General features: G+C 40.8%; 10 non-coding genes and 7 pseudogenes across 10 annotated transcripts; all 17 read left to right on the top strand.

The window, feature by feature from the left end:
- The first annotated feature begins 57,358 nt into the window (after positions 1-57,358).
- LOC143005889 (5S ribosomal RNA) lies at positions 57,359-57,477 on the top strand (annotated as a pseudogene).
- A 245-nt stretch (positions 57,478-57,722) lies between these two features.
- LOC143005894 (5S ribosomal RNA) lies at positions 57,723-57,841 on the top strand (annotated as a pseudogene).
- Positions 57,842-58,286: 445 nt separating this feature from the next.
- On the top strand, positions 58,287-58,405 carry LOC143005967 (5S ribosomal RNA). Its single transcript, XR_012964171.1, has one exon. It is a non-coding gene; the product is annotated as a 5S ribosomal RNA (ribosomal RNA).
- Positions 58,406-58,865: 460 nt separating this feature from the next.
- Positions 58,866-58,984, top strand: LOC143005943 (5S ribosomal RNA). The gene has a single exon (XR_012964149.1). It is a non-coding gene; the product is annotated as a 5S ribosomal RNA (ribosomal RNA).
- Positions 58,985-59,447: 463 nt separating this feature from the next.
- LOC143005911 (5S ribosomal RNA) lies at positions 59,448-59,556 on the top strand (annotated as a pseudogene).
- A 6,194-nt stretch (positions 59,557-65,750) lies between these two features.
- On the top strand, positions 65,751-65,869 carry LOC143005867 (5S ribosomal RNA). Its single transcript, XR_012964104.1, has one exon. It is a non-coding gene; the product is annotated as a 5S ribosomal RNA (ribosomal RNA).
- A 444-nt stretch (positions 65,870-66,313) lies between these two features.
- LOC143005962 (5S ribosomal RNA) lies at positions 66,314-66,432 on the top strand. Its single transcript, XR_012964167.1, has one exon. It is a non-coding gene; the product is annotated as a 5S ribosomal RNA (ribosomal RNA).
- Positions 66,433-81,115: 14,683 nt separating this feature from the next.
- LOC143005960 (5S ribosomal RNA) lies at positions 81,116-81,234 on the top strand. Its single transcript, XR_012964165.1, has one exon. It is a non-coding gene; the product is annotated as a 5S ribosomal RNA (ribosomal RNA).
- A 3,056-nt stretch (positions 81,235-84,290) lies between these two features.
- Positions 84,291-84,409, top strand: LOC143005887 (5S ribosomal RNA; annotated as a pseudogene).
- Positions 84,410-100,042: 15,633 nt separating this feature from the next.
- On the top strand, positions 100,043-100,160 carry LOC143005909 (5S ribosomal RNA; annotated as a pseudogene).
- Positions 100,161-100,617: 457 nt separating this feature from the next.
- LOC143005903 (5S ribosomal RNA) lies at positions 100,618-100,736 on the top strand (annotated as a pseudogene).
- A 475-nt stretch (positions 100,737-101,211) lies between these two features.
- On the top strand, positions 101,212-101,330 carry LOC143005872 (5S ribosomal RNA). The gene has a single exon (XR_012964109.1). It is a non-coding gene; the product is annotated as a 5S ribosomal RNA (ribosomal RNA).
- Positions 101,331-101,775: 445 nt separating this feature from the next.
- LOC143005942 (5S ribosomal RNA) lies at positions 101,776-101,894 on the top strand. Its single transcript, XR_012964148.1, has one exon. It is a non-coding gene; the product is annotated as a 5S ribosomal RNA (ribosomal RNA).
- Positions 101,895-102,130: 236 nt separating this feature from the next.
- On the top strand, positions 102,131-102,249 carry LOC143005877 (5S ribosomal RNA). Its single transcript, XR_012964113.1, has one exon. It is a non-coding gene; the product is annotated as a 5S ribosomal RNA (ribosomal RNA).
- A 466-nt stretch (positions 102,250-102,715) lies between these two features.
- LOC143005914 (5S ribosomal RNA) lies at positions 102,716-102,834 on the top strand. Its single transcript, XR_012964122.1, has one exon. It is a non-coding gene; the product is annotated as a 5S ribosomal RNA (ribosomal RNA).
- A 466-nt stretch (positions 102,835-103,300) lies between these two features.
- LOC143005908 (5S ribosomal RNA) lies at positions 103,301-103,419 on the top strand. The gene has a single exon (XR_012964121.1). It is a non-coding gene; the product is annotated as a 5S ribosomal RNA (ribosomal RNA).
- A 6,194-nt stretch (positions 103,420-109,613) lies between these two features.
- LOC143005899 (5S ribosomal RNA) lies at positions 109,614-109,732 on the top strand (annotated as a pseudogene).
- Positions 109,733-144,179: the final 34,447 nt, after the last annotated feature.

Genomic DNA, 144,179 nt, shown 5'->3' with positions numbered 1-144,179 from the left:
AAATTGGGGAATATTGAAAGTTTTGGAAAAAAGTTCTCCCCCGGGTCAGCGATTCTTGAATTTTAATAAAACTTGAAAAGCCCATATCTGTGACAAGGAAGGAGATAGAGAGCTACAATTTCAGACGCAGCATCCAGACAGAAATGCCATCAATGTGTGTAAATTTGGGGCAAATTGGGGAATATTGAAAATTTTCTAGAAATGTTGACCCGCGGGTCATCGATTTTTGAAACTGGAGAAAAATTGAAAAGCCCATATCTGTGACAAGGAAGGAGAAAGAGAGCTAAAATTTCAGACGCAGCATCCAGACAGAAATGCCATCAATTTGTGTAAATTTGAGACAAATTGGGGAATATTGAAAATTTTCTAAAAATGTTGACCCGGGTCATCGATTTTTGAAACTGGAGAAAACTTGAAAAGCCCATATCTGTGACAAGGAAGGAGATAGAGAGCTAAAATTTCAGACACAGCATCCAGACACAAAAGCCATCAATTTGTGTAAATTTGGGACAAATTGGGGATATTGAAAATTTTCTAAAAATGTTGACCCGCGGGTTATCGATTCGAAACTAGAGAAAACTTGAAAAGCCCATATCTGTGACAAGGAAGGAGATAGAGAGCTAAAATTTCAGACGCAGCATCCAGACAGAAATGCCATCAATTTGTGTAAATTTGAGACAAATTGGGGAATATTGAAAATTTTCTAAAAATGTTGACCCGGGGGTCATCGATTCGAAACTAGAGAAAACTTGAAAAGCCCATATCTGTGACAAGGAAGGAGATAGAGAGCTAAAATTTCAGACGCAGCATCCAGACAGAAATGCCATCAATGTGTGTAAATTTGGGGCAAATTGGGGAATACTGAAAATTTTCTAAAAATGTTGACCCGCGGGTCATCGATTCTTGAAACTAGAGAAAACTTGAAAAGCCCATATCTGTGACAAGGAAGGAGATAGAGAGCTAAAATTTCAGACGCAGCATCCAGACAGAAATGCCATTAATTTGTGTAAATTTGGGACAAATTGGGGAATATTGAAAATTTTCTAAAAATGTTGACCCGCGGGTCATCGATTCTTGAAACTGGAGAAAACTTTAAAAGCCCATATCTGTGACAAGGAAGGAGATAGAGAGCTACAATTTCAGACGCAGCATCCAGGCAGAAATGCCATCAATGTGTGTAAATTTGAGACAAATTGGGGAATATTGAAAATTTTCTAAAAATGTTGACCCGGGGGTCATCGATTCTTGAAACTAGAAAAAACTTGAAAAGCCCATATCTGTGACAAGGAAGGAGATAGAGAGCTACAATTTCAGATGCAGCATCCAGGCAGAAATGCTATCAATGTGTGTAAATTTGGGGCAAATTGGGGAATATTGAAAATTTTCTAAAAATGTTGACCCGGGTCATCAATTTTTGAAACTGGAGAAAACTTTAAAAGCCAATATCTGTGACAAGGAAGGAGATAGAGAGCTAAAATTTCAGACGCAGCATCCAGGCAGAAATGCCATCAATGTGTGTAAATTTGGGGCAAATTGGGGAATATTGAAAATTTTCTAAAAATGTTGACCCGGGTCATCGATTTTTGAAACTGGAGAAAACTTGAAAAGCCCATGTCTGTGACAAGGAAGGAGATAGAGAGCTCAAATTTCAGACGCAGCATCCAGACAGAAATGCCATCAATTTGTGTAAATTTGGGACAAATTGGGGAATATTGAAAATTTTCTAAAAATGTTGACCCGCGGGTTATCGATTCGAAACTAGAGAAAACTTGAAAAGCCCATATCTTTGACAAGGAAGGAGATAGAGAGCTACAATTTCAGACGCAGCATCCAGGCAGAAATGCCATCAATGTGTGTAAATTTGGGGCAAATTGGGGAATATTGAAAGTTTTGGAAAAAAGTTCTCCCCCGGGTCAGCGATTCTTGAATTTTAATAAAACTTGAAAAGCCCATATCTGTGACAAGGAAGGAGATAGAGAGCTACAATTTCAGACGCAGCATCCAGACAGAAATGCCATCAATTTGTGTAAATTTGGGGCAAATTGGGGAATATTGAAAATTTTCTAAAAATGTTGACCAGGGTCATCAATTTTTGAAACTGGAGAAAACTTTAAAAGCCCATATCTGTGACAAGGAAGGAGATAGAGAGCTACAATTTCAGACGCAGCATCCAGGCAGAAATGCCATCAATGTGTGTAAATTTGGGGCAAATTGGGGAATATTGAAAATTTTCTGGAAATGTCGACCCGCGGGTCATCGATTTTTGAAACTGGAGAAAAATTGAAAAGCCCATATCTGTGACAAGGAAGGAGATAGAGAGCTAAAATTTCAGACGCAGCATCCAGACAGAAATGCCATCAATTTGTGTAAATTTGAGACAAATTGGGGAATATTGAAAATTTTCTAAAAATGTTGACCCGGGTCATCGATTTTTGAAACTGGAGAAAACTTGAAAAGCCCATATCTGTGACAAGGAAGGAGATAGAGAGCTAAAATTTCAGACACAGCATCCAGACACAAATGCCATCAATTTGTGTAAATTTGGGACAAATTGGGGATATTGAAAATTTTCTAAAAATGTTGACCCGCGGGTTATCGATTCGAAACTAGAGAAAACTTGAAAAGCCCATATCTGTGACAAGGAAGGAGATAGAGAGCTAAAATTTCAGACGCAGCATCCAGACAGAAATGCCATCAATTTGTGTAAATTTGAGACAAATTGGGGAATATTGAAAATTTTCTAAAAATGTTGACCCGGGGGTCATCGATTCTTGAAACTAGAGAAAACTTGAAAAGCCCATATCTGTGACAAGGAAGGAGATAGAGAGCTACAATTTCAGATGCAGCATCCAGGCAGAAATGCTATCAATGTGTGTAAATTTGGGGCAAATTGGGGAATATTGAAAATTTTCTAAAAATGTTGACCCGGGTCATCAATTTTTGAAACTGGAGAAAACTTTAAAAGCCAATATCTGTGACAAGGAAGGAGATAGAGAGCTAAAATTTCAGACGCAGCATCCAGGCAGAAATGCCATCAATGTGTGTAAATTTGGGGCAAATTGGGGAATATTGAAAATTTTCTAAAAATGTTGACCCGGGTCATCGATTTTTGAAACTGGAGAAAACTTGAAAAGCCCATGTCTGTGACAAGGAAGGAGATAGAGAGCTCAAATTTCAGACGCAGCATCCAGACAGAAATGCCATCAATTTGTGTAAATTTGGGACAAATTGGGGAATATTGAAAATTTTCTAAAAATGTTGACCCGCGGGTTATCGATTCGAAACTAGAGAAAACTTGAAAAGCCCATATCTTTGACAAGGAAGGAGATAGAGAGCTACAATTTCAGACGCAGCATCCAGGCAGAAATGCCATCAATGTGTGTAAATTTGGGACAAATTGGGGAATATTGAAAATTTTCTAAAAATGTTGACCCGCGGGTCATCGATTCTTGTAACTAGAGAAAACTTGAAAAGCCCATGTCTGTGACAAGGAAGGAGATAGAGAGCTACGATTTCAGACGCAGCATCCAGGCAGAAATGCCATCAATATGTGTAAATTTGGGGCAAATTGGGGAATATTGAAAATTTTCTAAAAATGTTGACCCGGGTCATCAATTTTTGAAACTGGAGAAAACTTGAAAAGCCCATATCTGTGACAAGGAAGGAGATAGAGAGCTAAAATTTCAGACGCAGCATCCAGACAGAAATGCTATCAATTTGTGTAAATTTGGGACAAATTGGGGAATATTGAAAATTTTGGAAAAAAGTTGACCCCCGGGTCATCGATTTTTGAAACTGGAGAAAACTTGAAAAGCCCATATCTGTGACAAGGAAGGAGATAGAGAGCTACAATTTCAGACGCAGCATCCAGGCAGAAATGCCATCAATTTGTGTAAATTTGGGACAAATTTGGGAATATTGAAAATTTTCTAAAAATGTTGACCCGCGGGTCATCGATTCTTGTAACTAGAGAAAACTTGAAAAGCCCATGTCTGTGACAAGGGAGGAGATAGAGAGCTACAATTTCAGACGCAGCATCCAGACAGAAATGCCATCAATTTGTGTAAATTTGGGGCAAATTGGGGAATATTGAAAATTTTCTAAAAATGTTGACCCGGGTCATCGATTTTTGAACCTGGAGAAAACTTAAAAAGCCCATATCTGTGACAAGGAAGGAGATAGAGAGCTAAAATTTCAGACGCAGCATCCAGGCAGAAATGCCATCAATGTGTGTAAATTTGGGGCAAATTGGGGAATATTGAAAATTTTCTACAAATGTTGACCCGGGTCATCGATTTTTGAAACTGGAGAACACTTGAAAAGCCCATATCTGTGACAAGGCAGGAGATAGAGAGCTAAAATTTCAGACGCAGCATCCAGACAGAAATGCCATCAATGTGTGTAAATTTGGGGCAAATTGGGGAATATTGAAAATTTTCTAAAAATGTTGACCAGGGTCATCAATTTTTGAAACTGGAGAAAACTTTAAAAACCCATATCTGTGACAAGGAAGGAGATAGAGAGCTACAATTTCAGACGCAGCATCCAGGCAGAAATGCCATCAATGTGTGTAAATTTGAGACAAATTGGGGAATATTGAAAATTTTCTAAAAATGTTGACCCGGGTCATCGATTTTTGAAACTGGAGAAAACTTGAAAAGCCCATATCTGTGACAAGGAAGGAGATAGAGAGCTAAAATTTCAGACACAGCATCCAGACACAAATGCCATCAATTTGTGTAAATTTGGGACAAATTGGGGATATTGAAAATTTTCTAAAAATGTTGACCCGCGGGTTATCGATTCGAAACTAGAGAAAACTTGAAAAGCCCATATCTTTGACAAGGAAGGAGATAGAGAGCTACAATTTCAGACGCAGCATCCAGGCAGAAATGCCATCAATGTGTGTAAATTTGGGACAAATTGGGGAATATTGAAAATTTTCTAAAAATGTTGACCCGCGGGTCATCGATTCTTGTAACTAGAGAAAACTTGAAAAGCCCATGTCTGTGACAAGGAAGGAGATAGAGAGCTACGATTTCAGACGCAGCATCCAGGCAGAAATGCCATCAATATGTGTAAATTTGGGGCAAATTGGGGAATATTGAAAATTTTCTAAAAATGTTGACCCGGGTCATCAATTTTTGAAACTGGAGAAAACTTGAAAAGCCCATATCTGTGACAAGGAAGGAGATAGAGAGCTAAAATTTCAGACGCAGCATCCAAACAGAAATGCTATCAATTTGTGTAAATTTGGGACAAATTGGGGAATATTGAAAATTTTGGAAAAAAGTTGACCCCCGGGTCATCGATTTTTGAAACTGGAGAAAACTTGAAAAGCCCATATCTGTGACAAGGAAGGAGATAGAGAGCTACAATTTCAGACGCAGCATCCAGGCAGAAATGCCATCAATTTGTGTAAATTTGGGACAAATTTGGGAATATTGAAAATTTTCTAAAAATGTTGACCCGCGGGTCATCGATTCTTGTAACTAGAGAAAACTTGAAAAGCCCATGTCTGTGACAAGGAAGGAGATAGAGAGCTACAATTTCAGACGCAGCATCCAGACAGAAATGCCATCAATTTGTGTAAATTTGGGGCAAATTGGGGAATATTGAAAATTTTCTAAAAATGTTGACCCGGGTCATCGATTTTTGAACCTGGAGAAAACTTAAAAAGCCCATATCTGTGACAAGGAAGGAGATAGAGAGCTAAAATTTCAGACGCAGCATCCAGGCAGTAATGCCATCAATGTGTGTAAATTTGGGGCAAATTGGGGAATATTGAAAATTTTCTACAAATGTTGACCCGGGTCATCGATTTTTGAAACTGGAGAACACTTGAAAAGCCCATATCTGTGACAAGGCAGGAGATAGAGAGGTAAAATTTCAGACGCAGCATCCAGACAGAAATGCCATCAATTTGTGTAAATTTGGGACTTATTTGGGAATATTGAAAATTTTCTAAAAATGTTGACCCGCGGGTCATCGATTCTTGTAACTAGAGAAAACTTGAAAAGCCCATGTCTGTGACAAGGAAGGAGATAGAGAGCTAAAATTTCAGACGCAGCATCCAGACAGAAATGCCATCAATTTGTGTAAATTTTAGACAAATTGGGGAATTTTGAACATTTTCTAAAAATGTTGACCCGCGGGTCATCGATTCTTGAAACTAGAGAAAACTTGAAAAGCCCATATCTGTGACAAGGAAGGAGATAGAGAGCTAAAATTTCAGACGCAGCATCCAGGCAGAAATGCCATCAATGTGTGTAAATTTGGGGCAAATTGGGGAATATTGAAAATTTTCTACAAATGTTGACCCGGGTCATCGATTTTTGAAACTGGAGAACACTTGAAAAGCCCATATCTGTGACAAGGCAGGAGATAGAGAGCTAAAATTTCAGACGCAGCATCCAGACAGAAATGCCATCAATTTGTGTAAATTTGGGACTTATTTGGGAATATTGAAAATTTTCTAAAAATGTTGACCCGCGGGTCATCGATTCTTGTAACTAGAGAAAACTTGAAAAGCCCATGTCTGTGACAAGGAAGGAGATAGAGAGCTACAATTTCAGACGCAGCATCCAGGCAGAAATGCCATCAATGTGTGTAAATTTGGGGCAAATTGGGGAATATTGAAAATTTTGGAAAAAAGTTGACCCCCGGGTCATCGATTTTTGAAACTGGAGAAAACTTGAAAAGCCCATATCTGTGACAAGGAAGGAGATAGAGAGCTAAAATTTCAGGCGCAGCATCCAGACAGAAATGCCATCAATGTGTGTAAATTTGGGACAAATTGGGGAATATTGAAAATTTTCTAAAAATGTTGACCAGGTTCATCAATTTTTGAAACTGGAGAAAACTTGAAAAGCCCATATCTGTGACCAGGAAGGAGATAGAGATCTAAAATTTCAGGCGCAGCATCCAGACAGAAATGCCATCAATGTGTGTAAATTTGGGACAATTTGGGGAATATTGAAAATTTTCTAAAAATGTTGACCAGGGTCATCAATTTTTGAAACTGGAGAAAACTTGAAAAGCCCATATCTGTGACAAGGAAGGAGATAGAGAGCTACAATTTCAGACGCAGCATCCAGGCAGAAATGCCATCAATGTGTGTAAATTTGGGGCAAATTGGGGAATATTGAAAATTTTCTACAAATGTTGACCCGGGTCATCGATTTTTGAAACTGGAGAACACTTGAAAAGCCCATATCTGTGACAAGGCAGGAGATAGAGAGCTAAAATTTCAGACGCAGCATCCAGACAGAAATGCCATCAATTTGTGTAAATTTGGGACTTATTTGGGAATATTGAAAATTTTCTAAAAATGTTGACCCGCGGGTCATCGATTCTTGTAACTAGAGAAAACTTGAAAAGCCCATGTCTGTGACAAGGAAGGAGATAGAGAGCTACAATTTCAGACGCAGCATCCAGGCAGAAATGCCATCAATGTGTGTAAATTTGGGGCAAATTGGGGAATATTGAAAATTTTGGAAAAAAGTTGACCCCCGGGTCATCGATTTTTGAAACTGGAGAAAACTTGAAAAGCCCATATCTGTGACAAGGAAGGAGATAGAGAGCTAAAATTTCAGGCGCAGCATCCAGACAGAAATGCCATCAATGTGTGTAAATTTGGGACAAATTGGGGAATATTGAAAATTTTCTAAAAATGTTGACCAGGTTCATCAATTTTTGAAACTGGAGAAAACTTGAAAAGCCCATATCTGTGACCAGGAAGGAGATAGAGATCTAAAATTTCAGGCGCAGCATCCAGACAGAAATGCCATCAATGTGTGTAAATTTGGGACAATTTGGGGAATATTGAAAATTTTCTAAAAATGTTGACCAGGGTCATCAATTTTTGAAACTGGAGAAAACTTGAAAAGCCCATATCTGTGACAAGGAAGGAGATAGAGAGCTACAATTTCAGACGCAGCATCCAGGCAGAAATTCCATCAATGTGTGTAAATTTGGGGCAAATTGGGGAATATTGAAAATTTTCTAAAAATGTTGACCCAGGTCATCAATTTTTGAAACTGGAGAAAACTTGAAAAGCCCATATCTGTGACAAGGAAGGAGATAGAGAGCTAAAATTTCAGACGCAGCATTCAGGCAGAAATGCCATCAATGTGTGTAAATTTGTGGCAAATTGGGGAATATTGAACATTTTCTAAAAATGTTGACCCGCGGGTCATTTATTTTTGGAACTGGAGAAAACTTTAAAAGCCAATATCTGTGACAAGGAAGGAGATAAAGAGCTACAATTTCAGACGCAGCATCCAGGCAGAAATGCCATCAATGTGTGTAAATTTGGAGCAAATTGGGGAATATTGAAAATTTTCTAAAAATATTGACCCCTGGGTCATCAATTTTTGAAACTGGAGAAAACTTGAAAAGCCCATATCTGTGACAAGGAAGGAGATAGAGAGCTAAAATTTCAGGCGCAGCATCCAGGCAGAAATGCCATCAATGTGTGTAAATTTGGGACAAATTGGGGAATATTGAAAATTTTCTAAAAATGTTGACCCGCGTGTCATCGATTCTTGAAACTAGAGAAAACTTGAAAAGCCCATATCTGTGACAAGGAAGGAGATAGAGAGCTACAATTTCAGACGCAGCATCCAGGCAGAAATGCCATCAATGTTTGTAAATTTGGGACAAATTGGGGAATATTGAAAATTTTCTAAAAAGGTTGACCCGGGTCATCAATTTTTGAAACTGGAGAAAACTTTAAAAGCCAATATCTGTGACAAGGAAGGAGATAAAGAGCTACAATTTCAGACGCAGCATCCAGGCAGAAATGCCATCAATGTGTGTAAATTTGGAGCAAATTGGGGAATATTGAAAATTTTCTAAAAATATTGACCCGTGGGTCATCAATTTTTGAAACTGGAGAAAACTTGAAAAGCCCATATCTGTGACAAGGAAGGAGATAGAGAGCTACAATTTCAGACGCAGCATCCAGGCAGAAATGCCATCAATGTGTGTAAATTTGGGGCAAATTGGGGAATATTGAAAATTTTCTAAAAATGTTGACCAGGGTCATCAATTTTTGAAACTGGAGAAAACTTGAAAAGCCCATATCTGTGACAAGGAAGGAGATAGAGAGCTACAATTTCAGACGCAGCATCCAGGCAGAAATGCCATCAATGTTTGTAAATTTGGGACAAATTGGGGAATATTGAAAATTTTCTAAAAAGGTTGACCCGGGTCATCAATTTTTGAAACTGGAGAAAACTTTAAAAGCCAATATCTGTGACAAGGAAGGAGATAAAGAGCTACAATTTCAGACGCAGCATCCAGGCAGAAATGCCATCAATGTGTGTAAATTTGGAGCAAATTGGGGAATATTGAAAATTTTCTAAAAATGTTGACCCGCGGGTCATCGATTCTTGAAACTAGAGAAAACTTGAAAAGCCCATATCTGTGACAAGGAAGGAGATAGAGAGCTACAATTTCAGACGCAGCATCCAGGCAGAAATGCCATCAATGTGTGTAAATTTGAGGCAAATTGGGGAATATTGAAAATTTTCTAAAAATGTTGACCCGGGTCATCAATTTTTGAATCTGGAGAGAACTTGAAAAGCCCATATCTGTGACAAGGAAGGAGATAGAGAGCTAAAATTTCAGACGCAGCATCCAGACAGAAATGCCATCAATTTGTGTAAATTTAGGGCAAATTGGGGAATATTGAAAATTTTGGAAAAAAGTTGACCCCCGGATCATCGATTTTTGAAACTGGAGAAAACTTGAAAAGCCCATATCTGTGACAAGGAAGGAGATAGAGAGCTACAATTTCAGACGCAGCATCCAGACAGAAATGCCATCAATTTGTGTAAATTTGGGACAAATTGGGGAATATTGAAAATTTTCTAAAAATGTTGACCCGCGGGTCATCGATTCTTGAAACTAGAGAAAACTTGAAAAGCCCATATCTGTGACAAGGAAGGAGATAGAGAGCTAACATTTCAGACGCAGCATCCAGGCAGAAATGCCATCAATGTGTGTAAATTTGGGGCAAATTGGGGAATATTGAACATTTTGGAAAAAAGTTGACCCCCGGATCATCGATTTTTGAAACTGGAGAAAACTTGAAAAGCCCATATCTGTGACAAGGAAGGAGATAGAGAGCTACAATTTCAGACGCAGCATCCAGACAGAAATGCCATCAATTTGTGTAAATTTGGGACAAATTGGGGAATATTGAAAATTTTCTAAAAATGTTGACCCGCGGGTCATCGATTCTTGAAACTAGAGAAAACTTGAAAAGCCCATATCTGTGACAAGGAAGGAGATAGAGAGCTACAATTTCAGACGCAGCATCCAGACAGAAATGCCATCAATGTGTGTAAATTTGGGGCAAATTGGGGAATATTTTTAAATTTTCTAAAAATGTTGACCCGCGGGTCATCGATTCTTGAAACTAGAGAAAACTTGAAAAGCCCATATCTGTGACAAGGAAGGAGATAGAGAGCTACAATTTCAGACGCAGCATCCAGGCAGAAATGCCATCAATGTGTGTAAATTTGGGGCAAATTGGGGAATATTGAAAATTTTCTAAAAATGTTGACCCGGGTCATCAATTTTTGAAGCTGGAGAGAACTTGAAAAGCCCATATCTGTGACAAGGAAGGAGATAGAGAGCTAAAATTTCAGACGCAGCATCCAGACAGAAATGCCATCAATTTGTGTAAATTTAGGGCAAATTGGGGAATATTGAAAATTTTGGAAAAAAGTTGACCCCCGGGTCAGCGATTTTTGAAACTGGAGAAAACTTGAAAAGCCCATATCTGTGACAAGGAAGGAGATAGAGAGCTAAAATTTCAGACGTTGCATCCAGACAGAAATGCCATCAATTTGTGTAAATTTGGGGCAAATTGGGGAATATTGAAAATTTTCTAAAAATGTTGACCCGGGTCATCAATTTTTGAAACTGGAGAAAACTTTAAAAGCCCATATCTGTGACAAGGAAGGAGATAGAGAGCTAACATTTCAGACGCAGCATCCAGGCAGAAATGCCATCAATGTGTGTAAATTTGGGGCAAATTGGGGAATATTGAACATTTTGGAAAAAAGTTGACCCCCGGGTCATCGATTTTTGAAACTGGAGAAAACTTTAAAAGCCCATATCTGTGACAAGGAAGGAGATAGAGAGCTAAAATTTCAGGCGCAGCATCCAGGCAGAAATGCCATCAATTGGTGTAAATTTGGGACGAATTGGGGAATATTGAAAATTTTCTAAAAATCTTGACCCGGGTCATCGATTTTTGAAACTGGAGAAAACTTGAAAAGCCCATATCTGTGACAAGAAAGGAGATAGAGAGCTACAATTTCAGACGCAGCATCCAGACAGAAATGCCATCAATGTGTGTAAATTTGGGGCAAATTGGGGAATATTGAAAATTTTGGAAAAAAGTTGACCCGGGTCATCAATTTTTGAAACTAGAGAAAACTTGAAAAGTCCATATCTGTGACAAGGAAGGAGATAGAGAGCTACAATTTCAGACGCAGCATCCAGGCAGAAATGCCATCAATGTGTGTAAATTTGGGGCAAATTGGGGAATATTGAAAATTTTCTAAAAATGTTGACCCGGGTCATCAATTTTTGAAACTGGAGAGAACTTGAAAAGCCCATATCTGTGACAAGGAAGGAGATAGAGAGCTAAAATTTCAGACGCAGCATCCAGACAGAAATGCCATCAATTTGTGTAAATTTAGGGCAAATTGGGGAATATTGTAAATTTTGGAAAAAAGTTGACCCCCGGGTCAGCGATTTTTGAAACTGGAGAAAACTTGAAAAGCCCATATCTGTGACAAGGAAGGAGATAGAGAGCTACAATTTCAGACGCAGCATCCAGACAGAAATGCCATCAATTTGTGTAAATTTGGGACAAATTGGGGAATATTGAAAATTTTCTAAAAATGTTGACCCGGGTTATCAATTTTTGAAACTGGAGAAAACTTGAAAAGCCCATATCAATGACAAGGAAGGAGATAGAGAGCTAACATTTCAGACGCAGCATCCAGGCAGAAATGCCATCAATGTGTGTAAATTTGGGGCAAATTGGGGAATATTGAACATTTTGGAAAAAATTTGACCCCCGGGTCATCGATTTTTGAAACTGGAGAAAACTTGAAAAGCCCATATCTGTGACAAGGAAGGAGATAGAGAGCTAAAATTTCAGACGCAGCATCCAGACAGAGATGCCATCAATTTGTGTAAATTTGGGGCAAATTGGGGAATATTGGAAATTTTGGAAAAATGTTGACCCGGGTCATCAATTTTTGAAACTGGAGAAAACTTGAAAAGCCCATATCTGTGACAAGGAAGGAGATAGAGAGCTACAATTTCAGATGCAGCATCCAGACAGAAATGCCATCAATTTGTGTAAATTTGGGACAAATTGGGGAATATTGAACATTTTCTAAAAATGTTGACCCGGGTCATCAATTTTTGAAACTGGAGAAAACTTGAAAAGCCCATATCTGTGACAAGGAAGGAGATAGAGAGCTAACATTTCAGACGCAGCATCCAGGCAGAAATGCCATCAATGTGTGTAAATTTGGGGCAAATTGGGGAATATTGAACATTTTGGAAAAAAGTTGACCCCCGGGTCATCGATTTTTGAAACTGGAGAAAACTTTAAAAGCCCATATCTGTGACAAGGAAGGAGATAGAGAGCTAAAATTTCAGGCGCAGCATCCAGGCAGAAATGCCATCAATTGGTGTAAATTTGGGACGAATTGGGGAATATTGAAAATTTTCTAAAAATCTTGACCCGGGTCATCGATTTTTGAAACTGGAGAAAACTTGAAAAGCCCATATCTGTGACAAGAAAGGAGATAGAGAGCTACAATTTCAGACGCAGCATCCAGACAGAAATGCCATCAATGTGTGTAAATTTGGGGCAAATTGGGGAATATTGAAAATTTTGGAAAAAAGTTGACCCGGGTCATCAATTTTTGAAACTAGAGAAAACTTGAAAAGTCCATATCTGTGACAAGGAAGGAGATAGAGAGCTACAATTTCAGACGCAGCATCCAGGCAGAAATGCCATCAATGTGTGTAAATTTGGGGCAAATTGGGGAATATTGAAAATTTTCTAAAAATGTTGACCCGGGTCATCAATTTTTGAAACTGGAGAGAACTTGAAAAGCCCATATCTGTGACAAGGAAGGAGATAGAGAGCTAAAATTTCAGACGCAGCATCCAGACAGAAATGCCATCAATTTGTGTAAATTTAGGGCAAATTGGGGAATATTGTAAATTTTGGAAAAAAGTTGACCCCCGGGTCAGCGATTTTTGAAACTGGAGAAAACTTGAAAAGCCCATATCTGTGACAAGGAAGGAGATAGAGAGCTACAATTTCAGACGCAGCATCCAGACAGAAATGCCATCAATTTGTGTAAATTTGGGACAAATTGGGGAATATTGAAAATTTTCTAAAAATGTTGACCCGGGTTATCAATTTTTGAAACTGGAGAAAACTTGAAAAGCCCATATCAATGACAAGGAAGGAGATAGAGAGCTAACATTTCAGACGCAGCATCCAGGCAGAAATGCCATCAATGTGTGTAAATTTGGGGCAAATTGGGGAATATTGAACATTTTGGAAAAAATTTGACCCCCGGGTCATCGATTTTTGAAACTGGAGAAAACTTGAAAAGCCCATATCTGTGACAAGGAAGGAGATAGAGAGCTAAAATTTCAGACGCAGCATCCAGACAGAGATGCCATCAATTTGTGTAAATTTGGGGCAAATTGGGGAATATTGGAAATTTTGGAAAAATGTTGACCCGGGTCATCAATTTTTGAAACTGGAGAAAACTTGAAAAGCCCATATCTGTGACAAGGAAGGAGATAGAGAGCTACAATTTCAGATGCAGCATCCAGACAGAAATGCCATCAATTTGTGTAAATTTGGGACAAATTGGGGAATATTGAACATTTTCTAAAAATGTTGACCCGGGTCATCAATTTTTGAAACTGGAGAAAACTTGAAAAGCCCATATCTGTGACAAGGAAGGAGATAGAGAGCTACAATTTCAGACGCAGCATCCAGACAGAAATGCCATCAATGTGTGTAAATTTGGGGCAAATTGGGGAATATTTTTAAATTTTCTAAAAATGTTGACCTGCGGGTCATCGATTCTTGAAACTAGAGAAAACTTGAAAAGCCCATATCTGTGACAAGGAAGGAGATAGAGAGCTACAATTTCAGACGCAGCATCCAGGCAGAAATGCCATCAATGTGTGTAAATTTGGGGCAAATTGGGGAATATTGAAAATTTTCTAAAAATGTTGACCCGGGTCATCAATTTTTGAAACTGGAGAGAACTTGAAAAGCCCATATCTGTGACAAGGAAGGAGATAGAGAGCTAAAATTTCAGACGCAGCATCCAGACAGAAATGCCATCAATTTGTGTAAATTTAGGGCAAATTGGGGAATATTGAAAATTTTCTAAAAATGTTGACCCCCGGGTCAGCGATTTTTGAAACTGGAGAAAACTTGAAAAGCCCATATCTGTGACAAGGAAGGAGATAGAGAGCTACAATTTCAGACGCAGCATCCAGACAGAAATGCCATCAATTTGTGTAAATTTGGGACAAATTGGGGAATATTGAAAATTTTCTAAAAATGTTGACCCGGGTCATCAATTTTTGAAACTGGAGAAAACTTGAAAAGCCCATATCAATGACAAGGAAGGAGATAGAGAGCTAACATTTCAGACGCAGCATCCAGGCAGAAATGCCATCAATGTGTGTAAATTTGGGGCAAATTGGGGAATATTGAAATTTTGGAAAAAAGTTGACCCCCGGGTCATTGATTTTTGAAACTGGAGAAAACTTTAAAAGCCCATATCAGTGACAAGGAAGGAGATAGAGAGCTAAAATTTCAGACGCAGCATCCAGACAGAGATGACATCAATTTGTGTAAATTTGGGGCAAATTGGGGAATATTGGAAATTTTCGAAAAATGTTGACCCGGGTCATCAATTTTTGAAACTGGAGAAAACTTGAAAAGCCCATATCTGTGACAAGGAAGGAGATAGAGAGCTACAATTTCAGACGCAGCATCCAGGCAGAAATGCCATCAATGTGTGTAAATTTGGGGCAAATTGGGGAATATTGAAAATTTTCTAAAAATGTTGACCCGGGTCATCAATTTTTGAAACTGGAGAAAACTTGAAAAGCCCATATCTGTGACAAGGAAGGAGATAGAGAGCTACAATTTCAGACGCAGCATCCAGGCAGAAATGCCATCAATGTGTGTAAATTTGGGGCAAATTGGGGAATATTGAAAATTTTCTAAAAATGTTGACCCGGGTCATCAATTTTTGAAACTGGAGAAAACTTGAAAAGCCCATATCTGTGACAAGGAAGGAGATAGAGAGCTACAATTTCAGACGCAGCATCCAGACAGAAATGCCATCAATGTGTGTAAATTTGGGGCAAATTGGGGAATATTTTTAAATTTTCTAAAAATGTTGACCTGCGGGTCATCGATTCTTGAAACTAGAGAAAACTTGAAAAGCCCATATCTGTGACAAGGAAGGAGATAGAGAGCTACAATTTCAGACGCAGCATCCAGACAGAAATGCCATCAATGTGTGTAAATTTGGGGCAAATTGGGGAATATTTTTAAATTTTCTAAAAATGTTGACCTGCGGGTCATCGATTCTTGAAACTAGAGAAAACTTGAAAAGCCCATATCTGTGACAAGGAAGGAGATAGAGAGCTACAATTTCAGACGCAGCATCCAGGCAGAAATGCCATCAATGTGTGTAAATTTGGGGCAAATTGGGGAATATTGAAAATTTTCTAAAAATGTTGACCCCCGGGTCAGCGATTTTTGAAACTGGAGAAAACTTGAAAAGCCCATATCTGTGACAAGGAAGGAGATAGAGAGCTACAATTTCAGACGCAGCATCCAGACAGAAATGCCATCAATTTGTGTAAATTTGGGACAAATTGGGGAATATTGAAAATTTTCTAAAAATGTTGACCCGGGTCATCAATTTTTGAAACTGGAGAAAACTTGAAAAGCCCATATCAATGACAAGGAAGGAGATAGAGAGCTAACATTTCAGACGCAGCATCCAGGCAGAAATGCCATCAATGTGTGTAAATTTGGGGCAAATTGGGGAATATTGAAATTTTGGAAAAAAGTTGACCCCCGGGTCATTGATTTTTGAAACTGGAGAAAACTTTAAAAGCCCATATCAGTGACAAGGAAGGAGATAGAGAGCTAAAATTTCAGACGCAGCATCCAGACAGAGATGACATCAATTTGTGTAAATTTGGGGCAAATTGGGGAATATTGGAAATTTTCGAAAAATGTTGACCCGGGTCATCAATTTTTGAAACTGGAGAAAACTTGAAAAGCCCATATCTGTGACAAGGAAGGAGATAGAGAGCTACAATTTCAGACGCAGCATCCAGGCAGAAATGCCATCAATGTGTGTAAATTTGGGGCAAATTGGGGAATATTGAAAATTTTCTAAAAATGTTGACCCGGGTCATCAATTTTTGAAACTGGAGAAAACTTGAAAAGCCCATATCTGTGACAAGGAAGGAGATAGAGAGCTACAATTTCAGACGCAGCATCCAGGCAGAAATGCCATCAATGTGTGTAAATTTGGGGCAAATTGGGGAATATTGAAAATTTTCTAAAAATGTTGACCCGGGTCATCAATTTTTGAAACTGGAGAAAACTTGAAAAGCCCATATCTGTGACAAGGAAGGAGATAGAGAGCTACAATTTCAGACGCAGCATCCAGACAGAAATGCCATCAATGTGTGTAAATTTGGGGCAAATTGGGGAATATTTTTAAATTTTCTAAAAATGTTGACCTGCGGGTCATCGATTCTTGAAACTAGAGAAAACTTGAAAAGCCCATATCTGTGACAAGGAAGGAGATAGAGAGCTACAATTTCAGACGCAGCATCCAGACAGAAATGCCATCAATGTGTGTAAATTTGGGGCAAATTGGGGAATATTTTTAAATTTTCTAAAAATGTTGACCTGCGGGTCATCGATTCTTGAAACTAGAGAAAACTTGAAAAGCCCATATCTGTGACAAGGAAGGAGATAGAGAGCTACAATTTCAGACGCAGCATCCAGGCAGAAATGCCATCAATGTGTGTAAATTTGGGGCAAATTGGGGAATATTGAAAATTTTCTAAAAATGTTGACCCCCGGGTCAGCGATTTTTGAAACTGGAGAAAACTTGAAAAGCCCATATCTGTGACAAGGAAGGAGATAGAGAGCTACAATTTCAGACGCAGCATCCAGACAGAAATGCCATCAATTTGTGTAAATTTGGGACAAATTGGGGAATATTGAAAATTTTCTAAAAATGTTGACCCGGGTCATCAATTTTTGAAACTGGAGAAAACTTGAAAAGCCCATATCAATGACAAGGAAGGAGATAGAGAGCTAACATTTCAGACGCAGCATCCAGGCAGAAATGCCATCAATGTGTGTAAATTTGGGGCAAATTGGGGAATATTGAAATTTTGGAAAAAAGTTGACCCCCGGGTCATTGATTTTTGAAACTGGAGAAAACTTTAAAAGCCCATATCAGTGACAAGGAAGGAGATAGAGAGCTAAAATTTCAGACGCAGCATCCAGACAGAGATGACATCAATTTGTGTAAATTTGGGGCAAATTGGGGAATATTGGAAATTTTCGAAAAATGTTGACCCGGGTCATCAATTTTTGAAACTGGAGAAAACTTGAAAAGCCCATATCTGTGACAAGGAAGGAGATAGAGAGCTACAATTTCAGACGCAGCATCCAGGCAGAAATGCCATCAATGTGTGTAAATTTGGGGCAAATTGGGGAATATTGAAAATTTTCTAAAAATGTTGACCCGGGTCATCAATTTTTGAAACTGGAGAAAACTTGAAAAGCCCATATCTGTGACAAGGAAGGAGATAGAGAGCTACAATTTCAGACGCAGCATCCAGGCAGAAATGCCATCAATGTGTGTAAATTTGGGGCAAATTGGGGAATATTGAAAATTTTCTAAAAATGTTGACCCGGGTCATCAATTTTTGAAACTGGAGAAAACTTGAAAAGCCCATATCTGTGACAAGGAAGGAGATAGAGAGCTACAATTTCAGACGCAGCATCCAGACAGAAATGCCATCAATGTGTGTAAATTTGGGGCAAATTGGGGAATATTTTTAAATTTTCTAAAAATGTTGACCTGCGGGTCATCGATTCTTGAAACTAGAGAAAACTTGAAAAGCCCATATCTGTGACAAGAGAGGAGATAGAGAGCTACAATTTCAGACGCAGCATCCAGGCAGAAATGCCATCAATGTGTGTAAATTTGGGGCAAATTGGGGAATATTGAAAATCTTCTAAAAATGTTGACCCGGGTCATCAATTTTTGAAACTGGAGAGAACTTTAAAAGCCCATATCTGTGACAAGGAAGGAGATAGAGAGCTAAAATTTCAGACGCAGCATCCAGACAGAAATGCCATCAATGTGTGTAAATTTAGGGCAAATTGGGGAATATTGTAAATTTTGGAAAAAAGTTGACCCCCGGGTCAGCGATTTTTGAAACTGGAGAAAACTTGAAAAGCCCATATCTGTGACAAGGAAGGAGATAGAGAGCTAAAATTTCAGATGTTGCATCTAGACAGAAATGCCATCAATTTGTGTAAATTTGGGGCAAATTGGGGAATATTGAAAATTTTCTAAAAATGTTGACCCGGGTCATCAATTTTTGAAACTGGAGAAAACTTGAAAAGCCCATATCTGTGACAAAGAAGGAGATAGAGAGCTACAATTTCAGACGCAGCATCCAGACAGAAATGCCATCAATTTGTGTAAATTTGGGGCAAATTGGGGAATATTGAAAATTTTCTAAAAATGTTGACCCGGGTCATCAATTTTTGAAACTGGAGAAAACTTGAAAAGCCCATATCTGTGACAAAGAAGGAGATAGAGAGCTACAATTTCAGACGCAGCATCCAGGCAGAAATGCCATCAATGTGTGTAAATTTGGGGCAAATTGGGGAATATTGAAATTTTGGAAAAAAGTTGACCCCCGGGTCATTGATTTTTGAAACTGGAGAAAACTTTAAAAGCCCATATCTGTGACAAGGAAGGAGATAGAGAGCTAAAATTTCAGACGCAGCATCCAGACAGAGATGACATCAATTTGTGTAAATTTGGGGCAAATTGGGGAATATTGGAAATTTTCGAAAAATGTTGACCCGGGTCATCAATTTTTGAAACTGGAGAAAACTTGAAAAGCCCATATCTGTGACAAGGAAGGAGATAGAGAGCTACAATTTCAGACGCAGCATCCAGGCAGAAATGCCATCAATGTGTGTAAATTTGGGGCAAATTGGGGAATATTGAAAATTTTCTAAAAATGTTGACCCGGGTCATCAATTTTTGAAACTGGAGAAAACTTGAAAAGCCCATATCTGTGACAAGGAAGGAGATAGAGAGCTACAATTTCAGACGCAGCATCCAGGCAGAAATGCCATCAATGTGTGTAAATTTGGGGCAAATTGGGGAATATTGAAAATTTTCTAAAAATGTTGACCCGGGTCATCAATTTTTGAAACTGGAGAAAACTTGAAAAGCCCATATCTGTGACAAGGAAGGGGATAGAGAGCTAAAATTTCAGACGCAGCATCCAGGCAGAAATGCCATCAATGTGTGTAAATTTGGGGCAAATTGGGGAATATTGAAAATTTTCTAAAAATGTTGACCCGCGGGTCATCGATTTTTGAAACTGGAGAAAACTTGAAAAGCCCATATCTGTGACAAGGAAGGAGATAGAGAGCTAAAATTTCAGACGCAGCATCCAGGCAGAAATGCCATCAATGTGTGTAAATTTGGGGCAAATTGGGGAATATTGAAAATTTTCCAAAAATGTTGACCCGTGGGTCATCGATTCTTGAAACTAAATAAAACTTGGAAAGCCCATATCTTTTACAAGGAAGGAGATAGAGAGCTAAAATTTCAGACGCAGCATCCAGACAGAGATGCCATCAATTTGTGTAAATTTGGGGCAAATTGGGGAATATTGAAAATTTTGGAAAAATGTTGACCCCCGGGTCATCGATTTTTGAAACTGGAGAAAACTTTAAAAGCCCATATCTGTGACAAGGAAGGAGATAGAGAGCTAAAATTTCAGACGCAGCATCCAGACAGAAATGCCATCTATTTGTGTAAATTTGGGACAAATTGGGGAATATTGAAAATTTTGGAAAAAAGTTAACCCGCGGGTCATCGATTCTTGAAACTAGAGAAAACTTGAAAAGCCCATATCTGTGACAAGGAAGGGGATAGAGAGCTACAATTTCAGACGCAGCATCCAGACAGAAATGCCATCAATGTGTGTAAATTTGGGGCAAATTGGGGAATATTGAAAATTTTCTAAAAATGTTGACCCGCGGGTCATCGATTCTTGAAACTAGAGAAAACTTGAAAAGCCCATATCTGTGACAAGGAAGGAGATAGAGAGCTAAAATTTCAGACGCAGCATCCAGACAGAAATGCCATCAATTTGTGTAAATTTGGGACAAATTGGGGAATATTGAAAATTTTCTAAAAATGTTGACCCGGGTCATCAATTTTTGAAACTGGAGAAACTTGAAAAGCCCATATCAATGACAAGGAAGGAGATAGAGAGCTAACATTTCAGACGCAGCATCCAGGCAGAAATGCCATCAATGTGTGTAAATTTGGGGCAAATTGGGGAATATTGAACATTTTGGAAAAAAGTTGACCACCGGGTCATCGATTTTTGAAACTGGAGAAAACTTGAAAAGCCCATATCTGTGACAAGGAAGGAGATAGAGAGCTACAATTTCAGACGCAGCATCCAGGCAGAAATGCCATCAATGTGTGTAAATTTGGGGCAAATTGGGGAATATTGAAAATTTTCTAAAAATGTTGACCCGCGGGTCATCGATTCTTGAAACTAGAGAAAACTTGAAAAGCCCATATCTGTGACAAGGAAGGAGATAGAGAGCTAAAATTTCAGACGCAGCATCCAGACAGAAATGCCATCAATTTGTGTAAATTTGGGACAAATTGGGGAATATTGAAAATTTTCTAAAAATGTTGACCCGGGTCATCAATTTTTGAAACTGGAGAAAACTTGAAAAGCCCATATCAATGACAAGGAAGGAGATAGAGAGCTAACATTTCAGACGCAGCATCCAGGCAGAAATGCCATCAATGTGTGTAAATTTGGGGCAAATTGGGGAATATTGAACATTTTGGAAAAAAGTTGACCACCGGGTCATCGATTTTTGAAACTGGAGAAAACTTGAAAAGCCCATATCTGTGACAAGGAAGGAGATAGAGAGCTAAAATTTCAGACGCAGCATCCAGACAGAGATGCCATCAATTTGTGTAAATTTGGGGCAAATTGGGGAATATTGGAAATTTTCGAAAAATGTTGACCCTGGTCATCAATTTTTGAAACTGGAGAAAACTTGAAAAGCCCATATCTGTGACAAGGAAGGAGATAGAGAGCTACAATTTCAGACGCAGCATCCAGACAGAAATGCCATCAATGTGTGTAAATTTGGGGCAAATTGGGGAATATTTTTAAATTTTCTAAAAATGTTGACCTGCGGGTCATCGATTCTTGAAACTAGAGAAAACTTGAAAAGCCCATATCTGTGACAAGAGAGGAGATAGAGAGCTACAATTTCAGACGCAGCATCCAGGCAGAAATGCCATCAATGTGTGTAAATTTGGGGCAAATTGGGGAATATTGAACATTTTGGAAAAAAGTTGACCACCGGGTCATCGATTTTTGAAACTGGAGAAAACTTGAAAAGCCCATATCTGTGACAAGGAAGGAGATAGAGAGCTAAAATTTCAGACGCAGCATCCAGACAGAGATGCCATCAATTTGTGTAAATTTGGGGCAAATTGGGGAATATTGGAAATTTTCGAAAAATGTTGACCCGGGTCATCAATTTTTTAAACTGGAGAAAACTTGAAAAGCCCATATCTGTGACAAGGAAGGAGATAGAGAGCTACAATTTCAGACGCAGCATCCAGACAGAAATGCCATCAATTTGTGTAAATTTGGGACAAATTGGGGAATATTGAACATTTTCTAAAAATGTTGACCCGGGTCATCAATTTTTGAAACTGGAGAAAACTTGAAAAGCCCATATCTGTGACAAAGAAGGAGATAGAGAGCTACAATTTCAGACGCAGCATCCAGGCAGAAATGCCATCAATGTGTGTAAATTTGGGGCAAATTGGGGAATATTGAAATTTTGGAAAAAAGTTGACCCCCGGGTCATTGATTTTTGAAACTGGAGAAAACTTTAAAAGCCCATATCTGTGACAAGGAAGGAGATAGAGAGCTACAATTTCAGACGCAGCATCCAGACAGAGATGACATCAATTTGTGTAAATTTGGGGCAAATTGGGGAATATTGGAAATTTTCGAAAAATGTTGACCCGGGTCATCAATTTTTGAAACTGGAGAAAACTTGAAAAGCCCATATCTGTGACAAGGAAGGAGATAGAGAGCTACAATTTCAGACGCAGCATCCAGGCAGAAATGCCATCAATGTGTGTAAATTTGGGGCAAATTGGGGAATATTGAAAATTTTCTAAAAATGTTGACCCGGGTCATCAATTTTTGAAACTGGAGAAAACTTGAAAAGCCCATATCTGTGACAAGGAAGGAGATAGAGAGCTACAATTTCAGACGCAGCATCCAGGCAGAAATGCCATCAATGTGTGTAAATTTGGGGCAAATTGGGGAATATTGAAAATTTTCTAAAAATGTTGACCCGGGTCATCAATTTTTGAAACTGGAGAAAACTTGAAAAGCCCATATCTGTGACAAGGAAGGGGATAGAGAGCTAAAATTTCAGACGCAGCATCCAGGCAGAAATGCCATCAATGTGTGTAAATTTGGGGCAAATTGGGGAATATTGAAAATTTTCTAAAAATGTTGACCCGCGGGTCATCGATTCTTGAAACTGGAGAAAACTTGAAAAGCCCATATCTGTGACAAGGAAGGAGATAGAGAGCTAAAATTTCAGACGCAGCATCCAGGCAGAAATGCCATCAATGTGTGTAAATTTGGGGCAAATTGGGGAATATTGAAAATTTTCCAAAAATGTTGACCCGTGGGTCATCGATTCTTGAAACTAAATAAAACTTGGAAAGCCCATATCTTTTACAAGGAAGGAGATAGAGAGCTACAATTTCAGACGCAGCATCCAGACAGAAATGCCATCAATGTGTGTAAATTTGGGGCAAATTGGGGAATATTGAAAATTTTCTAAAAATGTTGACCCGCGGGTCATCGATTCTTGAAACTAGAGAAAACTTGAAAAGCCCATATCTGTGACAAGGAAGGAGATAGAGAGCTAAAATTTCAGACGCAGCATCCAGACAGAAATGCCATCAATTTGTGTAAATTTGGGACAAATTGGGGAATATTGAAAATTTTCTAAAAATGTTGACCCGGGTCATCAATTTTTGAAACTGGAGAAAACTTGAAAAGCCCATATCAATGACAAGGAAGGAGATAGAGAGCTAACATTTCAGACGCAGCATCCAGGCAGAAATGCCATCAATGTGTGTAAATTTGGGGCAAATTGGGGAATATTGAACATTTTGGAAAAAAGTTGACCACCGGGTCATCGATTTTTGAAACTGGAGAAAACTTGAAAAGCCCATATCTGTGACAAGGAAGGAGATAGAGAGCTAAAATTTCAGACGCAGCATCCAGACAGAGATGCCATCAATTTGTGTAAATTTGGGGCAAATTGGGGAATATTGGAAATTTTCGAAAAATGTTGACCCGGGTCATCAATTTTTGAAACTGGAGAAAACTTGAAAAGCCCATATCTTTGACAAGGAAGGAGATAGAGAGCTACAATTTCAGACGCAGCATCCAGACAGAAATGCCATCAATTTGTGTAAATTTGGGACAAATTGGGGAATATTGAACATTTTCTAAAAATGTTGACCCGGGTCATCAATTTTTTTAACTGGAGAAAACTTGAAAAGCCCATATCTGTGACAAGGAAGGAGATAGAGAGCTACAATTTCAGACGCAGCATCCAGGCAGAAATGCCATCAATGTGTGTAAATTTGGGGCAAATTGGGGAATATTGAAAATTTTCTAAAAATGTTGACCCGGGTCATCAATTTTTGAAACTGGAGAAAACTTGAAAAGCCCATATCTGTGACAAAGAAGGAGATAGAGAGCTAACATTTCAGACGCAGCATCCAGGCAGAAATGCCATCAATGTGTGTAAATTTGGGGCAAATTGGGGAATATTGAAATTTTGGAAAAAAGTTGACCCCCGGGTCATTGATTTTTGAAACTGGAGAAAACTTTAAAAGCCCATATCTGTGACAAGGAAGGAGATAGAGAGCTAAAATTTCAGACGCAGCATCCAGACAGAGATGACATCAATTTGTGTAAATTTGGGGCAAATTGGGGAATATTGGAAATTTTCGAAAAATGTTGACCCGGGTCATCAATTTTTGAAACTGGAGAAAACTTGAAAAGCCCATATCTGTGACAAGGAAGGAGATAGAGAGCTACAATTTCAGACGCAGCATCCAGGCAGAAATGCCATCAATGTGTGTAAATTTGGGGCAAATTGGGGAATATTGAAAATTTTCTAAAAATGTTGACCCGGGTCATCAATTTTTGAAACTGGAGAAAACTTGAAAAGCCCATATCTGTGACAAGGAAGGAGATAGAGAGCTAAAATTTCAGACGCAGCATCCAGGCAGAAATGCCATCAATGTGTGTAAATTTGGGGCAAATTGGGGAATATTGAAAATTTTCCAAAAATGTTGACCCGTGGGTCATCGATTCTTGAAACTAAATAAAACTTGGAAAGCCCATATCTTTTACAAGGAAGGAGATAGAGAGCTAAAATTTCAGACGCAGCATCCAGACAGAGATGCCATCAATTTGTGTAAATTTGGGGCAAATTGGGGAATATTGAAAATTTTGGAAAAATGTTGACCCCCGGGTCATCGATTTTTGAAACTGGAGAAAACTTTAAAAGCCCATATCTGTGACAAGGAAGGAGATAGAGAGCTAAAATTTCAGACGCAGCATCCAGACAGAAATGCCATCTATTTGTGTAAATTTGGGACAAATTGGGGAATATTGAAAATTTTAGAAAAAAGTTAACCCGCGGGTCATCGATTCTTGAAACTAGAGAAAACTTGAAAAGCCCATATCTGTGACAAGGAAGGAGATAGAGAGCTACAATTTCAGACGCAGCATCCAGACAGAAATGCCATCAATGTGTGTAAATTTGGGGCAAATTGGGGAATATTGAAAATTTTCTAAAAATGTTGACCCGCGGGTCATCGATTCTTGAAACTAGAGAAAACTTGAAAAGCCCATATCTGTGACAAGGAAGGAGATAGAGAGCTAAAATTTCAGACGCAGCATCCAGACAGAAATGCCATCAATTTGTGTAAATTTGGGACAAATTGGGGAATATTGAAAATTTTCTAAAAATGTTGACCCGGGTCATCAATTTTTGAAACTGGAGAAAACTTGAAAAGCCCATATCAATGACAAGGAAGGAGATAGAGAGCTAACATTTCAGACGCAGCATCCAGGCAGAAATGCCATCAATGTGTGTAAATTTGGGGCAAATTGGGGAATATTGAACATTTTGGAAAAAAGTTGACCACCGGGTCATCGATTTTTGAAACTGGAGAAAACTTGAAAAGCCCATATCTGTGACAAGGAAGGAGATAGAGAGCTAAAATTTCAGACGCAGCATCCAGACAGAGATGCCATCAATTTGTGTAAATTTGGGGCAAATTGGGGAATATTGGAAATTTTCGAAAAATGTTGACCCTGGTCATCAATTTTTGAAACTGGAGAAAACTTGAAAAGCCCATATCTGTGACAAGGAAGGAGATAGAGAGCTACAATTTCAGACGCAGCATCCAGACAGAAATGCCATCAATTTGTGTAAATTTGGGACAAATTGGGGAATATTGAACATTTTCTAAAAATGTTGACCCGGGTCATCAATTTTTTTAACTGGAGAAAACTTGAAAAGCCCATATCTGTGACAAGGAAGGAGATAGAGAGCTAAAATTTCAGACGCAGCATCCAGGCAGAAATGCCATCAATGTGTGTAAATTTGGGGCAAATTGGGGAATATTGAAAATTTTCCAAAAATGTTGACCCGTGGGTCATCGATTCTTGAAACTAAATAAAACTTGGAAAGCCCATATCTTTTACAAGGAAGGAGATAGAGAGCTACAATTTCAGACGCAGCATCCAGACAGAAATGCCATCAATGTGTGTAAATTTGGGGCAAATTGGGGAATATTGAAAATTTTCTAAAAATGTTGACCCGCGGGTCATCGATTCTTGAAACTAGAGAAAACTTGAAAAGCCCATATCTGTGACAAGGAAGGAGATAGAGAGCTAAAATTTCAGACGCAGCATCCAGACAGAAATGCCATCAATTTGTGTAAATTTGGGACAAATTGGGGAATATTGAAAATTTTCTAAAAATGTTGACCCGGGTCATCAATTTTTGAAACTGGAGAAAACTTGAAAAGCCCATATCAATGACAAGGAAGGAGATAGAGAGCTAACATTTCAGACGCAGCATCCAGGCAGAAATGCCATCAATGTGTGTAAATTTGGGGCAAATTGGGGAATATTGAACATTTTGGAAAAAAGTTGACCACCGGGTCATCGATTTTTGAAACTGGAGAAAACTTGAAAAGCCCATATCTGTGACAAGGAAGGAGATAGAGAGCTAAAATTTCAGACGCAGCATCCAGACAGAGATGCCATCAATTTGTGTAAATTTGGGGCAAATTGGGGAATATTGGAAATTTTCGAAAAATGTTGACCCGGGTCATCAATTTTTGAAACTGGAGAAAACTTGAAAAGCCCATATCTGTGACAAGGAAGGAGATAGAGAGCTACAATTTCAGACGCAGCATCCAGACAGAAATGCCATCAATTTGTGTAAATTTGGGACAAATTGGGGAATATTGAACATTTTCTAAAAATGTTGACCCGGGTCATCAATTTTTTTAACTGGAGAAAACTTGAAAAGCCCATATCTGTGACAAGGAAGGAGATAGAGAGCTACAATTTCAGACGCAGCATCCAGGCAGAAATGCCATCAATGTGTGTAAATTTGGGGCAAATTGGGGAATATTGAAAATTTTCTAAAAATGTTGACCCGGGTCATCAATTTTTGAAACTGGAGAAAACTTGAAAAGCCCATATCTGTGACAAAGAAGGAGATAGAGAGCTACAATTTCAGACGCAGCATCCAGGCAGAAATGCCATCAATGTGTGTAAATTTGGGGCAAATTGGGGAATATTGAAATTTTGGAAAAAAGTTGACCCCCGGGTCATTGATTTTTGAAACTGGAGAAAACTTTAAAAGCCCATATCTGTGACAAGGAAGGAGATAGAGAGCTAAAATTTCAGACGCAGCATCCAGACAGAGATGACATCAATTTGTGTAAATTTGGGGCAAATTGGGGAATATTGGAAATTTTCGAAAAATGTTGACCCGGGTCATCAATTTTTGAAACTGGAGAAAACTTGAAAAGCCCATATCTGTGACAAGGAAGGAGATAGAGAGCTACAATTTCAGACGCAGCATCCAGGCAGAAATGCCATCAATGTGTGTAAATTTGGGGCAAATTGGGGAATATTGAAAATTTTCTAAAAATGTTGACCCGGGTCATCAATTTTTGAAACTGGAGAAAACTTGAAAAGCCCATATCTGTGACAAGGAAGGAGATAGAGAGCTACAATTTCAGACGCAGCATCCAGGCAGAAATGCCATCAATGTGTGTAAATTTGGGGCAAATTGGGGAATATTGAAAATTTTCTAAAAATGTTGACCCGGGTCATCAATTTTTGAAACTGGAGAAAACTTGAAAAGCCCATATCTGTGACAAGGAAGGGGATAGAGAGCTAAAATTTCAGACGCAGCATCCAGGCAGAAATGCCATCAATGTGTGTAAATTTGGGGCAAATTGGGGAATATTGAAAATTTTCTAAAAATGTTGACCCGCGGGTCATCGATTTTTGAAACTGGAGAAAACTTGAAAAGCCCATATCTGTGACAAGGAAGGAGATAGAGAGCTAAAATTTCAGACGCAGCATCCAGGCAGAAATGCCATCAATGTGTGTAAATTTGGGGCAAATTGGGGAATATTGAAAATTTTCCAAAAATGTTGACCCGTGGGTCATCGATTCTTGAAACTAAATAAAACTTGGAAAGCCCATATCTTTTACAAGGAAGGAGATAGAGAGCTAAAATTTCAGACGCAGCATCCAGACAGAGATGCCATCAATTTGTGTAAATTTGGGGCAAATTGGGGAATATTGAAAATTTTGGAAAAATGTTGACCCCCGGGTCATCGATTTTTGAAACTGGAGAAAACTTTAAAAGCCCATATCTGTGACAAGGAAGGAGATAGAGAGCTAAAATTTCAGACGCAGCATCCAGACAGAAATGCCATCTATTTGTGTAAATTTGGGACAAATTGGGGAATATTGAAAATTTTAGAAAAAAGTTAACCCGCGGGTCATCGATTCTTGAAACTAGAGAAAACTTGAAAAGCCCATATCTGTGACAAGGAAGGAGATAGAGAGCTACAATTTCAGACGCAGCATCCAGACAGAAATGCCATCAATGTGTGTAAATTTGGGGCAAATTGGGGAATATTGAAAATTTTCTAAAAATGTTGACCCGCGGGTCATCGATTCTTGAAACTAGAGAAAACTTGAAAAGCCCATATCTGTGACAAGGAAGGAGATAGAGAGCTAAAATTTCAGACGCAGCATCCAGACAGAAATGCCATCAATTTGTGTAAATTTGGGACAAATTGGGGAATATTGAAAATTTTCTAAAAATGTTGACCCGGGTCATCAATTTTTGAAACTGGAGAAAACTTGAAAAGCCCATATCAATGACAAGGAAGGAGATAGAGAGCTAACATTTCAGACGCAGCATCCAGGCAGAAATGCCATCAATGTGTGTAAATTTGGGGCAAATTGGGGAATATTGAACATTTTGGAAAAAAGTTGACCACCGGGTCATCGATTTTTGAAACTGGAGAAAACTTGAAAAGCCCATATCTGTGACAAGGAAGGAGATAGAGAGCTAAAATTTCAGACGCAGCATCCAGACAGAGATGCCATCAATTTGTGTAAATTTGGGGCAAATTGGGGAATATTGGAAATTTTCGAAAAATGTTGACCCGGGTCATCAATTTTTGAAACTGGAGAAAACTTGAAAAGCCCATATCTGTGACAAGGAAGGAGATAGAGAGCTACAATTTCAGACGCAGCATCCAGACAGAAATGCCATCAATTTGTGTAAATTTGGGACAAATTGGGGAATATTGAACATTTTCTAAAAATGTTGACCCGGGTCATCAATTTTTTTAACTGGAGAAAACTTGAAAAGCCCATATCTGTGACAAGGAAGGAGATAGAGAGCTACAATTTCAGACGCAGCATCCAGGCAGAAATGCCATCAATGTGTGTAAATTTGGGGCAAATTGGGGAATATTGAAAATTTTCTAAAAATGTTGACCCGGGTCATCAATTTTTGAAACTGGAGAAAACTTGAAAAGCCCATATCTGTGACAAAGAAGGAGATAGAGAGCTACAATTTCAGACGCAGCATCCAGGCAGAAATGCCATCAATGTGTGTAAATTTGGGGCAAATTGGGGAATATTGAAATTTTGGAAAAAAGTTGACCCCCGGGTCATTGATTTTTGAAACTGGAGAAAACTTTAAAAGCCCATATCTGTGACAAGGAAGGAGATAGAGAGCTAAAATTTCAGACGCAGCATCCAGACAGAGATGACATCAATTTGTGTAAATTTGGGGCAAATTGGGGAATATTGGAAATTTTCGAAAAATGTTGACCCGGGTCATCAATTTTTGAAACTGGAGAAAACTTGAAAAGCCCATATCTGTGACAAGGAAGGAGATAGAGAGCTACAATTTCAGACGCAGCATCCAGGCAGAAATGCCATCAATGTGTGTAAATTTGGGGCAAATTGGGGAATATTGAAAATTTTCTAAAAATGTTGACCCGGGTCATCAATTTTTGAAACTGGAGAAAACTTGAAAAGCCCATATCTGTGACAAGGAAGGAGATAGAGAGCTACAATTTCAGACGCAGCATCCAGGCAGAAATGCCATCAATGTGTGTAAATTTGGGGCAAATTGGGGAATATTGAAAATTTTCTAAAAATGTTGACCCGGGTCATCAATTTTTGAAACTGGAGAAAACTTGAAAAGCCCATATCTGTGACAAGGAAGGGGATAGAGAGCTAAAATTTCAGACGCAGCATCCAGGCAGAAATGCCATCAATGTGTGTAAATTTGGGGCAAATTGGGGAATATTGAAAATTTTCTAAAAATGTTGACCCGCGGGTCATCGATTTTTGAAACTGGAGAAAACTTGAAAAGCCCATATCTGTGACAAGGAAGGAGATAGAGAGCTAAAATTTCAGACGCAGCATCCAGGCAGAAATGCCATCAATGTGTGTAAATTTGGGGCAAATTGGGGAATATTGAAAATTTTCCAAAAATGTTGACCCGTGGGTCATCGATTCTTGAAACTAAATAAAACTTGGAAAGCCCATATCTTTTACAAGGAAGGAGATAGAGAGCTAAAATTTCAGACGCAGCATCCAGACAGAGATGCCATCAATTTGTGTAAATTTGGGGCAAATTGGGGAATATTGAAAATTTTGGAAAAATGTTGACCCCCGGGTCATCGATTTTTGAAACTGGAGAAAACTTTAAAAGCCCATATCTGTGACAAGGAAGGAGATAGAGAGCTAAAATTTCAGACGCAGCATCCAGACAGAAATGCCATCTATTTGTGTAAATTTGGGACAAATTGGGGAATATTGAAAATTTTAGAAAAAAGTTAACCCGCGGGTCATCGATTCTTAAAACTAGAGAAAACTTGAAAAGCCCATATCTGTGACAAGGAAGGAGATAGAGAGCTACAATTTCAGACGCAGCATCCAGACAGAAATGCCATCAATGTGTGTAAATTTGGGGCAAATTGGGGAATATTGAAAATTTTCTAAAAATGTTGACCCGCGGGTCATCGATTCTTGAAACTAGAGAAAACTTGAAAAGCCCATATCTGTGACAAGGAAGGAGATAGAGAGCTAAAATTTCAGACGCAGCATCCAGACAGAAATGCCATCAATTTGTGTAAATTTGGGACAAATTGGGGAATATTGAAAATTTTCTAAAAATGTTGACCCGCGGGTTATCGATTCTTGAAACTAGAGAAAACTTGAAAAGCCCATATCTTTGACAAGGAAGGAGATAGAGAGCTACAATTTCAGACGCAGCATCCAGGCAGAAATGCCATCAATGTGTGTAAATTTGGGGCAAATTGGGGAATATTGAAATTTTGGAAAAAAGTTGACCCCCGGGTCATTGATTTTTGAAACTGGAGAAAACTTTAAAAGCCCATATCTGTGACAAGGAAGGAGATAGAGAGCTAAAATTTCAGACGCAGCATCCAGACAGAGATGACATCAATTTGTGTAAATTTGGGGCAAATTGGGGAATATTGGAAATTTTCGAAAAATGTTGACCCGGGTCATCAATTTTTGAAACTGGAGAAAACTTGAAAAGCCCATATCTGTGACAAGGAAGGAGATAGAGAGCTAAAATTTCAGACGCAGCATCCAGACAGAAATGCCATCAATTTGTGTAAATTTGGGACAAATTGGGGAATATTGAAAATTTTCTAAAAATGTTGACCCGCGGGTTATCGATTCTTGAAACTAGAGAAAACTTGAAAAGCCCATATCTTTGACAAGGAAGGAGATAGAGAGCTACAATTTCAGACACAGCATCCAGGCAGAAATGCCATCAATGTGTGTAAATTTGGGGCAAATTGGGGAATATTGAAAATTTTCTAAAAATGTTGACCCGGGTCATCAATTTTTGAAACTGGAGAAAACTTGAAAAGCCCATATCTGTGACAAGGAAGGAGATAGAGAGCTAAAATTTCAGACGCAGCATCCAGACAGAAATGCTATCAATTTGTGTAAATTTGGGACAAATTGGGGAATATTGAAAATTTTGGAAAAAAGTTGACCCCCGGGTCATCGATTTTTGAAACTGGAGAAAACTTGAAAAGCCCATATCTTTGACAAGGAAGGAGATAGAGAGCTACAATTTCAGACGCAGCATCCAGGCAGAAATGCCATCAATGTGTGTAAATTTGGGGCAAATTGGGGAATATTGAAAGTTTTGGAAAAAAGTTCTCCCCCGGGTCAGCGATTCTTGAATTTTAATAAAACTTGAAAAGCCCATATCTGTGACAAGGAAGGAGATAGAGAGCTACAATTTCAGACGCAGCATCCAGACAGAAATGCTATCAATTTGTGTAAATTTGGGACAAATTGGGGAATACTGAAAATTTTCTAAAAATGTTGACCCGCGGGTCATCGATTCTTGAAACTAGAGAAAACTTGAAAAGCCCATATCTGTGACAAGGAAGGAGATAGAGAGCTAAAATTTCAGACGCAGCATCCAGACAGAAATGCCATTAATTTGTGTAAATTTGGGACAAATTGGGGAATATTGAAAATTTTCTAAAAATGTTGACCCGCGGGTCATCGATTCTTGAAACTGGAGAAAACTTTAAAAGCCCATATCTGTGACAAGGAAGGAGATAGAGAGCTACAATTTCAGACGCAGCATCCAGGCAGAAATGCCATCAATGTGTGTAAATTTGAGACAAATTGGGGAATATTGAAAATTTTCTAAAAATGTTGACCCGGGGGTCATCGATTCTTGAAACTAGAAAAAACTTGAAAAGCCCATATCTGTGACAAGGAAGGAGATAGAGAGCTACAATTTCAGATGCAGTATCCAGGCAGAAATGCTATCAATGTGTGTAAATTTGGGGCAAATTGGGGAATATTGAAAATTTTCTAAAAATGTTGACCCGGGTCATCAATTTTTGAAACTGGAGAAAACTTTAAAAGCCAATATCTGTGACAAGGAAGGAGATAGAGAGCTAAAATTTCAGACGCAGCATCCAGGCAGAAATGCCATCAATGTGTGTAAATTTGGGGCAAATTGGGGAATATTGAAAATTTTCTAAAAATGTTGACCCGGGTCATCAATTTTTGAAACTGGAGAAAACTTGAAAAGCCCATATCTGTGACAAGGAAGGAGATAGAGAGCTAAAATTTCAGACGCAGCATCCAGACAGAAATGCTATCAATTTGTGTAAATTTGGGACAAATTGGGGAATATTGAAAATTTTGGAAAAAAGTTGACCCCCGGGTCATCGATTTTTGAAACTGGAGAAAACTTGAAAAGCCCATATCTTTGACAAGGAAGGAGATAGAGAGCTACAATTTCAGACGCAGCATCCAGGCAGAAATGCCATCAATGTGTGTAAATTTGGGGCAAATTGGGGAATATTGAAAGTTTTGGAAAAAAGTTCTCCCCCGGGTCAGCGATTCTTGAATTTTAATAAAACTTGAAAAGCCCATATCTGTGACAAGGAAGGAGATAGAGAGCTACAATTTCAGACGCAGCATCCAGACAGAAATGCCATCAATGTGTGTAAATTTGGGGCAAATTGGGGAATATTGAAAATTTTCTAAAAATGTTGACCCGGGTCATCAATTTTTGAAACTGGAGAAAACTTGAAAAGCCCATATCTGTGACAAGGAAGGAGATAGAGAGCTAAAATTTCAGACGCAGCATCCAGACAGAAATGCTATCAATTTGTGTAAATTTGGGACAAATTGGGGAATATTGAAAATTTTGGAAAAAAGTTGACCCCCGGGTCATCGATTTTTGAAACTGGAGAAAACTTGAAAAGCCCATATCTTTGACAAGGAAGGAGATAGAGAGCTACAATTTCAGACGCAGCATCCAGGCAGAAATGCCATCAATGTGTGTAAATTTGGGGCAAATTGGGGAATATTGAAAGTTTTGGAAAAAAGTTCTCCCCCGGGTCAGCGATTCTTGAATTTTAATAAAACTTGAAAAGCCCATATCTGTGACAAGGAAGGAGATAGAGAGCTACAATTTCAGACGCAGCATCCAGACAGAAATGCCATCAATGTGTGTAAATTTGGGGCAAATTGGGGAATATTGAAAATTTTCTAGAAATGTTGACCCGCGGGTCATCGATTTTTGAAACTGGAGAAAAATTGAAAAGCCCATATCTGTGACAAGGAAGGAGAAAGAGAGCTAAAATTTCAGACGCAGCATCCAGACAGAAATGCCATCAATTTGTGTAAATTTGAGACAAATTGGGGAATATTGAAAATTTTCTAAAAATGTTGACCCGGGTCATCGATTTTTGAAACTGGAGAAAACTTGAAAAGCCCATATCTGTGACAAGGAAGGAGATAGAGAGCTAAAATTTCAGACACAGCATCCAGACACAAATGCCATCAATTTGTGTAAATTTGGGACAAATTGGGGATATTGAAAATTTTCTAAAAATGTTGACCCGCGGGTTATCGATTCGAAACTAGAGAAAACTTGAAAAGCCCATATCTGTGACAAGGAAGGAGATAGAGAGCTAAAATTTCAGACGCAGCATCCAGACAGAAATGCCATCAATTTGTGTAAATTTGAGACAAATTGGGGAATATTGAAAATTTTCTAAAAATGTTGACCCGGGGGTCATCGATTCGAAACTAGAGAAAACTTGAAAAGCCCATATCTGTGACAAGGAAGGAGATAGAGAGCTAAAATTTCAGACGCAGCATCCAGACAGAAATGCCATCAATGTGTGTAAATTTGGGGCAAATTGGGGAATACTGAAAATTTTCTAAAAATGTTGACCCGCGGGTCATCGATTCTTGAAACTAGAGAAAACTTGAAAAGCCCATATCTGTGACAAGGAAGGAGATAGAGAGCTAAAATTTCAGACGCAGCATCCAGACAGAAATGCCATTAATTTGTGTAAATTTGGGACAAATTGGGGAATATTGAAAATTTTCTAAAAATGTTGACCCGCGGGTCATCGATTCTTGAAACTGGAGAAAACTTTAAAAGCCCATATCTGTGACAAGGAAGGAGATAGAGAGCTACAATTTCAGACGCAGCATCCAGGCAGAAATGCCATCAATGTGTGTAAATTTGAGACAAATTGGGGAATATTGAAAATTTTCTAAAAATGTTGACCCGGGGTCATCGATTCTTGAAACTAGAAAAAACTTGAAAAGCCCATATCTGTGACAAGGAAGGAGATAGAGAGCTACAATTTCAGATGCAGCATCCAGGCAGAAATGCTATCAATGTGTGTAAATTTGGGGCAAATTGGGGAATATTGAAAATTTTCTAAAAATGTTGACCCGGGTCATCAATTTTTGAAACTGGAGAAAACTTTAAAAGCCAATATCTGTGACAAGGAAGGAGATAGAGAGCTAAAATTTCAGACGCAGCATCCAGGCAGAAATGCCATCAATGTGTGTAAATTTGGGGCAAATTGGGGAATATTGAAAATTTTCTAAAAATGTTGACCCGGGTCATCGATTTTTGAAACTGGAGAAAACTTGAAAAGCCCATGTCTGTGACAAGGAAGGAGATAGAGAGCTCAAATTTCAGACGCAGCATCCAGACAGAAATGCCATCAATTTGTGTAAATTTGGGACAAATTGGGGAATATTGAAAATTTTCTAAAAATGTTGACCCGCGGGTTATCGATTCGAAACTAGAGAAAACTTGAAAAGCCCATATCTTTGACAAGGAAGGAGATAGAGAGCTACAATTTCAGACGCAGCATCCAGGCAGAAATGCCATCAATGTGTGTAAATTTGGGGCAAATTGGGGAATATTGAAAGTTTTGGAAAAAAGTTCTCCCCCGGGTCAGCGATTCTTGAATTTTAATAAAACTTGAAAAGCCCATATCTGTGACAAGGAAGGAGATAGAGAGCTACAATTTCAGACGCAGCATCCAGACAGAAATGCCATCAATTTGTGTAAATTTGGGGCAAATTGGGGAATATTGAAAATTTTCTAAAAATGTTGACCAGGGTCATCAATTTTTGAAACTGGAGAAAACTTTAAAAGCCCATATCTGTGACAAGGAAGGAGATAGAGAGCTACAATTTCAGACGCAGCATCCAGGCAGAAATGCCATCAATGTGTGTAAATTTGGGGCAAATTGGGGAATATTGAAAATTTTCTAGAAATGTTGACCCGCGGGTCATCGATTTTTGAAACTGGAGAAAAATTGAAAAGCCCATATCTGTGACAAGGAAGGAGATAGAGAGCTAAAATTTCAGACGCAGCATCCAGACAGAAATGCCATCAATTTGTGTAAATTTGAGACAAATTGGGGAATATTGAAAATTTTCTAAAAATGTTGACCCGGGTCATCGATTTTTGAAACTGGAGAAAACTTGAAAAGCCCATATCTGTGACAAGGAAGGAGATAGAGAGCTAAAATTTCAGACACAGCATCCAGACACAAATGCCATCAATTTGTGTAAATTTGGGACAAATTGGGGATATTGAAAATTTTCTAAAAATGTTGACCCGCGGGTTATCGATTCGAAACTAGAGAAAACTTGAAAAGCCCATATCTGTGACAAGGAAGGAGATAGAGAGCTAAAATTTCAGACGCAGCATCCAGACAGAAATGCCATCAATTTGTGTAAATTTGAGACAAATTGGGGAATATTGAAAATTTTCTAAAAATGTTGACCCGGGGGTCATCGATTCTTGAAACTAGAGAAAACTTGAAAAGCCCATATCTGTGACAAGGAAGGAGATAGAGAGCTACAATTTCAGATGCAGCATCCAGGCAGAAATGCTATCAATGTGTGTAAATTTGGGGCAAATTGGGGAATATTGAAAATTTTCTAAAAATGTTGACCCGGGTCATCAATTTTTGAAACTGGAGAAAACTTTAAAAGCCAATATCTGTGACAAGGAAGGAGATAGAGAGCTAAAATTTCAGACGCAGCATCCAGGCAGAAATGCCATCAATGTGTGTAAATTTGGGGCAAATTGGGGAATATTGAAAATTTTCTAAAAATGTTGACCCGGGTCATCGATTTTTGAAACTGGAGAAAACTTGAAAAGCCCATGTCTGTGACAAGGAAGGAGATAGAGAGCTCAAATTTCAGACGCAGCATCCAGACAGAAATGCCATCAATTTGTGTAAATTTGGGACAAATTGGGGAATATTGAAAATTTTCTAAAAATGTTGACCCGCGGGTTATCGATTCGAAACTAGAGAAAACTTGAAAAGCCCATATCTTTGACAAGGAAGGAGATAGAGAGCTACAATTTCAGACGCAGCATCCAGGCAGAAATGCCATCAATGTGTGTAAATTTGGGACAAATTGGGGAATATTGAAAATTTTCTAAAAATGTTGACCCGCGGGTCATCGATTCTTGTAACTAGAGAAAACTTGAAAAGCCCATGTCTGTGACAAGGAAGGAGATAGAGAGCTACGATTTCAGACGCAGCATCCAGGCAGAAATGCCATCAATATGTGTAAATTTGGGGCAAATTGGGGAATATTGAAAATTTTCTAAAAATGTTGACCCGGGTCATCAATTTTTGAAACTGGAGAAAACTTGAAAAGCCCATATCTGTGACAAGGAAGGAGATAGAGAGCTAAAATTTCAGACGCAGCATCCAGACAGAAATGCTATCAATTTGTGTAAATTTGGGACAAATTGGGGAATATTGAAAATTTTGGAAAAAAGTTGACCCCCGGGTCATCGATTTTTGAAACTGGAGAAAACTTGAAAAGCCCATATCTGTGACAAGGAAGGAGATAGAGAGCTACAATTTCAGACGCAGCATCCAGGCAGAAATGCCATCAATTTGTGTAAATTTGGGACAAATTTGGGAATATTGAAAATTTTCTAAAAATGTTGACCCGCGGGTCATCGATTCTTGTAACTAGAGAAAACTTGAAAAGCCCATGTCTGTGACAAGGAAGGAGATAGAGAGCTACAATTTCAGACGCAGCATCCAGACAGAAATGCCATCAATTTGTGTAAATTTGGGGCAAATTGGGGAATATTGAAAATTTTCTAAAAATGTTGACCCGGGTCATCGATTTTTGAACCTGGAGAAAACTTAAAAAGCCCATATCTGTGACAAGGAAGGAGATAGAGAGCTAAAATTTCAGACGCAGCATCCAGGCAGAAATGCCATCAATGTGTGTAAATTTGGGGCAAATTGGGGAATATTGAAAATTTTCTACAAATGTTGACCCGGGTCATCGATTTTTGAAACTGGAGAACACTTGAAAAGCCCATATCTGTGACAAGGCAGGAGATAGAGAGCTAAAATTTCAGACGCAGCATCCAGACAGAAATGCCATCAATGTGTGTAAATTTGGGGCAAATTGGGGAATATTGAAAATTTTCTAAAAATGTTGACCAGGGTCATCAATTTTTGAAACTGGAGAAAACTTTAAAAACCCATATCTGTGACAAGGAAGGAGATAGAGAGCTACAATTTCAGACGCAGCATCCAGGCAGAAATGCCATCAATGTGTGTAAATTTGAGACAAATTGGGGAATATTGAAAATTTTCTAAAAATGTTGACCCGGGTCATCGATTTTTGAAACTGGAGAAAACTTGAAAAGCCCATATCTGTGACAAGGAAGGAGATAGAGAGCTAAAATTTCAGACACAGCATCCAGACACAAATGCCATCAATTTGTGTAAATTTGGGACAAATTGGGGATATTGAAAATTTTCTAAAAATGTTGACCCGCGGGTTATCGATTCGAAACTAGAGAAAACTTGAAAAGCCCATATCTTTGACAAGGAAGGAGATAGAGAGCTACAATTTCAGACGCAGCATCCAGGCAGAAATGCCATCAATGTGTGTAAATTTGGGACAAATTGGGGAATATTGAAAATTTTCTAAAAATGTTGACCCGCGGGTCATCGATTCTTGTAACTAGAGAAAACTTGAAAAGCCCATGTCTGTGACAAGGAAGGAGATAGAGAGCTACGATTTCAGACGCAGCATCCAGGCAGAAATGCCATCAATATGTGTAAATTTGGGGCAAATTGGGGAATATTGAAAATTTTCTAAAAATGTTGACCCGGGTCATCAATTTTTGAAACTGGAGAAAACTTGAAAAGCCCATATCTGTGACAAGGAAGGAGATAGAGAGCTAAAATTTCAGACGCAGCATCCAAACAGAAATGCTATCAATTTGTGTAAATTTGGGACAAATTGGGGAATATTGAAAATTTTGGAAAAAAGTTGACCCCCGGGTCATCGATTTTTGAAACTGGAGAAAACTTGAAAAGCCCATATCTGTGACAAGGAAGGAGATAGAGAGCTACAATTTCAGACGCAGCATCCAGGCAGAAATGCCATCAATTTGTGTAAATTTGGGACAAATTTGGGAATATTGAAAATTTTCTAAAAATGTTGACCCGCGGGTCATCGATTCTTGTAACTAGAGAAAACTTGAAAAGCCCATGTCTGTGACAAGGAAGGAGATAGAGAGCTACAATTTCAGACGCAGCATCCAGACAGAAATGCCATCAATTTGTGTAAATTTGGGGCAAATTGGGGAATATTGAAAATTTTCTAAAAATGTTGACCCGGGTCATCGATTTTTGAACCTGGAGAAAACTTAAAAAGCCCATATCTGTGACAAGGAAGGAGATAGAGAGCTAAAATTTCAGACGCAGCATCCAGGCAGTAATGCCATCAATGTGTGTAAATTTGGGGCAAATTGGGGAATATTGAAAATTTTCTACAAATGTTGACCCGGGTCATCGATTTTTGAAACTGGAGAACACTTGAAAAGCCCATATCTGTGACAAGGCAGGAGATAGAGAGGTAAAATTTCAGACGCAGCATCCAGACAGAAATGCCATCAATTTGTGTAAATTTGGGACTTATTTGGGAATATTGAAAATTTTCTAAAAATGTTGACCCGCGGGTCATCGATTCTTGTAACTAGAGAAAACTTGAAAAGCCCATGTCTGTGACAAGGAAGGAGATAGAGAGCTAAAATTTCAGACGCAGCATCCAGACAGAAATGCCATCAATTTGTGTAAATTTTAGACAAATTGGGGAATTTTGAACATTTTCTAAAAATGTTGACCCGCGGGTCATCGATTCTTGAAACTAGAGAAAACTTGAAAAGCCCATATCTGTGACAAGGAAGGAGATAGAGAGCTAAAATTTCAGACGCAGCATCCAGGCAGAAATGCCATCAATGTGTGTAAATTTGGGGCAAATTGGGGAATATTGAAAATTTTCTACAAATGTTGACCCGGGTCATCGATTTTTGAAACTGGAGAACACTTGAAAAGCCCATATCTGTGACAAGGCAGGAGATAGAGAGCTAAAATTTCAGACGCAGCATCCAGACAGAAATGCCATCAATTTGTGTAAATTTGGGACTTATTTGGGAATATTGAAAATTTTCTAAAAATGTTGACCCGCAGGTCATCGATTCTTGTAACTAGAGAAAACTTGAAAAGCCCATGTCTGTGACAAGGAAGGAGATAGAGAGCTACAATTTCAGACGCAGCATCCAGGCAGAAATGCCATCAATGTGTGTAAATTTGGGGCAAATTGGGGAATATTGAAAATTTTGGAAAAAAGTTGACCCCCGGGTCATCGATTTTTGAAACTGGAGAAAACTTGAAAAGCCCATATCTGTGACAAGGAAGGAGATAGAGAGCTAAAATTTCAGGCGCAGCATCCAGACAGAAATGCCATCAATGTGTGTAAATTTGGGACAAATTGGGGAATATTGAAAATTTTCTAAAAATGTTGACCAGGTTCATCAATTTTTGAAACTGGAGAAAACTTGAAAAGCCCATATCTGTGACCAGGAAGGAGATAGAGATCTAAAATTTCAGGCGCAGCATCCAGACAGAAATGCCATCAATGTGTGTAAATTTGGGACAATTTGGGGAATATTGAAAATTTTCTAAAAATGTTGACCAGGTTCATCAATTTTTGAAAATGGAGAAAACTTGAAAAGCCCATATCTGTGACCAGGAAGGAGATAGAGATCTAAAATTTCAGGCGCAGCATCCAGGCAGAAATGCCATCAATGTGTGTAAATTTGAGGCAAATTGGGGAATATTGAACATTTTCTAAAAATGTTGACCCAGGTCATCAATTTTTGAAACTGGAGAAAACTTGAAAAGCCCATATCTGTGACAAGGAAGGAGATAGAGAGCTAAAATTTCAGACGCAGCATTCAGGCAGAAATGCCATCAATGTGTGTAAATTTGTGGCAAATTGGGGAACATTGAACATTTTCTAAAAATGTTGACCCGCGGGTCATTTATTTTTGGAACTGGAGAAAACTTTAAAAGCCAATATCTGTGACAAGGAAGGAGATAAAGAGCTACAATTTCAGACGCAGCATCCAGGCAGAAATGCCATCAATGTGTGTAAATTTGGAGCAAATTGGGGAATATTGAAAATTTTCTAAAAATATTGACCCCTGGGTCATCAATTTTTGAAACTGGAGAAAACTTGAAAAGCCCATATCTGTGACAAGGAAGGAGATAGAGAGCTAAAATTTCAGGCGCAGCATCCAGGCAGAAATGCCATCAATGTGTGTAAATTTGGGACAAATTGGGGAATATTGAAAATTTTCTAAAAATGTTGACCCGCGTGTCATCGATTCTTGAAACTAGAGAAAACTTGAAAAGCCCATATCTGTGACAAGGAAGGAGATAGAGAGCTACAATTTCAGACGCAGCATCCAGGCAGAAATGCCATCAATGTTTGTAAATTTGGGACAAATTGGGGAATATTGAAAATTTTCTAAAAAGGTTGACCCGGGTCATCAATTTTTGAAACTGGAGAAAACTTTAAAAGCCAATATCTGTGACAAGGAAGGAGATAAAGAGCTACAATTTCAGACGCAGCATCCAGGCAGAAATGCCATCAATGTGTGTAAATTTGGAGCAAATTGGGGAATATTGAAAATTTTCTAAAAATATTGACCCGTGGGTCATCAATTTTTGAAACTGGAGAAAACTTGAAAAGCCCATATCTGTGACAAGGAAGGAGATAGAGAGCTACAATTTCAGACGCAGCATCCAGGCAGAAATGCCATCAATGTGTGTAAATTTGGGGCAAATTGGGGAATATTGAAAATTTTCTAAAAATGTTGACCAGGGTCATCAATTTTTGAAACTGGAGAAAACTTGAAAAGCCCATATCTGTGACAAGGAAGGAGATAGAGAGCTAAAATTTCAGACGCAGCATCCAGGCAGAAATGCCATCAATGTTTGTAAATTTGGGACAAATTGGGGAATATTGAAAATTTTCTAAAAAGGTTGGCCCGGGTCATCAATTTTTGAAACTGGAGAAAACTTTAAAAGCCAATATCTGTGACAAGGAAGGAGATAAAGAGCTACAATTTCAGACGCAGCATCCAGGCAGAAATGCCATCAATGTGTGTAAATTTGGAGCAAATTGGGGAATATTGAAAATTTTCTAAAAATGTTGACCCGCGGGTCATCGATTCTTGAAACTAGAGAAAACTTGAAAAGCCCATATCTGTGACAAGGAAGGAGATAGAGAGCTACAATTTCAGACGCAGCATCCAGGCAGAAATGCCATCAATGTGTGTAAATTTGAGGCAAATTGGGGAATATTGAAAATTTTCTAAAAATGTTGACCCGGGTCATCAATTTTTGAATCTGGAGAGAACTTGAAAAGCCCATATCTGTGACAAGGAAGGAGATAGAGAGCTAAAATTTCAGACGCAGCATCCAGACAGAAATGCCATCAATTTGTGTAAATTTAGGGCAAATTGGGGAATATTGAAAATTTTGGAAAAAAGTTGACCCCCGGATCATCGATTTTTGAAACTGGAGAAAACTTGAAAAGCCCATATCTGTGACAAGGAAGGAGATAGAGAGCTACAATTTCAGACGCAGCATCCAGACAGAAATGCCATCAATTTGTGTAAATTTGGGACAAATTGGGGAATATTGAAAATTTTCTAAAAATGTTGACCCGCGGGTCATCGATTCTTGAAACTAGAGAAAACTTGAAAAGCCCATATCTGTGACAAGGAAGGAGATAGAGAGCTAACATTTCAGACGCAGCATCCAGGCAGAAATGCCATCAATGTGTGTAAATTTGGGGCAAATTGGGGAATATTGAACATTTTGGAAAAAAGTTGACCCCCGGATCATCGATTTTTGAAACTGGAGAAAACTTGAAAAGCCCATATCTGTGACAAGGAAGGAGATAGAGAGCTACAATTTCAGACGCAGCATCCAGACAGAAATGCCATCAATTTGTGTAAATTTGGGACAAATTGGGGAATATTGAAAATTTTCTAAAAATGTTGACCCGCGGGTCATCGATTCTTGAAACTAGAGAAAACTTGAAAAGCCCATATCTGTGACAAGGAAGGAGATAGAGAGCTACAATTTCAGACGCAGCATCCAGACAGAAATGCCATCAATGTGTGTAAATTTGGGGCAAATTGGGGAATATTTTTAAATTTTCTAAAAATGTTGACCCGCGGGTCATCGATTCTTGAAACTACAGAAAACTTGAAAAGCCCATATCTGTGACAAGGAAGGAGATAGAGAGCTACAATTTCAGACGCAGCATCCAGGCAGAAATGCCATCAATGTGTGTAAATTTGGGGCAAATTGGGGAATATTGAAAATTTTCTAAAAATGTTGACCCGGGTCATCAATTTTTGAAGCTGGAGAGAACTTGAAAAGCCCATATCTGTGACAAGGAAGGAGATAGAGAGCTAAAATTTCAGACGCAGCATCCAGACAGAAATGCCATCAATTTGTGTAAATTTAGGGCAAATTGGGGAATATTGAAAATTTTGGAAAAAAGTTGACCCCCGGGTCAGCGATTTTTGAAACTGGAGAAAACTTGAAAAGCCCATATCTGTGACAAGGAAGGAGATAGAGAGCTAAAATTTCAGACGTTGCATCCAGACAGAAATGCCATCAATTTGTGTAAATTTGGGGCAAATTGGGGAATATTGAAAATTTTCTAAAAATGTTGACCCGGGTCATCAATTTTTGAAACTGGAGAAAACTTTAAAAGCCCATATCTGTGACAAGGAAGGAGATAGAGAGCTAACATTTCAGACGCAGCATCCAGGCAGAAATGCCATCAATGTGTGTAAATTTGGGGCAAATTGGGGAATATTTTTAAATTTTCTAAAAATGTTGACCTGCGGGTCATCGATTCTTGAAACTAGAGAAAACTTGAAAAGCCCATATCTGTGACAAGGAAGGAGATAGAGAGCTACAATTTCAGACGCAGCATCCAGGCAGAAATGCCATCAATGTGTGTAAATTTGGGGCAAATTGGGGAATATTGAAAATTTTCTAAAAATGTTGACCCGGGTCATCAATTTTTGAAACTGGAGAGAACTTGAAAAGCCCATATCTGTGACAAGGAAGGAGATAGAGAGCTAAAATTTCAGACGCAGCATCCAGACAGAAATGCCATCAATTTGTGTAAATTTAGGGCAAATTGGGGAATATTGAAAATTTTCTAAAAATGTTGACCCCCGGGTCAGCGATTTTTGAAACTGGAGAAAACTTGAAAAGCCCATATCTGTGACAAGGAAGGAGATAGAGAGCTACAATTTCAGACGCAGCATCCAGACAGAAATGCCATCAATTTGTGTAAATTTGGGACAAATTGGGGAATATTGAAAATTTTCTAAAAATGTTGACCCGGGTCATCAATTTTTGAAACTGGAGAAAACTTGAAAAGCCCATATCTGTGACAAGGAAGGAGATAGAGAGCTACAATTTCAGACGCAGCATCCAGGCAGAAATGCCATCAATGTGTGTAAATTTGGGGCAAATTGGGGAATATTGAAAATTTTCTAAAAATGTTGACCCGGGTCATCAATTTTTGAAACTGGAGAAAACTTGAAAAGCCCATATCTGTGACAAGGAAGGAGATAGAGAGCTACAATTTCAGACGCAGCATCCAGGCAGAAATGCCATCAATGTGTGTAAATTTGGGGCAAATTGGGGAATATTGAAAATTTTCTAAAAATGTTGACCCGGGTCATCAATTTTTGAAACTGGAGAAAACTTGAAAAGCCCATATCTGTGACAAGGAAGGAGATAGAGAGCTACAATTTCAGACGCAGCATCCAGACAGAAATGCCATCAATGTGTGTAAATTTGGGGCAAATTGGGGAATATTTTTAAATTTTCTAAAAATGTTGACCTGCGGGTCATCGATTCTTGAAACTAGAGAAAACTTGAAAAGCCCATATCTGTGACAAGGAAGGAGATAGAGAGCTACAATTTCAGACGCAGCATCCAGACAGAAATGCCATCAATGTGTGTAAATTTGGGGCAAATTGGGGAATATTTTTAAATTTTCTAAAAATGTTGACCTGCGGGTCATCGATTCTTGAAACTAGAGAAAACTTGAAAAGCCCATATCTGTGACAAGGAAGGAGATAGAGAGCTACAATTTCAGACGCAGCATCCAGGCAGAAATGCCATCAATGTGTGTAAATTTGGGGCAAATTGGGGAATATTGAAAATTTTCTAAAAATGTTGACCCGGGTCATCAATTTTTGAAACTGGAGAGAACTTGAAAAGCCCATATCTGTGACAAGGAAGGAGATAGAGAGCTAAAATTTCAGACGCAGCATCCAGACAGAAATGCCATCAATTTGTGTAAATTTAGGGCAAATTGGGGAATATTGAAAATTTTCTAAAAATGTTGACCCCCGGGTCAGCGATTTTTGAAACTGGAGAAAACTTGAAAAGCCCATATCTGTGACAAGGAAGGAGATAGAGAGCTACAATTTCAGACGCAGCATCCAGACAGAAATGCCATCAATTTGTGTAAATTTGGGACAAATTGGGGAATATTGAAAATTTTCTAAAAATGTTGACCCGGGTCATCAATTTTTGAAACTGGAGAAAACTTGAAAAGCCCATATCAATGACAAGGAAGGAGATAGAGAGCTAACATTTCAGACGCAGCATCCAGGCAGAAATGCCATCAATGTGTGTAAATTTGGGGCAAATTGGGGAATATTGAAATTTTGGAAAAAAGTTGACCCCCGGGTCATTGATTTTTGAAACTGGAGAAAACTTTAAAAGCCCATATCAGTGACAAGGAAGGAGATAGAGAGCTAAAATTTCAGACGCAGCATCCAGACAGAGATGACATCAATTTGTGTAAATTTGGGGCAAATTGGGGAATATTGGAAATTTTCGAAAAATGTTGACCCGGGTCATCAATTTTTGAAACTGGAGAAAACTTGAAAAGCCCATATCTGTGACAAGGAAGGAGATAGAGAGCTACAATTTCAGACGCAGCATCCAGGCAGAAATGCCATCAATGTGTGTAAATTTGGGGCAAATTGGGGAATATTGAAAATTTTCTAAAAATGTTGACCCGGGTCATCAATTTTTGAAACTGGAGAAAACTTGAAAAGCCCATATCTGTGACAAGGAAGGAGATAGAGAGCTACAATTTCAGACGCAGCATCCAGGCAGAAATGCCATCAATGTGTGTAAATTTGGGGCAAATTGGGGAATATTGAAAATTTTCTAAAAATGTTGACCCGGGTCATCAATTTTTGAAACTGGAGAAAACTTGAAAAGCCCATATCTGTGACAAGGAAGGAGATAGAGAGCTACAATTTCAGACGCAGCATCCAGACAGAAATGCCATCAATGTGTGTAAATTTGGGGCAAATTGGGGAATATTTTTAAATTTTCTAAAAATGTTGACCTGCGGGTCATCGATTCTTGAAACTAGAGAAAACTTGAAAAGCCCATATCTGTGACAAGAGAGGAGATAGAGAGCTACAATTTCAGACGCAGCATCCAGGCAGAAATGCCATCAATGTGTGTAAATTTGGGGCAAATTGGGGAATATTGAAAATCTTCTAAAAATGTTGACCCGGGTCATCAATTTTTGAAACTGGAGAGAACTTTAAAAGCCCATATCTGTGACAAGGAAGGAGATAGAGAGCTAAAATTTCAGACGCAGCATCCAGACAGAAATGCCATCAATGTGTGTAAATTTAGGGCAAATTGGGGAATATTGTAAATTTTGGAAAAAAGTTGACCCCCGGGTCAGCGATTTTTGAAACTGGAGAAAACTTGAAAAGCCCATATCTGTGACAAGGAAGGAGATAGAGAGCTAAAATTTCAGATGTTGCATCTAGACAGAAATGCCATCAATTTGTGTAAATTTGGGGCAAATTGGGGAATATTGAAAATTTTCTAAAAATGTTGACCCGCGGGTCATCAATTTTTGAAACTGGAGAAAACTTGAAAAGCCCATATCTGTGACAAGGAAGGAGATAGAGAGCTACAATTTCAGACGCAGCATCCAGACAGAAATGCCATCAATTTGTGTAAATTTGGGACAAATTGGGGAATATTGAAAATTTTCTAAAAATGTTGACCCGGGTCATCAATTTTTGAAACTGGAGAAAACTTGAAAAGCCCATATCAATGACAAGGAAGGAGATAGAGAGCTAACATTTCAGACGCAGCATCCAGGCAGAAATGCCATCAATGTGTGTAAATTTGGGGCAAATTGGGGAATATTGAACATTTTGGAAAAAAGTTGACCACCGGGTCATCGATTTTTGAAACTGGAGAAAACTTGAAAAGCCCATATCTGTGACAAGGAAGGAGATAGAGAGCTAAAATTTCAGACGCAGCATCCAGACAGAGATGCCATCAATTTGTGTAAATTTGGGGCAAATTGGGGAATATTGGAAATTTTCGAAAAATGTTGACCCGGGTCATCAATTTTTTAAACTGGAGAAAACTTGAAAAGCCCATATCTGTGACAAGGAAGGAGATAGAGAGCTACAATTTCAGACGCAGCATCCAGACAGAAATGCCATCAATTTGTGTAAATTTGGGGCAAATTGGGGAATATTGAAAATTTTCTAAAAATGTTGACCTGGGTCATCAATTTTTTTAACTGGAGAAAACTTGAAAAGCCCATATCTGTGACAAGGAAGGAGATAGAGAGCTACAATTTCAGACGCAGCATCCAGGCAGAAATGCCATCAATGTGTGTAAATTTGGGGCAAATTGGGGAATATTGAAAATTTTCTAAAAATGTTGACCCGGGTCATCAATTTTTGAAACTGGAGAAAACTTGAAAAGCCCATATCTGTGACAAAGAAGGAGATAGAGAGCTACAATTTCAGACGCAGCATCCAGGCAGAAATGCCATCAATGTGTGTAAATTTGGGGCAAATTGGGGAATATTGAAATTTTGGAAAAAAGTTGACCCCCGGGTCATTGATTTTTGAAACTGGAGAAAACTTTAAAAGCCCATATCTGTGACAAGGAAGGAGATAGAGAGCTAAAATTTCAGACGCAGCATCCAGACAGAGATGACATCAATTTGTGTAAATTTGGGGCAAATTGGGGAATATTGGAAATTTTCGAAAAATGTTGACCCGGGTCATCAATTTTTGAAACTGGAGAAAACTTGAAAAGCCCATATCTGTGACAAGGAAGGAGATAGAGAGCTACAATTTCAGACGCAGCATCCAGGCAGAAATGCCATCAATGTGTGTAAATTTGGGGCAAATTGGGGAATATTGAAAATTTTCTAAAAATGTTGACCCGGGTCATCAATTTTTGAAACTGGAGAAAACTTGAAAAGCCCATATCTGTGACAAGGAAGGAGATAGAGAGCTACAATTTCAGACGCAGCATCCAGGCAGAAATGCCATCAATGTGTGTAAATTTGGGGCAAATTGGGGAATATTGAAAATTTTCTAAAAATGTTGACCCGGGTCATCAATTTTTGAAACTGGAGAAAACTTGAAAAGCCCATATCTGTGACAAGGAAGGGGATAGAGAGCTAAAATTTCAGACGCAGCATCCAGGCAGAAATGCCATCAATGTGTGTAAATTTGGGGCAAATTGGGGAATATTGAAAATTTTCTAAAAATGTTGACCCGCGGGTCATCGATTTTTGAAACTGGAGAAAACTTGAAAAGCCCATATCTGTGACAAGGAAGGAGATAGAGAGCTAAAATTTCAGACGCAGCATCCAGGCAGAAATGCCATCAATGTGTGTAAATTTGGGGCAAATTGGGGAATATTGAAAATTTTCCAAAAATGTTGACCCGTGGGTCATCGATTCTTGAAACTAAATAAAACTTGGAAAGCCCATATCTTTTACAAGGAAGGAGATAGAGAGCTAAAATTTCAGACGCAGCATCCAGACAGAGATGCCATCAATTTGTGTAAATTTGGGGCAAATTGGGGAATATTGAAAATTTTGGAAAAATGTTGACCCGCGGGTCATCGATTTTTGAAACTGGAGAAAACTTTAAAAGCCCATATCTGTGACAAGGAAGGAGATAGAGAGCTAAAATTTCAGACGCAGCATCCAGACAGAAATGCCATCTATTTGTGTAAATTTGGGACAAATTGGGGAATATTGAAAATTTTGGAAAAAAGTTAACCCGCGGGTCATCGATTCTTGAAACTAGAGAAAACTTGAAAAGCCCATATCTGTGACAAGGAAGGAGATAGAGAGCTACAATTTCAGACGCAGCATCCAGACAGAAATGCCATCAATGTGTGTAAATTTGGGGCAAATTGGGGAATATTGAAAATTTTCTAAAAATGTTGACCCGCGGGTCATCGATTCTTGAAACTAGAGAAAACTTGAAAAGCCCATATCTGTGACAAGGAAGGAGATAGAGAGCTAAAATTTCAGACGCAGCATCCAGACAGAAATGCCATCAATTTGTGTAAATTTGGGACAAATTGGGGAATATTGAAAATTTTCTAAAAATGTTGACCCGGGTCATCAATTTTTGAAACTGGAGAAAACTTGAAAAGCCCATATCAATGACAAGGAAGGAGATAGAGAGCTAACATTTCAGACGCAGCATCCAGGCAGAAATGCCATCAATGTGTGTAAATTTGGGGCAAATTGGGGAATATTGAACATTTTGGAAAAAAGTTGACCACCGGGTCATCGATTTTTGAAACTGGAGAAAACTTGAAAAGCCCATATCTGTGACAAGGAAGGAGATAGAGAGCTACAATTTCAGACGCAGCATCCAGGCAGAAATGCCATCAATGTGTGTAAATTTGGGGCAAATTGGGGAATATTGAAAATTTTCTAAAAATGTTGACCCGCGGGTCATCGATTCTTGAAACTAGAGAAAACTTGAAAAGCCCATATCTGTGACAAGGAAGGAGATAGAGAGCTAAAATTTCAGACGCAGCATCCAGACAGAAATGCCATCAATTTGTGTAAATTTGGGACAAATTGGGGAATATTGAAAATTTTCTAAAAATGTTGACCCGGGTCATCAATTTTTGAAACTGGAGAAAACTTGAAAAGCCCATATCAATGACAAGGAAGGAGATAGAGAGCTAACATTTCAGACGCAGCATCCAGGCAGAAATGCCATCAATGTGTGTAAATTTGGGGCAAATTGGGGAATATTGAACATTTTGGAAAAAAGTTGACCACCGGGTCATCGATTTTTGAAACTGGAGAAAACTTGAAAAGCCCATATCTGTGACAAGGAAGGAGATAGAGAGCTACAATTTCAGACGCAGCATCCAGGCAGAAATGCCATCAATGTGTGTAAATTTGGGGCAAATTGGGGAATATTGAAAATTTTCTAAAAATGTTGACCCGGGTCATCAATTTTTGAAACTGGAGAAAACTTGAAAAGCCCATATCTGTGACAAGGAAGGAGATAGAGAGCTACAATTTCAGACGCAGCATCCAGACAGAAATGCCATCAATGTGTGTAAATTTGGGGCAAATTGGGGAATATTTTTAAATTTTCTAAAAATGTTGACCTGCGGGTCATCGATTCTTGAAACTAGAGAAAACTTGAAAAGCCCATATCTGTGACAAGAGAGGAGATAGAGAGCTACAATTTCAGACGCAGCATCCAGGCAGAAATGCCATCAATGTGTGTAAATTTGGGGCAAATTGGGGAATATTGAAAATCTTCTAAAAATGTTGACCCGGGTCATCAATTTTTGAAACTGGAGAGAACTTTAAAAGCCCATATCTGTGACAAGGAAGGAGATAGAGAGCTAAAATTTCAGACGCAGCATCCAGACAGAAATGCCATCAATGTGTGTAAATTTAGGGCAAATTGGGGAATATTGTAAATTTTGGAAAAAAGTTGACCCCCGGGTCAGCGATTTTTGAAACTGGAGAAAACTTGAAAAGCCCATATCTGTGACAAGGAAGGAGATAGAGAGCTAAAATTTCAGATGTTGCATCTAGACAGAAATGCCATCAATTTGTGTAAATTTGGGGCAAATTGGGGAATATTGAAAATTTTCTAAAAATGTTGACCCGCGGGTCATCAATTTTTGAAACTGGAGAAAACTTGAAAAGCCCATATCTGTGACAAGGAAGGAGATAGAGAGCTACAATTTCAGACGCAGCATCCAGACAGAAATGCCATCAATTTGTGTAAATTTGGGACAAATTGGGGAATATTGAAAATTTTCTAAAAATGTTGACCCGGGTCATCAATTTTTGAAACTGGAGAAAACTTGAAAAGCCCATATCAATGACAAGGAAGGAGATAGAGAGCTAACATTTCAGACGCAGCATCCAGGCAGAAATGCCATCAATGTGTGTAAATTTGGGGCAAATTGGGGAATATTGAACATTTTGGAAAAAAGTTGACCACCGGGTCATCGATTTTTGAAACTGGAGAAAACTTGAAAAGCCCATATCTGTGACAAGGAAGGAGATAGAGAGCTAAAATTTCAGACGCAGCATCCAGACAGAGATGCCATCAATTTGTGTAAATTTGGGGCAAATTGGGGAATATTGGAAATTTTCGAAAAATGTTGACCCGGGTCATCAATTTTTGAAACTGGAGAAAACTTGAAAAGCCCATATCTGTGACAAGGAAGGAGATAGAGAGCTACAATTTCAGACGCAGCATCCAGACAGAAATGCCATCAATTTGTGTAAATTTGGGACAAATTGGGGAATATTGAACATTTTCTAAAAATGTTGACCCGGGTCATCAATTTTTTTAACTGGAGAAAACTTGAAAAGCCCATATCTGTGACAAGGAAGGAGATAGAGAGCTACAATTTCAGACGCAGCATCCAGGCAGAAATGCCATCAATGTGTGTAAATTTGGGGCAAATTGGGGAATATTGAAAATTTTCTAAAAATGTTGACCCGGGTCATCAATTTTTGAAACTGGAGAAAACTTGAAAAGCCCATATCTGTGACAAAGAAGGAGATAGAGAGCTACAATTTCAGACGCAGCATCCAGGCAGAAATGCCATCAATGTGTGTAAATTTGGGGCAAATTGGGGAATATTGAAATTTTGGAAAAAAGTTGACCCCCGGGTCATTGATTTTTGAAACTGGAGAAAACTTTAAAAGCCCATATCTGTGACAAGGAAGGAGATAGAGAGCTAAAATTTCAGACGCAGCATCCAGACAGAGATGACATCAATTTGTGTAAATTTGGGGCAAATTGGGGAATATTGGAAATTTTCGAAAAATGTTGACCCGGGTCATCAATTTTTGAAACTGGAGAAAACTTGAAAAGCCCATATCTGTGACAAGGAAGGAGATAGAGAGCTACAATTTCAGACGCAGCATCCAGGCAGAAATGCCATCAATGTGTGTAAATTTGGGGCAAATTGGGGAATATTGAAAATTTTCTAAAAATGTTGACCCGGGTCATCAATTTTTGAAACTGGAGAAAACTTGAAAAGCCCATATCTGTGACAAGGAAGGAGATAGAGAGCTACAATTTCAGACGCAGCATCCAGGCAGAAATGCCATCAATGTGTGTAAATTTGGGGCAAATTGGGGAATATTGAAAATTTTCTAAAAATGTTGACCCGGGTCATCAATTTTTGAAACTGGAGAAAACTTGAAAAGCCCATATCTGTGACAAGGAAGGGGATAGAGAGCTAAAATTTCAGACGCAGCATCCAGGCAGAAATGCCATCAATGTGTGTAAATTTGGGGCAAATTGGGGAATATTGAAAATTTTCTAAAAATGTTGACCCGCGGGTCATCGATTTTTGAAACTGGAGAAAACTTGAAAAGCCCATATCTGTGACAAGGAAGGAGATAGAGAGCTAAAATTTCAGACGCAGCATCCAGGCAGAAATGCCATCAATGTGTGTAAATTTGGGGCAAATTGGGGAATATTGAAAATTTTCCAAAAATGTTGACCCGTGGGTCATCGATTCTTGAAACTAAATAAAACTTGGAAAGCCCATATCTTTTACAAGGAAGGAGATAGAGAGCTAAAATTTCAGACGCAGCATCCAGACAGAGATGCCATCAATTTGTGTAAATTTGGGGCAAATTGGGGAATATTGAACATTTTGGAAAAATGTTGACCCCCGGGTCATCGATTTTTGAAACTGGAGAAAACTTTAAAAGCCCATATCTGTGACAAGGAAGGAGATAGAGAGCTAAAATTTCAGACGCAGCATCCAGACAGAAATGCCATCTATTTGTGTAAATTTGGGACAAATTGGGGAATATTGAAAATTTTAGAAAAAAGTTAACCCGCGGGTCATCGATTCTTGAAACTAGAGAAAACTTGAAAAGCCCATATCTGTGACAAGGAAGGAGATAGAGAGCTACAATTTCAGACGCAGCATCCAGACAGAAATGCCATCAATGTGTGTAAATTTGGGGCAAATTGGGGAATATTGAAAATTTTCTAAAAATGTTGACCCGCGGGTCATCGATTCTTGAAACTAGAGAAAACTTGAAAAGCCCATATCTGTGACAAGGAAGGAGATAGAGAGCTAAAATTTCAGACGCAGCATCCAGACAGAAATGCCATCAATTTGTGTAAATTTGGGACAAATTGGGGAATATTGAAAATTTTCTAAAAATGTTGACCCGGGTCATCAATTTTTGAAACTGGAGAAAACTTGAAAAGCCCATATCAATGACAAGGAAGGAGATAGAGAGCTAACATTTCAGACGCAGCATCCAGGCAGAAATGCCATCAATGTGTGTAAATTTGGGGCAAATTGGGGAATATTGAACATTTTGGAAAAAAGTTGACCACCGGGTCATCGATTTTTGAAACTGGAGAAAACTTGAAAAGCCCATATCTGTGACAAGGAAGGAGATAGAGAGCTAAAATTTCAGACGCAGCATCCAGACAGAGATGCCATCAATTTGTGTAAATTTGGGGCAAATTGGGGAATATTGGAAATTTTCGAAAAATGTTGACCCGGGTCATCAATTTTTGAAACTGGAGAAAACTTGAAAAGCCCATATCTGTGACAAAGAAGGAGATAGAGAGCTACAATTTCAGACGCAGCATCCAGGCAGAAATGCCATCAATGTGTGTAAATTTGGGGCAAATTGGGGAATATTGAAATTTTGGAAAAAAGTTGACCCCCGGGTCATTGATTTTTGAAACTGGAGAAAACTTTAAAAGCCCATATCTGTGACAAGGAAGGAGATAGAGAGCTAAAATTTCAGACGCAGCATCCAGACAGAGATGACATCAATTTGTGTAAATTTGGGGCAAATTGGGGAATATTGGAAATTTTCGAAAAATGTTGACCCGGGTCATCAATTTTTGAAACTGGAGAAAACTTGAAAAGCCCATATCTGTGACAAGGAAGGAGATAGAGAGCTACAATTTCAGACGCAGCATCCAGGCAGAAATGCCATCAATGTGTGTAAATTTGGGGCAAATTGGGGAATATTGAAAATTTTCTAAAAATGTTGACCCGGGTCATCAATTTTTGAAACTGGAGAAAACTTGAAAAGCCCATATCTGTGACAAGGAAGGAGATAGAGAGCTACAATTTCAGACGCAGCATCCAGGCAGAAATGCCATCAATGTGTGTAAATTTGGGGCAAATTGGGGAATATTGAAAATTTTCTAAAAATGTTGACCCGGGTCATCAATTTTTGAAACTGGAGAAAACTTGAAAAGCCCATATCTGTGACAAGGAAGGGGATAGAGAGCTAAAATTTCAGACGCAGCATCCAGGCAGAAATGCCATCAATGTGTGTAAATTTGGGGCAAATTGGGGAATATTGAAAATTTTCTAAAAATGTTGACCCGCGGGTCATCGATTTTTGAAACTGGAGAAAACTTGAAAAGCCCATATCTGTGACAAGGAAGGAGATAGAGAGCTAAAATTTCAGACGCAGGATCCAGGCAGAAATGCCATCAATGTGTGTAAATTTGGGGCAAATTGGGGAATATTGAAAATTTTCCAAAAATGTTGACCCGTGGGTCATCGATTCTTGAAACTAAATAAAACTTGGAAAGCCCATATCTTTTACAAGGAAGGAGATAGAGAGCTAAAATTTCAGACGCAGCATCCAGACAGAGATGCCATCAATTTGTGTAAATTTGGGGCAAATTGGGGAATATTGAAAATTTTGGAAAAATGTTGACCCCCGGGTCATCGATTTTTGAAACTGGAGAAAACTTTAAAAGCCCATATCTGTGACAAGGAAGGAGATAGAGAGCTAAAATTTCAGACGCAGCATCCAGACAGAAATGCCATCTATTTGTGTAAATTTGGGACAAATTGGGGAATATTGAAAATTTTAGAAAAAAGTTAACCCGCGGGTCATCGATTCTTGAAACTAGAGAAAACTTGAAAAGCCCATATCTGTGACAAGGAAGGAGATAGAGAGCTACAATTTCAGACGCAGCATCCAGACAGAAATGCCATCAATGTGTGTAAATTTGGGGCAAATTGGGGAATATTGAAAATTTTCTAAAAATGTTGACCCGCGGGTCATCGATTCTTGAAACTAGAGAAAACTTGAAAAGCCCATATCTGTGACAAGGAAGGAGATAGAGAGCTAAAATTTCAGACGCAGCATCCAGACAGAAATGCCATCAATTTGTGTAAATTTGGGACAAATTGGGGAATATTGAAAATTTTCTAAAAATGTTGACCCGCGGGTTATCGATTCTTGAAACTAGAGAAAACTTGAAAAGCCCATATCTTTGACAAGGAAGGAGATAGAGAGCTACAATTTCAGACGCAGCATCCAGGCAGAAATGCCATCAATGTGTGTAAATTTGGGGCAAATTGGGGAATATTGAAATTTTGGAAAAAAGTTGACCCCCGGGTCATTGATTTTTGAAACTGGAGAAAACTTTAAAAGCCCATATCTGTGACAAGGAAGGAGATAGAGAGCTAAAATTTCAGACGCAGCATCCAGACAGAGATGACATCAATTTGTGTAAATTTGGGGCAAATTGGGGAATATTGGAAATTTTCGAAAAATGTTGACCCGGGTCATCAATTTTTGAAACTGGAGAAAACTTGAAAAGCCCATATCTGTGACAAGGAAGGAGATAGAGAGCTAAAATTTCAGACGCAGCATCCAGACAGAAATGCCATCAATTTGTGTAAATTTGGGACAAATTGGGGAATATTGAAAATTTTCTAAAAATGTTGACCCGCGGGTTATCGATTCTTGAAACTAGAGAAAACTTGAAAAGCCCATATCTTTGACAAGGAAGGAGATAGAGAGCTACAATTTCAGACACAGCATCCAGGCAGAAATGCCATCAATGTGTGTAAATTTGGGACAAATTGGGGAATATTGAAAATTTTCGAAAAATGTTGACCCGCGGGTCATCGATTCTTGAAACTAGAGAAAACTTGAAAAGCCCATATCTGTGACAAGGAAGGAGATAGAGAGCTAAAATTTCAGACGCAGCATCCAGGCAGAAGTGCCATCAATGTGTGTAAATTTGGGACAAATTGGGGAATATTGAAAATTTTGGAAAAAAGTTGACCCCCGGGTCATTGATTTTTGAAACTGGAGAAAACTTTAAAAGCCCATATCTGTGACAAGGAAGGAGATAGAGAGCTAAAATTTCAGACGCAGCATCCAGACAGAGATGCCATCAATTTGTGTAAATTTGGGACAAATTGGGGAATATTGAAAATTTTCTAAAAATGTTGACCCGCGGGTCATCGATTCTTGTAACCAGAGAAAACTTGAAAAGCCCATGTCTGTGACAAGGAAGGAGATAGAGAGCTACAATTACAGACACAGCATCCAGGCAGAAATGCCATCAATGTGTGTAAATTTGGGACAAATTGGGGAATATTGAAAATTTTCTAAAAATGTTGACCCGCGGGTCATCGATTTTTGAAACTGGAGAAAACTTTAAAAGCCCACATCTGTGACAAGGAAGGAGATAGAGGCTTCTGTGTTCTTCTGATGAAGGCATCATGTAAATTGTGATATACATGAACTTGAGTGTAGTCATGTGTACACGGTGACTTGAACTGGGTCTGTTTCACCTATAAAGAGCCTCTGTGTGGCTGCTCTCCTATTTTACGGCCATACCACTCTGAACACGCCCGATCTCGTCTGATTTCAGAAGCTAAGCAGCGTTGGGCCAGGTTTGTACTTGGATGGGAGACCGCCTGGGAATACCCGGTGCCGTTAGCATTTTGGCCCTGTGAGCAGCAGGCCTCACCTGGTCCTCCTCCCTCATGTTTCACTCCCTCTGTAAACACGCAATTTCCCTCGGGAGAATAAAGTTGTATCTTATCTTATCTAAAATGTTAGTGTTCTTCTGATGAAGGCATCATGTAAATTGTGATATACATGAACTTGAGTGTAGTCATGCGTACACGGTGACTTGAACTGGGTCTGTCTCACCTATAAAGAGCCTCTGTGTGGCTGCTCTCCTCCTTTACAGCCATACCACTCTGAACACGCCTGATCTCGTCTGATCTCAGAAGCTAAGCAGCGTCAGGCCAGGTTAGTACTTGGATGGGAGACCGCCTAGGAATACCCGGTGCCGTAAGCATTTTGGCCCTCTGAGCAGCAGGCCTCACCTGGTCCTCCTCCCTCATGTTTCACTCCCTCTGCTAATACGCAAGTTCCCTCGGGAGAATAAAGTTGTATCTTATCTTATCTTATATGAAAGCATACATTAGGAAAATGAGTATTGCACATGGTCATAATATGAGAAGATTGAATGCACATGAGAAGTGAAGAACACGAGCCACTGTGTGACAATGATGATGATGAGGATGAAAGTGAGCGTCAGAGATGTAAGTGGTCCCTCTGTATGTTCTATGTGATGATTATCAGTTTCATTAGGTAAGACTTCATTATCCAGAAATGTGTGTTTCTGATGAAGGCATCATGTAAATTGTGATATACATGAACTTGAGTGTAGTCATGTGTACACGGTGACTTGAACTGGGTCTGTCTCACCTATAAAGAGCCTCTGTGTGGCTGCTCTCCTCGTTTACGGCCATACCACTCTGAACACGCCGGATCTCGTCTGATCTCGGAAGCTAATCAGCGTCGGGCCAGGTTAGTACTTGGATGGGAGACCGCCTGGGAATACCCGGTGCCGTAAGCATTTTGGCCCTCTGAGCAGCAGGCCTCACCTGGTCCTCCCCCCTCATGTTTCACTCCCTCTGTCAACACCCAATGTCCCTCGGGAGAATAAAGTTGTATCTTATCTTATCTTATATGAAAGCATACATTCAGAAAATGAGTATTGCACATGGGCATAATATGAGAAGATTGAATGCACATGAGAAGTGAAGTACACCAGCCACTGTGTGACGATGATGATGATGATGATGATGATGATGATGATGAAAGTGAGCGTCAGAGATGTTAGTGGTCCCTCTTTATGTTCTATGTGATGATTATCAGTTTCATTAGGTAAGACTTCATTATCCAGAAATGTGTGTTTCTGATGAAGGCATCATTAAAATTGTGATATACATGAACTTGAGTGTAGTCATGTGTACACGGTGACTTGAACTGGGTCTGTCTCACCTATAAAGAGCCTCTGTGTGGCTGCTCTCCTCGTTTTCGGCCATACCACTCTGAACACGCCTGATCTCGTCTGATCTCGGAAGCTAAGCAGCGTCGGGCCAGGTTAGTACTTGGATGGGAGACCGCCTGGGAATACCCGGTGCCGTAAGCATTTTGGCCCTCTGAGCAGCAGGCCTCACCTGGTCCTCCTCCCTCATGTTTCACTCCCTCTGTGAACACGCAAGTTCCCTCGGGAGAATAAAGTTGTATCTTATCTTATCTTATATGAAAGCATACATTCAGAACATGAGTATTGCACATGGGCATAATATGAGAAGATTGAATGCACATGAGAAGTGAAGTACACGAGCCACTGTGTGACGATGATGATGATGATGATGATGATGATGATGATGATGAAAGTGAGCGTCAGAGATGTTAGTGGTCCCTCTTAATGTTCTATGTGATGATTATCAGTTTCATTAGGTAAGACTTCATTATCCAGAAATGTGTGTTTCTGATGAAGGCATCATGTAAATTGTGATATACATGAACTTGAGTGTAGTCATGTGTACACGGTGACTTGAACTGCGTCTGTCTCACCTATAAAGAGCCTCTGTGTGGCTGCTCTCCTAGTTTAAGGCCGTACCACTCTGAACACGCACAATCTCGGAAGCTAAGCAGCGTCGGGCCAGGTTAGTACTTGGATGGGAGACCGCCTGGGAATACCCGGTGCCGTAAGCATTTTGGCCCTCTGAGCAGCAGGCCTCACCTGGTCCTCCTCCCTCATGTATCACTCCCTCTGTCAACACGCAATTTCCCTCGGGAGAATAAAGTTTTGTCTTATCTTATTTGAAATGTTAGTGTTCTTCTGATGAAGGCATCATGTAAATTGTGATATACATGAACTTGAGTGTAGTCATGTGTACACGGTGACTTGAACTGGGTCTGTCTGACCTATAAAGAGCCTCTGTGTGGCTGCTCTTCTTGTTTACGGCCATACCACTCTGAACACGGAAGTCAGAGGAGGTGTGTGTGAGCTCCAGGCGTGCGTGTATTTTGACTGATCCTGTGCGGCAATTTTGATTTTGAGTTTGAACTGTGGCGTTTCTTTAAGCCCAGATTTTTCGTTTCTTTGATAGCTCGGTTTTTGGAGCCACCCCCAGCAGTTTTGACTGTCTGGGGGACACTTTAAGTTATTTGTTTGTTTGGTTTGTGTTTTCCTGATGGAAAATAGTTTATACTGTGCTCCAAGTATGGTGAGAACCAGAGGAAAGGGAGCCAGAGTTGCTGCACCGGGCCCGGACCGGACGGCCGAGGCAAGCGAGCCGATGGTGAAAGACGATCGGGCGTACAGGACCGTGGACGGTCAGAATATGACGGGAGAAATGGAGGACACACGTGCGGTGACAGCTCCTGACGTAGCTGAAAATGCGGAAGGAGGAAGAGGGCAGGAGAGAGAAATCATCAGAGAGGAAGAGATACGGATTATTAAGGATAAAGCTGAAGAGTTTCAGCAAAATTTAACGCTCGCCCTGGAGCTGATTGGAGAAGATAAAGTGACCGCAATGGAGCTGATCCAGGCAATACAAGACACTTGTGGGAAAATCATCGCCTGCCGGTACACGGGCAGAAATAAATATGAGATCACAATGAATCACCCGAAGGGGAAAGAAAGACTATTGGACGGCATAAAAATTGGACAGACCGCGATCATGTCCAAGGAGTTATGTAATGATGAGCTGGTGGTCTCGTTTCTGGGGCTGCCGGCGTATATCACGGACAGCGTCATTCTGGGCAAGCTGAACAGCTGGGGAGTGAGTGCAGTATCCCCGATCATCAGGAGAATGTGGCCGGGAACTAGAATTGCTGACGGAACAAGATACGTGAAAGTTAAATTCACGGAGACGGTCCAATCACTTCCATATTCGACCAAGTTTGAGACGGCTTTTGGAGCAGAGTTCTTCAGAGTTTTGCACGACAAACAGGTGAAAGTGTGCAGACAGTGCATACAGACTGGTCATATCCTGAGGGACTGTCCAGATTTCCTTTGTAGAAAATGTGGAGAGCAGGGGCACTATGCAAGGGAGTGCATGGGCAGAGGGAACAAATGCCAGAGCTGCAAAAAGGAGAGCAGCAGATGTGTTTGTGAGGACGTTGATCATGCTCCAGGGACGGGAGGAAAGCAACGTGAGGAGCAGGAAGAATCGAGAGAGAATATCTCTGAGAGGGAGGAGACCGAGAAGGATCGTGCGGAGGGGCAAGCGGAGAAAGGAAGAGACATACTGGAGTCGGACGGAGAGCAAGGAATGGAGGTGAGAGGATCGACAGCTGAGGTGCCGGGACATGGAGACGCAGCAGAGGGGCAGAGTGTGAATACATCGGAGAGAAAGGAGAGGAAGGTGAAAATTGTTCAACTTCAGCGGCCCCCAGAATCAGACTCAGAGATATGCTTGACGGGGTCTCAAGAGTCGGGGAACTCGGAGTCTGATATGGACCTCGGAAACAGCCAGGAGCTGGGGAAGAGAAGACTGCAATGGATGCTGAAGACAAGGGGATCAAAAAGAGGAAAAAGTAAGACGTGAACTGTAGCATAAAGATGATGGGCCTGATTTATCTCTATGTATTTACAATGTTAAAAATACTATCGCAAAACACAAACGGCTTAAGATGTATTAACAAGATGCGAGATGTTTTAAGGGTGGATACTTTTGACATCCTCTGTGTACAAGAGACTAAGTGGACAAGGGAGTGGAGAAGCTATCTGAGGGATACATGGGCTGGAAAAGTGTGGGCAAACAACGGTGTAAATGGACGAGCCGGAGTCGCTATTTTTGCTAAAGGAGATAAGATCAAAAATGTTAAGGAAATAGTGAAGGATGATGAGGGAAGGGTGATCGGTATTGAATTTATTTACAGGAATGTGCTTTACAAACTTTTGAATATTTATGCACCGAATGAGGACAACAAGCGTGGAATTTTCTTTGATCAACTAAAACCGCATTTGGGAGGGAACATTTGTGTAGTGGGGGATTTTAACTGTGCACTTACGAGATTGGATATATCAAGCAACAATACATACAAAAGTGATATAAGTAGGAAATCGCTAAATGAGCTTTTTGACTATTTCAACCTGGTAGATCTGTGGAGGGTGCGCAATATGGGAGAAAGGGGCTTTTCCAGACGACAGACGGTTCTGGGGAAACTTAAACGGTCCTGGATTGACTTATGTCTATTAGCATCTGGGCTGGAAAAAAAGATTTCAAAATGCTGGTATGAGTTCACAGGGTTTAGCGATCATGCAAGGTTATGGGTGGAGCTGGGGGAGAAAGAGCACAAAGGTGGAGGGTTATGGTGTTTAAATAACAGTGTTTTGCTGGATGGAAAATATAGGGAGAAAGTTGAAAATCTACTGAAAGAAAGAAAAAGAGAACTGCAGGGTGAGGGTTGTATAAATATGGGGGAGTGGTGGGAGGAGGTGAAATTGCACATCAAAAAAGTGACAATAAACTATTGTAAAAATAAAATGGAGAAGGAAAGAAGAACTGAGTATAGTTTAAGAGACCAGATTAATAAAGAGCTGGAAAGGTCGATTGCAGAGGAAAACTTCAACAATCTAAAATATCTCATGCTGAGAAAACAATTAGATGAGCTTGAGAAGAAACGGAGCAGAGGGGCAGCTATCAGATCGAGGATGAAGGATATTTTAGAAGGGGAAAAGAATACAAGTTTCTTTTTAGGGCTTGAAAAAAGACAGCAAAAGAAAGCTCATCTGCAAAACCTGAAAAATGAAGAGGGTAAGACAATGGAGAAGACAGAGGAAATGCTGGAGGTGGCTCATAAACATTTTAAAACACTTTTTTCAAAGATGGAGGTAAACTCTACAGACCACAGTGTTTTTGAAGGGATAGAAAAAAAATTAGGGGAAGATGACAGAGCAGACTGTGATAAAAACATAACAGAGGAAGAATTGGAAAGAGTAATAAATGGTTTGAATAAGAACAAAAGTCCAGGGCTGGATGGGTTATCGGGGGAATTTTACATCACCTTTAAACAGGTGATGAAGCCAATTCTCCTGAGAATCTTTCAATGCATGGAGCGGGAGGGGAAAGCATCTGGGGACTTCTTCACGGGGCTAATCCGAGTGGTGTATAAGAATAAGGGTGACAAAGGTGATTTGGGGAATTATAGGCCAATTAGTCTGCTAAATACAGATTATAAAATACTGGCTAAAATCCTGGCAAACAGATTGAAGGAGGTGATAGGCACAGTGGTGAATCCCTGTCAGTGTTATGGTGTGGTAGGGAGAGTCATTAGTGACATCATCTTATCGATCCAGGACATCTTTGACAAAATGAATCAGAAGGGAGGGCTGTACATAGGGGTTGATTTAGAGAAGGCGTTTGATAGGGTGGATCATGATTTTTTGTTTAAAACACTGGAAAAGATGGGTTTCGGGGAAGGTTTCACTAAATGGATTAGGTTAATATATAGGAATGCCATCAGTAGGGTGAAAATAAACGGGAGGTTAACTGAGAGCTTCGCTCTGGAGAGGTCAATCAGGCAAGGATGCCCGCTTTCAGCTATGTTATACTCCATAGCGGCAGAACCCTTGTCTGCCCTCATTAGGAGGGACCCAGGGATTTTGGGGATTGAAATGGAAGATAAAACGGACACGAAAATCTACCAGTACGCAGATGACATAAGTATTACGGTTAGGGATGAGAGGAGTGTAGACAGGGTGCTGCAGCATGTAGAGTGCTATGAGAGGGCATCTGGGGCCAAAATCAATGGGGAAAAAACCGAGCTAATTGGCTTTGGTGATGGTTTCGATTGTGTAAATAAATGGAATTTTGTAAAGAGAAATTAAATGGTGAAGGTTTTGGGTGTATACGTAGGTAAGAATCGAGATGCAGCAACAAAACAAACGTGGGGTGAAATAGAGGGAAAAATCAAAATGCGATTGGATTTCTGGTCCGGGAGGAAATTGAATCTAAGGGGTAAAGTGATAGTAACTAACGCCCTCCTCCTGTCCAAGTGTCAGTATGCGCTAAGAGTCTGTGAAAAGCCGGACAGGGTAATAGGAAAGCTGAATGACATGATGAGTGCTTTCATCTGGAATAAAAAACAGCATTTGATAGCCAGGAAGGTGCTCATCAATGGGCAGAAGGAGGGCGGTTTGAAATTGGTGGACCTGAAAAGTAAAAAGCTTAGTGCACGGATTCGACTGTTAGGGAAATTTAGGGGAAACGCAAAGATTTACGCGTGGCAGAAGTGCCTCGACTCTTGCCTACAGGGGTGGGATAATAGAGGAGTGTTTAATCTATGTAGGGAAACGGAGCAAAGGGAAAGAGCACAGGTTAATGCATTTACAGGGGAAATACTTGAAGCGTGGAATATTTTACTGGGGGATTTAAAGTTTAGATGTGAGACTGCGGAGCAGGTGTTACACCAACCAGTTTTCAGAAAGCCGGCAATAAGGTGTCAGGGGAAGGTATTTTCAGGGAGGTACTTGGAGGAACTAGGTTTAAATCAGGTGAAGCACTTTATCCAAAGAGGTGGTGGATTTCTGCAGGAGGAAGTAATCCAGGAGGTCAGGGGAAGATTAGGGAAAGTGAGACCAATAGAGATCAAAAGACTATGCCAGAGAATTTTAGAGGGGTTACCTCGTAGCTGGGTGGCGCTGGTGAAGGGGAGGAGGGCAGAGAAGGCTCTGGAGTTGGTCAGTTTCTCCCTCATCCAAGGAGGGAAAGAGCATGACATACGATCAGTTAACTCCAAGATACTATATAGAGTGTTTTTGGGAAAGGAAAAGAAGAAAGCGGCAGCTGAGGAAGTATGGCTAAGGCAGTTCCATGGGCTTAAGAGGGAGCACATTTGGTCAGATCTAAATGTGAAGTTCATTTCATCAGAGTGCTTTGATACAAATTTCAGGCTCAGACACAATAGAATATTTGTCAATTTGGTGCTAAACCAGATAAATAGACTCAACAGCAAGGTTTGTGATATATGTGAGGTGGAAGTGGAGACATTTAGGCACTTTATTTTTGAATGTAAGGAGTTAAAAGTGTTTTTTGAGAAACTGGACCAATGCTTTCAAAAATGTAGAGTCACAATCACGGAAAAGGAAAAATGGGAGAGGTTTTTTCTATTTGGGTATAAGGAAAGGAAAGCAGGGGTGAACAAATGGCTTATCAATTACATTCTGAGTTATGCCAAACATGTCATCAGACTTCGGAGAAACTATTCACATTTCGAGGACAAAAAAGTGAACATGTGGAGATTTTTCGGTAACTTTATGAAAAGGAATGTGAGTCTGCTGTGGGATGGTGGGGACAAGAATTTCAAACAAAAGGTGCTGGAAGATAACTGTCTATTTGTGTGTAGAAATCAGGGTGGGGTGCAAATGTCAATAGGTCAAGGGTGAGGGGTGATGGGTGAAGGAAAAAAAAAAAAAAGAAAAAAAAAAGATGTGATGAATGGTGTTATGGATTGTTGGAAATAATTTGATTTGATTTGAAATGACTTGTATTTACTTGTGTAAAATGTATTTGTAAAAATATTTATTTTTTGATAATAAAGGAGAAAAAAAAAAAACACGCCCGATCTCATCTGATCTCAGAAGCTAAGCAGCGTCGGGCCAGGATAGTACTTGGATGGGAGACCGCCTGGGAATACCCGGTGCAGTAAGCATTTTGGCCCTCTGAGCAGCAGGCCTCACCTGGTCCTCCTCCCTCATGTTTCACTCCCTCTGTGAACACGCAATTTCCCTCGGGAGAATAAAGTTGTATCTTATCTTATCAGAAATGTTAGTGTTCTTCTGATGAAGGCATCATGTAAATTGTGATATACATGAACTTGAGTGTAGTCATGTGTACACGGTGACTTGAACTGGGTCTGTCTCACCTATAAAGAGCCTCTGTGTGGCTGGTCTCCTCGTTTACGGCCATACCACTCTGAACACGCCCAATCTCATCTGATCTCGGAAGCTAAGCAGCGTCCGGCCAGGTTAGTACTTGGATGGGAGACCGCCTGGGAATACCCGGTGCCGTAAGCATTTTGGCCCTCTGAGCAGCAGGCCTCACTTGGTCCTCCTCCCTCATGTTTCACTCCCTCTGTGAACACACAGTTTCCCTCGGGAGAATAAAGTTGCATCTTATCCAATCTTATATGAAAGCATACATTCAGAAAATGAGTATTGCACATGGTCATAATATGAGAAGATTGAATGCACATGAGAAGTGAAGTACAAGAGACACTGTGTGACAATGTAATGATGAGGATGAAAGTGAGCGTCAGAGATGTAAGTGGTACCTCTGTATGTTCTATGTGATGATTACCAGTTTCTTTAGGTAAGACTTCATTATCCAGAAATGTGTGTTTCTGATGAAGGCATCATGTAAATTGTGATATATATGAACTTGAGTGTAGTCATGTGTACACGGTGACTTGAACTGGGTCTGTCTCACCTATAAAGAGCCTCTGAGTGGCTGCTTTCCTCGTTTACGGCCATACCACTCTGAACACGCCCGATCTCGTCTGATCTCGGAAGCTAAGCAGCGTCGGGCCAGGTTAGTACTTGGATGGGAGACCGCCTTGGAATACCCGGTGCAGTAAGCATTTTGGCCCTCTGAGCAGCAGGCCTCACCTGGTCCTCCTCCCTCATGTTTCACTCCCTGTGTCAACACCCAATGTCCCTCGGGAGAATAAAGTTGTATCTTATCTTATCTCATAAGAAAGCATACATTCAGAAAATGAGTATTGCACATGGGCATAATATGAGATGATTGAATGCACATGAGGAGTGAAGTACACGAGCCACTGTGTGACGATGATGATGATGATGATGATGATGATGATGAAAGTGCGCAGCATCCAGGCAGAAATGCCATCAATGTGTGTAAACTTGGGGCAAATTGGGGAATATTGAAAATTTTCTAAAAATGTTGACCCGGGTCATCAATTTTTGAAACTGGAGAAAACTTGAAAAGCCCATATCTGTGACAAGGAAGGAGATAGAGAGCTAAAATTTCAGACGCAGCATCCAGGCAGAAATGCCATCAATGTGTGTAAATTTGGGGCAAATTGGGGAATATTGAAAATTTTCTAAAAATGTTGACCCGGGTCATCAATTTTTGAAACTGGAGAAAACTTGAAAAGCCCATATCTGTGACAAGGAAGGAGATAGAGAGCTAAAATTTCAGACGCAGCATCCAGGCAGAAATGCCATCAATGTGTGTAAATTTGGGGCAAATTGGGGAATATTGAAAATTTTCTAAAAATGTTGACGCGGGTCATCAATTTTTGAAACTGGAGAAAACTTGAAAAGCCAATATCTGTGACAAGGAAGGAGATAGAGAGCTACAATTTTAGACGCAGCATCCAGGCAGAAATGCCATCAATGTGTGTAAATTTGGGGCAAATTGGGGAATATTGAAAATTTTCCAAAAATGTTGACCCGCGGGTCATCGATTTCTGAAACTGGAAAAAACTTGAAAAGCCCATATCTGTGACAAGGAAGGAGATAGAGAGCTAAAATTTCAGACGCAGCATCCAGACAGAAATGCCATCAATTTGTGTAAATTTGGGACAAATTGGGGAATATTGAAAATTTTCTAAAAATGTTGACCCGGGTCATCAATTTTTGAAACTGGAGAAAACTTGAAAAGCCCATATCTGTGACAAGGAAGGAGATAGAGAGCTGAAATTTCAGGCGCAGCATCCAGGCAGAAATGCCATCAATGTTTGTAACTTTGGGGCAAATTGGGGAATATTGAAAATTTTCTAAAAATGTTGACCCGGGTCATCAATTTTTGAAACTGGAGAAAACTTGAAAAGCCCATATCTGTGACAAGGAAGGAGATAGAGAGCTGAAATTTCAGGCGCAGCATCCAGGCAGAAATGCCATCAATGAGTGTAAATTTGGGGCGAATTGGGGAATATTGAAAATTTTCTAAAAATGTTGACCCGCGGGTCATCGATTCTTGTAACTAGAGAAAACTTGAAAAGCCCATGTCTGTGACAAGGAAGGAGATAGAGAGCTACAATTTCAGACGCAGCATCCAGGCAGAAATGCCATCAATGTGTGTAAATTTGGGGCAAATTGGGGAATATTGAAAATTTTCTAAAAATGTTGACCCGGGTCATCAATTTTTGAAACTGGAGAAAACTCGAAAAGCCCATATCTGTGACAAGGAAGGAGTTAGAGAGCTACAATTTCAGACGCAGCATCCAGACAGAAATGCCATCAATGTGTGTAAATTTGGGACAAATTGGGGAATATTGAAAATTTTTCTAAAAATGTTGACCCGGGTCATACATTTTTGAAACTGGAGAAAACTTGAAAAGCCCATATCTGTGACAAGGAAGGAGATAGAGAGCTACAATTTCAGACGCAGCATCCAGACAGAAATGCCATCAATGTGTGTAAATTTGGGGCAAATTGGGGAATATTGAAAATTTTCTAAAAATGTTGACCCGCGGGTCATCGATTCTTGTAACTAGAGAAAACTTGAAAAGCCCATGTCTGTGACAAGGATGGAGATAGAGAGCTACAATTTCAGACGCAGCATCCAGACAGAAATGCCATCAATTTGTGTAAATTTGGGACAAATTGGGAAAATATTGAAAATTTTCTAAAAATGTTGACCCGGGTCATCAATTTTTGAAACTGGAGAAAACTTGAAAAGCCCATATCTGTGACAAGGAAGGAGATAGAGAGCTACAATTTCAGACGCAGCATCCAGGCAGAAATGCCATCAATGTGTGTAAATTTGGGGCAAATTGGGGAATATTGAAAATTTTGGAAAAAAGTTGACCCCCGGGTCATCGATTTTTGAATCTGGAGAAAACTTTAAAAGCCCATATCAGTGACAAGGAAGGAGATAGAGAGCTAAAATTTCAGACGCAGCATCCAGACAGAAATGCCATCAATGTGTGTAAATTTGTGGCAAATTGGGGAATATTGAAAATTTTCTAAAAATGTTGACCCGGGTCATCAATTTTTGAAACTGGAGAAAACTTGAAAAGCCCATATCTGTGACAAGGAAGGAGATAGAGAGCTGAAATTTCAGGCGCAGCATCCAGGCAGAAATGCCATCAATTTGTGTAAATTTTGGACAAATTGGGGAATATTGAAAATTTTCTAAAAATGTTGACCCGCGGGTCATCGATTCTTGTAACTAGAGAAAACTTGAAAAGCCCATGTCTGTGACAAGGATGGAGATAGAGAGCTACAATTTCAGACGCAGCATCCAGACAGAAATGCCATCAATTTGTGTAAATTTGGGACAAATTGGGAAAATATTGAAAATTTTCTAAAAATGTTGACCCGGGTCATCAATTTTTGAAACTGGAGAAAACTTGAAAAGCCCATATCTGTGACAAGGAAGGAGATAGAGAGCTACAATTTCAGACGCAGCATCCAGACAGAAATGCCATCAATGTGTGTAAATTTGTGGCAAATTGGGGAATATTGAAAATTTTCTAAAAATGTTGACCCGGGTCATCAATTTTTGAAACTGGAGAAAACTTGAAAAGCCCATATCTGTGACAAGGAAGGAGATAGAGAGCTGAAATTTCAGGCGCAGCATCCAGGCAGAAATGCCATCAATTTGTGTAAATTTTGGACAAATTGGGGAATATTGAAAATTTTCTAAAAATGTTGACCCGCGGGTCATCGATTCTTGTAACTAGAGAAAACTTGAAAAGCCCATGTCTGTGACAAGGAAGGAGATAGAGAGCTACAATTTCAGACGCAGCATCCAGGCAGAAATGCCATCAATGTGTGTAAATTTGGGGCAAATTGGGGAATATTGCAAATTTTCTAAAAATGTTGACCCGGGTCATCAATTTTTGAAACTGGAGAAAACTTGAAAAGCCCATATCTGTGACAGGGAAGGAGATAGAGAGCTACAATTTCAGACGCAGCATCCAGGCAGAAATGCCATCAATGTGTGTAAATTTTGGGCAAATTGGGGAATATTGAAAATTTTCAAAAAATGTTGACCTGCGGGTCATCGATTCTTGTAACTAGAGAAAACTTGAAAAGCCCATGTCTGTGACAAGGAAGGAGATAGAGAGCTACAATTTCAGACGCAGCATCCAGGCAGAAATGCCATCAATGTTTGTAAATTTGGGACAAATTGGGGAATATTGAAAATTTTCTAAAAAGGTTGACCCGGGTCATCAATTTTTGAAACTGGAGAAAACTTTAAAAGCCCATATCTGTGACAAGGAAGGAGATAGAGAGCTAAAATTTCAGGCGCAGCATCCAGGCAGAAATGCCATCAATGTGTGTGAATTTGGGGCAAATTGGGGAATATTGAAAATTTTCTAAAAATGTTGACCCGCAATTCATCGATTCTTGAAACTAGAGAAAACTTGAAAAGCCCATATCTGTGACAAGGAAGGAGATAGAGAGCTAAAATTTCAGACGCAGCATCCAGGCAGAAATGCCATCAATGTGTGTGAATTTGGGGCAAATTGGGGAATATTGAAAATTTTCTAAAAAAGTTGACCCCAGGGTCATCGATTTTTGAAACTGGAGAAAACTTGAAAAGCCCATATCTGTGACAAGGAAGGAGATAGAGAGCTAAAATTTCAGGCGCAGCATCCAGACAGAAATGCCATTAATTTGTGTAAATTTGGGACGAATTGGGGAATATTGAAAATTTTCTAAAAATGTTGACCCGCAATTCATCGATTCTTGAAACTAGAGAAAACTTGAAAAGCCCATATCTGTGACAAGGAAGGAGATAGAGAGCTAACATTTCAGACGCAGCATCCAGGCAGAAATGCCATCAATGTGTGTGAATTTGGGGCAAATTGGGGAATATTTTTAAATTTTCTAAAAAAGTTGACCCCAGGGTCATCGATTCTTGAAACTAGAGAAAACTTGAAAAGCCCATATCTGTGACAAGGAAGGAGATAGAGAGCTACAATTTCAGACGCAGCATCCAGGCAGAAATGCCATCAATGTGTGTAAATTTGGGGCAAATTGGGGAATATTGCAAATTTTCTAAAAATGTTGACCCGGGTCATCAATTTTTGAAACTGGAGAAAACTTGAAAAGCCCATATCTGTGACAGGGAAGGAGATAGAGAGCTACAATTTCAGACGCAGCATCCAGGCAGAAATGCCATCAATGTGTGTAAATTTTGGGCAAATTGGGGAATATTGAAAATTTTCAAAAAATGTTGACCTGCGGGTCATCGATTCTTGTAACTAGAGAAAACTTGAAAAGCCCATGTCTGTGACAAGGAAGGAGATAGAGAGCTACAATTTCAGACGCAGCATCCAGGCAGAAATGCCATCAATGTTTGTAAATTTGGGACAAATTGGGGAATATTGAAAATTTTCTAAAAAGGTTGACCCGGGTCATCAATTTTTGAAACTGGAGAAAACTTTAAAAGCCCATATCTGTGACAAGGAAGGATATAGAGAGCTAAAATTTCAGGCGCAGCATCCAGGCAGAAATGCCATCAATGTGTGTAAATTTGGGACAAATTGGGGAATGTTGAAAATTTTCTAAAAATGTTGACCCGCGGGTCATCGATTCTTGTAACTAGAGAAAACTTGAAAAGCCCATGTCTGTGACAAGGAAGGAGATAGAAAGCTAAAATTTCAGACGCAGCATCCAGGCAGAAATGCCATCAATGTGTGTGAATTTGGGGCAAATTGGGGAATATTGAAAATTTTCTAAAAATGTTGACCCGCAATTCATCGATTCTTGAAACTAGAGAAAACTTGAAAAGCCCATATCTGTGACAAGGAAGGAGATAGAGAGCTACAATTTCAGACGCAGCATCCAGGCAGAAATGCCATCAATGTGTGTGAATTTGGGGCAAATTGGGGAATATTATTAAATTTTCTAAAAAAGTTGACCCCAGGGTCATCGATTCTTGAAACTAGAGAAAACTTGAAAAGCCCATATCTGTGACAAGGAAGGAGATAGAGAGCTACAATTTCAGACGCAGCATCCAGGCAGAAATGCCATCAATGTGTGTGAATTTGGGGCAAATTGGGGAATATTGAAAATTTTCTAAAAAAGTTGACCCCAGGGTCATCGATTTTTGAAACTGGAGAAAACTTGAAAAGCCCATATCTGTGACAAGGAAGGAGATAGAGAGCTAAAATTTCAGGCGCAGCATCCAGACAGAAATGCCATTAATTTGTGTAAATTTGGGACGAATTGGGGAATATTGAAAATTTTCTAAAAATGTTGACCCGCAATTCATCGATTCTTGAAACTAGAGAAAACTTGAAAAGCCCATATCTGTGACAAGGAAGGAGATAGAGAGCTACAATTTCAGACGCAGCATCCAGGCAGAAATGCCATCAATTTGTGTAAATTTGGGACAAATTGGGGAATATTGAAAATTTTCTAAAAATGTTGACCCGCGGGTCATCGATTCTTGAAACTAGAGAAAACTTGAAAAGCCCATATCTGTGACAAGGAAGGAGATAGAGAGCTAAAATTTCAGACGCAGCATCCAGGCAGAAATGCCATCAATGTGTGTAAATTTGGGGCAAATTGGGGAATATTGAAAATTTTCTAAAAATGTTGATCAGGGTCATCAATTTTTGAAACTGGAGAAAACTTGAAAAGCCCATATCTGTGACAAGGAAGGTGATAAAGAGCTACAATTTCAGACGCAGCATCCAGGCAGAAATGCCATCAATGTGTGTAAATTTGGGGTAAATTGGGGAATATTGAACATTTTGGAAAAAAGTTGACCCCCGGGTCATCGATTTTTGAAACTGGAGAAAACTTGAAAAGCCCATATCTGTGACAAGGAAGGAGATAGAGAGCTAACATTTCAGACGCAGCATCCAGGCAGAAATGCCATCAATGTGTGTAAATTTGGGGCAAATTGGGGAATATTGAAAATTTTGGAAAAAAGTTGACCCGCTTGTCAGCGATTTTTGAAACTGGAGAAAACTTGAAAAGCCCATATCTGTGACAAGGAAGGAGATAGAGAGCTAAAATTTCAGACGCAGCATCCAGGCAGAAATGCCATCAATGTGTGTAAATTTGGGGCAAATTGGGGAATATTGAAAATTTTCCAAAAATGTTGACCCGCGGGTCATCGATTCTTGAGACTGGAGAAAACTTGAAAAGCCCATATCTGTGACAAGGAAGGAGATAGAGAGCTAAAATTTCAGACGCAGCATCCAGACAGAAATGCCATCAATGTGTGTAAATTTGGGGCAAATTGGGGAATATTGAAAATTTTGGAAACATGTTGACCCGGGTCATCAATTTTTGAAACTGGAGAAAACTTGAAAAGCCCATATCTGTGACAGGGAAGGAGATAGAGAGCTAAAATTTCAGGCGCAGCATCCAGGCAGAAATGCCATCAATGTGTGTAAATTTGGGACAAATTGGGGAATATTGAAAATTTTCTAAAAATGTTGACCCGCAATTCATCGATTCTTGAAACTAGAGAAAACTTGAAAAGCCCATATCTGTGACAAGGAAGGAGATAGAGAGCTAAAATTTCAGACGCAGCATCCAGGCAGAAATGCCATCAATGTGTGTGAATTTGGGGCAAATTGGGGAATATTGAAAATTTTCTAAAAAAGTTGACCCCAGGGTCATCGATTTTTGTAACTAGAGAAAACTTGAAAAGCCCATGTCTGTGACAAGGAAGGAGATAGAGAGCTAAAATTTCAGGCGCAGCATCCAGACAGAAATGCCATTAATTTGTGTAAATTTGGGACGAATTGGGGAATATTGAAAATTTTCTAAAAATGTTGACCCGCAATTAATCGATTCTTGAAACTAGAGAAAACTTGAAAAGCCCATATCTGTGACAAGGAAGGAGATAGAGAGCTACAATTTCAGACGCAGCATCCAGGCAGAAATGCCATCAATGTGTGTGAATTTGGGGCAAATTGGGGAATATTTTTAAATTTTCTAAAAAAGTTGACCCCAGGGTCATCGATTCTTGAAACTAGAGAAAACTTGAAAAGCCCATATCTGTGACAAGGAAGGAGATAGAGAGCTACAATTTCAGACGCAGCATCCAGGCAGAAATGCCATCAATGTGTGTGAATTTGGGGCAAATTGGGGAATATTGAAAATTTTCTAAAAATGTTGACCCGCGGGTCATCGATTCTTGAAACTAGAGAAAACTTGAAAAGCCCATATCTGTGACAAGGAAGGAGATAGAGAGCTAAAATTTCAGACGCAGCATCCAGGCAGAAATGCCATCAATGTGTGTAAATTTGGGACAAATTGGGGAATGTTGAAAATTTTCTAAAAATGTTGACCCGCGGGTCATCGATTCTTGTAACTAGAGAAAACTTGAAAAGCCCATGTCTGTGACAAGGAAGGAGATAGAAAGCTTCAATTTCAGACGCAGCATCCAGGCAGAAATGCCATCAATGTGTGTAAATTTGGGGCAAATTGGGGAATATTGAAAATTTTCTAAAAATGTTGATCAGGGTCATCAATTTTTGAAACTGGAGAAAACTTGAAAAGCCCATATCTGTGACAAGGAAGGAGATAAAGAGCTACAATTTCAGACGCAGCATCCAGGCAGAAATGCCATCAATGTGTGTAAATTTGGGACAAATTGGGGAATATTGAAAATTTTCTAAAAATGTTGACCCGCAATTCATCGATTCTTGAAACTAGAGAAAACTTGAAAAGCCCATATCTGTGACAAGGAAGGAGATAGAGAGCTACAATTTCAGACGCAGCATCCAGGCAGAAATGCCATCAATGTGTGTGAATTTGGGGCAAATTGGGGAATATTTTTAAAGTTTCTAAAAAAGTTGACCCCAGGGTCATCGATTCTTGAAACTAGAGAAAACTTGAAAAGCCCATATCTGTGACAAGGAAGGAGATAGAGAGCTTAAATTTCAGACGCAGCATCCAGGCAGAAATGCCATCAATTTGTGTAAATTTGGGACAAATTGGGGAATATTGAAAATTTTCTAAAAATGTTGACCCGCGGGTCATCGATTCTTGAAACTAGAGAAAACTTGAAAAGCCCATATCTGTGACAAGGAAGGAGATAGAGAGCTAAAATTTCAGACGCAGCATCCAGGCAGAAATGCCATCAATGTGTGTAAATTTGGGACAAATTGGGGAATGTTGAAAATTTTCTAAAAATGTTGACCCGCGGGTCATCGATTCTTGTAACTAGAGAAAACTTGAAAAGCCCATGTCTGTGACAAGGAAGGAGATAGAAAGCTACAATTTCAGACGCAGCATCCAGGCAGAAATGCCATCAATGTGTGTAAATTTGGGGCAAATTGGGGAATATTGAAAATTTTCTAAAAATGTTGATCAGGGTCATCAATTTTTGAAACTGGAGAAAACTTGAAAAGCCCATATCTGTGACAAGGAAGGAGATAAAGAGCTACAATTTCAGACGCAGCATCCAGGCAGAAATGCCATCAATGTGTGTGAATTTGGGGCAAATTGGGGAATATTTTTAAAGTTTCTAAAAAAGTTGACCCCAGGGTCATCGATTCTTGAAACTAGAGAAAACTTGAAAAGCCCATATCTGTGACAAGGAAGGAGATAGAGAGCTTAAATTTCAGACGCAGCATCCAGGCAGAAATGCCATCAATTTGTGTAAATTTGGGGCAAATTGGGGAATATTGAAAATTTTCTTAAAATGTTGACTTGGGTCATCAATTTTTGAAACTGGAGAAAACTTGAAAAGCCCATATCTGTGACAAGGAAGGTGATAAAGAGCTACAATTTCAGACGCAGCATCCAGGCAGAAATGCCATCAATGTGTGTAAATTTGGGGTAAATTGGGGAATATTGAAAATTTTGGAAAAAAGTTGACCCCCGGGTCATCGATTTTTGAAACTGGAGAAAACTTGAAAAGCCCATATCTGTGACAAGGAAGGAGATAGAGAGCTTCAATTTCAGACGCAGCATCCAGGCAGAAATGCCATCAATGTGTGTAAATTTGGGGCAAATTGGGGAATATTGAAAATTTTCTAAAAATGTTGACCCGGGTCATCGATTTTTGAAACTGGAGAACACTTGAAAAGCCCATATCTGTGACAAGGAAGGAGATAGAGAGCTAAAATTTCAGACGCAGCATCCAGACAGAGATGCCATCAATTTGTGTACATTTGGGACAAATTGGGGAATATTGAAAATTTTCTAAAAATGTTGACCCGCGGGTCATCGATTCTTGTAACTAGAGAAAACTTGAAAAGCCCATGTCTGTGACAAGGAAGGAGATAGAGAGCTAAAATTTCAGACGCAGCATCCAGGCAGAGATGCCATCAATGTGTGTAAATTTGGGGCAAATTGGGGAATATGGAAAATTTTCTAAAAATGTTGACCCGCGGGTCATCAATTTTTGAAACTAGAGAAAACTTGAAAAGCCCATATCTGTGACAAGGAAGGAGATAGAGAGCTAAAATTTCAGACGCAGCATCCAGGCAGAAATGCCATCAATGTGTGTGAATTTGGGGCAAATTGGGGAATATTGAAAATTTTCTAAAAAAGTTGACCCCAGGGTCATCGATTTTTGAAACTGGAGAAAACTTGAAAAGCCCATATCTGTGACAAGGAAGGAGATAGAGAGCTAAAATTTCAGGCGCAGCATCCAGACAGAAATGCCATTAATTTGTGTAAATTTGGGACGAATTGGGGAATATTGAAAATTTTCTAAAAATGTTGACCCGCAATTAATCGATTCTTGAAACTAGAGAAAACTTGAAAAGCCCATATCTGTGACAAGGAAGGAGATAGAGAGCTACAATTTCAGACGCAGCATCCAGGCAGAAATGCCATCAATGTGTGTGAATTTGGGGCAAATTGGGGAATATTTTTAAATTTTCTAAAAAAGTTGACCCCAGGGTCATCGATTCTTGAAACTAGAGAAAACTTGAAAAGCCCATATCTGTGACAAGGAAGGAGATAGAGAGCTACAATTTCAGACGCAGCATCCAGGCAGAAATGCCATCAATGTGTGTGAATTTGGGGCAAATTGGGGAATATTGAAAATTTTCTAAAAATGTTGACCCGCGGGTCATCGATTCTTGAAACTAGAGAAAACTTGAAAAGCCCATATCTGTGACAAGGAAGGAGATAGAGAGCTAAAATTTCAGACGCAGCATCCAGGCAGAAATGCCATCAATGTGTGTAAATTTGGGACAAATTGGGGAATGTTGAAAATTTTCTAAAAATGTTGACCCGCGGGTCATCGATTCTTGTAACTAGAGAAAACTTGAAAAGCCCATGTCTGTGACAAGGAAGGAGATAGAAAGCTTCAATTTCAGACGCAGCATCCAGGCAGAAATGCCATCAATGTGTGTAAATTTGGGGCAAATTGGGGAATATTGAAAATTTTCTAAAAATGTTGATCAGGGTCATCAATTTTTGAAACTGGAGAAAACTTGAAAAGCCCATATCTGTGACAAGGAAGGAGATAAAGAGCTACAATTTCAGACGCAGCATCCAGGCAGAAATGCCATCAATGTGTGTAAATTTGGGACAAATTGGGGAATATTGAAAATTTTCTAAAAATGTTGACCCGCAATTCATCGATTCTTGAAACTAGAGAAAACTTGAAAAGCCCATATCTGTGACAAGGAAGGAGATAGAGAGCTAAAATTTCAGACGCAGCATCGAGGCAGAAATGCCATCAATGTGTGTGAATTTGGGGCAAATTGGGGAATATTGAAAATTTTCTAAAAAAGTTGACCCCAGGGTCATCGATTTTTGAAACTGGAGAAAACTTGAAAAGCCCATATCTGTGACAAGGAAGGAGATAGAGAGCTAAAATTTCAGGAGCAGCATCCAGACAGAAATGCCATTAATTTGTGTAAATTTGGGACAAATTGGGGAATATTGAAAATTTTCTAAAAATGTTGACCCGCAATTCATCGATTCTTGAAACTAGAGAAAACTTGAAAAGCCCATATCTGTGACAAGGAAGGAGATAGAGAGCTACAATTTCAGACGCAGCATCCAGGCAGAAATGCCATCAATGTGTGTGAATTTGGGGCAAATTGGGGAATATTTTTAAAGTTTCTAAAAAAGTTGACCCCAGGGTCATCGATTCTTGAAACTAGAGAAAACTTGAAAAGCCCATATCTGTGACAAGGAAGGAGATAGAGAGCTTAAATTTCAGACGCAGCATCCAGGCAGAAATGCCATCAATTTGTGTAAATTTGGGACAAATTGGGGAATATTGAAAATTTTCTAAAAATGTTGACCCGCGGGTCATCGATTCTTGAAACTAGAGAAAACTTGAAAAGCCCATATCTGTGACAAGGAAGGAGATAGAGAGCTAAAATTTCAGACGCAGCATCCAGGCAGAAATGCCATCAATGTGTGTAAATTTGGGACAAATTGGGGAATGTTGAAAATTTTCTAAAAATGTTGACCCGCGGGTCATCGATTCTTGTAACTAGAGAAAACTTGAAAAGCCCATGTCTGTGACAAGGAAGGAGATAGAAAGCTACAATTTCAGACGCAGCATCCAGGCAGAAATGCCATCAATGTGTGTAAATTTGGGGCAAATTGGGGAATATTGAAAATTTTCTAAAAATGTTGATCAGGGTCATCAATTTTTGAAACTGGAGAAAACTTGAAAAGCCCATATCTGTGACAAGGAAGGAGATAAAGAGCTACAATTTCAGACGCAGCATCCAGGCAGAAATGCCATCAATGTGTGTGAATTTGGGGCAAATTGGGGAATATTTTTAAAGTTTCTAAAAAAGTTGACCCCAGGGTCATCGATTCTTGAAACTAGAGAAAACTTGAAAAGCCCATATCTGTGACAAGGAAGGAGATAGAGAGCTTAAATTTCAGACGCAGCATCCAGGCAGAAATGCCATCAATTTGTGTAAATTTGGGGCAAATTGGGGAATATTGAAAATTTTCTTAAAATGTTGACTTGGGTCATCAATTTTTGAAACTGGAGAAAACTTGAAAAGCCCATATCTGTGACAAGGAAGGTGATAAAGAGCTACAATTTCAGACGCAGCATCCAGGCAGAAATGCCATCAATGTGTGTAAATTTGGGGTAAATTGGGGAATATTGAAAATTTTGGAAAAAAGTTGACCCCCGGGTCATCGATTTTTGAAACTGGAGAAAACTTGAAAAGCCCATATCTGTGACAAGGAAGGAGATAGAGAGCTTCAATTTCAGACGCAGCATCCAGGCAGAAATGCCATCAATGTGTGTAAATTTGGGGCAAATTGGGGAATATTGAAAATTTTCTAAAAATGTTGACCCGGGTCATCGATTTTTGAAACTGGAGAACACTTGAAAAGCCCATATCTGTGACAAGGAAGGAGATAGAGAGCTAAAATTTCAGACGCAGCATCCAGACAGAGATGCCATCAATTTGTGTACATTTGGGACAAATTGGGGAATATTGAAAATTTTCTAAAAATGTTGACCCGCGGGTCATCGATTCTTGTAACTAGAGAAAACTTGAAAAGCCCATGTCTGTGACAAGGAAGGAGATAGAGAGCTAAAATTTCAGACGCAGCATCCAGGCAGAGATGCCATCAATGTGTGTAAATTTGGGGCAAATTGGGGAATATGGAAAATTTTCTAAAAATGTTGACCCGCGGGTCATCAATTTTTGAAACTAGAGAAAACTTGAAAAGCCCATATCTGTGACAAGGAAGGAGATAGAGAGCTAAAATTTCAGACGCAGCATCCAGACAGAGATGCCATCAATTTGTGTAAATTTGGGACAAATTGGGGAATATTGAACATTTTCTAAAAATGTTGACCCGCGGGTCATCGATTTTTGAAACTGGAGAAAACTTTAAAAGCCCATATCTGTGACAAGGAAGGAGATAGAGAGCTACAATTTCAGACACAGCATCCAGACACAAATGCCATCAATTTGTGTAAATTTGGGACAAATTGGGGAATATTGAACATTTTGGAAAAAAGTTGACCCCCGGGTCATCGATTCTTGTAACTAGTGAAAATTTGAAAAGCCCATATCTGTGACAAGGAAGGAGATAGAGAGCTAAAATTTCAGACGCAGCATCCAGACAGAAATGCCATCAATGTGTGTAAATTTGGGACTTATTGGGGAATATTGAAAATTTTCTAAAAATGTTGACCCGCGGGTCATCGATTTTTGAAACTGGAGAAAACTTGAAAAGCCCATATCTGTGACAAGGAAGGAGATAGAGAGCTAAAATTTCAGACGCAGCATCCAGACAGAAATGCCATCAATTTGTGTAAATTTTGGGCAAATTGGGGAATATTGAAAATTTTCTCAAAATGTTGACCCGGGTCATCGATTTTTGAACCTGGAGAAAACTTAAAAAGCCCATATCTGTGACAAGGAAGGAGATAGAGAGCTAACATTTCAGACGCAGCATCCAGACAGAAATGCCATCGATTTGTGTGAATTTGGGACAAATTGGGGAATATTGAAAATTTTGGAAAAAAGTTGACCCGCGGGTCATCGATTTTTGAAACTGGAGAAAACTTAAAAAGCCCATATCTGTGAGAAGGAAGGAGATAGAGAGCTACAATTTCAGACGCAGCATCCAGACAGAAATGCCATCAATTTGTGTAAATTTTAGACAAATTGGGGAATATTGAACATTTTCTAAAAATGTTGACCCGCGGGTCATCGATTCTTGAAACTAGAGAAAACTTGAAAAGCCCATATCTGTGACAAGGAAGGAGATAGAGAGCTAAAATTTCAGACGCAGCATCCAGGCTGAAATGCCATCAATGTGTGTAAATTTGGGGCACATTGGGGAATATTGAAAATTTTCTAAAAATGTTGACCCGGGTCATCGATTTTTGAAACTGGAGAACACTTGAAAAGCCCATATCTGTGACAAGGAAGGAGATAGAGAGCTAAAATTTCAGACGCAGCATCCAGACAGAAATGCCATCAATGTGTGTAAATTTGGGACTTATTGGGGAATATTGAAAATTTTCTAAAAATGTTGACCTGCGGGTCATTGATTTTTGAAACTGGAGAAAACTTTAAAAGCCCATATCTGTGACAAGGAAGGAGATAGAGAGCTAAAATTTCGGACAGCATCCAGACAGAAATGCCATCAATTTGTGTAAATTTGGGGCAAATTGGGGAATATTGAAAATTTTCTAAAAATGTTGACCCGCGGGTCATCGATTTTTGAAACTGGAGAAAACTTTAAAAGCCCATATCTGTGACAAGGAAGGAGATAGAGGCTTCTGTGTTCTTCTGATGAAGGCATCATGTAAATTGTGATATACATGAACTTGAGTGTAGTCATGTGTACACGGTGACTTGAACTGGGTCTGTCTCACCTATAAAGAGCCTCTGTGTGGCTGCTCTCCTATTTTACGGCCATACCACTCTGAACACGCCCGATCTCGTCTGATCTCAGAAGCTAAGCAGCGTCGGGCCAGGTTAGTACTTGGATGGGAGACCGCCTGGGAATACCCGGTGCCGTAAGCATTTTGGCCCTCTGAGCAGCAGGCCTCACCTGGTCTTCCTCCCTCATGTTTCACTCCCTCTGTCAACACGCAATTTCCCTCGGGAGAATAAAGTTGTATCTTATCTTATCTTATATGAAAGCATACATTCAGAAAATGAGTATTGCACATGGGCATAATATGAGAAGATTGAATGCACATGAGAAGTGAAGTACACCAGCCACTGTGTGACGATGATGATGATGAAAGTGAGCGTCAGAGATGTAAGTGGTCCCTCTGTATGTTCTATGTGATGATTATCAGTTTCATTAGGTAAGACTTCATTATCCAGAAATGTGTGTTTCTGATGAAGGCATCATGTAAATTGTGATATTGTGGTGATTATACATAATTCCCCCTCGGACTATGGTGTGGGTAGGTGTGTTCCCCACGGTGGTTAAAAGGGCGAGGACTTCCGGTCCGTAGGTGTTGTTGTTCTGCTGTATTGATTGTACGAGACGAGTGAATCCGCATGTCTATAAAGTGGACGTTAAAACTCAATATGCCGCCTCCGACTCCCGTCCTTCGGCACTACACTGGTGACCCTGACGCGAGTCTCGACGAAGTTTCCGAGACTGGACTGAACATGGCCGTTTTTCTCAAATTGCCGGAGTTTTGGGAGACGTCCACGGCGGCATGGTTCGCACAGACGGAAGCTCAATTCGCCCTCCGCGGGATAACGGATGACGACACATGCTATTTCCACGTTGTCTCCGCACTGGGGAGCTCTACAGCGGCCCGGACAGTGGGGTTTATTACTTCTCTTCCTGCCCTGGAGAAATATGCAGCATTCAAGACTCTCCTGCTCAAAACCTTCGAGCTGTCACGGCCGGAACGAGCCCGACGCCTGTTCGCTATTCACGGCCTTGGAGACAGTAAGCCCTCAGAGCACATGGAGATGATGCTGAACCTGCTAGGTAAAGAAGAGCCAAATTTCCTGTTCATGGAACTGTTCCTTCGGCACATGCCGCCACACGTGCAAACAGCCTTAACTAATACAACTATCACGGAGCCACGAGCTTTCGCCGAGGAGGCTGATCGCTTTTTCCTGGCTACCCAGCGTTTCGCCCCTGAGGTGCTAGCCCCGACGCGCAGCTACATGCCCCCCAGCAGAGGAATGCTAACTACAGGAGACCCTGTGACTGCTGACGGCCGCACAAATTCAGGCATGTGCTACTTCCATGCGCGTTTCGGCGCTAAAGCTAAGAGATGCCGGCCCCCTTGCAACTATGGACCGGCGGGAAACGACAGGGCCCACGTTCAGTTGTAGCCGTGAGCGTGGGTGCAACAAGCAGACTACTATTCATTAAGGACACCCTCTCCAGGCGTAACTTCCTCTGCGACACCGGAGCTAACAGTAGCGTTTTGCCGGCCACGAGGAGTGACACCGCCAGCGGAGGCTACGGACCCCCATTGACGTCTGCTAACGACACCCCTATCCGCACCTATGGCACAAAGACTGTGAACCTGTGTCTCGAGGGCCGGCAGTTTACGTGGGATTTTGTTACGGCCGACATTTCCTTCCCAGTCCTCGGTGCGGATTTCCTGTGCGCTCACGGACTACTAGTGGACGTCAAGAACAGCCGCTTGGTAGACGCATTGACATTCTCCTCGTTTGCTTGTGTCCGCGGTGAGGCAACATACGGCGGACTCTCCAGCTCTCTTGCTGAGGGGGACAGATATCAACGCCTACTTGGTGAGTTTCCCAGCCTGACGAAGCCCACCTTTTCCGCCACTACCATCAAGCACGGGGTTGAACACCACATTGACACTAAGGGCCCCCCGGTCTACGCTAGGGCCCGGCGGCTCAATCCTGTCAGGCTGGCAGTCGCCAGGTCAGAGTTTGCCAACATGGAGTGCCTGGGCATTATCCACCGCTCTGACAGCCCATGGGCCTCACCCCTCCACATCGTCCCTAAACCAGATGGTGGTTGTCGTCCGTGCGGAGACTACCGCCGCCTTAACGACGCTACCACACCGGACCGCTACCCGGTCCCCCACATCCAGGATTTCTCCGCACATCTGGCTGGCAAACTGGTTTTCTCCAAAGTGGATCTGGTGCGGGGCTACCACCAAGTCCCGGTGCACCCTGCAGACATCCCCAAAACGGCGGTGGTCACGCCGTTCGGACTGTTTGAGTTCCTGCGGATGCCGTTTGGACTTAAGAACGCTGCACAGTCTTTCCAGCGGTTGATGGATTCGGCGCTAAGAGACATGCCGTTCATTTTCGTTTACCTAGACGATATTCTCGTTGCCAGCTCCTCGGAGGGAGAGCACCAAGTACACCTCCGGGATCTCTTCAAAAGGCTCGACCAGCACGGCTTGATTATCAACCCTGCGAAGTGCGTGTTCGGGTTGCCCTCCATCCAATTCCTCGGACATCTGGTGAGCAAAGAGGGGGCTGCCCCCCTCCCTGCAAAGGTGGAGGCCGTGTCCGCCTTTCCAAGACCGCACACAGCTCGTGCACTCCGGGAGTTTCTGGGGATGGTAACCTTTTATCACCGGTTCATCCGCCGGGCCGCCCACACTATGCGCCCGCTACACGAGGCTCTTAAGGGTAAGTCCCCCGGTCAGGCCGTCGACTGGACGGCTGAGAGGGATGCCGCGTTCGATGCCACCAAAGCCTCCCTGAGCCAAGCCACCATGCTGGCCCACCCGTCGCACAAGGCCCCCATCGCTATCACCACGGACGCGTCTGATTATGCTGTGGGAGAGGTGCACGAGCAATGGGTCGACGGCGCCTGGCAGCCACTCGTCTTTTTCAGCCGCCAGTTGACCCCCAGGGAGCGCAAGTACAGTGCGTTTGACAGAGAGCTCCTCGGCCTCTGGTTGGCAGTCCGCCATTTCAGGTTCCTACTTGAAGGTCGAGAGTTTACGGCATTCGTGGACCATAAGCCGCTCACGTTCTGCATGTCCAAGGTGGCCGAGCCTTGGTCGGCCCGCCAGCAGCGTCAGCTCTCCTTCATATCGGAATACACCACGGACATCCGACACGTCGCCGGAAAGGACAACGTGGTGCTCTGTGTGGCTGCTCTCCTCGTTTACAGCCATACCACTCTGAACACGCCCGATCTCGTCTGATCTCGGAAGCTAAGCAGCGTCGGGCCAGGTTAGTACTTGGATGGGAGACCGCCCGGGAATACCCGGTGCCGTTGTTGAGAATAATTGCTCTGAGCACAGTGCATGCACCTGGTGGGGTAGCACTGAGAGGGTGAAGTTGTAACTACATGTGTTGAGAACACCCGGCCTGATGTCATGTAGACGCCTGCTGCACCTGTTGTGTGAGAATGAATGGGTGCTGACGGATAGCTCGAGGTTGTGCTGTCACACCCCAGTAGGCACACAGTAACACTGCGATGGGAAGATTACTAGCAAACTCAGCCCCAGACCAACCAATAGGAAGAGTCCCAAGAAAGGCGAATCAGGGCCAAGGGGAAGGAAGGCGATGCCATTACTGTTTTTAGGGTTTGCAAGACTGCTTTACACGATTAAGATCAAACGAGTAATCATAATAGTGGCAAGTACCTATAAATTTAGGATAAAGGGGAAGGGCCTGGGGCGTGGAAAACCCAGGTCCAGAATAGTATATAAGGAGAAGACAAAGAGACACAAGCCAGAGCAACCCCGGGGTTTTCCTCTCACTTGTTTCATTTGTACCTTGCTGCAAATAAACATTTTACTTGGATCTGAAGACTGGTTTCCTCAACTGCTTTTAGACTATAGCTGAAGACAAGTTTTTTACTAGCCAGAACCTTGAAGACTGATTAGAAGTGAACTATTGACGTACTATTGCCACGTCATTTGGCGAGCTAACAGCCAGGAGGGACGGTGTGGCCGAGGGACCAGTGGGGTCGTCAGAGGAGGTGGGACCAACCCAAGGGCCCAAAATCCACCAGAAAGGTGAGAAACAATTCCTTTTTTCTTTTTCCAAATTTATTGGGTGGCGTCCCTGGCCTTTGTCTGATCCCACGGTCACAAGGTATTGTCACCTCTCCCAAAAAGACCTAGATTTAGAGTTAATAGGATAAGTATTGACTAACAAATAAGAGTTGACAACTGTCGTCAGATCCAAGACTAAGAATGAATGTTGTGGCATGATGGGATGATGGACAAATGTCAAAGAGTGATATTTAATTGTTTGATCTGTATGTGGCTTTGTTTGTCATTGTTCTGTGGGGCTGGTATGATCTATGCGTTCGTGAAATATGCAGAGAAACTCTCAAAGGAATCAGTAAGAAGGAGCATGAATATGAGTGTGAATGGAATTTAAGTAGGAGAGCATTTATTGTTGTGAAGTTATTTAAGGCAAAAATCTATACCACAGGGATGGTATGAGATAAGAGTAAAAGTACCGCTTGAGACGTCTGTCGCCGTGCCCTCTCTGGGGCGACACAAGCAGGGAAAAAAGAAATCTGAAGAAAAGTCGCCGTGCCCTCTCTGGGGCGACTCAGATGTAGAAGAGTACCGGGCAGGGAGCCCAGGGAAGTAACTGGCAGGAAGCCAGAAGAAGTACCGGGCAGAGAGCCCAGGGAAATAACTGGCAGAGAGCCAGGGGTAGTAACTGGCAGGAAGCCAGAGCATTTTGTTTTAAAAGGCCTTGTGTATATATGTGTAAATAGAGGATAAAGGAAGGAGTAGTGGTGAAAGAAAAAGTGATTAGGACTATAAATAGTATACGCTACATTTATGCATGAAATGTTATTTTTAATGTAAATAGAAGTGGAAATGAAGTTTGAATAAGTTGCCATGCTTGGAATTGTGAATAATGTCGCTGTGTTCTGATCTTAGAAGGTCAGCTTAGATAGCAATCTTGCATACGGTGTGCAAGTAGTTTAATATTTGGAAGAGTGTATGAGTAATAATCTAGAAATTGATCCATTTAGCAAAAGTTACTCCGCGTATAGGTTTAAAATAAGGGCTGCGAGCCTGTCTCCGTGGTGGGCATTTGTTTTAACATATGAAGATTTATGTCAACACCTGAGGAAGAGTAATCGTCTTACAAAGACACCCCCTCACCCCGCTTTACAGTATTTGAGTGCTCTGTGGGACACTGAAGTTGTGTGTGTAGGCAGCAACGAGCACCACAGAGAGAGGTGGAGAGACGGAGAGTGGTGGGAAGAAGGAGTAGATCCTACCCAACTGCTAAACAGTGAGTCACACACAGAAAACGTGGGAGCTGTAACATGTGTAAGTGGGATTGATTGTATATCAGTGGACGCAACACACAGAGAAGATTCCCCATTTCCAGAGTATAGGGGATTTGTTGAATGGCAAAAGATAATATTGGGACAGGACATTTTGTATGATAACCGACCAAAATACCCCGGACTCAGAGTAGAGAGAGTAGAGTGGGCAGATCATCATAGAAGGTGGTGTAGGGATACATACAAATACCCAGAGGTGAATCAGTGAGCAAAGTGAAGTCGGAGTTGGCTGAAGCTGGAGGATAGGTGGCACCAGAAGGGAGTGCGTTTAAGACAAAGTAAACAGACCAAAGTGCAAGGTCATGGGGGTCAAGCTGAGTAAACAATCTGACGAATTGACACCCGCTGAGCTTATCATGCTGCGTCATCCTACACAGAAAAGGAAAATTCAAAAGTGTATGAGCAGATGGAACAGGATCACAGCAGGCCATAATAAGTGGCCCGTACAGGGAACCTTTGATCTAAAAAATTGTGACAATGTGGAAGAGGAGCTAAGGCGTAAAGATAAAAGAAACGACCAAAAACATCAGAAGGAGAGACTGAAGACAAAGAACAGAAGGATATTCTGCAGTACTTTAAAATGGAGGGTACACATAGACAGATGTTAATGCAGGAAGCATCAGCCCCTCCTCCCCCGTATGGAAAAGAACATGCAGGACAGTACCCACTAAGGACTGGCGGAGTAGATGGTAAAGTAACGGGACATTAGTGGTAACAATGAAATCAGGAAAACATTCAGGTGGAAAAAGAAAGGTCCCCAGGTAAAAAAGGGAACTAAGGTATGATGAAGAAACAGAAGAGCAAGACAACAGGTCACTGAACTCAGACTCTAGTGATTCCGGGTCCAGTGAGGTGTTGGGAGCAAGCAGCCTGAAGGCAGGCATACACTCCAGTAAAGAACCAGATCCAGAGCCAATACCGCGTGGCATGTGTCATGCTACATCTGAGATACAGCTGCCAATCGGAAGAGATAGCTCAAGAGGAGGAGCACCCTCAAGAAGAGCTAGGGATAGAGAGGCAGGAACATACCTAACACCCCAAGGGATACACCATAGGACCACTAGAAGGAGTAGTCTGCCAGAAGAGTTAGCCTATAGGCAACTCCCGGAAACAGGAGACAGGCCACAAGAATATTTAGACAGATGCAATCGGGACCTGTTAATAGAATGGAGCCGTATGGAACAGCAGAAGGTCAGAGAGGCTACAAGCCTGACGAAGGAGGCGGAAAGACGCAGGACAGGACTAGTGGAGGTAGAACAAGACAAGCGCCAGGCACAATGGGAACAGTCACCCTACAGAGCCTGGGGGTCACCAGACATGAAATGTGCAGGGGATACGGCAAAAGAGACGGAAAGATTACGGAGAATGCTGGACGAGGTGGAGAGAGAAGTAGTGAATGAAATCAACAGAACACGTGAGTTAAACGAATCATTGCTGCAGGAAGAGCTCGACAAGGAACGTGAGCTCAACGAAGCACGTCGTATAGGCGGTTTTGATGATTATGATGACAGAGAGGGATGCGAAATAACTGAACAACAGCTTACAGTGGATATAGAGTTATCAGAAGCAACTGGAAAAGGGGAAATGGACCTGAGGAGCGGAAAAATACCCTATGCGCACAATCAGACCACAAGGAAAAAACCCTATGCATACAAAAGGCCCACAAGAACAACACTCGGTCTACAAAGTAGGGCAGACAGGAAAGCACCTGCAGCAGAATGCCAATCAAAGGATGGAACAAGAGATGATGACGGGAGCCACGGACATGCCATGGGTCCACTGCTGGTAAAAGGACCAGGTAACACAGAGAGGTATGTGCCATGGGGATTTATGGACATCACAGGATTAATAAACCGTCTTCCCGCACTAACAGAAGGAGCTGATAGATGGATAGCAGCATTTGAAGACAACACGGGCGGGATAAAACTGGCTGCTGGAGACATCAAAGCACTACTGATGAAGATCACGGGTCAACATGTGTCTGGAGAGATCTTTGAAGAAGCAGGGGTGGTAGGACTGACAAAGAGCCACAATTATGACCACACCCCTTTTAATGCTGTTCGGGGACAGGTATGGAAAACCTTGAGAGACAAATATCCCTCTAAAATGGATCCTTCAAAATTAGAAAGGGAAAGCTTGAAGGATGAAGACAGCCCTCTGCAGTTCCTGCATCAGTTCCAACGGAAATGGAAGACAGAGACAGGCAGTGAATGGAATGTGAATGAATCATCAAAGGCTCTGTTTAAGTTGTATGTAAAGAATGCCATGCCAAAGGAGATACAACATAAGCTGAATGGAGTTGTTGGGCTGATGAAGTTGGACTGGCCTGTGTTCACTGAACACCTCGTACACTACGTGGATGTCTACAGAAATGAGAAACGGGCTACTGAGGAGCAGAACAGAATGCTGGCTGGTAAGCTAACCCAGCTACAGATAGGAGAACTGACAAAACAAAAGAAGGACCGTGAAAAGGCGAAAAACCAGGCGCCAGTGACGGTGGCTGCTCCTGAATTCAAGCCTGAGGGGACCACGGAAAAACAAACGGAAGTACAGGTGACACAAGCTCCAGTGTATACCGCAACAGTGGCCCCTGCCCAAGGACAGCAAATGATCCCCACTAACCCAGCAGGTTATCCTACAGGACAACAGCCTGTCCACGCACCCATGCAGCAGGCCCCTCCAATTCATGTGCACCTCAATTCGGGGGGACAAGGCAACTATCCGCCGCCCGGAAGAGGGAGGCCAATGCAGAATATAGGACCACCCCAGCGTGGAAGATGGAGAGGACCTCCACCAACACGATATCAACGAGGACCTGACCAGACGTTGCACGACCAACAGCAGACACAATACTCCCAAAATGGTCCACCAACACCGGTAGGTCGACAACAGCTGCAGTGCTGGGGATGTGGAGAGACGGGACACGTACAGAGAGACTGTCCTACCAACCCATGGCCTGGAGCATCAAATCAGGGCCTGTGGATGGGACCTGCAGCCCAGTGGCAATAGGGGAGCCCAGAGAAACAAGAAGGGGAAGTGATAACGCCTGTACTCACGCAACAGCCACAAAGTGAACCTACCATAGACGTTATAATACAAAATCGGCAGCATAAATTTATGGTAGATACAGGTGCCACATACTCATGCATAGGCAGAGATGGAGCCGGACTTCCCCTTTCGGCATCGAAAATACGAACAGTTGGTTTCTCTGGGAAAACACAAATAATACCCCTGACTGAACCGGTTCCAATGAAAATAGGAGACAAAGTAGTATGTGCACCTATGTTATATTCAGCAGACACACCAATCAATTTACTAGGGCGTGATATACTGTGCCAGTTAAATGCCACAATAATGTGTTCACCTAATGGCATATACTTTGATGTCCCAAATAAGGTCAGCCCTCACACAAGCCCCATGATGTCCCAAGTGGCAACGACAGACTTTTCACAAAATACAGGCCAAAGGAGAGATGCACGAGTGTTTTGGATCAGGCTAACCTCACCAGATGCATTTCTGATACATGCATGGGAAACATGGAAGCCGCTGATAATCCATCAGTTTGAGAAGGCACGGGAGCCAAGTCTTCCGCTACATTGTACGATGCTATATGACGGAGATCAAGACCACGATGACTATGAGACGTGCTGGGTTGAAGCAATGAATAACCATACGACAGTCCTCCAGTATGATGCCATCATTGTGGGACCCCAAGGAGCAGCTGCTGAGGTGATAGGTACGGAGGAGGTAAAAGAATGGTTCCAAGTACCGGGATCATTGCCACACATCACCTTGCTGATAGCAGAAAACTTTGAGTCACATGATTTAGGACCAATGATGAAGAAGGCACAACTAGTACAGGAATGGACACCTACAGACTGTAAAGCCATTTGCATTTCCTCTGACGGGCAGTTCCTCAAGATCAGCATAACAACAGCAGACGAGGCCATAGCAGAAGAGGTGCAGTTACCCAGACATGATAGGAAACAAATGATGGTTGCAAAAGAGCATGAAGCTTTGTTGGAGCAAGTTCCGCCACAAGTATGGTCAGCACACAAGACAGATGTAGGTCTCGTAAAATCAGCGGAGCCCCTATATGTTCACATAAAACCAGAAGTTAGGTTACCGAGGCAGAAACAGTATCCTTTAAAACAAGAAGCTGTTGCAGGAATAAGGCCCATCATCTCAGGACTGGTAGAAGCAGGAGTTTTAGTGAAAACTAATAGTGCATGCAACACACCTATTTTTCCAATACGAAAGCCAAATGGAAATGACTATAGATTGGTGCATGATTTAAGGGCAGTTAATGCTGTTGTTGCAGAAGAAATACCTGTTGTCCCAGACCCACATACTTTGCTGTCTAACATACCTCCAGGAACAAAGTGGTACACAGTGATTGATTTGTGCTCTGCCTTCTTCAGTGTTCCAGTTCATCCGCAGTCGCAGTTCCTATTTGCGTTTACCTATGAGGGGGAACAGTATACTTATACACGTCTCCCTCAGGGTTTTGTTCACTCCCCGTCAATATTTAACCGAGTTTTAGCGAATGATCTCAGCCATCTGGACATACAGTCTACCACCTTAATGTATGTGGATGACATTTTGATATGCTCTAGCAGCAAAGAACAGTGTGAAAAAGATTCACTCACAGTCCTAACAGTTTTAGCTGAAGGAGGACACAAAGTGAGCAAAAGTAAACTACAGTTTTGTCAAACATCTGTAGAATATTTGGGCAGACAGTTGAGTGAGGAAGGAAGGCATATTGCCCCCTCCCAGCTGATGGCCATAAGTCAAGCCCCTAAGCCTCAAACAGTAGGCCAGATGTTATCTTTCCTGGGAATGACAGGATATAGCAGACCATGGATATGTGACTATGCCATTAAAACAGCTCCATTAAGAGCTTTGATACGAGCAGCTGGACAAACCCCACAGTCAGCGCAACTCCAATGGACTGAGGAAGCAGAAGGAGCGTTTCAGCTCCTTAAGAAAGATATGCAGACTGCCCCAGTTTTAGCCAATCTCGACTATCGCAAGCCATTTCACCTGTACGTAGCTGAAAGACAGGGACATGCATGTGCGGTATTGATGCAGGTGTCTCCTACCGGTAAGCAACCAATAGCGTACTATAGCACCAAATTAGATAGGGTAGAGGAAGGGCTGCCACCCTGCTACCAGGGATTAGCGGCGGCTGCATTTGCCTACAAAAAGGCGTCAGTGTTAACCATGGGACACCCTGTAATACTATATACGTCTCACCAACTGCATGCAATGCTTACCGGCCCACGTTTTGTAATAACCCAGGCCAGGCGAACAGGCTATGAGGTCCTGTTGTCAGGGTCAGAGCTAACAATACAGCGATGCACCACGATAAATCCAGCAACACGAATGGTTTTGCCTACTGAAGGGGAGCCTCATGACTGCCTTAAAGAAACAGATAGTTTTATGCAAGTACGCGACAACCTGTACAACCAGCCGATTCCGTCGGACATAGTTTTGTTTGTAGATGGATCTTGTGTACGAGGAGACACAGGAACAAAAGCTGGCTATGGCATAGTTCAGCTCAATATTGACGACACATTTACCCAAATACAATCAGTGAGCCTCGACCAACCGTGTTCTGCACAATTGGCAGAAATTAAAGCTTTAACAGCAGCATGCAAACTGGCTTCGGGCAAACGTGCCACCATTTATACAGACAGTGCCTATGGGTATGGCGTATGCCATATTAATGCCAGCATTTGGAAACAACGAGGATTTATTCGTGCAGATGGCACGCCGGTGGCGCATGGGCAAGCAGTGATAGAATTAATACAGGCCATGCAGCTTCCCACCCAATTGGCTATAGTCAAATGTGCAGCACATCAGCTGAATGATTCATCAGTGGCTAGAGGTAATAATCATGCAGATGCTGCAGCAAAAGCGGCAACGGGACAGGCCACTCAGGGGCCCATACTGTTTGAACAGGATTGTGCCCCCATAACCAACATGGCTTCATTGATACAGGCGCAGAACAGGGTTTCTGAAGCAGAACAAAGGTTATGGCTCCAAAGGGGGGCCATACGAACGGCCACTCCACACAATGGGTTATGGAGGAGTAGCCATGGGCATTTTGTGTTGCCTTTATCGTTATTGGTACTTGCAATCAAGACAGTACATGAACCTGACCACTGTTCCAGAGTTCAAGTGTTGAGAAAGTTGCAGGCTGTATGGTGGTCACCATACATGGCTGCGATGGTTGACAAAGAACTATCCATATGCCAACATTGTCCAAAGTATAATGTTAGAAAAATGTTTACTCATCCATTGGCACATATTCCAGTGCCTGAAGGTCCGTTTAAGCACCTGATGATGGATTTTGTGGACATGATTGACAGGGTACAGGGAAAAAGATACCTATTGGTGGTTGTGTGTCGGTTTAGTAGGTGGGTTGAAGCTTGTGCGACAGCTAGAAATGACCATAGAGTAGTAGCTAAGTTTTTGTGTATGGAGGTTTTCCCCAGGTTTGGAATACCAGACACTATCTCATCAGATAGTGGACCACATTTTATCTCACGGGTAATCAAAGAGATGTTCAGTAGATTGGGCATCAAACAGAAATTTGGCTGTGTCTACCATCCGCCATCACAAGGCTCGGTGGAACGAGCAAATGGGGTTTTGAAAACTAAAATCGCTAAGATTGCTGCCGATAGCAACCATAAGCTCACGTGGGTGGATGCTTTACCAATTGCTTTAATGGCCATGCGCTCCCAAACTAACCGACTAACACATCTAACTCCCCATGAAATGCTTACAGGTCGCCCGATGCCCCTTCCACAACACAGAGGGCCGACGGAGGGGCCTCCATTGCAGCAGCTGGAACGAGAGCTGGGCGATTATCTAAGAGCTTTGTCTCAAATTCACAGGCTTGTGTTTCAACAGGTGAAAGAGGCCAACAGCAAAGACGACACACACATCCCAGTAGATGTCCGTGACATCCAGGTGGGAGACCAAGTGTATATACGGGTTTTTAGACGTCAGTGGAACGAGCCTCGTAGAGACGGGCCTTTTAAAGTGGTGCTCACTACGCCCACTGCTTTGAAAGTTGAAGGTAAGCCATTTTGGTTCCATCGCAACCACTGCACCCGCCATCGACCGCCTGACCCGCCTGGTCACTTTCCTGACCAACTAGGCACCACTGACTCACGGCAGCATGCTGAAGGGGACGCGCAACGCGGCCCCCAGACCACGCCCGCTAACACTAGCCCTGCCCATAGTAGCTCAAGTGACTCAAGCTCCTCTCACGCACAGCGACGGTCGGCCAGACTACGGGCTCACCGTCAACAAAGTAGTTCGAGCGGTTCTACTAGTAGTTCTGGCTCGACTGATGGACAGGTGTCGCCTGATCCTGCAACAGGGGAAGTGCCTACAGGCAGCGGTGAAAGAGCAGTTGAGGACCATGCTGTGTCACGTACTGATGACGCTCCTGATGTGCAAGCAGGGCCATCAGGAATTCAGACGTCTGCCGGGTCGCCGCCACCCGCCTCACCCACAGGGGAGGTGGGCCCACCGACTCCAGACTACCCGCCAACGCCGGGCCACGATTGGTCTGATTCAGATTAGTTGGTTTGCCCTTATAGTGCTAACCTTGGGAGGGTTAGCAAGGGGGGAAGTTATATTAACCAACACACACCAATCAAACACTCAGCACCCACTAGATGGATGTGCCATGGCCATGATTACGTTAGCAACTAACAAGGGCATAGTGGATAAAGGGGTAGTCACACCAACAGTGTATATAAAAGCGGACATCTATGAACATGTGTTGGCAATAGCCTATGCCACAGCCGAACCAGTAGGGAAGGAATGGCTGGGTTATCCGCTCAACGCAGAATGCCGGGGAGAAGGGATGGTGATCATTCAGGTAAAATGCACAAACATCGCATGCCAACATCAGGGAACAGGACAGGAAATGACAATAGGGGAAGCAAGAGATAAAATACAATTAGCAAACAAACGACACAAGAGGGATCTGGAAAAACTACGATCTACACAATGGAGTAGTAACATGTTTCAGACATGGCTTAGATTCTCAGCGGAGGAAATGGCTGCAGCCAAGAAAGAGAAACGGGAATGCATTGCCTGCTATAATGCGAAAAGAATTCCACAGTTCAAAATACTGCCGGGAAGCGCAATAGGAAGCTGCCCATATTTTAACGAGGGCAGGTGTTTCGCTCAGTGTGCAATGCATATGGCAGGGAAAACAAAGGGATGGAGCAAAGATGATGAAATTTGCCCACACCGGCTCCAATATACAGGATATGATGTTACCACGGTAATTCCCCCAGTAGTTCACAAACCAGATGGATTGATTTTTCCTTTCTGCATAGTAAGAGGGAGAGAACTAGAAAACGTCGCTAATGCAAAAACAGGGGCAATGACAGATGCAGCAGGACTGATACAATGCGGCATGGAAACATGGTATCCAATAATAGAGACAGGGAACACCACAACTACCACCAAGTCATGTACCACCAGGCCAAAAGCCCGCATTCAATGCAAGCAGGTGATACCCAATGGAGGTCGTGTAACTTACGAACAGAACTCCTCCTACATGGCTCAATACCGCCTGGCAGATTTTGGACAGGGTACAGAGCCACTAGGAGATATCTTCTGGATATGTGAGCACAATACTACACTATTGTCTAAATTACCACCCAATTGGACAGGTATGTGTGCACCATTAATGTTAACAGGTCAGCTATCTCTAATAACGCAACAAGACACTCTGGACCACCCCAGAAATAGGAGAGATACCGAGAACTCCAATGGCAAAACCTATATGGACGACAGTCAGGAGCATGGCTGGGATTGGAAAAATACAGATGAAGTGTACATTAGTTGGGACCAAGTCCCATACGGGATCCCTGAAGAACACACTGCTATAGGAACAGAATGGGTAAAAAGTGGACGAGCAGTAGGATCAGTTCCATTTGTAGGACCCATCAACAATGCCCAGTACATAGCACGGAATAGCCGATGGGTGAATTACCTATGGTATAATCAACAGAGATTTATCAACTTCACTATAGTAGGGATAGGTCTGATAAGAGAACAACTGCATGCTACATCCATTATGACCCTACAGAACAGATTTATCCTGGAAGCAAGAATGGCTGCAGACCAAGGCGTTTGTGATATTATCGGAGAAGAATGTTGTACCCTGATCCCGTTACATACAGGACCAAAAGGCAATTTGACGCGGGTCCTGTCAGAAATGAAACGCATGCGACATGAACACGTTAAAAATTCTAATTGGAATACACAGTTGAAAGGTTTCTGGGATTGGCTGGGAAAATTGGGATGGCTGAAATGGCTAAAGACAATTGGAATAGCATTAGGAGGAATAGTGCTGATAGTACTAGTTATAATTGGGTGTGTTATACCATTGCTGCGCGTCCTAATCCTCCGCATGATTAAAGGAGTAACGGGACAATTTCCAGTAATCCAGATACAGGTAGACGCCGATCAGGTAGAACACATACACATGACAGGGTATGAGCCCACTGAACTGATGGCAGGGGGTGTGCCCGATGAAAAATGCTACGCTTACAGTGAATCACCATCCACTCTCCCAAACGGTATGTAGAAAAGTAGATAAAAGTAGTTTTAGAAATATAGCAGTGTATAATTATATAAACTGTACATAGTAATTGTAAATATTTTCATCACAGACGGTGCCCCAAAAATGGCGGAGGCATTCTATGCCAGCCAGCAGGCACCTCCAGATATGGACCCAGGGCAGAGCCACAGGCCAAATGGACCAAACAACACACCAATATATACAGGAACACCACACCCAGAGATAGATAGATATAGTTCACTTAGGCAACCAGGCAAAGACGGAGTGAGTCCGTGGCAGGAGGAGCAGCATGATTTTCCCATCCAGGTGCTGGAGAACCCCAGGAGAGTCCAGTACCTGATGCCCCCGCCAGTGACACCATCGATGGGACCTCCTCCGAATCCATGGTCATCGCCCATCATGGAACCGGAACAACGCTTCAGCCCAGAGAGCCCTGAGGACCCAGACGATCAAGGCCTCTCACCAAGTCCAGGACAATCGAGCAGAGGCATCCCGCTGATACCCACTCAGAATCTACGCACCGCAAGGGTAACGCCTGAGGTCCGACAACATCCTGCCGCACCTCCACCTCCCGACGCCACCCCTCAACTTCCCAACTTCACGCCTCAACTACCGGATTTCACGATTGACGATCTCAGACACATAACTAGGTTTGTGTCACGCCCGCTCAGCCTGCTTACCACTCCAGGTGACCTCCGGGAGGACATTTTGAGTATGAGTAAAGATGTGTTCACCCAGCTGCAAGCAGGCCTGTCTGACAGAGCACGAAGATTATTGTGCGCCACCAGAAGGGCTCTATACGCTCGTTGGAAAAGTCAGCGGGTTAGACAACTAGAAGCTGACAATCTGCGTCTAAGGCAGATAGAGAGGCAGAGCCATGTATTACAAGAACAAGCGAACCATCTGCAAGACGAGAATGACCTGATGCAGTATACAGTATCACAACTGCGCCGTGCCAATGCTTTACTGATCCATTTCTGTCAAGGGCGGCTGCGAGGTCAGACAGCAGCTCTCAGTGGACTGGAAGTCCAAATGAGGGGAAACACGATGGGAGGTGTTCCACCACCGGCACGGGAGCAGGGCCAAGATTGGAGACGTGGACGAACATAAAGCCAATGGCAGATCAAGACATACTGAATGAAGCTGTACAGGCCGTTTTTGGCAATGACCAATTAGAAGAAGAAGACATGGTAATAGAAGACGATAATATACCCTACGAAGTAATGTACATAAGCAGATGGGAGCAATGGAAAATGCTACGTGACCAAAATGTTTTAGCTGGAAGAACTGTAGGAGGATGGGACTATGGTGATTTTTTGACTCCCAAAATCCAGTTCATAAACGAGCATACAGACATTGCATCCCTGGCCCCTGGACCCAAGGTAATTAACACCCTGGTAGGAACAGTGTCAACCCTTACTGATGTAAAGACTGAATGGCATGCGCCATGGATAACAGCATCAGATCCCGTCACGCCACATCTATCCTGGGAAACGTTACCCAGCATCGAGCAAAAACAAAAAGATGTCAGGGCAAGGCACCTGCACGAACTGTTTCAACAGATATTGGAGCAGGGTGACATGCAGTATTGGGATGAAGGGTTTGGAGTGTTAACCGGATATGAGCGAAGGCAGCCTATCACAGCGGTTCATCCACAATTGTTTGTACAGAAGTTGACATACCATGTATTTGTGATATATTACTTGTTTTTGTGGAAACACCTGTATCCAGATCAGAGCAGAAGCCCTTTTACGGTGTACCCAGGGTCTAACGACACCCGATATCTGCTGGCTGCCTACAGCAAGAAAGTTGTGACAAACATTCTGGACGGAGGTCACAGAATCATTTGGTCTGACACAACACACGAAATGCGTCAGTGGCTGCATTTAATATCCCTCAAAGATAAAAGGGTGACAGAGGTCATTAGGCCACATGGCCCCATGCGTCGGCTCTGTGCCAACGGAGAAGGGCTAGCGCCGTACAATGGGGAGTTCATCCGGAGAGCGGTGGAGTTCTATGATGCCGTAGAGGCAGAAAAGGCGGCGGAGTAGATAGAAACTTACAGTCAATGGCGGAGATGGAGATGAATGTATGATCAAGATTGTTATAATACTAAGACTTTAAAAGGACTCAGTCCTACTGATAGTCGCCAGAGTTGTTTTACTTTGTTAATCAAAGGCATTATCCTCTTACAGGATGTGTTTAAGCTACAACCCAGGCATGAAAGTAATAGGAGATTGACCTGTGGTGAGAGGGGAGTAGGAGCAGGCTGGGAGGAACCCCATATTATGGCTGCCCCAAGGCAGATATATTTTTTGTACTATGTTAAAACAAAAAGAAAATCCTTCTATAAACAAATCCTAAAGAGGCAGTGCTCCTCACAAGTCGCACCGAAAGGATTACTCCTTTCCGAACGCCCCACAGAGTCAACTGGTCAACAGTGGATATGGGATGATGCTTTTTGGAATGGGTAAAGCTCCATATATACCTGCATATATATATATATATATCGGTAGCAGTAGGTCACTAATCATAGAGCGCATGAGCACTTATGTTACCCAGATATATCATTGTGTTATTTTGTCATATGTTGCCCACATATACCATTGCGGTTACTTATGTTACTTCTGTTTATTTCTTTATGACTGGTTTGTTTTTGTTATGAGAAATGTGTACAATGAATGCTAGCTGGCCACCTGGAGAGGGTTTTACCTTGGCCAGATGTAATGGGAGGATGTTTCCCTCTCCATGTCGCTAGATTCAGCTGGAAGGCCAGACAAGGACGATCACTGCGTAGTCTCACATGGATTTAGTCCAGGAGGATAAGGGATGACAGTCGGTTGTGTTTTGCAGCTGAGTTGTCATCTGCTGCAGTGAACCTCATTGTCAGGAATTAGAAGAATCAGAGGGTGTTTGATTTCTTTATTATTCACATTGTATGTATTTTAGACTAGTCACTATCACATTGCATGTATTTTAAGGTTTATCACCATCACTTTGCATGATTGCAGAAGGTATTTCCCATTTATCATTCATTGGGTGGTCCTTTCAGGACCAAAGGGGGGAATGTTGAGAATAATTGCTCTGAGCACAGTGCATGCACCTGGTGGGGTAGCACTGAGAGGGTGAAGTTGTAACTACATGTGTTGAGAACACCCGGCCTGATGTCATGTAGACGCCTGCTGCACCTGTTGTGTGAGAATGAATGGGTGCTGACGGATAGCTCGAGGTTGTGCTGTCACACCCCAGTAGGCACACAGTAACACTGCGATGGGAAGATTACTAGCAAACTCAGCCCCAGACCAACCAATAGGAAGAGTCCCAAGAAAGGCGAATCAGGGCCAAGGGGAAGGAAGGCGATGCCATTACTGTTTTTAGGGTTTGCAAGATTGCTTTACACGATTAAGATCAAACGAGTAATCATAATAGTGGCAAGTACCTATAAATTTAGGATAAAGGGGAAGGGCCTGGGGCGTGGAAAACCCAGGTCCAGAATAGTATATAAGGAGAAGACAAAGAGACACAAGCCAGAGCAACCCCGGGGTTTTCCTCTCACTTGATTCATTTGTACCTTGCTGCAAATAAACATTTTACTTGGATCTGAAGACTGGTTTCCTCAACTGCTTTTAGACTATAGCTGAAGACAAGTTTTTTACTAGCCAGAACCTTGAAGACTGATTAGAAGTGAACTATTGACGTACTATTGCCACGTCACCGTAAGCATTTTGGCCCTCTGAGCAGCAGGCCTCACCTAATCCTCCTCCCTCATGTTTCACTCCCTCTGTCAACACGCAATTTCCCTCGGGAGAATAAAGTTGTATCTTATCTTATCTGAAATGTAAGTGTTCTTCTGATGAAGGCATCATGTAAATTGTGATATACACGAACTTGAGTGTAGTCATGTGTACACGGTGACTTGAACTTGGTCTGTCTCACCTATAAAGAGCCTCTGTGTGGCTGCTCTCCTATTTTACGGCCATACCACTCTGAACACGCCCGATCTCGTCTGATCTCAGAAGCTAAGCAGCGTTGGACCAGGTTTGACTTGGATGGGAGACCGCCTGGGAATACCCGGTGCCGTTAGCATTTTGGCCCTCTGAGCAGCAGGCCTCACCGGGTCCTCCTCCCTCATGTTTCACTCCCTCTGTAAACACGCAATTTCCCTCGGGAGAATAAAGTTGTATCTTATCTTATCTTATATGAAAGCATACATTCAGAAAATGAGTATTGCACATGGTCATAATATGAGAAGATTGAATGCACATGAGAAGTGAAGTACACGAGCCACTGCGTGACGATGATGATGATGACGATGATGATGATGATGAAAGTGAGCGTCAGAGATGTTAGTGGTCCCTCTTTATGTTCTATATGATGATTATCAGTTTCATTAGGTAAGACTTCATTATCCAGAAATGTGTGTTTCTGATGAAGGCATCATGTAAATTGTGATATACATGAACTTGAGTGTAGTCATGTGTACACGGTGACTTGAACTGGGTCCGTCTCACCTCTGAAGAGCCTCTGTGTGGCTGCTCTCTTCGTTTACGTCCATACCACTCTGAACACGCCCGATCTTGTCTGATCTCGGAAACTAAGCAGCGTCGGGCCAGGTTGGTACTTGGATGGGAGACCGCCTGGGAATACCCGGTGCAGTAAGCATTTTGGCCCTCTGAGCAGCAGGCCTCACCTGGTCCTCCTCCCTCATGTTTCACTCCCTCTGTGAACACGCAATTTCCCTCAGGAGAATAAAGTTGTATCCTATCTTATCTTATATGAAAGAAAACATTCAGAAAATGAGTATTGCCCATGGTCATAATATGAGAAGATTGAATGCACATGAGAAGTGAAGTACACCAGCCACTGTGTGACGATGATGATGATGATGATGATGATGATGATGATGATGATGATGATGATGAAAGTGAGCGTCAGAGATGTAAGTGGTCCCTCTGTATGTTCTATGTTATGATTATCAGTTTCATTAGGTAAGACTTCATTATCCAGAAATGTGTGTTTCTGATGAAGGCATCATGTAAATTGTGATATACATGAACTTGAGTGTAGTCATGTGTACACGGTGACTTGAACTGGGTCTGTCTCACCTATAAAGAGCCTCTGTGTGGCTGCTCTCCTCGTTTACGGCCATACCACTCTGAACACGCCCGATCTCGTCTGATCTCTGAAGCTAAGCAGTGTCGGGCCAGGTTAGTACTTGGATGGGAGACCGCCTGGGAATACCTGGTGCCGTAAGCATTTTGGCCCTCTGAGCAGCAGGCCTCACCTGGTCCTCCTCCCTCATGTTTCACTCCCTCTGCTAATACGCAAGTTCCCTCGGGAGAATAAAGTTGTATCTTATCTTATCTTATATGAAAGCATACATTCAGAAAATGAGTATTGCACATGGTCATAATATGAGAAGATTGAATGCACATGAGAAGTGAAGAACACGAGCCACTGTGTGACAATGATGATGATGAGGATGAAAGTGAGCGTCAGAGATGTAAGTGGTCCCTCTGTATGTTCTATGTGATGATTATCAGTTTCATTAGGTAAGACTTCATTATCCAGAAATGTGTGTTTCTGATGAAGGCATCATGTAAATTGTGATATACATGAACTTGAGTGTAGTCATGTGTACACGGTGACTTGAACTGGGTCTGTCTCACCTATAAAGAGCCTCTGTGTGGCTGCTCTCCTCGTTTACGGCCATACCACTCTGAACACGCCCGATCTCCTCTGATCTCGGAAGCTAATCAGCGTCGGGCCAGGTTAGTACTTGGATGGGAGACCGCCTGGGAATACCCGGTGCCGTAAGCATTTTGGCCCTCTGAGCAGCAGGCCTCTCATAGTCCTCCTCCCTCATGTTTCACTCCCTCTGTCAACACGCAATTTCCCTCGGGAGAATAAAGTTTTATCTTACCTTATCTGAAATGTTAGTGTTCTTCTGATGAAGGCATCATGTAAATTGTGATATACATGAACTTGAGTGTAGTCATGCGTACACGGTGACTTGAACTGGGTCTGTCTCACCTATAAAGAGCCTCGCTCTCCTAGTTTACGGCCATACCACTCTGAACACGCCCGATCTCGTCTGATCTCAGAAGCTAAGCAGCGTCGGGCCAGGTTAGTACTTGGATGGGAGACCGCCTTGGAATACCCGGTGCAGTAAGCATTTTGGCCCTCTGAGTAGCAGGCCTCACCTGGTCCTCCTCCCTCATGTTTCACTCACTCTGTGAACACGCAGGTTCCCTTGGAGGAATAAAGTTGTATCTTATCTTATCTTATATGAAAGCATACATTCAGAAAATGAGTATTGCACATGGGCATAATATGAGAAGATTGAATGCACATGAGAAGTGAAGTACACCAGCCACTGTGTGACGATGATGATGATGATGATGATGATGATGATGATGATGATGAAAGTGAGCGCCAGAGATGTTAGTGGTCCCTCTGTATGTTCCATGTGATGATTATCAGTTTCATTAGGTAAGACTTCATTATCCAGAAATGTGTGTTTCTGATGAAGGCATCATGTAAATTGTGATATACATGAACTTGAGTGTAGTCATGTGTACACGGTGACTTGAACTGGGTCTGTCTCACCTATAAAGAGCCTCTGTGTGGCTGCTCTCCTTGTTTACGGCCATACCACTCTGAACACGCCCGATCTCGTCTGATCTCGGAAGCTAATCAGCGTCGGGCCAGGTTAGTACTTGGATGGGAGACCGCCTGGGAATACCCGGTGCCGTAAGCATTTTGGCCCTCTGAGCAGCAGGCCTCACCTGGTCCTCCCCCCTCATGTTTCACTCCCTCTGTCAACACCCAATGTCCCTCGGGAGAATAAAGTTGTATCTTATCTTATCTTATATGAAAGCATACATTCAGAAAATGAGTATTGCACATGGGCATAATATGAGAAGATTGAATGCACATGAGAAGTGAAGTACACCAGCCACTGTGTGACGATGATGATGATGATGATGATGATGATGATGATGATGATGAAAGTGAGCGCCAGAGATGTTAGTGGTCCCTCTTTATGTTCTATGTGATGATTATCAGTTTCATTAGGTAAGACTTCATTATCCAGAAATGTGTGTTTCTGATGAAGGCATCATGTAAATTGTGATATACATGAACTTGAGTGTAGTCATGTGTACACGGTGACTTGAACTGGGTCTGTCTCACCTATAAAGAGCCTCTGTGTGGCTGCTCTCCCCGTTTACGGCCATACCACTCTGAACACGCCTGATCTCGTCTGATCTCGGAAGCTAAGCAGCGTCGGGCCAGGTTAGTACTTGGATGGGCGACCGCCTGGGAATACCCGGTGCCGTAAGCATTTTGGCCCTCTGAGCAGCAGGCCTCACCTGGTCCTCCTCCCTCATGTTTCACTCCCTCTGTCAACACGCAATTTCCCTCGGGAGAATAAAGTTGTGTCTTATCTTATTTGAAATGTTAGTGTTCTTCTGATGAAGGCATCATGTAAATTGTGATATACATGAACTTGAGTGTAGTCATGTGTACACGGTGACTTGAACTGGGTCTGTCTCACCTATAAAGAGCCTCTGTGTGGCTGCTCTTCTTGTTTACGGCCATACCACTCTGAACGCGGAAGTAAGAGGAGGTGTGTGTGAGCTCCAGGCGTGCGTGTATTTTGACTGATCCTGTGCGGCAATTTTGATTTTGAGTTTGAACTGTGGCGTTTCTTTAAGCCCAGATTTTTCGTTTCTTTGATAGCTCGGTTTTTGGAGCCACCCCCAGCAGTTTTGACTGTCTGGGGGACACTTTAAGTTATTTGTTTGTTTGGTTTGTGTTTTCCTGATGGAAAATAGTTTATACTGTGCTCCAAGTATGGTGAGAACCAGAGGAAAGGGAGCCAGAGTTGCTGCACCGGGCCCGGACCGGACGGCCGAGGCAAGCGAGCCGATGGTGAAAGACGATCGGGCGTACAGGACCGTGGACGGTCAGAATATGACGGGAGAAATGGAGGACACACGTGCGGTGACAGCTCCTGACGTAGCCGAAAATGCGGAAGGAGGAAGAGGGCAGGAGAGAGAAATCATCAGAGAGGAAGAGATACGGATTATTAAGGATAAAGCTGAAGAGTTTCAGCAAAATTTAACGCTCGCCCTGGAGCTGATTGGAGAAGATAAAGTGACCGCAATGGAGCTGATCCAGGCAATACAAGACACTTGTGGGAAAATCATCGCCTGCCGGTACACGGGCAGAAATAAATATGAGATCACAATGAATCACCCGAAGGGGAAAGAAAGACTATTGGACGGCATAAAAATTGGACAGACCGCGATCATGTCCAAGGAGTTATGTAATGATGAGCTGGTGGTCTCGTTTCTGGGGCTGCCGGCGTATATCACGGACAGCGTCATTCTGGGCAAGCTGAACAGCTGGGGAGTGAGTGCAGTATCCCCGATCATCAGGAGAATGTGGCCGGGAACTAGAATTGCTGACGGAACAAGATACGTGAAAGTTAAATTCACGGAGACGGTCCAATCACTTCCATATTCGACCAAGTTTGAGACGGCTTTTGGAGCAGAGTTCTTCAGAGTTTTGCACGACAAACAGGTGAAAGTGTGCAGACAGTGCATACAGACTGGTCATATCCTGAGGGACTGTCCAGATTTCCTTTGTAGAAAATTTGGAGAGCAGGGGCACTATGCAAGGGAGTGCATGGGCAGAGGGAACAAATGCCAGAGCTGCAAAAAGGAGAGCAGCAGATGTGTTTGTGAGGACGTTGATCATGCTCCAGGGACGGGAGGAAAGCAACGTGAGGAGCAGGAAGAATCGAGAGAGAATATCTCTGAGAGGGAGGAGACCGAGAAGGATCGTGCGGAGGGGCAAGCGGAGAAAGGAAGAGACATACTGGAGTCGGACGGAGAGCAAGGAATGGAGGTGAGAGGATCGACAGCTGAGGTGCCGGGACATGGAGACGCAGCAGAGGGGCAGAGTGTGAATACATCGGAGAGAAAGGAGAGGAAGGTGAAAATTGTTCAACTTCAGCGGCCCCCAGAATCAGACTCAGAGATATGCTTGACGGGGTCTCAAGAGTCGGGGAACTCGGAGTCTGATATGGACCTCGGAAACAGCCAGGAGCTGGGGAAGAGAAGACTGCAATGGATGCTGAAGACAAGGGGATCAAAAAGAGGAAAAAGTAAGACGTGAACTGTAGCATAAAGATGATGGGCCTGATTTATCTCTATGTATTTACAATGTTAAAAATACTATCGCAAAACACAAACGGCTTAAGATGTATTAACAAGATGCGAGATGTTTTAAGGGTGGATACTTTTGACATCCTCTGTGTACAAGAGACTAAGTGGACAAGGGAGTGGAGAAGCTATCTGAGGGATACATGGGCTGGAAAAGTGTGGGCAAACAACGGTGTAAATGGACGAGCCGGAGTCGCTATTTTTGCTAAAGGAGATAAGATCAAAAATGTTAAGGAAATAGTGAAGGATGATGAGGGAAGGGTGATCGGTATTGAATTTATTTACAGGAATGTGCTTTACAAACTTTTGAATATTTATGCACCGAATGAGGACAACAAGCGTGGAATTTTCTTTGATCAACTAAAACCGCATTTGGGAGGGAACATTTGTGTAGTGGGGGATTTTAACTGTGCACTTACGAGATTGGATATATCAAGCAACAATACATACAAAAGTGATATAAGTAGGAAATCGCTAAATGAGCTTTTTGACTATTTCAACCTGGTAGATCTGTGGAGGGTGCGCAATATGGGAGAAAGGGGCTTTTCCAGACGACAGACGGTTCTGGGGAAACTTAAACAGTCCAGGATTGACTTATGTCTATTAGCATCTGGGCTGGAAAAAAAGATTTCAAAATGCTGGTATGAGTTCACAGGGTTTAGCGATCATGCAAGGTTATGGGTGGAGCTGGGGGAGAAAGAGCACAAAGGTGGAGGGTTATGGTGTTTAAATAACAGTGTTTTGCTGGATGGAAAATATAGGGAGAAAGTTGAAAATCTACTGAAAGAAAGAAAAAGAGAACTGCAGGGTGAGGGTTGTATAAATATGGGGGAGTGGTGGGAGGAGGTGAAATTGCACATCAAAAAAGTGACAATAAACTATTGTAAAAATAAAATGGAGAAGGAAAGAAGGACTGAGTATAGTTTAAGAGACCAGATTAATAAAGAGCTGGAAAGGTCGATTGCAGAGGAAAACTTCAACAATCTAAAATATCTCATGCTGAGAAAACAATTAGATGAGCTTGAGAAGAAACGGAGCAGAGGGGCAGCTATCAGATCGAGGATGAAGGATATTTTAGAAGGGGAAAAGAATACAAGTTTCTTTTTAGGGCTTGAAAAAAGACAGCAAAAGAAAGCTCATCTGCAAAACCTGAAAAATGAAGAGGGTAAGACAATGGAGAAGACAGAGGAAATGCTGGAGGTGGCTCATAAACATTTTAAAACACTTTTTTCAAAGATGGAGGTAAACTCTACAGACCACAGTGTTTTTGAAGGGATAGAAAAAAAATTAGGGGAAGATGACAGAGCAGACTGTGATAAAAACATAACAGAGGAAGAATTGGAAAGAGCAATAAATGGTTTGAATAAGAACAAAAGTCCAGGGCTGGATGGGTTATCGGGGGAATTTTACATCACCTTTAAACAGGTGATGAAGCCAATTCTCCTGAGAATCTTTCAATGCATGGAGCGGGAGGGGAAAGCATCTGGGGACTTCTTCACGGGGCTAATCCGAGTGGTGTATAAGAATAAGGGTGACAAAGGTGATTTGGGGAATTATAGGCCAATTAGTCTGCTAAATACAGATTATAAAATACTGGCTAAAATCCTGGCAAACAGATTGAAGGAGGTGATAGGCACAGTGGTGAATCCCTGTCAGTGTTATGGTGTGGTAGGGAGAGACATTAGTGACATCATCTTATCGATCCAGGACATCTTTGACAAAATGAATCAGAAGGGAGGGCTGTACATAGGGGTTGATTTAGAGAAGGCGTTTGATAGGGTGGATCATGATTTTTTGTTTAAAACACTGGAAAAGATGGGTTTCGGGGAAGGTTTCACTAAATGGATTAGGTTAATATATAGGAATGCCATCAGTAGGGTGAAAATAAACGGGAGGTTAACTGAGAGCTTCGCTCTGGAGAGGTCAATCAGGCAAGGATGCCCGCTTTCAGCTATGTTATACTCCATAGCGGCAGAACCCTTGTCTGCCCTCATTAGGAGGGACCCAGGGATTTTGGGGATTGAAATGGAAGATAAAACGGACACGAAAATCTACCAGTACGCAGATGACATAAGTATTACGGTTAGGGATGAGAAGAGTGTAGACAGGGTGCTGCAGCATGTAGAGTGCTATGATAGGGCATCTGGGGCCAAAATCAATGGGGAAAAAACCGAGCTAATGGGCTTTGGTGATGGTTTCGATTGTGTAAATAAATGGAATTTTGTAAAGAGAAATTAAATGGTGAAGGTTTTGGGTGTATACGTAGGTAAGAATCGAGATGCAGCAACAAAACAAACGTGGGGTGAAATAGAGGGAAAAATCAAAATGCGATTGGATTTCTGGTCCGGGAGGAAATTGAATCTAAGGGGTAAAGTGATAGTAACTAACGCCCTCCTCCTGTCCAAGTGTCAGTATGCGCTAAGAGTCTGTGAAATGCCGGACAGGGTAATAGGAAAGCTGAATGACATGATGAGTGCTTTCATCTGGAATAAAAAACAGCATTTGATAGCCAGGAAGGTGCTCATCAATGGGCAGAAGGAGGGCGGTTTGAAATTGGTGGACCTGAAAAGTAAAAAGCTTAGTGCACGGATTCGACTGTTAGGGAAATTTATGGGAAACGCAAAGATTTACGCGTGGCAGAAGTGCCTCGACTCTTGCCTACAGGGGTGGGATAATAGAGGAGTGTTTAATCTATGTAGGGAAACGGAGCAAAGGGAAAGAGCACAGGTTAATGCATTTACAGGGGAAATACTTGAAGCGTGGAATATTTTACTGGGGGATTTAAAGTTTAGATGTGAGACTGCGGAGCAGGTGTTACACCAACCAGTTTTCAGAAATCCGGCAATAAGGTGTCAGGGGAAGGTATTTTCAGGGAGGTACTTGGAGGAACTAGGTTTAAATCAGGTGAAGCACTTTATCCAAAGAGGTGGTGGATTTCTGCAGGAGGAAGTAATCCAGGAGGTCAGGGGAAGATTAGGGAAAGTGAGACCAATAGAGATCAAAAGACTATGCCAGAGAATTTTAGAGGGGTTACCTCGTAGCTGGGTGGCGCTGGTGAAGGGGAGGAGGGCAGAGAAGGCTCTGGAGTTGGTCAGTTTCTCCCTCATCCAAGGAGGGAAAGAGCATGACATACGATCAGTTAACTCCAAGATACTATATAGAGTGTTTTTGGGAAAGGAAAAGAAGAAAGCGGCAGCTGAGGAAGTATGGCTAAGGCAGTTCCATGGGCTTAAGAGGGAGCACATTTGGTCAGATCTAAATGTGAAGTTCATTTCATCAGAGTGCTTTGATACAAATTTCAGGCTCAGACACAATAGAATATTTGTCAATTTGGTGCTAAACCAGATAAATAGACTCAACAGCAAGGTTTGTGATATATGTGAGGTGGAAGTGGAGACATTTAGGCACTTTATTTTTGAATGTAAGGAGTTAAAAGTGTTTTTTGAGAAACTGGACCAATGCTTTCAAAAATGTAGAGTCACAATCACGGAAAAGGAAAAATGGGAGAGGTTTTTTCTATTTGGGTATAAGGAAAGGAAAGCAGGGGTGAACAAATGGCTTATCAATTACATTCTGAGTTATGCCAAACATGTCATCAGACTTCGGAGAAACTATTCACATTTCGAGGACAAAAAAGTGAACATCTGGAGATTTTTCTGTAACTTTATGAAAAGGAATGTGAGTCTGCTGTGGGATGGTGGGGACAAGAATTTCAAACAAAAGGTGCTGGAAGATAACTGTCTATTTGTGTGTGGAAATCAGGGTGGGGTGCAAATGTCAATAGGTCAAGGGTGAGGGGTGATGGGTGAAGGAAAAAAAAAAAAAAAGAAAAAAAAAAGATGTGATGAATGGTGTTATGGATTGTTGGAAATAATTTGATTTGATTTGAAATGACTTGTATTTACTTGTGTAAAATGTATTTGTAAAAATATTTATTTTTTGATAATAAAAGAGAAAAAAAAAAACACGCCTGATCTCGTCTGATCTCAGAAGCTAAGCAGCGTCGGGCCAGGTTAGTACTTGGATGGGAGACCGCCTAGCAATACCCGGTGCCGTAAGCATTTTGGCCCTGTGAGCAGCAGGCCTCACCTGGTCCTCCTCCCTCATGTTTCACTCCCTGTGTCAACACCCAATTTCCCTCGGGAGAATAAAGTTGTATCTTATCTTATCTGAAATGTAAGTGTTCTTCTGATGAAGGCATCATGTAAATTGTGATATACATGAACTTGAGTGTAGTCATGTGTACACGGTGACGTGAACTGGGTCTGTCTCACCTATAAAGAGCCTCTGTGTGGCTGCTCTCCTCGTTTACGGCCATACCACTCTGAAAACGCCCGATCTCTTCTGATCTCAGAAGCTAAGCAGCGTCCGGCCAGGTTAGTACTTGGATGGGAGACCGCCTGGGAATACCCAGTGCCGTTAGCATTTTGGCCCTCTGAGCAGCAGGCCTCACCTGGTCCTCCTCCCTCATGTTTCACTACCTCTGTCAACACCCAATTTCCCTCAGGAGAATAAAGTTGTATCTTATCTTATCTTATATGAAAGCATACATTCATATAAGTATGAGTATGAGTATTGCACATGGGCATAATATGAGAAGATTGAATGCACATGAGAAGTGAAGTACACGAGCCACTGTGTGACGATGATGATGATGATGATGATGATGATGATGATGAAAGTGCGCAGCATCCAGACAGAAATGCCATCAATTTGTGTAAATTTGGGACAAATTGGGGAATATTGAAAATTTTCTAAAAATGTTGACCCGCGGGTCATCGATTCTTGAAACTAGAGAAAACTTGAAAAGCCCATATCTGTGACAAGGAAGGAGATAGAGAGCTAAAATTTCAGACGCAGCATCCAGACAGAAATCCCATCAATTTGTGTAAATTTGGGACAAATTCGGGAATATTGAAAATTTTCTAAAAATGTTGACCCGCGGGTCATCGATTCTTGTAACTAGAGAAAACTTGAAAAGCCCATGTCTGTGACAAGGAAGGAGATAGAGAGCTCCAATTTCAGACGCAGCATCCAGGCAGAAATCCCATCAATTTGTGTAAATTTGGGACAAATTGGGGAATATTGAAAATTTTCTAAAAATGTTGACCCGCGGGTCATCAATTTTTGAAACTGGAGAAAACTTGAAAAGCCCATATCTGTGACAAGGAGGGAGATAGAGAGCTAAAATTTCAGGCGCAGCATCCAGGCAGAAATGCCATCAATGTTTGTAACTTTGGGGCAAATTGGGGAATATTGAAAATTTTCTAAAAATGTTGACCCGGGTCATCAATTTTTGAAACTGGAGAAAACTTGAAAAGCCCATATCTGTGACAAGGAAGGAGATAGAGAGCTAAAATTTCAGACGCAGCATCCAGACAGAAATGCCATCAATGTGTGTAAATTTGGGGCAAATTGGGGAATATTGAAAATTTTCTAAAAATGTTGACCTGCGGGTCATCGATTCTTGTAACTAGAGAAAACTTGAAAAGCCCATATCTGTGACAAGGAAGGAGATAGAGTGCTACAATTTCAGACGCAGCATCCAGGCAGAAATGCCATCAATGTGTGTAAATTTGGGACAAATTGGGGAATATTGAAAATTTTCTAAAAATGTTGACCCGGGTCATCAATTTTTGAAACTGGAGAAAACTTGAAAAGCCCATATCTGTGACAAGGAAGGAGATAGAGAGCTAAAATTTCAGACGCAGCATCCAGACAGAAATGCCATCAATGTGTGTAAATTTGGGGCAAATTGGGGAATATTGAAAATTTTCTAAAAATGTTGACCTGCGGGTCATCGATTCTTGTAACTAGAGAAAACTTGAAAAGCCCATGTCTGTGACAAGGAAGGAGATAGAGTGCTACAATTTCAGACGCAGCATCCAGACAGAAATGCCATCAATGTGTGTAAATTTGGGGCAAATTGGGGAATATTGAAAATTTTCTAAAAATGTTGACCCGGGTCATCAATTTTTGAAACTGGAGAAAACTTGAAAAGCCCATATCTGTGACAAGGAAGGAGATAGAGAGCTGAAATTTCAGACGCAGCATCCAGACAGAAATGCCATCAATGTGTGTAAATTTGGGGCAAATTGGGGAATATTGAAAATTTTCTAAAAATGTTGACCTGCGGGTCATCGATTCTTGTAACTAGAGAAAACTTGAAAAGCCCATGTCTGTGACAAGGAAGGAGATAGAGTGCTACAATTTCAGACGCAGCATCCAGGCAGAAATGCCATCAATGTGTGTAAATTTGGGGCAAATTGGGGAATATTGAAAATTTTCTAAAAATGTGACCCGGGTCATCAATTTTTGAAACTGGAGAAAACTCGAAAAGCCCATATCTGTGACAAGGAAGGAGATAGAGAGCTAAAATTTCAGACGCAGCATCCAGGCAGAAATGCCATCAATGTGTGTAAATTTGGGGCAAATTGGGGAATATTGAAAATTTTGTAAAAAAGTTGACCCCCGGGTCATCGATTTTTGAAACTGGAGAAAACTTGAAAAGCCCATATCTGTGACAAGGAAGGAGATAGAGAGCTACAATTTCAGACGCAGCATCCAGGCAGAAATGCCATCAATGTGTGTAAATTTGGGACAAATTGGGGAATATTGAAAATTTTCTAAAAAAGTTGACCAGGGTCATCAATTTTTGAAACTGGAGAAAACTTGAAAAGCCCATATCTGTGACAAGGAAGGAGATAGAGAGCTACAATTTCAGACGCAGCATCCAGGCAGAAATGCCATCAATGTGTGTAAATTTGTGACAAATTGGGGAATATTGAAAATTTTCTAAAAATGTTGACCCGGGTCATCAATTTTTTAAACTGGAGAAAACTTGAAAAGCCCATATCTGTGAGAAGGAAGGAGATAGAGAGCTACAATTTCAGACGCAGCATCCAGGCAGAAATGCCATCAATGTTTGTAACTTTGGGGCAATTTGGGGAATATTGAAAATTTTCTAAAAATGTTGACCCGGGTCATCAATTTTTGAAACTGGAGAAAACTTGAAAAGCCCATATCTGTGACAAGGAAGGAGATAGAGAGCTAAAATTTCAGACGCAGCATCCAGACAGAAATGCCATCAATGTGTGTAAATTTGGGGCAAATTGGGGAATATTGAAAATTTTCTAAAAATGTTGACCCAGGTCATCAATTTTTGAAACTAGAGAAAACTTGAAAAGCCCATATCTGTGACAAGGAAGGAGATAGAGAGCTAAAATTTCAGGCACCGCATCCAGGCAGAAATGCCATCAATGTGTGTAAATTTGGGGCAAATTGGGGAATATTGAAAATTTTCTAAAAATGTTGACCAGGGTCATCAATTTTTGAAACTGGAGAAAACTTGAAAAGCCCATATCTGTGACAAGGAAGGAGATAGAGAGCTACAATTTCAGACGCAGCATCCAGACAGAAATGCCATCAATGTGTGTAAATTTGGGGCAAATTGGGGAATATTGAAAATTTTCTAAAAATGTTGACCTGCGGGTCATCGATTCTTGTAACTAGAGAAAACTTGAAAAGCCCATATCTGTGACAAGGAAGGAGATAGAGAGCTACAATTTCAGACGCAGCATCCAGGCAGAAATGCCATCAATGTGTGTAAATTTGGGACAAATTGGGGAATATTGAAAATTTTCTAAAAATGTTGACCCGGGTCATCAATTTTTTAAACTGGAGAAAACTTGAAAAGCCCATATCTGTGAGAAGGAAGGAGATAGAGAGCTACAATTTCAGACGCAGCATCCAGGCAGAAATGCCATCAATGTTTGTAACTTTGGGGCAAATTGGGGAATATTGAAAATTTTCTAAAAATGTTGACCCGGGTCATCAATTTTTGAAACTGGAGAAAACTTGAAAAGCCCATATCTGTAACAAGGAAGGAGATAGAGAGCTGAAATTTCAGACGCAGCATCCAGACAGAAATGCCATCAATGTGTGTAAATTTGGGGCAAATTGGGGAATATTGAAAATTTTCTAAAAATGTTGACCTGCGGGTCATCGATTCTTGTAACTACAGAAAACTTGAAAAGCCCATGTCTGTGACAAGGAAGGAGATAGAGTGCTACAATTTCAGACGCAGCATCCAGGCAGAAATGCCATCAATGTGTGTAAATTTGGGGCAAATTGGGGAATATTGAAAATTTTCTAAAAATGTTGACCCGGGTCATCAATTTTTGAAACTGGAGAAAACTTGAAAAGCCCATATCTGTGACAAGGAAGGAGATAGAGAGCTGAAATTTCAGACGCAGCATCCAGACAGAAATGCCATCAATGTGTGTAAATTTGGGGCAAATTGGGGAATATTGAAAATTTTCTAAAAATGTTGACCTGCGGGTCATCGATTCTTGTAACTAGAGAAAACTTGAAAAGCCCATGTCTGTGACAAGGAAGGAGATAGAGTGCTACAATTTCAGACGCAGCATCCAGGCAGAAATGCCATCAATGTGTGTAAATTTGGGGCAAATTGGGGAATATTGAAAATTTTCTAAAAATGTGACCCGGGTCATCAATTTTTGAAACTGGAGAAAACTCGAAAAGCCCATATCTGTGACAAGGAAGGAGATAGAGAGCTAAAATTTCAGACGCAGCATCCAGGCAGAAATGCCATCAATGTGTGTAAATTTGGGGCAAATTGGGGAATATTGAAAATTTTGTAAAAAAGTTGACCCCCGGGTCATCGATTTTTGAAACTGGAGAAAACTTGAAAAGCCCATATCTGTGACAAGGAAGGAGATAGAGAGCTACAATTTCAGACGCAGCATCCAGGCAGAAATGCCATCAATGTGTGTAAATTTGGGACAAATTGGGGAATATTGAAAATTTTCTAAAAATGTTGACCCGGGTCATCAATTTTTAAAACTAGAGAAAACTTGAAAAGCCCATATCTGTGACAAGGAAGGAGATAGAGAGCTAAAATTTCAGGCACCGCATCCAGGCAGAAATGCCATCAATGTGTGTAAATTTGGGGCAAATTGGGGAATATTGAAAATTTTCTAAAAATGTTGACCAGGGTCATCAATTTTTGAAACTGGAGAAAACTTGAAAAGCCCATATCTGTGAGAAGGAAGGAGATAGAGAGCTACAATTTCAGACGCAGCATCCAGGCAGAAATGCCATCAATGTTTGTAAATTTGGGGCAAATTGGGGAATATTGAAAATTTTCTAAAAATGTTGACCCGGGTCATCAATTTTTGAAACTGGAGAAAACTTGAAAAGCCCATATCTGTGACAAGGAAGGAGATAGAGAGCTGAAATTTCAGACGCAGCATCCAGACAGAAATGCCATCAATGTGTGTAAATTTGGGGCAAATTGGGGAATATTGAAAATTTTCTAAAAATGTTGACCCGCGGGTCATCGATTCTTGAAACTAGAGAAAACTTGAAAAGCCCATATCTGTGACAAGGAAGGAGATAGAGAGCTAAAATTTCAGACGCAGCATCCAGACAGAAATGCCATCAATTTGTGTAAATTTGGGACAAATTGGGGAATATTGAAAATTTTCTAAAAATGTTGACCCGCGGGTCATCGATTCTTGAAACTAGAGAAAACTTGAAAAGCCCATATCTGTGACAAGGAAGGAGATAGAGAGCTCAAATTTCAGACGCAGCATCCAGACAGAAATCCCATCAATTTGTGTAAATTTGGGACAAATTCGGGAATATTGAAAATTTTCTAAAAATGTTGACCCGCGGGTCATCGATTCTTGTAACTAGAGAAAACTTGAAAAGCCCATGTCTGTGACAAGGAAGGAGATAGAGAGCTCCAATTTCAGACGCAGCATCCAGGCAGAAATCCCATCAATTTGTGTAAATTTGGGACAAATTGGGGAATATTGAAAATTTTCTAAAAATGTTGACCCGCGGGTCATCAATTTTTGAAACTGGAGAAAACTTGAAAAGCCCATATCTGTGACAAGGAGGGAGATAGAGAGCTAAAATTTCAGGCGCAGCATCCAGGCAGAAATGCCATCAATGTTTGTAACTTTGGGGCGAATTGGGGAATATTGAAAATTTTCTAAAAATGTTGACCCGGGTCATCAATTTTTGAAACTGGAGAAAACTTGAAAAGCCCATATCTGTGAGCAGGAAAGAGATAGAGAGCTAAAATTTCAGGCGCAGCATCCAGGCAGAAATGCCATCAATGTGTGTAAATTTGGGGCAAATTGGGGAATATTGAAAATTTTCTAAAAATGTTGACCCGGGTCATCAATTTTTGAAACTGGAGAAAACTTGAAAAGCCCATATCTGTGACAAGGAAGGAGATAGAGAGCTAAAATTTCAGACGCAGCATCCAGACAGAAATGCCATCAATGTGTGTAAATTTGGGGCAAATTGGGGAATATTGAAAATTTTCTAAAAATGTTGACCCGGGTCATCAATTTTTGAAACTGGAGAAAACTTGAAAAGCCCATATCTGTGACAAGGAAGGAGATAGAGAGCTGAAATTTCAGACGCAGCATCCAGACAGAAATGCCATCAATGTGTGTAAATTTGGGGCAAATTGGGGAATATTGAAAATTTTCTAAAAATGTTGACCTGCGGGTCATCGATTCTTGTAACTAGAGAAAACTTGAAAAGCCCATGTCTGTGACAAGGAAGGAGATAGAGTGCTACAATTTCAGACGCAGCATCCAGGCAGAAATGCCATCAATGTGTGTAAATTTGGGGCAAATTGGGGAATATTGAAAATTTTCTAAAAATGTGACCCGGGTCATCAATTTTTGAAACTGGAGAAAACTCGAAAAGCCCATATCTGTGACAAGGAAGGAGATAGAGAGCTAAAATTTCAGACGCAGCATCCAGGCAGAAATGCCATCAATGTGTGTAAATTTGGGGCAAATTGGGGAATATTGAAAATTTTGTAAAAAAGTTGACCCCCGGGTCATCGATTTTTGAAACTGGAGAAAACTTGAAAAGCCCATATCTGTGACAAGGAAGGAGATAGAGAGCTACAATTTCAGACGCAGCATCCAGGCAGAAATGCCATCAATGTGTGTAAATTTGGGACAAATTGGGGAATATTGAAAATTTTCTAAAAATGTTGACCCGGGTCATCAATTTTTGAAACTAGAGAAAACTTGAAAAGCCCATATCTGTGACAAGGAAGGAGATAGAGAGCTAAAATTTCAGGCACCGCATCCAGGCAGAAATGCCATCAATGTGTGTAAATTTGGGGCAAATTGGGGAATATTGAAAATTTTCTAAAAATGTTGACCAGGGTCATCAATTTTTGAAACTGGAGAAAACTTGAAAAGCCCATATCTGTGAGAAGGAAGGAGATAGAGAGCTACAATTTCAGACGCAGCATCCAGGCAGAAATGCCATCAATGTTTGTAAATTTGGGGCAAATTGGGGAATATTGAAAATTTTCTAAAAATGTTGACCCGGGTCATCAATTTTTGAAACTGGAAAAAACTTGAAAAGCCCATATCTGTGACAAGGAAGGAGATAGAGAGCTGAAATTTCAGACGCAGCATCCAGACAGAAATGCCATCAATGTGTGTAAATTTGGGGCAAATTGGGGAATATTGAAAATTTTCTAAAAATGTTGACCCGCGGGTCATCGATTCTTGAAACTAGAGAAAACTTGAAAAGCCCATATCTGTGACAAGGAAGGAGATAGAGAGCTAAAATTTCAGACGCAGCATCCAGACAGAAATGCCATCAATTTGTGTAAATTTGGGACAAATTGGGGAATATTGAAAATTTTCTAAAAATGTTGACCCGCGGGTCATCGATTCTTGAAACTAGAGAAAACTTGAAAAGCCCATATCTGTGACAAGGAAGGAGATAGAGAGCTAAAATTTCAGACGCAGCATCCAGACAGAAATCCCATCAATTTGTGTAAATTTGGGACAAATTCGGGAATATTGAAAATTTTCTAAAAATGTTGACCCGCGGGTCATCGATTCTTGTAACTAGAGAAAACTTGAAAAGCCCATGTCTGTGACAAGGAAGGAGATAGAGAGCTCCAATTTCAGACGCAGCATCCAGGCAGAAATGCCATCAATGTTTGTAACTTTGGGGCGAATTGGGGAATATTGAAAATTTTCTAAAAATGTTGACCCGGGTCATCAATTTTTGAAACTGGAGAAAACTTGAAAAGCCCATATCTGTGAGCAGGAAAGAGATAGAGAGCTAAAATTTCAGGCGCAGCATCCAGGCAGAAATGCCATCAATGTGTGTAAATTTGGGGCAAATTGGGGAATATTGAAAATTTTCTAAAAATGTTGACCCGGGTCATCAATTTTTGAAACTGGAGAAAACTTGAAAAGCCCATATCTGTGACAAGGAAGGAGATAGAGAGCTAAATTTTCAGACGCAGCATCCAGACAGAAATGCCATCAATGTGTGTAAATTTGGGGCAAATTGGGGAATATTGAAAATTTTCTAAAAATGTTGACCCGGGTCATCAATTTTTGAAACTGGAGAAAACTTGAAAAGCCCATATCTGTGACAAGGAAGGAGATAGAGAGCTGAAATTTCAGACGCAGCATCCAGACAGAAATGCCATCAATGTGTGTAAATTTGGGGCAAATTGGGGAATATTGAAAATTTTCTAAAAATGTTGACCTGCGGGTCATCGATTCTTGTAACTAGAGAAAACTTGAAAAGCCCATGTCTGTGACAAGGAAGGAGATAGAGTGCTACAATTTCAGACGCAGCATCCAGGCAGAAATGCCATCAATGTGTGTAAATTTGTGGCAAATTGGGGAATATTGAAAATTTTCTAAAAATGTGACCCGGGTCATCAATTTTTGACACTGGAGAAAACTCGAAAAGCCCATATCTGTGACAAGGAAGGAGATAGAGAGCTAAAATTTCAGACGCAGCATCCAGGCAGAAATGCCATCAATGTGTGTAAATTTGGGGCAAATTGGGGAATATTGAAAATTTTCTAAAAATGTTGACCCCCGGGTCATCGATTTTTGAAACTGGAGAAAACTTGAAAAGCCCATATCTGTGACAAGGAAGGAGATAGAGAGCTACAATTTCAGACGCAGCATCCAGGCAGAAATGCCATCAATGTGTGTAAATTTGGGACAAATTGGGGAATATTGAAAATTTTCTAAAAATGTTGACCCAGGTCATCAATTTTTGAAACTAGAGAAAACTTGAAAAGCCCATATCTGTGACAAGGAAGGAGATAGAGAGCTAAAATTTCAGGCACCGCATCCAGGCAGAAATGCCATCAATGTGTGTAAATTTGGGGCAAATTGGGGAATATTGAAAATTTTCTAAAAATGTTGACCAGGGTCATCAATTTTTGAAACTGGAGAAAACTTGAAAAGCCCATATCTGTGACAAGGAAGGAGATAGAGAGCTAAAATTTCAGACGCAGCATCCGGACAGAAATGCCATCAATGTGTGTAAATTTGGGGCAAATTGGGGAATATTGAAAATTTTCTAAAAATGTTGACCTGCGGGTCATCGATTCTTGTAACTAGAGAAAACTTGAAAAGCCCATATCTGTGACAAGGAAGGAGATAGAGAGCTACAATTTCAGACGCAGCATCCAGGCAGAAATGCCATCAATGTGTGTAAATTTGGGACAAATTGGGGAATATTGAAAATTTTCTAAAAATGTTGACCCGGGTCATCAATTTTTTAAACTGGAGAAAACTTGAAAAGCCCATATCTGTGAGAAGGAAGGAGATAGAGAGCTACAATTTCAGACGCAGCATCCAGGCAGAAATGCCATCAATGTTTGTAACTTTGGGGCAAATTGGGGAATATTGAAAATTTTCTAAAAATGTTGACCCGGGTCATCAATATTTGAAACTGGAGAAAACTTGAAAAGCCCATATCTGTGACAAGGAAGGAGATAGAGAGCTAAAATTTCAGACGCAGCATCCAGACAGAAATGCCATCAATGTGTGTAAATTTGGGACAAATTGGGGAATATTGAAAATTTTCTAAAAATGTTGACCTGCGGGTCATCGATTCTTGTAACTAGAGAAAACTTGAAAAGCCCATGTCTGTGACAAGGAAGGAGATAGAGTGCTACAATTTCAGACGCAGCATCCAGGCAGAAATGCCATCAATGTGTGTAAATTTGGGGCAAATTGGGGAATATTGAAAATTTTCTAAAAATGTTGACCCAGGTCATCAATTTTTGAAACTAGAGAAAACTTGAAAAGCCCATATCTGTGACAAGGAAGGAGATAGAGAGCTAAAATTTCAGGCACCGCATCCAGGCAGAAATGCCATCAATGTGTGTAAATTTGGGGCAAATTGGGGAATATTGAAAATTTTCTAAAAATGTTGACCAGGGTCATCAATTTTTGAAACTGGAGAAAACTTGAAAAGCCCATATCTGTGACAAGGAAGGAGATAGAGAGCTAAAATTTCAGACGCAGCATCCAGACAGAAATGCCATCAATGTGTGTAAATTTGGGGCAAATTGGGGAATATTGAAAATTTTCTAAAAATGTTGACCTGCGGGTCATCGATTCTTGTAACTAGAGAAAACTTGAAAAGCCCATATCTGTGACAAGGAAGGAGATAGAGAGCTACAATTTCAGACGCAGCATCCAGGCAGAAATGCCATCAATGTGTGTAAATTTGGGACAAATTGGGGAATATTGAAAATTTTCTAAAAATGTTGACCCGGGTCATCAATTTTTTAAACTGGAGAAAACTTGAAAAGCCCATATCTGTGAGAAGGAAGGAGATAGAGAGCTACAATTTCAGACGCAGCATCCAGGCAGAAATGCCATCAATGTTTGTAAATTTGGGGCAAATTGGGGAATATTGAAAATTTTCTAAAAATGTTGACCCGGGTCATCAATTTTTGAAACTGGAGAAAACTTGAAAAGCCCATATCTGTAACAAGGAAGGAGATAGAGAGCTGAAATTTCAGACGCAGCATCCAGACAGAAATGCCATCAATGTGTGTAAATTTGGGGCAAATTGGGGAATATTGAAAATTTTCTAAAAATGTTGACCTGCGGGTCATCGATTCTTGTAACTACAGAAAACTTGAAAAGCCCATGTCTGTGACAAGGAAGGAGATAGAGTGCTACAATTTCAGACGCAGCATCCAGGCAGAAATGCCATCAATGTGTGTAAATTTGGGGCAAATTGGGGAATATTGAAAATTTTCTAAAAATGTTGACCTGCGGGTCATCGATTCTTGTAACTAGAGAAAACTTGAAAAGCCCATGTCTGTGACAAGGAAGGAGATAGAGTGCTACAATTTCAGACGCAGCATCCAGGCAGAAATGCCATCAATGTGTGTAAATTTGGGGCAAATTGGGGAATATTGAAAATTTTCTAAAAATGTGACCCGGGTCATCAAATTTTGAAACTGGAGAAAACTCGAAAAGCCAATATCTGTGACAAGGAAGGAGATAGAGAGCTAAAATTTCAGACGCAGCATCCAGGCAGAAATGCCATCAATGTGTGTAAATTTGGGGCAAATTGGGGAATATTGAAAATTTTGTAAAAAAGTTGACCCCCGGGTCATCGATTTTTGAAACTGGAGAAAACTTGAAAAGCCCATATCTGTGACAAGGAAGGAGATAGAGAGCTACAATTTCAGACGCAGCATCCAGGCAGAAATGCCATCAATGTGTGTAAATTTGGGACAAATTGGGGAATATTGAAAATTTTCTAAAAATGTTGACCCGGGTCATCAATTTTTGAAACTAGAGAAAACTTGAAAAGCCCATATCTGTGACAAGGAAGGAGATAGAGAGCTAAAATTTCAGGCACCGCATCCAGGCAGAAATGCCATCAATGTGTGTAAATTTGGGGCAAATTGGGGAATATTGAAAATGTTCTAAAAATGTTGACCTGCGGGTCATCGATTCTTGTAGCTAGAGAAAACTTGAAAAGCCCATGTCTGTGACAAGGAAGGAGATAGAGTGCTACAATTTCAGACGCAGCATCCAGGCAGAAATGCCATCAATGTGTGTAAATTTGGGGCAAATTGGGGAATATTGAAAATTTTCTAAAAATGTGACCCGGGTCATCAATTTTTGAAACTGGAGAAAACTCGAAAAGCCCATATCTGTGACAAGGAAGGAGATAGAGAGCTACAATTTCAGACGCAGCATCCAGGCAGAAATGCCATCAATGTGTGTAAATTTGGGGCAAATTGGGGAATATTGAAAATTTGGGAAAAAAGTTGACCCCCGGGTCATCGATTTTTGAAACTGGAGAAGACTTAAAAAGCCCATATCAGTGACAAGGAAGGAGATAGAGAGCTAACATTTCAGGCGCAGCATACAGACAGAAATGCCATCAATGTGTGTAAATTTGGGGCAAATTGGGGAATATTGAAAATGTTCTAAAAATGTTGACCCGGGTCATAAATTTTTGAAACTGGAGAAAACTTGAAAAGCCCATATCTGTGACAAGGAAGGAGATAGAGAGCTACAATTTCAGACGCAGCATCCAGGCAGAAATGCCATCAATGTGTGTAAATTTGGGACAAATTGGGGAATATTGAAAATTTTCTAAAAATGTTGACCCGGGTCATCAATTTTTGAAAGTAGAGAGAACTTGAAAAGCCCATATCTGTGACAAGGAAGGAGATAGAGAGCTAAAATTTCAGGCACCGCATCCAGGCAAAAATGCCATCAATGTGTGTAAATTTGGGGCAAATTGGGGAATATTGAAAATTTTCTAAAAATGTTGACCAGGGTCATCAATTTTTGAAACTGGAGAAAACTTGAAAAGCCCATATCTGTGACAAGGAAGGAGATAGAGAGCTACAATTTCAGACGCAGCATCCAGGCAGAAATGCCATCAATGTTTGTAAATTTGGGGCAAATTGGGGAATATTGAAAATTTTCTAAAAATGTTGACCCGGGTCATCAATTTTTGAAACTGGAGAAAACTTGAAAAGCCCATATCTGTGACAAGGAAGGAGATAAAGAGCTGAAATTTCAGGCCCAGCATCCAGGCAGATATGCCATCAATTTGTGTAAATTTGGGACAAATTGGGGAATATTGAAAATTTTCTAAAAATGTTGACCCACGGGTCATCGATTCTTGTAACTAGAGAAAACTTGAAAAGCCCATGTCTGTGACAAGGATGGAGATAGAGAGCTACAATTTCAGACGCAGCATCCAGACAGAAATGCCATCAATTTGTGTAAATTTGGGACAAATTGGGAAATATTGAAAATTTTCTAAAAATGTTGACCCGGGTCATCAATTTTTGAAACTGGAGAAAACTTGAAAAGCCCATATCTGTGACAAGGAAGGAGATAAAACGCTAAAATTTCTGGCGTAGCATCCAGGCAGAAATGCCATCAATGTATGTGAATTTGGGGCAAATTGGGGAAATTTGAACATTTTCTAAAAATGTTGACCCGGGTCATCAATTTTTGAAACTGGAGAAAACTTGAAAAGCCCATATCTGTGACAAGGAAGGAGATAAAGAGCTGAAATTTCAGGCCCAGCATCCAGGCAGATATGCCATCAATTTGTGTAAATTTGGGACAAATTGGGGAATATTGAAAATTTTCTAAAAATGTTGACCCACGGGTCATCGATTCTTGTAACTAGAGAAAACTTGAAAAGCCCATGTCTGTGACAAGGATGGAGATAGAGAGCTACAATTTCAGACGCAGCATCCAGACAGAAATGCCATCAATTTGTGTAAATTTGGGACAAATTGGGAAATATTGAAAATTTTCTAAAAATGTTGACCCGGGTCATCAATTTTTGAAACTGGAGAAAACTTGAAAAGCCCATATCTGTGGCAAGGAAGGAGATAGAGAGCTACAATTTCAGACGCAGCATCCAGGCAGAAATGCCATCAATGTGTGTAAATTTGGGGCAAATTGGGGAATATTGAAAATTTTGTAAAAAAGTTGACCCCCGGGTCATCGATTTTTGAAACTGGAGAAAACTTGAAAAGCCCATATCTGTGACAAGGAAGGAGATAGAGAGCTACAATTTCAGACGCAGCATCCAGGCAGAAATGCCATCAATGTGTGTAAATTTGGGGCAAATTGGGGAATATTGAAAATTTTGTAAAAAAGTTGACCCCCGGGTCATCGATTTTTGAAACTGGAGAAAACTTGAAAAGCCCATATCTGTGACAAGGAAGGAGATAGAGAGCTACAATTTCAGACGCAGCATCCAGGCAGAAATGCCATCAATGTGTGTAAATTTGGGACAAATTGGGGAATATTGAAAATTTTCTAAAAATGTTGACCCGGGTCATCAATTTTTGAAACTAGAGAAAACTTGAAAAGCCCATATCTGTGACAAGGAAGGAGATAGAGAGCTAAAATTTCAGGCACCGCATCCAGGCAGAAATGCCATCAATGTGTGTAAATTTGGGGCAAATTGGGGAATATTGAAAATGTTCTAAAAATGTTGACCTGCGGGTCATCGATTCTTGTAGCTAGAGAAAACTTGAAAAGCCCATGTCTGTGACAAGGAAGGAGATAGAGTGCTACAATTTCAGACGCAGCATCCAGGCAGAAATGCCATCAATGTGTGTAAATTTGGGGCAAATTGGGGAATATTGAAAATTTTCTAAAAATGTGACCCGGGTCATCAATTTTTGAAACTGGAGAAAACTCGAAAAGCCCATATCTGTGACAAGGAAGGAGATAGAGAGCTACAATTTCAGACGCAGCATCCAGGCAGAAATGCCATCAATGTGTGTAAATTTGGGGCAAATTGGGGAATATTGAAAATTTGGGAAAAAAGTTGACCCCCGGGTCATCGATTTTTGAAACTGGAGAAGACTTAAAAAGCCCATATCAGTGACAAGGAAGGAGATAGAGAGCTAACATTTCAGGCGCAGCATACAGACAGAAATGCCATCAATGTGTGTAAATTTGGGGCAAATTGGGGAATATTGAAAATGTTCTAAAAATGTTGACCCGGGTCATAAATTTTTGAAACTGGAGAAAACTTGAAAAGCCCATATCTGTGACAAGGAAGGAGATAGAGAGCTACAATTTCAGACGCAGCATCCAGGCAGAAATGCCATCAATGTGTGTAAATTTGGGACAAATTGGGGAATATTGAAAATTTTCTAAAAATGTTGACCCGGGTCATCAATTTTTGAAAGTAGAGAGAACTTGAAAAGCCCATATCTGTGACAAGGAAGGAGATAGAGAGCTAAAATTTCAGGCACCGCATCCAGGCAAAAATGCCATCAATGTGTGTAAATTTGGGGCAAATTGGGGAATATTGAAAATTTTCTAAAAATGTTGACCAGGGTCATCAATTTTTGAAACTGGAGAAAACTTGAAAAGCCCATATCTGTGACAAGGAAGGAGATAGAGAGCTACAATTTCAGACGCAGCATCCAGGCAGAAATGCCATCAATGTTTGTAAATTTGGGGCAAATTGGGGAATATTGAAAATTTTCTAAAAATGTTGACCCGGGTCATCAATTTTTGAAACTGGAGAAAACTTGAAAAGCCCATATCTGTGACAAGGAAGGAGATAAAGAGCTGAAATTTCAGGCCCAGCATCCAGGCAGATATGCCATCAATTTGTGTAAATTTGGGGCAAATTGGGGAATATTGAAAATTTTCTAAAAATGTTGACCCACGGGTCATCGATTCTTGTAACTAGAGAAAACTTGAAAAGCCCATGTCTGTGACAAGGATGGAGATAGAGAGCTACAATTTCAGACGCAGCATCCAGACAGAAATGCCATCAATTTGTGTAAATTTGGGACAAATTGGGAAATATTGAAAATTTTCTAAAAATGTTGACCCGGGTCATCAATTTTTGAAACTGGAGAAAACTTGAAAAGCCCATATCTGTGGCAAGGAAGGAGATAGAGAGCTACAATTTCAGACGCAGCATCCAGGCAGAAATGCCATCAATGTGTGTAAATTTGGGGCAAATTGGGGAATATTGAAAATTTGGGAAAAAAGTTGACCCCCGGGTCATCGATTTTTGAAACTGGAGAAGACTTTAAAAGCCCATATCAGTGACAAGGAAGGAGATAGAGAGCTAACATTTCAGGCGCAGCATCCAGACAGAAATGCCATCAATGTGTGTAAATTTGGGGCAAATTGGGGAATATTGAAAATGTTCTAAAAATGTTGACCCGGGTCATAAATTTTTGAAACTGGAGAAAACTTGAAAAGCCCATATCTGTGACAAGGAAGGAGATAGAGAGCTACAATTTCAGACGCAGCATCCAGGCAGAAATGCCATCAATGTGTGTAAATTTGGGACAAATTGGGGAATATTGAAAATTTTCTAAAAATGTTGACCCGGGTCATCAATTTTTGAAAGTAGAGAGAACTTGAAAAGCCCATATCTGTGACAAGGAAGGAGATAGAGAGCTAAAATTTCAGGCACCGCATCCAGGCAAAAATGCCATCAATGTGTGTAAATTTGGGGCAAATTGGGGAATATTGAAAATGTTCTAAAAATGTTGACCCGGGTCATAAATTTTTGAAACTGGAGAAAACTTGAAAAGCCCATATCTGTGACAAGGAAGGAGATAGAGAGCTACAATTTCAGACGCAGCATCCAGGCAGAAATGCCATCAATGTGTGTAAATTTGGGACAAATTGGGGAATATTGAAAATTTTCTAAAAATGTTGACCCGGGTCATCAATTTTTGAAAGTAGAGAGAACTTGAAAAGCCCATATCTGTGACAAGGAAGGAGATAGAGAGCTAAAATTTCAGGCACCGCATCCAGGCAAAAATGCCATCAATGTGTGTAAATTTGGGGCAAATTGGGGAAATTTGAACATTTTCTAAAAATGTTGACCCGGGTCATCAATTTTTGAAACTGGAGAAAACTTGAAAAGCCCATATCTGTGACAAGGAAGGAGATAAAACGCTAAAATTTCTGGCGTAGCATCCAGGCAGAAATGCCATCAATGTATGTGAATTTGGGGCAAATTGGGGAAATTTGAACATTTTCTAAAAATGTTGACCCGGGTCATCAATTTTTGAAACTGGAGAAAACTTGAAAAGCCCATATCTGTGACAAGGAAGGAGATAAAGAGCTGAAATTTCAGGCCCAGCATCCAGGCAGATATGCCATCAATTTGTGTAAATTTGGGACAAATTGGGGAATATTGAAAATTTTCTAAAAATGTTGACCCACGGGTCATCGATTCTTGTAACTAGAGAAAACTTGAAAAGCCCATGTCTGTGACAAGGATGGAGATAGAGAGCTACAATTTCAGACGCAGCATCCAGACAGAAATGCCATCAATTTGTGTAAATTTGGGACAAATTGGGAAATATTGAAAATTTTCTAAAAATGTTGACCCGGGTCATCAATTTTTGAAACTGGAGAAAACTTGAAAAGCCCATATCTGTGACAAGGAAGGAGATAAAACGCTAAAATTTCTGGCGTAGCATCCAGGCAGAAATGCCATCAATGTATGTGAATTTGGGGCAAATTGGGGAAATTTGAACATTTTCTAAAAATGTTGACCCGGGTCATCAATTTTTGAAACTGGAGAAAACTTGAAAAGCCCATATCTGTGACAAGGAAGGAGATAAAGAGCTGAAATTTCAGGCCCAGCATCCAGGCAGATATGCCATCAATTTGTGTAAATTTGGGACAAATTGGGGAATATTGAAAATTTTCTAAAAATGTTGACCCACGGGTCATCGATTCTTGTAACTAGAGAAAACTTGAAAAGCCCATGTCTGTGACAAGGATGGAGATAGAGAGCTACAATTTCAGACGCAGCATCCAGACAGAAATGCCATCAATTTGTGTAAATTTGGGACAAATTGGGAAATATTGAAAATTTTCTAAAAATGTTGACCCGGGTCATCAATTTTTGAAACTGGAGAAAACTTGAAAAGCCCATATCTGTGGCAAGGAAGGAGATAGAGAGCTACAATTTCAGACGCAGCATCCAGGCAGAAATGCCATCAATGTGTGTAAATTTGGGGCAAATTGGGGAATATTGAAAATTTGGGAAAAAAGTTGACCCCCGGGTCATCGATTTTTGAAACTGGAGAAGACTTTAAAAGCCCATATCAGTGACAAGGAAGGAGATAGAGAGCTAACATTTCAGGCGCAGCATCCAGACAGAAATGCCATCAATGTGTGTAAATTTGGGGCAAATTGGGGAATATTGAAAATGTTCTAAAAATGTTGACCCGGGTCATAAATTTTTGAAACTGGAGAAAACTTGAAAAGCCCATATCAGTGACTAGGAAGGAGATAGAGAGCTAACATTTCAGGCGCAGCATCCAGACAGAAATGCCATCAATGTGTGTAAATTTGGGGCAAATTGGGGAATATTGAAAATTTTGGAAAAAAGTTGACCCCCGTGTCATCGATTTTTGAAACTGGAGAAAACTTTAAAAGCCCATATCAGTGACAAGGAAGGAGATAGAGAGCTAAAATTTCAGGCGCAGCATCCAGGCAGAAATGCCATCAATGTGTGTAAATTTGGGGCAAATTGGGGAATATTGTAAATTTTCTAAAAATGTTGACCCGCGGGTCATCGATTCTTGTAACTAGAGAAAACTTGAAAAGCCCATGGCTGTGACAAGGAAGGAGATAGAGAGCTACAATTTCAGACACAGCATCCAGGCAGAAATGCCATCAATGTGTGTAAATTTGGGGCAAATTGGGGAATATTGAAAATTTTCTAAAAATGTTGACCCGGGTCATCGATTTTTGAAACTGGAGAAAACTTTAAAAGCCCATATCAGTGACAAGGAAGGAGATAGAGAGCTAACATTTCAGGCGCAGCATTCAGACAGAAATGCCATCAATGTGTGTAAATTTGGGGCAAATTGGGGAATATTGAAAATGTTCTAAAAATGTTGACCCAGGTCATCAATTTTTGAAACTGGAGAAACTTGAAAAGCCCATATCTGTGACAAGGAAGGAGATAGAGAGCTAAAATTTCAGGCGCAGCATCCAGGCAGAAATGCCATCAATTTGTGTAAATTTGGGACAAATTGGGGAATATTGAAAATGTTCTAAAAATGTTGACCCGGGTCATCAATTTTTGAAACTAGAGAAAACTTGAAAAGCCCATGTCTGTGACAAGGAAGGAGATAGAGAGCTACAATTTCCGGCACCGCATCCAGGCAGAAATGCCATCAATGTGTGTAAATTTGGGGCAAATTGGGGAATATTGAAAATTTTCTAAAAATGTTGACCCGGGTCATCAATTTTTGAAACTGGAGAAAACTTGAAAAGCCCATGTCTGTGACAAGGAAGGAGATAGAGAGCTACAATTTCCGGCACCGCATCCAGGCAGAAATGCCATCAATGTGTGTAAATTTGGGGCAAATTGGGGAATATTGAAAATTTTCTAAAAATGTTGACCCGGGTCATCAATTTTTGAAACTGGAGAAAACTTGAAAAGCCCATATCTGTGACAAGGAAGGAGATAGAGAGCTACAATTTCAGACGCAGCATCCAGGCAGAAATGCCATCAATGTGTGTAAATTTGGGGCAAATTGGGGAATATTGAAAATTTTCTAAAAATGTTGACCCGGCGGGTCATCGATTCTTGAAACTAGAGAAAACTTGAAAAGCCCATGTCTGTGACAAGGAAGGAGATAGAGAGCTACAATTTCCGGCACCGCATCCAGGCAGAAATGCCATCAATGTGTGTAAATTTGGGGCAAATTGGGGAATATTGAAAATTTTGGAAAAAAGTTGACCCCCGGTGATCGATTTTTGAAACTAGAGAAAACTTTAAAAGCCCATATCTGTGACAAGGAAGGAGATAGAGAGCTACAATTTCAGACGCAGCATCCATGCAGAAATGCCATCAATGTGTGTAAATTTGGGGCAAATTGGGGAATATTGAAAATTTTGGAAAAAAGTTGACCCCCGGGTCATCAATTCTTGTAACTGGAGAAAACTTTAAAACCCATATCTGTGACAAGGAAGGAGATAGAGAGCTAAAATTTCAGACGCAGCATCCAGGCAGAAATGCCATCAATGTGTGTAAATTTGGGGCAAATTCGGGAATATTGAAAATTTTCTAAAAATGTTGACCCGGGTCATCAATTTTTGAAACTGGAGAAAACTTTAAAAGCCCATATCAGTGACAAGGAAGGAGATAGAGAGCTAAAATTTCAGGCGCAGCATCCAGGCAGAAATGCCATCAATGTGTGTAAATTTGGGGCAAATTGGGGAATATTGAAAATTTTCTAAAAATGTTGACCCGCGGGTCATCGATTCTTGTAACTAGAGAAAACTTGAAAAGCCCATATCTGTGACAAGGAAGGAGATAGAGAGCTACAATTTCAGACACAGCATCCAGGCAGAAATGCCATCAATGTGTGTAAATTTGGGGCAAATTGGGGAATATTGAAAATGTTCTAAAAATGTTGACCCGGGTCATCAATTTTTGAAACTGGAGAAAACTTGAAAAGCCCATATCTGTGACAAGGAAGGAGATAGAGAGCTAAAATTTCAGGCGCAGCATCCAGGCAGAAATGCCATCAATTTGTGTAAATTTGGGACAAATTGGGGAATATTGAAAATTTTCTAAAAATGTTGACCTGCGGGTCATCGATTCTTGTAACTAGAGAAAACTTGAAAAGCCCATGTCTGTGACAAGGAAGGAGATAGAGAGCTACAATTTCCGGCACCGCATCCAGGCAGAAATGCCATCAATGTGTGTAAATTTGGGGCAAATTGGGGAATATTGAAAATTTTCTAAAAATGTTGACCCGGGTCATCAATTTTTGAAACTGGAGAAAACTTGAAAAGCCCATATCTGTGACAAGGAAGGAGATAGAGAGCTACAATTTCAGACGCAGCATCCAGGCAGAAATGCCATCAATGTGTGTAAATTTGGGGCACATTGGGGAATATTGAAAATTTTCTAAAAATGTTGACCCGGCGGGTCATCGATTCTTGAAACTAGAGAAAACTTGAAAAGCCCATATCTGTGACAAGGAAGGAGATAGAGAGCTAAAATTTCAGACGCAGCATCCAGGCAGAAATGCCATCAATGTGTGTAAATTTGGGGCAAATTGGGGAATATTGAAAATTTTGGAAAAAAGTTGACCCCCGGTGATCGATTTTTGAAACTAGAGAAAACTTTAAAAGCCCATATCTGTGACAAGGAAGGAGATAGAGAGCTAAAATTTCAGACGCAGCATCCAGGCAGAAATGCCATCAATTTGTGTAAATTTGGGACAAATTGGGGAATATTGAAAATTTTGGAAAAAAGTTGACCCCCGGGTCATCAATTCTTGTAACTGGAGAAAACTTTAAAAGCCCATATCTGTGACAAGGAAGGAGATAGAGAGCTAAAATTTCAGACGCAGCATCCAGACAGAAATGCCATCAATTTGTGTAAATTTGGGGCAAATTGGGGAATATTGAAAATTTTGGAAGAAAGTTGACCCCCGGGTAATCGATTTTTGAAACTGGAGAAAACTTGAAAAGCCCATATCTGTGACAAGGAAGGAGATAGAGAGCTACAATTTCAGGCGCAGCATCCAGACAGAAATGCCATCAATTTGTGTAAATTTGTGGCAAATTGGGGAATATTGAAAATTTTCTAAAAATGTTGACCCGCAATTTATCGATTCTTGAAACTAGAGAAAACTTGAAAAGCCCATATCTGTGACAAGGAAGGAGATAGAGAGCTACAATTTCAGACGCAGCATCCAGGCAGAAATGCCATCAATGTGTGTAAATTTGGGGCAAATTCGGGAATATTGAAAATTTTCTTAAAATGTTGACCCGGGTCATCAATTTTTGAAACTGGAGAAAACTTGAAAAGCCCATATCTGTGACAAGGAAGGAGATAGAGAGCTAAAATTTCAGACGCAGCATCCAGACAGAAATGCCATCAATTTGTGTAAATTTGGGACAAATTGGGGAATATTGAAAATTTTCTTAAAATGTTGACCCGCGGGTCATCGATTCTTGAAACTAGAGAAAACTTGAAAAGCCCATATCTGTGACAAGGAAGGAGATAGAGAGCTACAATTTCAGACGCAGCATCCAGGCAGAAATGCCATCAATGTGTGTAAATTTGGGGCAAATTGGGGAATATTGAAAAATTTCTAAAAATGTTGACCAGGGTCATCAATTTTTGAAACTGGAGAAAACTTGAAAAGCCCATATCTGTGACAAGGAAGGAGATAGAGAGCTACAATTTCAGACGCAGCATCCAGGCAGAAATGCCATCAATGTGTGTAAATTTGGGGCAAATTGGGGAATATTGAAAATTTTCTAAAAATGTTGACCTGCGGGTCATCGATTCTTGTAACTAGAGAAAACTTGAAAAGCCCATGTCTGTGACAAGGGAGGAGATAGAGAGCTACAATTTCCGGCACCGCATCCAGGCAGAAATGCCATCAATGTGTGTAAATTTGGGGCAAATTGGGGAATATTGAAAATTTTCTAAAAATGTTGACCCGGGTCATCAATTTTTGAAACTGGAGAAAACTTGAAAAGCCCATATCTGTGACAAGGAAGGAGATAGAGAGCTGAAATTTCAGGCACCGCATCCAGGCAGAAATGCCATCAATGTGTGTAAATTTGGGGCAAATTGGGGAATATTGAAAATTTTGGAAAAAAGTTGACCAGGGTCATCAATTTTTGAAACTGGAGAAAACTTGAAAAGCCCATATCTGTGACAAGGAAGGAGATAGAGAGCTAAAATTTCAGACGCAGCATCCAGACAGAAATGCCATCAATGTGTGTAAATTTGGGGCAAATTGGGGAATATTGAACATTTTCTGAAAATGTTGACCAGGGTCATCAATTTTTGAAACTGGAGAAAACTTGAAAAGCCCATATCTGTGACAAGGAAGGAGATAGAGAGCTACAATTTCAGACGCAGCATCCAGGCAGAAATGCCATCAATGTGTGTAAATTTGGGGCAAATTGGGGAATATTGAAAATTTTCTAAAAATGTTAACCAAGGTCATCAATTTTTGAAATTGGAGAAAACTTGAAAAGCCCATATCTGTGACAAGGAAGGAGATAGAGAGCTAAAATTTCAGACGCAGCATCCAGACAGAAATGCCACCAATTTGTGTAAATTTGGGGCAAATTGGGGAATATTGAAAATTTTCTAAAATTGTTGACCCGGGTCATCAATTTTTGAAACTGGAGAAAACTTGAAAAGCCCATATCTGTGACAAGGAAGGAGATAGAGAGCTAAAATTTCAGACGCAGCATCCAGACAGAAATGCCATCAATTTGTGTAAATTTGGGACAAATTGGGGAATATTGAAAATTTTCTAAAAATGTTGACCGGCGGGTCATCGATTCTTGAAACTAGAGAAAACTTGAAAAGCCCATATCTGTGACAAGGAAGGAGATAGAGAGCTAAAATTTCAGACGCAGCATCCAGGCAGAAATGCCATCAATGTGTGTAAATTTGGGGCAAATTGGGGAATATTGAAAATTTTGGAAAAAAGTTGACCAGGGTCATCAATTTTTGAAACTGGAGAAAACTTGAAAAGCCCATATCTGTGACAAGGAAGGAGATAGAGAGCTAAAATTTCAGACGCAGCATCCAGACAGAAATGCCATCAATGTGTGTAAATTTGGGGCAAATTGGGGAATATTGAAAATTTTCTGAAAATGTTGACCAGGGTCATCAATTTTTGAAACTGGAGAAAACTTGAAAAGCCCATATCTGTGACAAGGAAGGAGATAGAGAGCTACAATTTCAGACGCAGCATCCAGGCAGAAATGCCATCAATGTGTGTAAATTTGGGGCAAATTGGGGAATATTGAAAATTTTCTAAAAATGTTAACCAGGGTCATCAATTTTTGAAATTGGAGAAAACTTGAAAAGCCCATATCTGTGACAAGGAAGGAGATAGAGAGCTAAAATTTCAGACGCAGCATCCAGACAGAAATGCCATCAATTTGTGTAAATTTGGGACAAATTGGGGAATATTGAAAATTTTCTAAAAATGTTGACCGGCGGGTCATCGATTCTTGAAACTAGAGAAAACTTGAAAAGCCCATATCTGTGACAAGGAAGGAGATAGAGAGCTAAAATTTCAGACGCAGCATCCAGGCAGAAATGCCATCAATGTGTGTAAATTTGGGGCAAATTGGGGAATATTGAAAATTTGGGAAAAAAGTTGACCCCCGGTGATCGATTTTTGAAACTAGAGAAAACTTTAAAAGCCCATATCTGTGACAAGGAAGGAGATAGAGAGCTAAAATTTCAGACGCAGCATCCAGGCAGAAATGCCATCAATTTGTGTAAATTTGGGACAAATTCGGGAATATTGAAAATTTTCAAAAAATGTTGACCCAGGTCATCAATTTTTGAAACTAGAGAAAACTTTAAAAGCCCATATCTGTGACAAGGAAGGAGATAGAGAGCTAAAATTTCAGACGCAGCATCCAGGCAGAAATGCCATCAATTTGTGTAAATTTGGGACAAATTCGGGAATATTGAAAATTTTCAAAAAATGTTGACATGCGGGTCATCGATTCTTGAAACTAGAGAAAACTTGAAAAGCCCATATCTGTGACAAGGAAGGAGATAGAGAGCTACAATTTCAGACGCAGCATCCATGCAGAAATGCCATCAATGTGTGTAAATTGGGGGCAAATTGGGGAATATTGAAAATTTTGGAAAAAAGTTGACCCCCGGGTCATCAATTCTTGTAACTGGAGAAAATTTTAAAAGCCCATATCTGTGACAAGGAAGGAGATAGAGAGCTAAAATTTCAGACGCAGCATCCAGACAGAAATGCCATCAATTTGTGTAAATTTGTGGCAAATTGGGGAATATTGAAAATTTTGGAAAAAAGTTGACCCCCGGGTCATCGATTTTTGAAACTGGAGAAAACTTTAAAAGCCCATATCTGTGACAAGGAAGGAGATAGAGAGCTACAATTTCAGACGCAGCATCCAGACAGAAGTGCCAACAATGTGTGTAAATTTGGGGCAAATTGGGGAATATTGAAAATTTTCTGAAAATGTTGACCAGGGTCATCAATTTTTGAAACTGGAGAAAACTTGAAAAGCCCATATCTGTGACAAGGAAGGAGATAGAGAGCTAAAATTTCAGACGCAGCATCCAGACAGAAATGCCATCAATTTGTGTAAATTTGTGGCAAATTGGGGAATATTGAAAATTTTGGAAGAAAGTTGACCCCTGGGTCATCGATTTTTGAAACTGGAGAAAACTTTAAAAGCCCATATCTGTGACAAGGAAGGAGATAGAGAGCTACAATTTCAGACGCAGCATCCAGACAGAAGTGCCAACAATGTGTGTAAATTTGGGGCAAATTGGGGAATATTGAAAATTTTCTAAAAATGTTGACCCGCGGGTCATCGATTCTTGTTACTAGAGAAAACTTGAAAAGCCCATGGCTGTGACAAGGAAGGAGATAGAGAGCTACAATTTCAGACGCAGCATCCTGGCAGAAATGCCATCAATGTGTGTAAATTTGGGGCAAATTGGGGAATATTGAAAATTTTCTGAAAATGTTGACCAGGGTCATCAATTTTTGAAACTGGAGAAAACTTGAAAAGCCCATATCTGTGACAAGGAAGGAGATAGAGAGCTAAAATTTCAGGCACCGCATCCAGGCGGAAATGCCATCAATGTGTGTAAATTTGGGGCAAATTGGGGAATATTGAAAATTTTGGAAAAAAGTTGACCCCCGGGTCATCGATTTTTGAAACTGGAGAAAACTTGAAAAGCCCATATCTGTGACAAGGAAGGAGATAGAGAGCTACAATTTCAGACGCAGCATCCAGGCGGAAATGCCATCAATGTATGTAAATTTGGGGCAAATTGGGGAATATTGAAAATTTTCTAAAAATGTTGACCCGGGTCATCGATTTTTGAAACTGGAGAAAACTTTAAAAGCCCATATCTGTGACAAGGAAGGAGATAGAGAGCTAAAATTTCAGACGCAGCATCCAGGCAGAAATGCCATCAATGTGTGTAAATTTGGGGCAAATTGGGGAATATTGAAAAATTTCTAAAAATGTTGACCAGGGTCATCAATTTTTGAAACTGGAGAAAACTTTAAAAGCCCATATCTGTGACAAGGAAGGAGATAGAGAGCTAAAATTTCAGACGCAGCATCCAGACAGAAATGCCACCAATTTGTGTAAATTTGGGACAAATTGGGGAATATTGAAAGTTTTCTAAAATTGTTGACCCGGGTCATCAATTTTTGAAACTGGAGAAAACTTGAAAAGCCCATATCTTTGACAAGGAAGGAGATAGAGAGCTACAATTTCAGACGCAGCATCCAGGCAGAAATGCCATCAATGTGTGTAAATTTGGGGCAAATTGGGGAATATTGAAAATTTTCTAAAAATGTTGACCCGCGGGTCATCGATTCTTGAAACTAAATAAAACTTGGAAAGCCCATATCTGTGACAAGGAAGGAGATAGAGAGCTACAATTTCAGACGCAGCATCCAGACAGAGATGCCATCAATTTGTGTAAATTTGGGGCAAATTGGGGAATATTGGAAATTTTCGAAAAATGTTGACCCGGGTCATCAATTTTTGAAACTGGAGAAAACTTGAAAAGCCCATATCTGTGACAAGGAAGGAGATAGAGAGCTAAAATTTCAGACGCAGCATCCAGACAGAAATGCCATCAATGTGTGTAAATTTGGGGCAAATTTGGGGAATATTGAAAATTTTCTAAAAATGTTGACCCCCGGGTCATCGATTCTTGAAACTAGAGAAAACTTGAAAAGCCCATATCTGTGACAAGGAAGGAGATAGAGAGCTACAATTTCAGATGCAGCATCCAGGCAGAAATGCCATCAATGTGTGTAAATTTGGGGCAAATTTGGGGAATATTGAAAATTTTCTAAAAATGTTGACACGCGGGTCATCGATTCTTGAAACTATTGAAAACTTGAAAAGCCCATATCTGTGACAAGGAAGGAGATAGAGAGCTAAAATTTCAGACGCAGCATCCAGACAGAAGTGCCAACAATGTGTGTAAATTTGGGGCAAATTGGGGAATATTGAAAATTTTGGAAAAAGTTGACCCCCGGGTCATCGATTTTTGAAACTGGAGAAAACTTGAAAAGCCCATATCTGTGACAAGGAAGGAGATAGAGAGCTACAATTTCAGACGCAGCATCCAGGCAGAAATGCCATCAATGTGTGTAAATTTGGGGCAAATTGGGGAATATTGAAAATTTTGGAAAAAAGTTGACCTCCGGGTCATCGATTTTTGAAACTGGAGAAAACTTTAAAAGCCCATATCTGTGACAAGGAAGGAGATAGAGAGCTACAATTTCAGACGCAGCATCCAGGCAGAAATGCCATCAATGTGTGTAAATTTGGGGCAAATTGGGGAATATTGAAAATTTTCTAAAAATGTTGACCCGCGGGTCATCGATTCTTGTTACTAGAGAAAACTTGAAAAGCCCATGGCTGTGACAAGGAAGGAGATAGAGAGCTACAATTTCAGACGCAGCATCCAGGCAGAAATGCCATCAATGTGTGTAAATTTGGGGCAAATTGGGGAATATTGAAAAATTTCTAAAAATGTTGACCAGGGTCATCAATTTTTGAAACTGGAGAAAACTTTAAAAGCCCATATCTGTGACAAGGAAGGAGATAGAGAGCTAAAATTTCAGACGCAGCATCCAGACAGAAATGCCATCAATTTGTGTAAATTTGGGACAAATTCGGGAATATTGAAAATTTTCAAAAAATGTTGACCCGGGTCATCAATTTTTGAAACTGGAGAAAACTTGAAAAGCCCATATCTGTGACAAGGAAGGAGATAGAGAGCTAAAATTTCAGGCGCAGCATCCAGGCAGAAATGCCATCAATTTGTGTAAATTTGGGACAAATTGGGGAATATTGAAAATTTTCTAAAAATGTTGACCCGCGGGTCATCGATTCTTGTTACTAGAGAAAACTTGAAAAGCCCATGGCTGTGACAAGGAAGGAGATAGAGAGCTACAATTTCAGACGCAGCATCCAGGCAGAAATGCCATCAATGTGTGTACATTTGGGGCAAATTGGGGAATATTGAAAATTTTCTAAAAATATTGACCCGGGTCATCGATTTTTGAAACTGGAGAAAACTTTAAAAGCCCATATCAGTGACAAGGAAGGAGATAGAGAGCTAACATTTCAGGCGCAGCATCCAGACAGAAATGCCATCAATGTGTGTAAATTTGGGACAAATTGGGGAATATTGAAAATTTTCTAAAAATGTTGACCTGCGGTTCATCGATTCTTGTAACTAGAGAAAACTTGAAAAGCCCATATCTGTGACAAGGAAGGAGATAGAGAGCTAAAATTTCAGGCACCGCATCCAGGCGGAAATGCCATCAATGTGTGTAAATTTGGGACAAATTGGGGAATATTGAAAATTTTCAAAAAATGTTGACCCGCGGGTCATCGATTCTTGAAACTAGAGAAAACTTGAAAAGCCCATGTCTGTGACAAGGATGGAGATAGAGAGCTGCAATTTCAGACGCAGCATCCAGACAGAAATGCCATCAATGTGTGTAAATTTGGGGCAAATTTGGGGAATATTGAACATTTTCTAAAAATGTTGACCCCCGGGTCATCGATTCTTGAAACTAGAGAAAACTTGAAAAGCCCATATCTGTGACAAGGAAGGAGATAGAGAGCTACAATTTCAGACGCAGCATCCAGGCAGAAATGCCATCAATGTGTGTAAATTTGTGACAAATTGGGGAATATTGAAAATTTTCTGAAAATGTTGACCAGGGTCATCAATTTTTGAAACTGGAGAAAACTTGAAAAGCCCATATCTGTGACAAGGAAGGAGATAGAGAGCTAAAATTTCAGGCACCGCATCCAGGCGGAAATGCCATCAATGTGTGTAAATTTGGGGCAAATTGGGGAATATTGAAAATTTTGGAAAAAAGTTGACCCCCGGGTCATCGATTTTTGAAACCGGAGAAAACTTGAAAAGCCCATATCTGAGACAAGGAAGGAGATAGAGAGCTACAATTTCAGACGCAGCATCCAGGCGGAAATGCCATCAATGTATGTAAATTTGGGGCAAATTGGGGAATATTGAAAATTTTCTAAAAATGTTGACCCGGGTCATCGATTTTTGAAACTGGAGAAAACTTTAAAAGCCCATATCTGTGACAAGGAAGGAGATAGAGAGCTAAAATTTCAGACGCAGCATCCAGGCAGAAATGCCATCAATGTGTGTAAATTTGGGGCAAATTGGGGAATATTGAAAATTTTCTAAAAATGTTGACCCGGGTCATCAATTTTTGAAACTGGAGAAAACTTGAAAAGCCCATATCTGTGACAAGGAAGGAGATAGAGAGCTAAAATTTCAGACGCAGCATCCAGGCGGAAATGCCATCAATGTATGTAAATTTGGGGCAAATTGGGGAATATTGAAAATTTTCTAAAAATGTTGACCCGGGTCATCGATTTTTGAAACTGGAGAAAACTTTAAAAGCCCATATCTGTGACAAGGAAGGAGATAGAGAGCTACAATTTCAGACGCAGCATCCAGGCAGAAATGCCATCAATGTGTGTAAATTTGGGGCAAATTGGGGAATATTGAAAAATTTCTAAAAATGTTGACCAGGGTCATCAATTTTTGAAACTGGAGAAAACTTTAAAAGCCCATATCTGTGACAAGGAAGGAGATAGAGAGCTAAAATTTCAGACGCAGCATCCAGACAGAAATGCCATCAATTTGTGTAAATTTGGGACAAATTCGGGAATATTGAAAATTTTCAAAAAATGTTGACCCGGGTCATCAATTTTTGAAACTGGAGAAAACTTGAAAAGCCCATATCTGTGACAAGGAAGGAGATAGAGAGCTAAAATTTCATGCGCAGCATCCAGGCAGAAATGCCATCAATTTGTGTAAATTTGGGACAAATTGGGGAATATTGAAAATTTTCTAAAAATGTTGACCCGCGGGTCATCGATTCTTGTTACTAGAGAAAACTTGAAAAGCCCATATCTGTGACAAGGAAGGAGATAGAGAGCTACAATTTCAGACGCAGCATCCAGGCAGAAATGCCATCAATGTGTGTAAATTTGGGGCATATTGGGGAATATTGAAAAATTTCTAAAAATGTTGACCAGGGTCATCAATTTTTGAAACTGGAGAAAACTTTAAAAGCCCATATCTGTGACAAGGAAGGAGATAGAGAGCTAAAATTTCAGACGCAGCATCCAGACAGAAATGCCATCAATTTGTGTAAATTTGGGACAAATTCGGGAATATTGAAAATTTTCAAAAAATGTTGACCCGGGTCATCAATTTTTGAAACTGGAGAAAACTTGAAAAGCCCATATCTGTGACAAGGAAGGAGATAGAGAGCTAAAATTTCAGGCGCAGCATCCAGGCAGAAATGCCATCAATTTGTGTAAATTTGGGACAAATTGGGGAATATTGAAAATTTTCTAAAAATGTTGACCCGCGGGTCATCGATTCTTGTTACTAGAGAAAACTTGAAAAGCCCATGGCTGTGACAAGGAAGGAGATAGAGAGCTACAATTTCAGACGCAGCATCCAGGCAGAAATGCCATCAATGTGTGTAAATTTGGGGCAAATTGGGGAATATTGAAAATTTTCTAAAAATATTGACCCGGGTCATCGATTTTTGAAACTAGAGAAAACTTGAAAAGCCCATGTCTGTGACAAGGAAGGAGATAGAGAGCTACAATTTCAGACGCAGCATCCAGACAGAAATGCCATCAATGTGTGTAAATTTGGGACAAATTGGGGAATATTGAAAATTTTCTAAAAATGTTGACCTGCGGTTCATCGATTCTTGTAACTAGAGAAAACTTGAAAAGCCCATATCTGTGACAAGGAAGGAGATAGAGAGCTAAAATTTCAGGCACCGCATCCAGGCGGAAATGCCATCAATGTGTGTAAATTTGGGACAAATTGGGGAATATTGAAAATTTTCAAAAAATGTTGACCCGCGGGTCATCGATTCTTGAAACTAGAGAAAACTTGAAAAGCCCATGTCTGTGACAAGGATGGAGATAGAGAGCTGCAATTTCAGACGCAGCATCCAGACAGAAATGCCATCAATGTGTGTAAATTTGGGGCAAATTTGGGGAATATTGAACATTTTCTAAAAATGTTGACCCCCGGGTCATCGATTCTTGAAACTAGAGAAAACTTGAAAAGCCCATATCTGTGACAAGGAAGGAGATAGAGAGCTACAATTTCAGACGCAGCATCCAGGCAGAAATGCCATCAATGTGTGTAAATTTGTGACAAATTGGGGAATATTGAAAATTTTCTAAAAATGTTGACCCGGGTCATCAATTTTTGAAACTGGAGAAAACTTGAAAAGCCCATATCTGTGACAAGGAAGGAGATAGAGAGCTAAAATTTCAGGCGCAGCATCCAGGCAGAAATGCCATCAATTTGTGTAAATTTGGGACAAATGGGGGAATATTGAAAATTTTCTAAAAATGTTGACCTGCGTGTCATCGATTCTTGTAACTAGAGAAAACTTGAAAAGCCCATGTCTGTGACAAGGAAGGAGATAGAGAGCTACAATTTCAGACGCAGCATCCAGGCAGAAATGCCATCAATGTGTGTAAATTTGGGGCAAATTGAGGAATATTGAAAATTTTCTAAAAATGTTGACCCGCGGGTCATCGATTCTTGAAACTAGAGAAAACTTGAAAAGCCCATATCTGTGACAAGGAAGGAGATAGAGAGCTAAAATTTCAGACGCAGCATCCAGACAGAAGTGCCATCAATGTGTGTAAATTTGGGGCAAATTGGGGAATATTGAAAATTTTGGAAAAAGTTGACCCCCGGGTCATCGATTTTTGAAACTGGAGAAAACTTGAAAAGCCCATATCTGTGACTAGGAAGGAGATAGAGAGCTACAATTTCAGACGCAGCATCCAGGCAGAAATGCCATCAATGTGTGTAAATTTGGGGCAAATTGGGGGAATATTGAAAATTTTCTAAAAATGTTGACCCCCGGGTCATCGATTCTTGAAACTAGAGAAAACTTGAAAAGCCCATATCTGTGACAAGGAAGGAGATAGAGAGCTACAATTTCAGACGCAGAATCCAGGCAGAAATGCCATCAATGTGTGTAAATTTGGGGCAAATTTGGGGAATATTGAAAATTTTCTAAAAATGTTGACCCGCGGGTCATCGATTCTTGAAACTAGAGAAAACTTGAAAAGCCCATATCTGTGACAAGGAAGGAGATAGAGAGCTAAAATTTCAGACGCAGCATCCAGACAGAAATGCCATCAATTTGTGTAAATTTTAGACAAAGTGGGGAATATTGAACATTTTCTAAAAATGTTGACCCGGGTCAGCAATTTTTGAAACTGGAGAAAACTTGAAAAACCCATATCTGTGACAAGGAAGGAGATAGAGAGCTAAAATTTCAGACACAGCATCCAGACACAAATGCCATCAATTTGTGTAAATTTGGGACAAATTGGGGAATATTGAAAATTTTCTAAAAATGTTGACCCGGGTCATCAATTTTTGAAACTAGAGAAAACTTGAAAAGCCCATATCTGTGACAAGGAAGGAGATAGAGAGCTAAAATTTCAGACGCAGCATCCAGACAGAAATGCCATCAATTTGTGTAAATTTGGGACAAATTCGGGAATATTGAAAATTTTCAAAAAATGTTGACCCGGGTCATCAATTTTTGAAACTGGAGAAAACTTGAAAAGCCCATATCTGTGACAAGGAAGGAGATAGAGAGCTAAAATTTCAGGCGCAGCATCCAGGCAGAAATGCCATCAATTTGTGTAAATTTGGGACAAATTGGGGAATATTGAAAATTTTCTAAAAATGTTGACCCGCGGGTCATCGATTCTTGTTACTAGAGAAAACTTGAAAAGCCCATGGCTGTGACAAGGAAGGAGATAGAGAGCTACAATTTCAGACGCAGCATCCAGGCAGAAATGCCATCAATGTGTGTAAATTTGGGGCAAATTGGGGAATATTGAAAATGTTCTAAAAATATTGACCCGGGTCATCGATTTTTGAAACTAGAGAAAACTTGAAAAGCCCATGTCTGTGACAAGGAAGGAGATAGAGAGCTACAATTTCAGACGCAGCATCCAGACAGAAATGCCATCAATGTGTGTAAATTTGGGACAAATTGGGGAATATTGAAAATTTTCTAAAAATGTTGACCTGCGGTTCATCGATTCTTGTAACTAGAGAAAACTTGAAAAGCCCATATCTGTGACAAGGAAGGAGATAGAGAGCTAAAATTTCAGGCACCGCATCCAGGCGGAAATGCCATCAATGTGTGTAAATTTGGGACAAATTGGGGAATATTGAAAATTTTCAAAAAATGTTGACCCGCGGGTCATCGATTCTTGAAACTAGAGAAAACTTGAAAAGCCCATGTCTGTGACAAGGATGGAGATAGAGAGCTGCAATTTCAGACGCAGCATCCAGACAGAAATGCCATCAATGTGTGTAAATTTGGGGCAAATTTGGGGAATATTGAACATTTTCTAAAAATGTTGACCCCCGGGTCATCGATTCTTGAAACTAGAGAAAACTTGAAAAGCCCATATCTGTGATAAGGAAGGAGATAGAGAGCTACAATTTCAGACGCAGCATCCAGGCAGAAATGCCATCAATGTGTGTAAATTTGTGACAAATTGGGGAATATTGAAAATTTTCTAAAAATGTTGACCCGGGTCATCAATTTTTGAAACTGGAGAAAACTTGAAAAGCCCATATCTGTGACAAGGAAGGAGATAGAGAGCTAAAATTTCAGGCGCAGCATCCAGGCAGAAATGCCATCAATTTGTGTAAATTTGGGACAAATGGGGGAATATTGAAAATTTTCTAAAAATGTTGACCTGCGTGTCATCGATTCTTGTAACTAGAGAAAACTTGAAAAGCCCATGTCTGTGACAAGGAAGGAGATAGAGAGCTACAATTTCAGACGCAGCATCCAGGCAGAAATGCCATCAATGTGTGTAAATTTGGGGCAAATTGAGGAATATTGAAAATTTTCTAAAAATGTTGACCCGCGGGTCATCGATTCTTGAAACTAGAGAAAACTTGAAAAGCCCATATCTGTGATAAGGAAGGAGATAGAGAGCTACAATTTCAGACGCAGCATCCAGGCAGAAATGCCATCAATGTGTGTAAATTTGGGGCAAATTTGGGGAATATTGAAAATTTTCTAAAAATGTTGACACGCGGGTCATCGATTCTTGAAACTAGAGAAAACTTGAAAAGCCCATATCTGTGACAAGGAAGGAGATAGAGAGCTAAAATTTCAGACGCAGCATCCAGACAGAAGTGCCATCAATGTGTGTAAATTTGGGGCAAATTGGGGAATATTGAAAAATTTCTAAAAATGTTGACCAGGGTCATCAATTTTTGAAACTGGAGAAAACTTTAAAAGCCCATATCTGTGACAAGGAAGGAGATAGAGAGCTAAAATTTCAGACGCAGCATCCAGACAGAAATGCCACCAATTTGTGTAAATTTGGGACAAATTGGGGAATATTGAAAGTTTTCTAAAATTGTTGACCCGGGTCATCAATTTTTGAAACTGGAGAAAACTTGAAAAGCCCATATCTTTGACAAGGAAGGAGATAGAGAGCTACAATTTCAGACGCAGCATCCAGGCAGAAATGCCATCAATGTGTGTAAATTTGGGGCAAATTGGGGAATATTGAAAATTTTCTAAAAATGTTGACCCGCGGGTCATCGATTCTTGAAACTAAATAAAACTTGGAAAGCCCATATCTGTGACAAGGAAGGAGATAGAGAGCTACAATTTCAGACGCAGCATCCAGACAGAGATGCCATCAATTTGTGTAAATTTGGGGCAAATTGGGGAATATTGGAAATTTTCGAAAAATGTTGACCCGGGTCATCAATTTTTGAAACTGGAGAAAACTTGAAAAGCCCATATCTGTGACAAGGAAGGAGATAGAGAGCTAAAATTTCAGACGCAGCATCCAGACAGAAATGCCATCAATGTGTGTAA

Source organism: Genypterus blacodes, unplaced genomic scaffold (assembly GCF_046128005.1).
Source record: "Genypterus blacodes isolate CSIRO-AG114 ecotype Tasmania unplaced genomic scaffold, CSIRO-AGI_Gbla_v1 ptg000072l_1, whole genome shotgun sequence".
NCBI classification, from domain to species: Eukaryota; Metazoa; Chordata; class Actinopteri; order Ophidiiformes; family Ophidiidae; genus Genypterus; species Genypterus blacodes.
The sequence above is the reverse complement of the archived record's forward strand: the minus strand, read 5'-3'. Positions and strand labels throughout refer to the sequence as shown.